The sequence below is a fragment of the Nyctibius grandis genome, chromosome 13 (genome assembly GCF_013368605.1).
Source record: "Nyctibius grandis isolate bNycGra1 chromosome 13, bNycGra1.pri, whole genome shotgun sequence".
In the NCBI taxonomy this organism is placed as follows: domain Eukaryota; kingdom Metazoa; phylum Chordata; class Aves; order Nyctibiiformes; family Nyctibiidae; genus Nyctibius; species Nyctibius grandis.
In genome coordinates, this window is record NC_090670.1 from 1,884,206 (window position 1) to 2,026,674 (window position 142,469).

Here is a 142,469-nt window from a genome sequence, read left to right on the forward strand (position 1 = left end):
CCCAGCTGGACAAACTGGCCTAAAACAGCATTAAAAGAGTGACTATTCCTGTTATTCTGGCTGAAATCCTGGTATCTGCAGTATTCCCTGCCATGGACTTCCCTCAGGTACTTCAGGGTCACTAAGTGCACTTCAAAGACGTGCGCAGGGCGCAGCACCAGGGCTGGGTGGTGGCTCGGAGCCCGCAGGATGGATGGCCAGCCTGGAGCACAAGGAGAGATTAAACCTGAAGTGAGGAGCTGTGCACGGCCAGCCCCTTTCTGCGCAGAAGTCAGCACAGGGACGGGAAGGTGTCTGGGGCAGGGAATGGTGACAATCCCCACGCCGGCTGCTGTGGCTGAGCCCTGTAACGCTGCTATCGATAATGGCCTCTGCTGCGGCCTCGCTGCCGGTGCGAAGGCATCGCTGGAGCAGAAATGCAGAACCTCCAGCCCTTGGACTAGTTGGCACCTCTGGCTTCAGGTTAGTTTTATTTTTTTATGTGTAAGATGTAGTCTGCTGAAAATATTTGGAAGGGCTGTCCGGCCTTTGCCGTGGCACCCGCGCTCAGATCAATTCTGGCAGGTAGTGGGGTGCAATAGGAACAAACCTGTAAAGAGAAACAGCTTGTGCAGAGGACCCACACGACGTACGTGTCGCAGCCGCTGCAGTGCAGCATGTGCGTACCTGGAGCCATCCTCCAGCTTGGTCTCATCCGAATGCCATCAAACAAGCCTGGTCCCCAACACCAGGTCCCTACACCAGGGAGATGCGCTGTGGAAGCGCGTTGCAGATCCCAACCCACGCGCTGGTGTGCACCCCGGCCCCCAACGCCGAGATAACAGTTCAGCGTTTATGGAGCCCCGGGCAACTTTTGCCTCTCTAAATGCTGAACTGCCAGGACAATATCACGTTATTACAAACACTAAAGTCACCCATTCGGCCTCTATTTGCCAGCGGAGAATCAAGCTGCGGGCTGCGTCCCCTGCGCGCAGGCCGCTCCTCCAGCAAACTGGCCCCAAGCAAGCTCCAGCCCTGCCAAAGCGGGGGGCAGGCCAGCGGCACTGCTCCACGCTGCTGCCCCGCGCCGTCCCCGCAGGCCTCCCGGTAGCCCCGGGCCCCCTCCCGGTTCCGGGGCCCCGCGGCGGTGCGCCGTGCGCCAGCAGGGGGCGCGCCGCGGCAGGCAGCGGCGGGGCCGGCGGTGGGTGCGGGAGGGCTGAGCCGGCGCCCAGCGAAGGGGCTCCGGGGACAGCGGGGGTGTTTTCAGCCTTCCTTAGACCCCCCTCTCTCCTTTAACGGCCTCGGTGAGGATCCCGAGGGATGCGCTGGGTACGGGGGACACCCTGCGCGGACCAGCGCCAGCGTTCGTCCCGGAGGTGTTGGGTTTGCTGTGTTTTTACGTCATGTTTTATGTCACACAGGTACACACCTGTGTATCGTGAGGGATTTTAGTGGAACTCTGTTAGCTCCGTCATAACCAACAGACGAAACGCAGTGACACCGAGTGCCGTGCTGTGCGCCGTGTGGTTTACTTCCTCGTGCACCAACCGCCATGGGTCTTGCACAATTACGGACGAAAACAAGGAGAGCCGGCCTTGCTCTGCTTCCAAATGAGAAGGAGGAGGCGAAGCAGATCTCCTGGACTTCCCCAGATCTCCTGGACTTCCCCACTCCCTTCCACGAGCGTGTTGGAGCAGGGGAGTGGAGTTTCCAGCCACCATAAATCAGCAGGGCGCTGGCACAGGCTGTAGCAGGACGCGGCTCTTGCAGAGCACGGGTGAAGCCAGAAGACACGCTCTGAGTCACAGTTTGCCTTCCGGCTCCGGTCGTTGGCAAGCTCGGTAGGCTGGGGTTGGAAATGAAGAATAGATTTCTGATTTCTTACTGCGAGCGCTGAGCTGACATCTCTTATGGATCACACATTCCTCCATTTCGGGAGTTCAGACAGATCCAGACCATCTTCTCTAGCAGTAGCGCAAGCACAGTCAGAGAGTGAAACCTGGCACGTTCTCACGTTACTGGCCAAATATTTGCAGTTGAATTCTGGATGTATTTCTCTCCGTGGTTACAAAGAAGCTGTGGAGCTTTTGGAGCACATTGTGCTTCATGACCTTTTGTACCAGAGGGATTTTGCAGTTGATTAATATCTTTCATTGCGAGATTCTACTACATTTCTTTTTTTTTTCTAAATAGCTTAATTTGCCAGTACTCAGAAGCTCCCCTCCTCGTCTGTGGTTTAAGAAAAAAGCGAGTAGATCTTTGCCATTACTGGCAACACTCTTATCTGAAATCCCTGGTGGGCAAACCATCGCGCTCCCCATTGGGGAGCACTTACACTCCTGCTGCCACTGAAGTCAGTGCCAGTGCTGCCACTTCCTCAATATTGCTGCTTCATAATATGTAAAATAATCTCAACCAAAATTCAACTGTTTAGTTTTCCTTCTAGCGAAAGAGGCAGTAATAAGACGCAGCTTGACAAGACGGCCTTGTACAAACACACGCTACAGCCAGCGCACAAGGAATCGAGGAGACGACAATCATCGCTGAATGTTACGTACGTCCTCTTGTTGGCTGCACAAGAACAGGAGCTTTTCTCCTTAGAGGCATAATATCAATTTGTTCATTTTGTCTGAGGTTTTGGCCTACCTTGAGAAGGATAATTAAACACTTCACAACTGTTTAATAGAGAAAACAAAAATAATACCATGGATTTTACACGAGTAGCCTGGGAATAGAAAACATTGCGCATTTCTGCCAACAGAGTAGAAAATTTACTATTATGAGTCAAGAAAACCTGGTCGTTTCAATAATACCCAATTCATGTATTGCTCTTAACTTAATAAATCTTCTTTCATGAAGATAAAATGCCTTCTAAAGTGCACTTTTGAGAGTAATGATTATACCAGGTTTTTTTGTAGGCAGAAAGACAAGGTGCAGCTCACTCCAGGAGAATTTCAACTCCGAGGAGCTGAAGTGCGTTACGAGGAGTGGAGGAGAGCTGGGCAGAGAGCAGGCGGCCAGCCAGCGGAATGACAAGTGAGCCCAAAGTTCAAATAAACCATCTATCCCCTTCTCCACCTGCATTTTTTCATTCTTTCTGATAAGCTGTGGTTGCTACCTCGAGCGTTCCTTGCCATGAATCAATTACAGGCTGGCACATAGCGTGGTGCTTCGGAGGAAACGGGAATTATCCGTGCATTTCTCAAGCAGCTGCAAAGGGGCTGTACAAACACATCTGAAGCAACATGCCGTGAAGAATTTTAATCTCCTGGACTCAACTTGGTTTGTTTTCAAGAGATTAAAAAGTACACCGTTTATTTGTATTAAATTTTGAAATTCCCCGAACCAGGGAGTTTTTATTGTGTACCATCATCCTAAATAAATTTTGATTTATTGCTTTTTCAAAACGTACATAAATCTCACGACAGTCTCAAAGATTCAGGTAAGTATCATAAGTAATACCAAAATTAGGCATGTCATCCTCAAAATAGTGCTCTTTCCTCTATTGGCAAATTAATAAAATGAATATAGGTGACTTAATAGACTTTTTAGTTCAACAGACTTTTTAATTCAACAGGTTTTTTAAAAAATCATGTCTGTGGTTAGAAAAACACCTGATAATTTGACACAGGAAGGCTTATTTTGTTTGGAAAAATCATTTCAGAAATACCTCCCCCCCCCCCTTTTTTTGCCAAGAGCAGAACAAACAACTTTCTTTCATCGTAGCTTGTAGGTGGTAAAATTTCAGCTCGTTATGTTTATCACCAGAAGTATTTTCCATTTGCTGTGAAGTTGCTATCAGAATGTGTAATAAAATAAATACAAGGTAATATTTGGCGTACCAGAGGCAAGTGGAAGACAGGTGCTGAATATAAATTTCCCTAAATAACGTGTCACCATGACTATAACAATTAAGAACTCTTCGAGGGCTCATCCAGCGGTCCTAATTAATACAAATGATGAAGTAGCATGTCGTGGAATTGCAGAACACGACGGCTGGCAGTGTCCCCTCGGGCCCTGCGTGCAGCCCCAGTATCCTGCGTTAGCCAGAGCACGAGATGCCAGGCCACGGCACGGGTAAGAGCAGGCGAGGGAAGGGAAGAGAGGGGCCAGCTCAGAGGTTGGACATCAGGAGGAATTTCTTTACAGAAAGGGTTATTAGACATTGGAAGGGGCTGCCCAGGGAGGTGGTGGAGTCACCATCTCTGGAGGGGTTTAAGAAAAGCCTGGACATGGCACTTAGTGCCCTGGTCTAGTTGACAGGGTGGTGTAGGGGCAGCAGTTGGACTCAATGATCCCTGAGGTGTCTTCCAACCTGGTTGATTCTGTGATTCTGTGAGAGCGGGCAGACCCACGGCACTGGTACCAACACGTTTCTTCGATGCTTTGTGTGGAAGACACAATAATTTTGGGAAGGCGAAGCGCTTGACTGGATGCCCCAGCAGTCTTGTCCTTTGGCATGGGCCGACACGTCACTTGGACAGTAACTTTCACGCTGGAATAAATTTTAAAAGGAAATTCTTACTTCTAAGTGTGACTGCACAGTAACAAAATCACAGAATCAACCAGGTTGGAAGAGCCCTCTGGGATCATCGAGTCCAACCATTGCCCTGACACCACCATGGCAACTAGACCAGGGCACTAAGTGCCATGTCCAGGCTTTTCTTAAACCCCTCCAGAGATGGTGACTCCACCACCTCCCTGGGCAGCCCCTTCCAATGGCTAATGACCCTTGCTGAGAAGAAATGCTTCCTAATGTCCAACCTGACCCTCCCCTGGCCAAGCTTGAGGCTGTGTACCCACCCCACACTTCTGCCACCCCCCCAGGTGCCAGGCCAAGGCACCGGGAGCCCGCGGCTGGCTGTGGCCTCGCTGGGGTAGCGAGGAACGGGGCACCGGGCACGGGCGAAGGAGACGGCGCGTTCCCAGGGCCGAGGGGAAGCTGCCGGAGGGCGGGCAGCGGCGGAGCCCAGCGACGGGTCGGTCGCTCCCGGCTCGGCGGCCGTGAGGGACGGGAGGTGGCGGTGCCCGCTGCTCCCCCCCGCCGCTCCTCAGCCCCTTCCCTGCGGCGGCGGCCCCACCCGGCCCCCGCATCGCCTCAGCGGGGCTCCCCGCCGCCATGGCGCGGCCGCCGCCTCCCCGCACGTCTCGCGTGGTTCGTCGAGAACTCGCCGCGCCCCTTTCTTTCTTCTTCTTTTTTTTTTAAAATAAAACCCAACATTTTCCCCCTTCCGGGCCGGGCGGCGCTGACGGCTGGCCCGGCCGCCCAGTGAGCGCGGCGAGGCGGGGCGAGGCCTCCCGCCGCCTCCCTCCCGCGCCCCCGCCGCCGCCCCAGCGCCAGCCCGCGCCTCGCCGTGCCGCCCGCACGCACCCGCCCGCCCGGCTCCGCATCCCGCCGCCGCCGCAGCCTCCCAGCATGGTCATCAAGGTCTACATCGCCTCCTCCTCCGGCTCCACGGCGGTAAGGGGCGCCCCGGGAAAGTTGTACCGGGCGGGAGGGCGGCGGCGCGGGGCTGCCCTGGCCCGGGGGGCGGCGGTGAGCGGCCGGGCAGCGTGAGGAGGGGCTGGGGCGGCCGGGGACCGAGAGAGGAGCAGCCGCCGCTCGCAGGGAGATGCGGGTGCTGCCGCCGGGAATGAAGTGCCATTTCCCTGGTGATCCCGCAGCTCGTTCCGTGAGCTGCTCCCGCACCCGGGTCCAGCAGCTCCGGGCGGCTCGCACGCCTCCGCACCCCGCGTCCTGCGCTGGGAAGGCGAAGCCGACAACGTTTGGGGTCTTTTTTTATGTTGTTCTTGAAGTTTATTTCTCAGTTGTGGCACCCATCATGTCAGTATTGGGTTTTGATGAGTTTATCCCTCTTAAATCATTAATGCTGGCAAGGCGTGTGTGGCTCCTGCGCGAGTAGCTGCAGTTTGTTGCTCTGTGGGAATACTGGGTTTCGCCTCTTATGGCCCCAGTGTGTTGTAGGCAGAGCTTGATCAGAAGACTCTACTTTTCCAAAGCAAAATAATCAATAAACCAAAAACACTGGGGGTCTGCGCCTAGCTTCAGATGTAGCTCGGAGCAGTAGTGTCCTCTGGATCATCTGATTTCTGTCCGATCTGTGTGAAAGATGCTCCGAGTCTAAAATCCAGGGGATTTTGTCCTACTTGGTATGAATGTGCTGGAGACCTACAAAATGCCAGAGACTTAGAAAATGCCAGCTATTGCAGTTAATGATCAGTGACTTTTACTGCGAGTAGATAAAGAGCCTAAGCTGTGGCTCTGTGATGACCTTTCACGTCACTGTTAGGCTGTGCACATCAGGGGCAGGTGCCCAACTTTCAGAGGACAATTCTCCTTCTCGAGTTGAGTGTGGTCGCTGGTCTGTGGTCTTCACAGATGAAAGACCACGCTGGGAAGCTGTGCCGTTGATGGCTGTGATGCTGTAACCCCTCGTTTAGCTCTAATGACAGAGGCTGAGCCCTGCGGTGATGGAGTGCAGATGGCACAGGAGCGTGTGCCTTGGGTGTCCCTGCTCTCGCGCTCTTCCCGTGTCATTTTTCTATCGATGCTGGCATCGACGTACTGATGCTGATTGTGAAAAGCAGATGATTATCAGAGGCTGATCTGGACAGTGCCTTGAAATCCTGAGTAGTTCATTCATAAGGGGGGTCCGAAGGGATTTCTGCTGGGTTTATGCAAAATGGTCATCTGGAAGAAAAGAAGCAGTTATTAGCGAATTGGAAAAGTCATTCTTTCTTTCTAAGACAGCTGTTAATAGGTTTCAAGTTGACTGATTCAGTTGCTATAGATTTTTATCAGTGACCTCTTAATGGCAGTTATTGATTCCCGTCTGTGTGGTGATACTAAGCTCCAAGGGTGCAACCACTGATCTCGGTCCTGACTCTGTTTTCCTGTTTTTAAATTAGGTTTTAATTATTAGCTGAGTGGTTTCTGCGATGCTGTCTTGTCCTTGTGTGGATTGTACACGTTACAAGGCTCAATGCTGACTTACTGCTGCCTTTTAGGTTCCTTTGTGCCTCCTTGACTGTGGAATTTGAATATAGCGTTGGCGTAGTCTGTTTTTGTGGAATTTGAGCGTAATGTGCACATAATCGCCAGTTTTATGACGTGTGTGTGTGTATATATATATATATATATATATACTCATGCCTGTGTCTAAAGCAAGTGTAGCTCAAGTAATCCTGTGGTAATGAGGAGGACTTGCACGTTCTCCGTTTACTGAGTACACCGAGGGTGTTTCTGTTGGCAGGGATCAGCCGAGTACCTCACCGGGTGGCTGGTTTTTTTTCTAGTATATGAATTTTAATCGATGTTTCAACCTGAAGTAAAACAGAGAGGCACCTTTCTGGAGGGAAATGTGCTCCATGGGAATGAGTCGTTTTCGTGGGTCTTAAGCCGTTGGTGGGACAGGCTTTGCTTGGAGGACCAGAGGAGCCTTTCTGGGTGCTGAATTTGAAATAACCCACTCAGGGAGTGGAAAATCCACATCAGAGGAGGTTGCTACAGAGAGATGGAAGAGTCAAAGCTGTTTCCAGCAAAGTCACTGAACTGGCTAACATCAGCCTCGTAAGGGCTCTCACTCCTGCTAAGTTGGCTTTGTAACACCTGGCACTGTGTTATTTTGGTTGTCAAAAGGCCAGTTTGCTTGAGTAGAAGGAAGACAGAAATAAGTATAAAATCTCCTTCTTAAAAAACGACTGCCCTGTTCCTGTCAGTTGTTGAAGCTTTTGTGAGACTCTGGAAAGCATCATCTCCTGCTGAAGGGAAGAGGGGTTGAGATTGCTTCACACCTCACAGCCTGGGGCTGTAAGTCTTGGAGGGTGCCCAAATTTTGTGGTCTTTTATTGTCAAAGTCATACTTTGTTATGCAGTATGATTTGCCACATCATAGTATATAAAATGTTTCCCCGAGGCACTGTTCTCCATAAAGTTTATATTCAGTAGTATGTATCTGTGAGGAAAAAATACCATATGAAGCTCCTGTCTGAGCAAAGGCATTTTACAAGTATGTTTCAAGGGATTTCTGGTGAAGTTCACTTAATTCCTGTGTACATGTGTCGTTCAGAGTCTGGGCACGGGCGTTACAGCCCACGTGTGACTGTCAGGCTGCCCCTTGGTGGGTTTTGCAGCACGAGGAGTTAGTGCTCAGTGTTATCTTTGGTGTGTTTCCTTGGTTGCAAAGTCCCGTGTTTGTGCTCGATCGTGGGGTTTGCTTTATACTCTGCATGGTCAAGGTAAAGGTGACTTTGGGTTGGGGTGGTTCATTGCCATGGTTCTCTTAGGCAGAGATAACTGAATATGCTGGAAGTTTGTAATTACAGAATCGACGAGGTTGGAAGAGACCTCAGGGATCATCGAGTCCAACCATTGCCCTGACACCACCATGGCAACTAGACCAGGACACTAAGTGCCATGTCCAGGCTTTTCTTAAACCCCTCCAGAGATGGTGACTCCACCACTTCCCTGGGCAGCCCCTTCCAATGGCTAATAACCCTTTCTGGAAAGAAATTCTTCCTGATGTCCAACCTGAACCTCCCCTGGCAAAACTTGAGGGGACAATTAAGGACTTAGCCAGAATATGATGATTGCAGTCTTGGTCTGGCCTCCTGTTTGAATTTCACCCTGGAAATCATAATGTAACAGTTACAGCACTGGTTCATGCTGCATTTGGAAGTCTTGTATGGAGAGTTGCCCTTTCTCTTTGATCTTTCTCAGTGTAGTGTTGCACCGGTGAGTCACGGGCTGAGGCAGGGACGCGCAGGGGATTGTAATTATGGAGGTGAGCTGTAGACACCAAACGTGGGAATATGCACGCGTAGCTTCTGTCCGGGAGCCTTTCTGTGTGACATACAGTTGAAGTGAACAGTGTTACTAGTATGAGACAGCGTTGGAGCCTACGAACGCGAAATGACAGACGCAAATGCCGCGTTCAGAAGCACCCAAGCGTTGACTCGAGCAGGGACTGTGCAGGCTGTGAGAATGATTTGACTGTAGACTTCTATTCAGATCCTCCAAGAGACGAAAGGAGGAGAGGCCAAAGAGTAATTAGACTCTTGCTCCTGGAAGAAAAAGGATACAGGGAGGGAAGAAGCTGAATTGCACAAGTCTGGTCTGTAATTTTCTCCGTTACCATTTAGGTATTTTGTTGGGTTTTGGGTAAGAGATTGCCTCAGCTTTCCTGCAGCACCAGAAACACTTGTGGGCATCTTTCTGAAGGCAGTTGGATTACCACTTTTATTGATCTTGTGTGGAAAGGAGCCAGCTGTTTAAATTCTTCTCGGTCTTACGAGTGTGCATTTGTTGCCAACAACTGCACCAGTCCTGACTATGGACTTTGTCCAAGAGAGCTGTGTTCGTTCCTCCAACGTCCCCTCGCAAGCTCCAGGAGCATGGGTGAAACCTGAAGGCTGTGGCTGTGAAGTGCCAGCGCTGGGGACGCCGGGCTGAGCTCTCCCGTGTGCTGCTGCCAGCGCTGCGGGCTCTGAAAGCTGCTGCATTGAACCCCTGACGTCCAGAGCACTCCTCGGAGCCAGGCACGTCGTGTTTGTGGTCTACAGCCCGTGCTGCCGTCTCTCCAGGCTCTCCCCCCTCGCTTGTTTTGATGGCTGCGTTGGTGGTTTTCCTCCCTCGCCTCCTACCGCGACAAAAATAAGAGATGATCTCCAGAATCTGTGTCAGAGCCCCATGTTACACGTCAGCCTCGCTGCTGTTTAGGGATGGTTTGGAGAGGAAAGGAAGTTTTAGTTTATTTTTTCATTCATGAAGTTAGGGATGTGGGGGCTCTCATGTTTTTCGTGTATTGTTTTCTTGCTTGGGAAAGGACCTAGGTCTTCTCCTCCACACCCACCAGGAAATGAAGAGGAAAGTGGCCTGTGGTCTGGAGAGCAAACATTTGCTCACAATTACTCTTTTCTTTTCCCCCACATAACCCAGTAAGGCACAGGAGGGCTTTCTGGTGCTTCTGGGGATATATAGCCAGCGGCAAGTGCTTTCTGGAGCCTTATGGGTTGCAGCTGAGGGAGAACAGCTTTGGAGAAGAGAGACTGGGAAGGAGCAGAGTTGTGTGTAAGCACCAGCTTTTGTCCCTGTTCAACAACTCAGGGCTTCGGGAAGGCTGGTGAAGCCGCTGCATCCTCCTGGAACAATCCCAGGGAGGTGATACATGGAGAGATGGAGATGGTACAAAAAATTTGTATTTTGCATTTAAATCCCCCTAGGGCCTTTTTCCTCTGCTTATCACAATAAATGCAAATCTTGCCGTCCTAAGATAGAAGGAGCAGAGCCTGCGTGCTTCTGTCTCTGTGGTGTTTGGCTGCTTTGAGGTTTCTCCAGGCGTTCTGGAGCTGCTGCTGAACTTCCTTCGGTCCAAATGGCACTGCAGATCGGTGCAGTTAATGTGAGAAGAAAATAATGATACGAATCTTTTATAAATAGTCTTGTAATATAATGCAAGTTTAGGTAAAACCACATATTTTTGAGGAAATCAGCTGCATCTGTAGTTTAAAAACAATCCCACAAGTATATATAATTTTTGTGATACTTAGCTCGTGCAGTTTATATACTGGGGGCGAGGACTGACTCGGTACTAGGCTTGGTATTGATTTTTAAACCTGTCTCTTGTGTAAACATCATATGCATGAAGTACTTTTTTGGATACCTAGTGTTACCCAAACTTAATTTCTCTCAATAAAATGTATGAGTTGTTCTGAATTAGAGCTCTCAGGGTGGAAGACAAAATACGTCACGTGAATCTAGCGAGGCAGTTACTAGGATGTGTTCCATCTGCCTCGTGGGTTGTTTTTTTTTAAAAGCCATTGTTCCAAACTCCAGATAAGTCAAATATTTTTCTTAAAATATTACGTTCAAATTTTTAATAGAGGCAGAGATTAAATTAACCGCAGTTGTTGCAATGGTTTTAATATACCAAAGTGAAAAACATTCTACAGTGCTTAAATAAAAACAGTTTTCTGACAGCATGAGAAAGATGCTGGGGAAATTACACTGCCCAGTTCAGGCTGGGAAAGGCTTTTTGCTGAGACTGTCTGTAGGTTGTATATGCAGGTGTGACAGTGTTTATTTCGAGATGATGCATCAGGGTTGTGTCTTTCTCATGCTCTGACTTAGGGAAGAAGCTGAATGCCGTCAGCGTGCGCTGGCTTTGCTTGAACCCTGAACCTTCTCAAGATACGATCCATACAGTGTCCTGTCAGTGCTAAGCACTTGTGCTTTTTAATAAATATTTGTAGAGTTCAGCAAGAAACTTTTCTTGTCCTGAGGCACTAAAGTTACACTCAGAAAATTCCTATAGAAGTCAGTGAATTGGCACGTGTGTAACGAGCAGAGGGTGCCAAAACCAAGCGTCTCGGCAAGGTTATCCCTGTTCCTTCCAGAAGAGGAGGAATTTGGGAGAGAGGAGACAAATGGAACTAAAGAAACATCGATAGATCTCAGCTGTTCAAGCTCAAAACAGAACTAAAATATTCCCCTGGATGATAAAAAGAAGAGCTAAGGATGCGTCATTGTTGTAGCCAGGGATGGGTGAGCTCTGCCTTACATAGATGTTCTTCATGCACACCAACCCTTGAGCTGCTGCCCTGGAACCGCTGATCTTAGCTCCTGGCACTAATCAGTGGTCTGGAAAGCCGAACCAAACCCACAACTTACATCAATATTACGCTGTTCAAGAATGTTTCTACTGAAACATGAAAATACAGTGTTAAAGGCATTTGTTTAACCCCAGTCATGTTCAGGGGAGACCTTCAGTTTATGGTTAAATTTAAAGTACTTTTGTTGGTCAGATATGTAATCAAGCCTGAAAGGGTTTTAATTGTAATGCCTATCTACTATTATGGTGTGGGAGTGAAAGGTGGCAGTGGTTTAGAAGATCTCAGGGAGATGTGGAAGCTACAAGCTCTCTTCCTGTGCTGAACAAATTGATGTTATTCTTTGTTAGACTCTTTCCCAGCGGACACATGGACAGAGACAGAGCAAGGGGAAGAATCAAAACACTGTCAGAGAAAGCTGTGCCCCACAGCTGGGCTACCTAGAGCGGCCACCGAGCGTAGGAATAGGGGTGATCCCTTCATACTGAATCCCTGGACTTCTAGGAAGTTTTGGACAAGCTTTGGCCAGGTTAAAAATCTTTTTTCCATAAAGAAACTATGCTGTGGGATGAGAGGAAGGGATTGTTTTATTTTCTTTTTGGCTTGTAGAATTGATTACACACCAGTTGTATAAAGCCAATAACAATCAAGACTTCACAATATACAGGCAGCCTTTGCAACATGCAGAAGTTACGAGGAGTTCCTACAGAGATCTGTGCTGCACCCTAAGCAATCTGGAGGAAGATGAGGTGACAAGGCTGTTGGAGAGGTTGTACAGAGCGAGAGCAGCCTGCTGTAGCTGTCCCAGGTGGGAAAGTGGGAAGAAACAATTGTTGTCCTGTGCAAGAGTGAGGTTTAAACTAACCAGAACTCGTTAGCAGAGAGGTCTTGGAGCTGTACTAGGTAATTCTACAAAAATGTCATATTAGTGGTCACAAAAAGCAAACAAAATGTCAGGAGCTTTTAGGGTGGGAGAGAGCGAAGGAAAAAAAACAATATCACTGTATATATCTGTGGTGAGTCTGTATCTGTAATAGACTGGAATTGTCCTTAAAGGATGTAAAAAAGTGAGAAAAGATACTAAGTAGGGTGAGGTGGTAACTACAAGAGGAACAACCAAACAAGACAGAATTCTGCAGTTGAGAAAGAAAGAGCTGAAAAAGTCTGAAAAGTGATAAAATCATGTCAGGCATGGGAGAACAAATAGGAAGTGATCGTTCATAACTTCTAGTGCAGCAGCTGGGGGAGAGCAAGCGAGCCGAGCAGGTGGCAGGTTCACAATAAATGAAATACTTTGTTTGACAACATGTAGTTTAATGGAGAAACTCACTGCCAGAGAACGTCCTGTATGGCAAAAATTGCCTGGGCTCAGGAAGCAGTCAGACAAATTAAGGGGGAAAGTCTATTAAGGGCTATTAAACATAATTACTGCACCTCTGACTCAAAACTGTGGATCACTGGAGTCTGGGAAAGTACGATGTGGCGTAGCCCTCTGCGCTCAGTCTGTTGGCGTGCTCTTCCCTGGGGTCTGTGGCGGGTGGAGGCAGGATATTGGGGGAGACAAGTGTTGGATGTAACCCAATAAAGCTGCTCTTCTGTTCTTGGATGAAGTTGGCTCTGCTCCCAAAATTATGTTAACAGTTTGCATTTAAAAATTTAAGAACATGTTGTCCAGGAAAAAAGTTTGATGGAAAAGAATAAAGGATACATGTGTGTGTTTGGGATGTGTTGGTTTGGTTTTCATTTGGTAGTTACCACCAACGCCTGCAATTGTAAAAGTAGTAGAAGGCTCTGGACATTGAGGTGTAACTTGAAATTTCCTCTGAAATGTAAACAACTTCTGGGCCTGTTTTATGTTCAGACATACCAATGTGACTGAAGTCTTACCTCTCTGCTTTGCGAGCTCTGAGATGCTGTGAGAGACTGTAGATACGAGAGGAACTTTTGACTATATTTGTCCCCTGTATCTTAGAAACCAGAGGGGGAAGGAAAAAAGCAGAAGTTAATAATAGTCCTGTTGGTTTCCTTCTGAACAACTGCAGTGGAGTTCAGGAGCCGAGGACAAGGCTGTAAGAAATGTTGTCGGAACCAACAGGATTTTGCAGCATGAGCAGCAGGTGCTGGCACACGTCATGTTTAGACCTGGGCAATGAGGTAGGTGTATCAGAAGCCCCTCCTGCCTTAGGCAGAGGTCAAAATAAACTGGCAGAGCCCAATGTAAACAGAAAACAGGCAGCCTCGGGGGAAAATAGTAATAGTTTTCACATAAACCCACGTTTTTATTAGAGTAGTGGTTTCCAGGCAGGTTTAAACAGCACATCTGTATTCACCTCGTGGGATCAACCTTTGGCTGTGCTGGTGTCACTGGGAGTTTTGCCATGGACTACAGCAGGACAAGATTGTACTCCTTGGGAAATCCTTAATGCCGCTCATCCAAGAGCATTCCTGTGCACGTGTTGTAAATGTGCTCGGCCAGAGCAGCAGCTGCAGAGCAACTGGCAGGACGGGAGAGCAGTAGAATGAATTAAAAACACATCTCAAAAATTTCTCAGTGGACATGGATAGAAATGAAGTTCAAGCAAAGCTGATTTATGGGTAATAGATGTAGGATTTTTTTTTCCCTAGGCAGGAAATACAATGTCTGTGAGTAGAAATAAAAAGATAAAAAGGGGCAGGTTTGCAAACTTACTTGTTAGCGACCTGATAATCCTGATTAAGAACTAGAAATTCCTTTCCACCCTGTAATGCAGATAAGCAAGTCTCATGGTTCTGGTGGCTGAGGCCGTGAAACCTTTGTACCTGAGCAATCTTTCTCTGAATTTCTGTTCCCTTTCATCCCATTAAAATGTACCAGGAGGTGGCCACGAGAGCCTCTTTCACCCGCAGAGGACTGAGGTTTGAGTTGTGCATGCTGTGAGGAGATCAAAGTAGGTCCATAAAGCTACCTCAGGGAGTGTTCCTTCCAGGAATTTACACCTGTGTAAACTGAGGAGCAGCTGGACAGACAGCTACGTCTTCCATATAATAATTTGGGACCAAAATTAGCAGCTTGGAAGGCGTTAGGATAGCCATCACCTCACACCGCCAGCCGTCACGCATTAGGCTGAGACTGAAGAACATCAGGGCAATTAAGCTATGTTGGCTGCTTGCCCATGCCTGGAGATCTCCATCCTACAGCAGATAAACAGCTGGGGGACTTAATATTTTAAAAAATAAAATGCAGTGTGTATTTGTCTTGGTTTCTGACCGTGGTATGCAGATGCTGGCTTTCACGGAGGCAGAAGGAAGCTTGCGGTTTAAAAAAAAAACCAAACAGATACCATGGTGACAAGAGATCTAAAAAACTTAGAAAAGACAGTGGGGAGGTTGCAAAGTGGCCTCCAGGTCGTGGCTCTGTCGGTGGCTGTGCCTGCCACCGAGGCGTGGGCAGCATCTGGATTATCCGGGGTGGAAGGTGGCCCTTCCCTTCGGGCTGCAGGGGTGCAGGGGGTGAGAATAGCTTGTTGATGGGAAGGACCTTCGTGTGGTGGAAAACACTCCATTTTTTTTAGTTTCCTGTGAAGAGTGACTCCAGGATGTCTCCTGAGAAGCCCTCCTGAGAGCAAACCCCGAGGCGTTGGCCTTCCTGGCTGCTGCAAGCAGGAGTTGGCCAACTCCTGTGTTGCTTCAGCTACCCAAAGTGTTAGAAACTGCAGCGTGGCCAGTTTCTATTTACCTCCCTCTCCCCCTCCCTTAAAGACAGTTTCTGAAGTTACAATATTTTGTCCAGGTCTGCAGTAAAATGAAGAGGGGATCTGGGGCGCCCATGAAGTGTTACTCAAGCAAATTAATGGGCCAGAAAGCTGGTGCCAACACAGAGCATTGTCTGCTAAATCTTTCATCTCATGCTTTGGTGTGGCTGTACTGACCTGCTGTTCTGTCTCAACACAGCCCAAGTCTTTTTGGAAAGAGGAGGAAAACTTGTGTTTACTCCATAGCTTTTCTCTTAATCCCCCTCTTCCTTTGTGTTATGGTGTTTAGGTATTTTAGTTCAGGGAAAATAAGCTTTATTCTCTTGAAAAAGTTATTTGGTTTAGTTTAGAATAGCAGTCATCAAAAAGACTACTTTGCTAAATAAAGTCCATGTTGTAGGAGTTCTTCGAAGACGGAAAGTCATACAGAACAGAAACACCTGAGTTTAGTGTAGGATCCCTGAGGTCATATTATATTTCTTCTTAAAGTAGATTTTTATTTAAAGATAATCAAGTCCTGGCAGTATAAAGGCAGTGAAACAGCAATTAATGCTGTAAACTTGTAGTCTTGTCAGTTAATTTAGTCTCTGTGCTAAACCATACAGGAAATAAACCTTCTTTTTATTGCAGACCACAGGAGCCTTGTGCAATACTTGTCTGCGTGTTTCACTCCTTTCCTAACCAGAGTTCAGCTCATCAGACAAACAAAACAAAACATGTTTCTCCTCTCTCCTCTCTTTGCCGTGCAGGGCTCCTCCTGGCCAGCAGAAATCCACAGGTTTTGAAAAATAATTAAATTATAATAAACCCCCTGAACTGTAGCCCTGTGCTGGCTGTGGTGCCTGTTGATCCAAGGGCATCTTCTCGGGCTGCTTCCCCAGTATATATTGGCCAAGTGCTGGGCAGACTGGAGCTTCAGGGTGGAATGAGGAGGGACCTGTGCTGTTTTAACTGACATAACACTGCAGCCATCACTTTTCATAGGGTGTAGTTGCTGCCAACACTACATGGACTTCTACGACCCGTCCTGGAGCCTTCTTCTGAAGTGGAAGATAAAGGAGGAATAATTCTGGCTTTCGGAGAGAGACTGGCTGGAAAAAAAACAGACTCAGAAACTGACAACGATGGTGGGATCAAGACTTTCAGGACTGAAGCCCTGTGAAAGTTTCTAGAGCCAGTAGTCAGGTTTTCAGTGGCACCCTCAGGGCCTTCTGACCCATTTTTCTCAGCCACATTGAGAATTTTTGAATATCTAGAAATTTATCACATTCCAGAGAGTGTTCTGTGGCTCGTGATACTGAGCCTGATTCTCTTGTTCAAGATGAGTTTTCTGTGTGTTAAATCACTTTATGGTCAGTGCGGAAAGCCTGTCTATGGGGCTGGGCTGTGGTGTGTGTGATACTGTTGTACAAACAGCCAGAAATAACCCCTAACCCAAATAACAAGGTAAATAAGCAGTGATTTGAAAAAAATGATTATTCCTGCTGACTAACAGCTTAGGAAAGGAAGCTCTGAGAGGCAAAGGGTGCATTCAGAAGTGTTCAAGGAGTGTGTGACAGAGGTAGCTTAGACTTGAGAACTTTTTTTTTCCTTCCACATAGCAAAAGCTCCTGTTTCCCGAGACTGTTTTGTGCCTCAGATAAGAGAGTACAGTGAAATGCTGAGGCTGTGGAGACACCAGCAATACCCTGAACGGTCGTGCCAGGAGGAGAGGCTGTTGCTGGAGGCTGCCCTCTGCTCAGATCCTCTCTGAGCTGCCCGTTGAGCATCCCAGGGCCGAAGGAGGGTGTGAGCACCACAACCTCCTGTGGTGGCTGACCTGGCTGGCACTGCCTGGGAAAGGGGACATGAAGTGACCAAGAGCCCATGTGCTGCTGGTGGGTGGGGAGCGGGTGGCTGTGGGGCTGCTCCCTGGTCCGGCGGTGGTGGGTTGACATCTCCCCCAGCACTTAGTCCTGGCCCTAACCCCAGCGGCTTTGTTGGTGTGCGAGTGGGAACGTTGCACGAGGTTTCTGGGAGCTCGCAGTTCTCTGCTGTTCTGCCTGAGTTGTGCCAGACAACGAACTGTGAGCGTCAGGAATGGGTAATGAGGGAAAATTCAGAAGCTGGGACAACAGGTTCGTTGTTAGGTTTCTGCTTTGCTGCTCACTGTGACCCTTGTTCAGATGAGTGGGATTGGTGGCGATGCTCTGGCCGATACACCCCCAGTTCATTCCAGACCCCAGGGCAGTTTTTGTTAAGCAGGCGCTGGGGTTTGCGCTCCCTTCTCCCGGGCAGCCTTGGGAGCCTGGTGATGGCTGCAGGATAACGCAGGGTGCGTTCGGTTCCTCTGGCTGCTTTTCCTGCAGCTCTCACGTTTGTGATGCTCAGGAGTTATTTTCTTCTCAGCAAGGGTCATTAGGCATTGGAAGGGGCTGCCCAGGGAGGTGGTGGAGTCACCATCTCTGGAGGGGTTTAAGAAAAGCCTGGACATGGCACTTAGTGCCCTGGTCTAGTTGACAGGGTGGTGTCAGGGCAATGGTTGGACTCGATGATCCCTGAGGGCTCTTCCAACCTGACTGATTCTGTGATTCTGTGAGTTATGTTAGTTTTATACTGCTTTTTGGGGGGAGTGGGTCTGGTTGTTTTCATCTAACCCTGTGCGGAGTTTGGATGCAGTGACTAGGTGCACGTTAGGCGTCCGGGGAGGTGCAGCCTGCCAAGCTCCAAGTCTGCTGCAGAAAACAACTGTGCGTAATAAATGAGGAGCTCATATTCTGCTGCTGCTTTGTTAACGGATAACCGAGATAATGGAGCCTGTATTCCCGCAGTAGGAAGCTGTCTCGCTGTTGGTTTTGGACCAGATGAGCAGTTTTCAGGCTTATGAAAGTCAAAATGCCACAGAATCGACTTAGAAAATTGCCGAGGGTCAGTTTATTTTGTACTGTGATGGTGGGGTTTTCCTGTCGATTGTGGCAGCTCTGGGTGCAGCCACGGTGCTGCGGCGGTTCGTGGACGGTGTCAGTGCACGTGGTTAGAGCTGTGGCTTTGCGATACATCAGCGTTTCTTTACATTCTCATCTAAAGCAAGATAAGGGGAGGCCTAAGTCTGGAAGCTTGATTTTGCAAGATACATTTCTTTTGGCTAAGTTCAGTAGTGTAGTCACAAAAGAAACTACAAGAAACCCTGATATGTGAATATTTGCACCTGCAAACCCTTCCTGTTGCTGAACGGAGCAAAGGCCTGAGACAGGAATGCCTGAGGCCACGGTTTGATGGATGCTCTGAGTCGGTGTTGCTGCTGGGAGAGGCAGACCTGTGTCCCCTGGCTCGTTCCCTTCCCTGCCCTCTGCCTTTCCTTATGATGGCACAAGTATCAGCACGGCGAGCTGGGTTGAGGCCCCCCAAAACAAGACTGCTGTGCGACTGGATGAGTTCCTCCAGCTCAGACCTCCACGTAGCCGCGCCAAGGCCTACGCTGGTGAAAGAAGGGGCAAATACATGCCCAGAGACAAGCCTTAGGAGTTCAAGGAGGTGGTGTCTTTCCATAACCCTGCTTTATGCAGGTTGTATGTGTATGGTCCCAGTGACGAGCCGTGCTTCCCCGGCGGTCCCTCCTGGATAACCATCCCCGGACCCAGCGCTGGAGGAGGTGAGGTCTGGGAGCAGCCTGGGCAGAGCCCCTGTATAGAATCATAGAATTGTTAGGGTTGGAAAAGACCTAAAAGATCATCAAGTCCAACCGTCGACCCAACGCCACCATGCCCGCTAAACCATGTCCTGAAGCGCCACATCTAGATGTTTTTTGAACACCTCCAGGGATGGTGACTCCACCACCTCCCTGGGCAGCCTGTTCCAATGCCTAATGACTCTTTCAGTGAAGAAATTCTTCCTAAGATCCAGCCTGAACCTCCCCTGGCATAACTTGACGCCATTTGTACGCCACCTGCTAGCCAAATACTGCTTTGCTGGGTTAGGAACCTCCTATTTCTGCTCCTGAGAAGGACTATTATGATCCTCTCCCCTCAGTTTATCAATCTGATGACTCAGTCAATATTCAGTTCAACAGTATCTGCAATATATCTGTAATAAAACTTTTTCTTCTTAACTTCACGCTCAAAACTAGGTCTCAGTTTCACAGATGGAGAATTCAATATGCAGTGAAGACTTCTTGTTAATCTATTTATCGAAAACCCCTGAAACCAAGCTGGGCAGGCTTCTGATGCTGGAGAGGCCTGGCTGTCTGAGTTTCAAGCTGCTGCCAGCCGGCACCCAGAGACATGAGGCTGCTTCAAGTACAAAGTTCACCCTTAATCAAACAAGGCCTCTGGTGGGGCTGTTTGCAGAAATCACGTGAAGGGAGGGGAGCCGGTCTAGGGAAGTGATCGTCCCTCTCTACTCGGCACTGGTGAGACCACACCTTGAATCCTGTGTCCAGTTCTGGGCCCTGCACTTCAAGAAAGATGTTGAGGTGTTGGAGCGAGTGCAGAGGAGGGCGACCAAGCTGGTGGAGGGTCTGGAGGGTCTGACCTACGAGGAACTGCTGAGGGAGCTGGGGATGTTTAGCCTGGAGAAGAGGAGGCTCAGAGGTGACCTTAGTGCAGTCTACAACTACCTGAAGGGAGGTTGTAGCACAGTGGGAGTCGGCCTCTTCTCCCAGGCAACCAGCGCTAGGACAAGAGGACACAGCCTCAAGCTTCGCCAGGGGAGGGTCAGGTTGGACATTAGGAAGCATTTCTTCTCAGCAAGGGTCATTAGCCATTGGAAGGGGCTGCCCAGGGAGGTGGTGGAGTCACCATCTCTGGAGGGGTTTAAGAAAAGCCTGGCCATGGCACTTAGTGCCCTGGTCTAGTTGCCATGGTGGTGTCAGGGCAATGGTTGGACTCAATGATCCTACCTGATCCTCTTCCAACCTGAGTGGTTCTGTGATTCTGTGATTCTGAGAATTGTGCTGCTCATCACTCCTCCCCGAAGCCCAGCATGAGCAGAGAGTTAAGCAGCAGTCAGGCATCCCCCCTGTTGTAAATCAAGTGCAGATCCTTCCTTTTGAGGGAGGACAAGTGTAAGTCTGACACCTCTCCAGATCTGAAACACCTCACCCAGCACTCGGCAGTTGGAAGCTTCGTTTGCATTCGCTGTTTTTCCATGTTCAGGGTGTAAGGGTGTCTACAAACAGCATGCACGGAGCGAGGTGGACTCTGGGGCAAAACAAAGTAGGATGCTGCCAATGTGGTACATGAGCATTGTCAGTTAATGCTAAAGGAGTGACTGAAAAAAAATAGTGGGGGGTGGCCAGTAAGGAGGAGAGTTAAAGGGGAATGTACAATGTCCCCCTCCTTTTGCTTGCAGCCAAGAGAAAGATTTGCTTCGGAATTTGGTGGCTTCAGTAGGAGATGACGTGGGGTTTCAGCTGACAGAGAGCCATTTTCATGTACTGCAACAAAACCTGAAGTTTATTAAATGGTACTTTTAAATGTTGTCTTCAGGTGTTGCAGATGTTAAGATGTTCTGTGTCAGAAACCTGGTAGTAGCACAATAGTCCTTGACAAGCAGGTATAAAAGGGTGGATGGATTCACCCCCCGCAGTCCCCCGGTGCTTGGATATTACTTGTTAAGAGCAGAATTTGACTTCAGCTGTGATAATACGTTGATCCTTGAGGTGCTTTCATGGAAAGTAAGCTTAAAACACATTAAAAAGTCATCAAGCCTTCATTAGGCAGCGCTGCTACTGCCGTTTGCCAGAAGCTGAGAAGATATAAATAAGGAAATGTTACTGTCCTCATACTTGACTAATGGGTAAAGGAATCTGCTTTTGGCCACTGCTGGAGGAAAGTAGCTAAACAGACATGGGATGCAAGGCAGCAAGTCAGTTCTGAACTATTTATGGCCTTTAGTATCTTGCTCATCAGAATTTGACTGTAACAGAGCTTTGGTAGGACTGGCCGTGTTGCCTCTTTGAGACAAAGCTAGTGACATTCAGAAATCCTGCTGCAACAGTGAACTCGAATCCTGTGTGTGTGTAAATGAGAGAATCGATACCATTTGAGTCCAGATATTTTTGACTGTTCATATCATGCAGCGCTAACGAAGGTGAACTTAGAGATTTGCTTCTGTCAACTGCTCACGTGATGATGCCCACAACATTATTAAGGGTGGTGATGGAGACCAGGCATTAGTGGGTTTTACACCGTTGCCTTTCCTAAAGGTGTCTCATGCTTTACAAGGCACAAAAGTCCTTGCCTTGAGCACACGCGGCGTGTGCTGGCCCACTGTTCAGTCACATGTGCATGTACACACGTACATCGTGCAAGGGCACCATCCAGCTGGGTGCTGAGCACTGACTCACCCATTTCTTCTCAGCAAGGGTCATTAGCCATTGGAAGGGGCTGCCCAGGGAGGTGGTGGAGTCACCATCTCTGGAGGGGTTTAAGAAAAGCCTGGACATGGCACTTAGTGCCCTGGTCTAGTTGCCATGGTGGTGTCAGGGCAATGGTTGGACTCGATGAGCCCAGAGGGCTCTTCCAACCTGAGTGATTGATTGATTCTGTGATTCTGTAATTAGGCTGAGAGTGGTTTTCTAAATTAGTATCTTCCAAATGATGATGGTATTACTTTATTTTTAAATTTGGACCAATAGAGAAAAGATTTCTTGTTTTTTCTTAACTAATTCCTTGAACTTCTGTAGCAAGTCAGTGACACAGCAATTGGGAACCTGCCCAGCAGGCTGCTTCGCTGGGCTGGAACAAGCAGAGGAGCCAGGCCTGTGATACTGGCTGAGCTTTTCAAAGCAGGCCAGGGGGACTAAAAGCCAAATTCCCTGTGGGGATCTTATTCTCTTTGCAGTTTGTGTCAAAGAGTAAATAAAAGTGAGTGGGAGCTGGGTCCATAAGTGCTTTGGGCTCTGTTGTGGATCCTGATCCCCAGGACTCTAGTACGTGGAGGTGACATTAACTTTCATGTTTGGTTCTTCTGGTAGGAGAAAACCTGTTGAATGCCTTGGTGTCTTTTGACTTGGGGTTTGTTGGTGTGGGGTTTAACATTTTTAGGCCTTGGGTTACTGAATTATAATGTTATTATAATCCATTAGAGAAGCTTTTGCTTTTGTTCCCACGAATCAGCTTTGCCATTTACATAACTTTCTGTGGTTTCTGGAGCAAATTGTGGTCTTGTTTTGGGAAGTACAGACGTTGTCCTTTGTTTTAGCTTTATTCATGGTTTCTGCTGCAAAATCTGTGGTGTGGTACCTTATACCTGGGTAATACCCCACTGCAGGCAGACCACATGCTTCCAGATGTGATGCAACCTCCAGGATAGGTTGTAAAAAGCTTTCACTAGCCTGGATTTTTCCCCCAACCGTGCTCCCTGAGTGGTGGTTTTGTGTCCTTTCACCCCAGGACTTATTCCTGCTTTTAAGAAGTGTCTTCCAGAGCCACACATCAGCAACGGCAATGGGGTGGCTGCTCTGGCTGTGAGCTGGAGCCCGTCCCCTCCTGCCCTGGGTCCCAGGCTGGCACATGGTGCTGATGCAGCCCAGGGTCGGTGGGTGCCCCGTGGCGAGAACATGCCCAAATAAACAACTTGAAAGCCGTTGGGGGCAAACCACATGAAAGAGGGCTGCTGCAGCAGCTGTGCAGGATACATGTTGATATGCCCTGGGCTTTCCCAAGGGCCCTTGAGGGAGGGAGTAGGTACATATGGAGCCCATCTGGCCCCTGCCTGATTTCTGCAAGGAAAGCACGAGTGCACTGTGCGTTTCTCCAGCCTCCTGTGTTTGATTTAGGTCGCAGAAGTCGTGGTGGTTTTGCTATATTTGTCCTCAGTCTCATTCCTCACAGACCAGAAACCAAGCATTTGGGAGAGAGAATGATGGCTTTACTACGTGTAACGCTCAGCTTAAAATAGCCAGAACAACGAAGTGATTTGGGTTCTGTAATGATAATTGCCCAGACCTAAAAATAAGCAGGTGTTCTACCAGGCAGAGAGAAGTAAGAGTGGGACACGAAATGCTGGGAGACACCTCCGAGACAGCATGCAAAGCTCTCATAAAGCAGGTCAGTGCTGTAGGTACCTACAAGTTTCCACCCTTTAATGGCCATTTACAGCACACGGTGGCCACCAGCACCACCAGAACTGGCACCTCTGAATTTAAGCTAAAAAAAAAAGTCTGGCTTATTCATACGAATAAAAGCAACAAAAACACTTTATAGAAAAACCTGGCTCCTTGAATATTACAGTAAAACCAGAGAAAACTCTGATGGAGGCCAGGACCAAGCCTGCTTGGAGGTGTTTTGTCCCTGAAGGGAGTCCAGCTGTAGCGTCCTGGGGGTGGAGAACAAGCTCAGGGGGCTGTTAGGAATCCGTGACATTTAAATGCGTGGCTGAGCTGCCGTGCTTGTTAACTCCTACAAATTATGTTGTACTGGGAGGCAAAATTATAAGCCTTTTGCAGCTAATTTGCAAGTATTAACTCCTGCATTAGCAACTCACGTGACGAAGGCATTATCATTTAGAAATTAGATGAGAAACGTTAAAAAAAACCCAAACAAACCACTCAACATTTTTTTTTTAATTCCAGAGGTGGCTGTGAATAGCTGTAGTGTCAGCCAGCCAGAGGCAGGCAAGTCCTAAAGTCACGGGGCGCAGCTCAGCCCGCGGGACGCCCTGCGGCAAGTTAATTTGTCTTGGCAGCAGCGCAGCGTTCCTCGTGCTGCCCCGCTCCCTCCAAGGAAAACCACTTTCTGGGTATTTCCACCTGCTGGCTGCCACCGGAGTTTGCTGGAGATTTCTTGTGCTGTGCTTTTCCCCTTGGCTGTTTAAATTTGAGCTTATCGGTCTTCAAAAGGTACTGAACCGTTTGAAGAGCTGATGGTTGCACGTCTGGCTCCCAACAGGAGCATCATGTGGGGATTTGAACTTTTTCACCTTCCTGCACAAAGCAGATGTCCCCTGCGATTTAAAGAATTGCTCCCTTAATGATGAAACAGTGTGTTTAAAATCATCCTTATTGCAGTCTACAGCTACCTGAAGGGAGGGTGTAGTGTAGTGGGAGTCGGCCTCTTCTCCCAGGCAACCAGCGATAGGACAAGAGGACACAGCCTCAAGCTTGGCCAGGGGAGGTTCAGGTTGGACATTAGGAAGCATTTCTTCTCAGCAAGGGTCATTAGCCATTGGAAGGGGCTGCCCAGGGATGTGGTGGAGTCACCATCTCTGGAGGGGTTTAAGAAAAGCCTGGACATGGCACTTAGTGCCCTGGTCTAGTTGCCATGGTGGTGTCAGGGCAATGGTTGGACTCGATGATCCCAGAGGGCTCTTCCAACCTCAGTGATTCTGTGATTCTGTGATCAGTGGCTTAAAATGCAACCGCTTTGAAGATGTAATTGCTTTTCCTTATCTAGAACCCAGAAGGCTGGAATTGGAAATGGTAAAAAAACTTTGTAAAGCTGGTTTTGTCTTTAAACTAAATTGTGAAGTGTGCAAGATCTAGATCTGCTGTAAGGTGTTGCTTCTCTGCTGTCCTAGTGCTGGCTCTCAGCTGTGAGGTTGGAAGAGGCAGCTCAGGCCACGTGTTCAGCAGGAGCTGGATGCTCTAAGTGATCACAGAATCACAGAATCAACCAGGTTGGAAGAGACCTCTGGGATCATCGAGTCCAACCATTGCCCTGACACCACCATGGCAACTAGATCAGATATTATGTGAGATATTAGGAAGAAATTCTTTCCTGTGAGGGTGGTGAGACCCTGGCCCAGGTTGCCCAGAGAAGTTGTGGCTGCCCCCTCCCTGGCAGTGTTCAAGGCCAGGTTGGATGGGGCTTGGAGCAACCTGGTCTGGTGGAAGGTGTCCCTGCCCGTGGCAGGGGGGTTGGAACTAGATGATCTTTACGGTCCCTTCCAACCCAAACCATTCTATGATTCTATCCATGAGTCCTTCTGCCTCACCAGTGCTGGTCCCCCAGCCTCAGGACCCTGCCTCAGCGGCGTTGCTCTGGGCTCCCCAGCTCCTGCGCTGACCGTACGCACGTTCTCGGCTCTTCACCAGCACTCTCTGCCCTGCAAAACGTGTCAGGAGCACTCAGGATAAACACGGATTTTCGTGTTTGCAAACTGCAGTTCGCTGCAGCTAACAGGCCAGAATAGCTTTAGACATGACAGTTGTTTGCGTGGGACGAGGTGCGGTATCTGGAAGGGCGCTGGCCGGTGTCCATGCCCTGGTAGGCAACTGGGAGAGGTTTTTTTTGGGAGGCGAGTGGTGCGTGTTGACAGGCGCATCCTGAAGAAAGGCTTCTCGCTCCTTCCCAAACATGGGCAGCAGGAACCATCTCCCAGGCTCTGGTCCCGAGGAGAGCGTATGCCCTTTCGAGTACGACAAAGTGCCCTGACGCGGCAGCAGGCGTGTCCTGCTCTATTTTAGGCACTTCCCTCCCAGTGGTATTCCACTGCCTGAGATTAATAGAAGTTTTCTAAATAAAATCCCATAGAATGAGGCGATCTGGCAGCTCGGCGTCCTGCTCTGCCCAGCGGTTGGTGCCGTGTTTCTCTGGAGCGTTTAGTGCTCTTGTGTAAGTGCTTGGCACCGTGGGTGGAAGGCCTGTCTGAGGAGCTGGGAGGAAGACATCACCTCTTAGTTTTCCAACTTGTTTTTTTTCCTTTGGCCAGAAAACAAGGGTTTCAAACTGATACTACTCATGGGTCAACACCAGCTCCTTGCTTTTCTTTACAGTTCTTTACAGAATTACCTCTGACCACAGACGGACTGAGAGCGGCACACAGACCAAACTGCCTTCCACATGGTGCCTTTTCTAGCAGAAAAAATACATTTCCAGCTTTGCTAGCTCTTCATGAACAAGCAGAGGGGGCTGTCTGCTGTGATAGCCCTTCAGACCTGCAGTTGTGGACTTGGGATCTGATTGTGCTACCTGTAGCTGAAAAAAAAACCCAGAGACTGTCCTTGCTGCATGAAGCTGGGAGAATGGGCAAAAATGGAGCAAAACAGTCAGTGTGGCCCTGTACAGAGAACCACAGAATCACAGAATCACTCAGGTTGGAAGAGCCCTCTGGGATCATCGAGTCCAACCACTGCCCTGACACCACCATGTCAACTGGACCAGGGCACTAAGTGCCATGTCCAGGCTTTTCTTAAACCCCTCCAGAGATGGTGACTCCACCACCTCCCTGGGCAGCCCCTTCCAATGGCTAATGACCCTTGCTGAGAAGAAATGCTTCCTAATGTCCAACCTGAACCTCCCCTGGCCAAGCTTGAGGCTGTGTCCTCTTGTCCTGTCGCTAGTTGCCTGGGAGAAGAGGCTGACTCCCAGTGTGCTACACCCTCCCTTCAGGTAGTTGTAGACTGCACTAAGGTCACCTCTGAGCCTCCTCTTCTCCAGGCTAAACACCCCAGCTCCCTCAGCCGTTCCTCGTAGGTCAGACCCTCCAGACCCTTCCCCAGCTTGGTCTCCCTCCTCTGCACTCGCTCCAACACCTCAACATCTTTCTTGAAGTGCAGGGCCCAGAACTGGACGCAGGATTCAAGGTGCGGCCTCACCAGTGCCGAGTACAGAGGGACGATCCCTTCCCCAGACCGGCTGGCTACACTATTCCTAATAGATGTTTTGCGTGCCTGTGTCTAAGAGGAAAGCTGTATTTAAGTTCATCATATGAAATAATGGCAGCGTAGGGCAGCCAGAGTAATTTTTTTCAGGTTGAAGAAGCATCTTCATGGCTGAGATGGCCATTAAGATGCTGCATCACAGGAGCGGGTGTGCGGGGTCTGGCTGTGAAGGGGCTGCGCTGTGAGACCGAGCTGAGATACTGTGGGGGTGTGAGGAGGTGTGTGTGGCTGGCAGGCGATCTCATAGTAAAAATGGTTTAAAAAGTAGAGTTCTCAGGAGATCAGAATGCTAATTACTGTCAAACTTCGAGCTCTTGTTTCACATGGCAGAGTGTATAGTTTACTGGTAGATTGGGAGAAAAATTGGTTTTCTTTCTTTTCTTAAAAATTCTGGGCCATCTCAAAGCGTGTGCTCACTAAGCAGCAGCTTTTGGACAAGTTAAGGACCTGAGACTAATGCAAACTAGCTGGATCTGTAGTGTACAAATGGTGGGAAAGGGTTAATTAAAATACAACTAGTTTGGGGAAAAAACTTCCCACTTATTCCCAGGATGTTGCCTTAGATACTGACCACTGCCAGGGGAGTTTGTAATTACAAAGATCTTCCCCTTATTTTAGTCCTAAGGAATAGTTAATGAAGGAACTGCTTGCTTTTTTTTTTGTCTCTGAACTGTATGACACGATGGAGAAAAACTTCCCCCGACTGCTCCCTCCTGCTGTGACCCCTGTTATTGAAGGCAAGCGGAGAAATCTCTTACCAGTAGATCCGAGTCTGCTGAGGAATGTTTTTCTCTACAGCCTGTAACACGAATTACTTCCTCGGGGTAGTATTAACTTGTCCATTTTTATTTATTTTTAATCATGATGAAAATTAGTGAATGCCCTGCAACATCCTTCTGTTTAAGAGTACAGGAGTAGCTGCTAATTGAGTTTACCGACGTGTTAGGAGGAGTTATGTTGGCAGCTGAAGCTGGGAGCACGTCTTTCCTCCATCGGGAGAGCAGCCTTGATCTGAGCTAGCTGCAGAGCGAGCTCTGTCTATCCAGGTTTTTAAAAACAAACCAGCCCACCCAAGGCCTGGTTTAACCTGGCCTGGTTCCCCGTTGGGGATCGTCATGCGCTGCTGAAGAACGAGGCGGTGGATGCTTACAGACCGCCAAGGCACGGCCGTGTGCTCTCCGGAGACCCCAGGCTCTGCTCCTGCGCTGGCACCTCGCGCCCCCCTCCAGCCCCTCCGCGGCCCCTGGGTGCGGGGCTGGGCGAGCCGGGGGCCCAGGCTCCATATTCGGCTCCCGGCTGGCTGAGCCCTGACCTCGCCGCCGCCGGTTCTCCCTTGGCCGTATATGGAGCGGCTGCTCGGGGAGGGGGGGGCTGACCTGAGTTAGGAGCAGCACAACATCTGTACGAGGCGCTGCTTTTGTTGCCCTGAGTTAATCAGGTTAAAGCCAGGCCTTGGACTGGGTTTGTAGTGAAGGGAATAATTTGCAGAGAACAAATTTCCCGTTATATCCCATTTTTTATTGTTTGCCAGCGTGCGCATGGTTATGATTTCCTTTATGGTGGTAAAGTCGTGCAGAGGAAGAACAGAGCATAAGCAGATCTCTGTATCAGGAAGGCAATAATTCATATGTGACAGTAATAAAAACCACCTTTCCTGTAAAAAGCCAGCACAGTCTTTGCCACGCAGATCCTGCTTTTCACTTGGGTGCTGTGTGAGCACACAGAGGACGGGCTGCATCAGGTGTGGGACCTCATCCAGCCCCCCAAAACCTCTCCTTGAGATGAGCAAGGATGAGGGATGCAGGGTCAGAGCTCTCCAGAGGCCAGACCTGCCACTGCTGAAACCCAGAGCGGAGCAGAAGAGGGTTGGGTTTTTTTTTTTGTCCAAAGAAAGATGAGCCAAAATTGCTTTGGGATCTTACTGTTGATGAGGACTTTATGAGATCTCTGTCGGGAGGTTCCTGCAGCGAGGTGCATAGCCTACATGAGGAGCACAAAAACATGGACTCTGGGAAGGGTGGGTTCAGCCTGTACTTCCAGGGGCACGAAGGAAGCGGGTTGTACCTCAGATGTCCCTCCAGCAAACTTCACTGCACCTGAAAAAACAACATTCCCCCAGATGAATTGTAAGGCCTGGACAACGCAGCCTCTGCAAGGGGACTGCTTGCACCTTTGCTTTTGGTTGGAGACCTTTAATGTTGACAACACTCACGTGTATAGGGGCAGTGTCTTCAGACTTCAGCCTGTTCAGTTATCACAGAATCATAGAATCACTCAGGTTGGAAGAGCCCTCTGGGCTCATCGAGTCCAACCATTGCCCTGACACCACTGTGGCAACTAGACCAGGGCACTAAGTGCCATGTCCAGGCTTGTCTTAAACCCCTCCAGAGATGGGGACTCCACCACCTCCCTGGGCAGCCCCTTCCAATGGCTAATGACCCTTGCTGAGAAGAAATGCTTCCTAATGTCCAACCTGACCCTCCCCTGGCCAAGCTTGAGGCTGTGTCCTCTTGTCCTATCGCTGGTTGCCTGGGAGAAGAGGCCGACTCCCACTGCGCTACAACCTCCCTTCAGGTAGTTGTAGACTGCACTAAGGTCACCTCTGAGCCTCCTCTTCTCCAGGCTAAACACCCCCAGCTCCCTCAGCTGTTCCTCATATAGGAGCCAAGTCAAGTCTCAGATATGACTCTTTAGAAGATACTTCTTACTCGAAGAATTTTCTTACCGCTTCCATTTTAAACCTGTTTTGCTCCTCCTTGTTTCCACATTGAACCCTGGAATTGCATCATCACCAGCAGATAAAATGCTTTGACTGATTTTGTTTGTTTTCTCTCCCCCCCTCCCTCTTTTGTGACAGATTAAAAAGCAGCAACAAGATGTGTTAGGCTTCTTGGAAGCCAACAAAATTGAATTTGAGGAGAAGGATATCGCCGCCAACGAGGAGAATCGGAAATGGATGCGCGAGAACGTCCCTGAGGACAGCCGGCCAGCGAGCGGGAACCCCCTGCCACCGCGGCTCTTCAACGACAGCCGGTACCTCGGGGTAAGGGACGGCTCCAGGGCTCCATCTCTTCTTGTCCCACACCTCTCAGTCTGTGCTTCGCTGTTGTGATCAGCGAGAAAGGACTTGACCAGCTGTACGTCCAAGTGTGCAAACTGTGAAGGGCGTGGAAGGTGTTAGGCATGTCCCCCTCCTCTTGGGCTTTGAATAATAATTGATTCTTGAATGTTCCACTTTCACCATAGAGGAGAGATTAAATTTGGACCTCCTGATTCCCAGATCATTGTGCTGCTCACTGGAATGAGCCTACCACCACCTTGCAGTGTATATATTTTTTTCCCCTGTGTTTTTTTTCCCCTCTTATGGCTCTGAAAGTTTACACGTTTTTTTTAATTCTCATGTTCACCACGATTGTGAACTAACACTTCACAGAAATCTGACACTGTTGCATCAACCTTATGTTCTGTAGCAAGTTCAGAGATCTGTTCTGTCTACGTGGGGCTTACCAGTACGTGTGGATCTCAGATCGCTCTGTAGTCTGTGCATCTCCCAAAGTCAGTGCTCATGCACAGTGATGTCTGCCATGACCCTAAATCAGGTTTCTGACCCTTCTTGGGATCAGTTTTTGTGTGCTCCTTGCAAAATGAAGGCTGTTGCGGTCCACTTACTCCGATCACTTGAACAGATTAAAACTCCTACTGCAAATACAACTCCTACTTGTCATTATTTTAATGCTTGATCAAAACTAAGTTGCCCTGCAGCACTTCTGCTCAGCAGGCCATGCTTGAATGATTATTAGATTAACTGTTAATTTTATTTTTAAAACCTAATATCGTCTGCAAAGAGCTCACAGTATGCATTCCTCTGGTGCTGCGTGTTGGTTTCTAAGTCGTTTTGCAGCCTGGTCCTGACCTGCGAAGTCAGAACCTGCCAGTTCTGGACCTTCGTGAGGTGATTCTGTGGCTACTGAAAGAAATTATTCTCAACACACCGGGATTTTTCTCTTGCTTGTAATAAGAGCAGAACTTGAAACAATACCCACAGTGAGCTAATGTACCACTTGGCTCTCAGAATTTTACTGACTGTGGTTATGGCATGGAAAAACGTTGGTTTGGAGCCACAAATATAATGATCAATAGTTGTCTGGAGCTGACAGCTGCAAAGGGGCTAGTCACAAGGAGCTGAAAATCTCTGCTCAATTATCTCTCTTTAAAAACAAACAAACAAACGAAAAAGGTAAATATTTCTGTACCAGTAGGAAGTCCAGTTGCAACAGTATCTAATGTATCCCCAACTACAACCCACGACAGTTCTGAACACAGTAATTTTGGGGAGAGGGGTATAGATACTTCAGACTAGTTCTTGCTCTGGGTTTATTTCATCCCCCAAATTTTGACTGATGTCACTTTGAACTTGTGCAGTTTGGTCAATTTGTGTAGCTGGGTCCAAGTTACTACAGTTTAGCTTTCAAGAAGGTCAAAGTTAATTCTATGTCCACACGCTTGAACCTCTTTATGCCTTTATCTGATCCATCTCAAGCATGAACTTCCCTGTTTGTTTCATCTGATGCAGCGTAACTGGCAGAGGAATGAGCAAATTGGCTTTTAGTGGCCTGTGCACAGCAGAAAGGCTGTAACTGGAGATGCTGGGCGAGCTGGCACGAACCCTGCTCCTTAGTCACAGGCATTCCTTTCCTGGTAGGTGCTGTGGAGCAGACTGCTGGACTGTGCCCTAGCAAGATAAACAACCCCTTTGTTATCAAGCAGCCCCAGTACTGTCAACAGAAGGGCTTCAAGGAGGATTTAACATAATCATACACATTTTTATCAAACTAGCACCCTACATGTACAAATGGAACAATAATTTGGCATCCCTCATCTCTAGGCAGCTTCAATCCTCTGCTCTCTGTACTTCCTTCGGTGCCAGCTGCAACAGCCTCTTCCGAGAGCTGCCCCTGCTCTGCACACTGTGCTCTTTTCAAACAGCATTTGCTATTTCTTAGGTTTTTGCTGACCAGACAGACAGGCATGCGAAGCAGCGTGCCCTTAATGGCAGCTCTCTCCCTGACTTCAGCCCGAGACGGAGCCTGCGCTGAGCTGCTGCCGTGCCGGGGGTTTCTCAGCCAGGGCTCCTGCATCAAAACATGCCCCAGTAGAGCTGGAGGAAGCTGGTACTGTTGCTTCAGTTAAAAAGGGAGAGAAGGAAAGTCGTAGGACAGCTGTATGCTGAGTTTGGAAATCGGAGTGAGGGAAGTATGTGGTAGCTCGGGCAACAGTGGGCTTGGCCAAACCTTCTGGGTTCAGTCGGTCGGCGTTTGGCAGCTGCTGTTGCTGAGCCACACTGTGGGCTTTTGCTTGCTCTTGCCTAACTTAGCAGACAACTAAGCTGTGGTGTTTGTACTCTGTACAGCACTGCAGCCTGCCTCAAATATAAAGAAGGGCAGAGAAGGAAGCATTGTTATTTCTTTTACTATTTCATTGGTTTTATCTTAATTTTCCTGGGAAGTGGCTGTGTGCATATTTAGAGCAGCTGTAGTGCCCTGTGAGTGCAACGAACAGTGCCACCGATGTCCTTTGCTTGCATAGACTAATCATTAGTGGGAAACAAGGTGGGAAAGGATGTGCTCTCAGTTTACAGGTTTAAATTTAACTTTTAACAGGTTTAAGAGTTAATGTCTGTGGTTGCACAGTTACCATTACACATCTGGGGACATCAGTGTTTCTGATGACAGGGTGCGGCCTCAGCTCGCTCCTGCAGGAGGGACATGATAAGATAAGATAAGATAAGATAAGATAAGATAAGATAAGATAAGATAAGATAAGAGCTTCCTTGCTCTGGGACTGTCCCTCTGGGAAAGGCAGAAGCACCTCACAACAGCATCTTGGTGCTACAGAGAGTGAAATTCCCAGCCTGTCGCTTTTCAGACAGTACCATTGCTGTGATCTCAGTGCTGATGAGAAATACCCGAGGTGATGCCATGGGAACACTTTGCTCGGTGCGGGGTGGGTGACACACTGTAATTATTGCTGACAATTCATACTTCTGTCTTTCGTTTCCACCCTCTCCCTGCCTCCCGTGGCGAAGGACTACGAGGCTTTCTTTGAAGCTCGAGAGAACAACGCGGTATATGCGTTTCTAGGCTTGACTGCGCCGCCTGGTTCAAAGGTAGGTGTGTACATTTCTCACAGTAAACCACAACCTGTATTTTACACCTTGTTCTTCTCTGCTCATAGTAGGATCTTTTACGTGTTCTCTGGTTGCCCCAGTAAATCTACCTGCTGGTCTGATATTCAGTCTCTAGAGACTAACTTTCAGGCTTCAACATCGCAGCCACACGCTGTTGTTGCGTGCTGGTTTATTTGGAGAATGCTGTGTTCCCTGGAGGCATCTTCCTCCCCCTCCTTCTACGAGAAAAACTCAGTGTTAGTACAGATGCTCTTTTGGTCTCCTCACTGCAGAGCCACCCTACTCTTTTTTAAGTTAATTGAAAAGCTTTTGTTGCTTTGGAAAGAAGAGCTGGGTCAAGTTCTTCACTAGGAATAATTGTCTCTTACCATTGGATTTTTTTTTATTATACACAAGTGAAAGAGTAGTTAATATTTGCACTGAAGAATGCACAAGAAACCCAGATGAAAAAAATTGTCACAAAACCAAATAATTATTTCAATTCATTGAAAAAAAACTTAATTCATGTGAAGTTTTGATGAGATTTTTGTACTAGAAAATACCTTCGAACCAGAGTCACTGGTTTTGAAACAACGTGGACTTGCTTCAGAGTAGTTTTTTCCTCCAGCTTGTTATCTGAAGCCTTATTTTTCTTTGCCAGTTACAAACTGGGTTGCTGCTTTGTGGATGCAATGGGCTGGAATTCTCCTTTTGATTTTGATAGGATAGGACAAGCCTGCTTTATACGTTTCATTTGACAGCAGCAGGATCCTCCAGGTCACTTCCAGCTTTCTTCTTCCCATGGATAAACACACCATTGCCTTTCAACTGCATGTGAGAGCTGAAGGTCGTGCTGTGCACATCACTAAGGGACCTAATTTTAAAGGTGGATGATGATCCATCAGTACTAAGCATTACAAGTTGTGGGTCAGGCTGAAACAGTTTTGGGAGCCAAGCTAATTTCTGGTGGTAGCTCCGCTGATGTGAATGGTGTAACGAGGAGAGACTCTGCCTTGTACAGAGAACTGCAGAGAGCAAACCCTGGGATGTGTGCCCCAGCGTCACGGAGGCCAGCTGCACCCAGTGCGATGGTCGTGTAAATCTGATTTAAGTTTCTTGGAACATCTGCACTCTGCGTGGGTGTTGGTTGCTCCCATTCTGTCCTTACCTAAGGAAAGGGGAGTTTTAAAAAGGAGAAACATAATGCAGTTGTGCTTGGCTGAATTTTCGTGCATGGAGAGGTGTGTGTGAGCCAGGGAAGATAACCTTTGCATAAATGACCTCGTACCCAGAGCAGTCTGCTGTTGGTCTGACTCTCGGTATCCATCCCACAATTACATGATGTCAAATCAAGCTGATTGCTGGCTGCTGAGGAGGAAGAGCTGATTTGTAGATGCTGAAATTGGCATTTACAGCACAGCTGCATGTAGCTTGGGTATAATATTGCAGTTAATGACATCGCGTCTGCGTGTGTCGCTACACGAAATGGAAGGAGTCTGGGATCAACCTGTTTGCAATTGCAAGAGAGGACCTTGACAGCAAACCTCCTTTAAACGTCATGATGAGAGATCTGGAAAGTTGTTTGACTCTGAACACACAGTTCCAATATTAATGCTAAACAAGAGGGGCTCAGAAATGCACATGGGAAATGCAAGTAACTGTTTACTGAGTGCTGGTGGTTTGGCTTGTGCTTGGGGCACTGAGAGTGCAAATGGACCTACAAACCCAGGGAAAGGTTGGCCTTCAGTTTAGCTTAAGTATCCCCACTTCAAGCAATATGGGTGGGTTTTAAAGGGAGAGGATTTCATGAGTTAAAGGCTGTGATTAATTATTTAAGGACTGAGAGCATGCTCGGTGAGGGGCCTCGGGGGAGACATAAGGAAAAGTATGAAAGAGGGATAGTGTCAAATCTGCAGAGCTGAGCCAGGTAACTTGCAGGCCCACACCCAAGGAAATGGAGTTTGACCTTCAAGACAAATAGGTTAGCGTGTTCTTTGAGTTATTTGTACCCACTTTCCTGGGGATGAGGGAAATACCAGGAATCCTCTCCAGCTCACCACTGCCTGTCTTGAAGAAAAGTACTTTGTCCTGCATTTTCTGGGGAAAAGAAAAAAAAAAAGAAGAGCTAGATGTCACTTCTGTAGTGCCCACAACGGGTTAGTGGAGTTGTTACGAAGCCAAGGGAACCACCTCCTCTTTGTTACCATTCAAAGAACCATTGTCTTTTAGAGAATATCAGACATCCTTTTTTTCCCCAGGCTTTGCAGTCCTTTTTAATCTTTCCTTTATTCTTCACCTGCCTTTTCTGCCACGAACTGATAGGACGCCCTGGCACGAGCAGCGTGGCTGCGCGGTGACATCCCAGCTCTGCTCTTTGACCCGCGACGTGCGGCCAGAGGAGCAGAGCGTGGTCTGGGAGCTCAGGAGACCTGAGCCAACAGTCCGAGCGAGCCCGTTCCCACGCCCTGGAGTTAAAAGGCAGCACGATGTGAGGCGCTTGGGCAGGCAGCCAGGAAAACCAGAGCCATCCACCACGTCTAAGATAGCAGAGACATGCGTGGTGCTTCCTGCCCTGCGGGCTGGGGTCACCCACTGTGTCCCCACTCTTAAAAGTCTCACAGGCTTCTTGGAAATTCCCTGCTTAGTCCTTCTTCCTTTTGTTTTTTATTTGTTGAGTGTGCTGGCTCATGTTAACAACGATATTGTTGAGTCTGTTATCTTCAGTATTTCTACGCAGTCACCAAAGCAAACAACTCCATTAACATAAAAGTTGAGTTTAGCAGATGTCAAACTTTTTCCTTTAAAATAAACCACGCTGTCCACCCCGAAGTGCTGCAGGGAGAGCACTGTGGCTGTTCATCTCTTTGTAGGCCATGTTGCTGCTAACAGGTAATTAAATTAATCTTCAGTCAAAAGTACACTTGTAGAAACCACCTTCAGAAAAAAATTCCTTTTGCATTTCTTCTGTTGTCATTCTGTTCCCATTTGTGACCACCTCACGAGGGCTGAAAGAAGACTGAAAAATGAAAAACTGTTTTCTAATGTTCCTTCTGAAACCTACTGAGAATCGTTAGAGGTTGTCTGGGAGGTGTGCTAAGCTGCTTCAGCTGTTCCTTCATCTCAGAAGCTTCATAGGAATGTTTTCATGTAGCCAAAGGGCACCAGATCTGTCCCAGGTCTCTTGAAGAGATGTGGTTTGGGAGCCTGGGGCACGGAGAGCCGGTGGTGGGCAGGAGCGGTTCCCAGGGAGCACGTCCCCCTGGCTTACTGCCCCCGCAGCGGGGAGCTGGGATTACTCAGCAGTGCTGGTGCCAGGACAGACCTGCTGCCAGCCCCAGAGTGGAGCTCTTTTTTTTTTTTTTTCCCTTTTTTTTTTGATGTGGAGACATTTATTAAGAATTCCTTTTCCATTTAACCATAGTTCTTCAAATGATCTTTGATCTCTAAACAGTTCTTGTGTCCTAACATGAAATGAGGGATAACTCGTTATATCTGAGCTTCTTCAGAGGTGACCTATTGCAGCCTACATCTACCTGAAGGGAGGTTGTAGCAAAGTGGGAGTCGGCCTCTTCTCTCAGGCAACCAGCGATAGGACAAGAGGACACAGCCTCAAGCTGTGCCAGGGGAGGGTCAGGTTGGACATTAGGAAGCATTTCTTCTCAGCAAGGGTCATTAGCCGTTGGAAGGGGCTGCCCAGGGAGGTGGTGGAGTCACCATCTCTGGAGGGGTTTAAGAAAAGCCTGGACATGGCACTTAGTGCCCTGGTCTAGTTGCCATGGTGGTGTCAGGGCAACGGTTGGACTCGATGATCCCAGAGGGCTCTTCCAACCTGATTGATTCTGTGATTCTGATTCTTTTGTTTAAAGCTATTATGGTCAAAACTGGCCGTGGGCACAGGCTGGAATATTCCTGCAGGTCCTACTTGAGCGAGCTCAGAATGGGAGTTAAAGCCAGCACCGTGTGGGACTTGTTTTATAATGTCATCATAGGCCAAGGGGATTCTTTCCTTGAGCTGGGTTCAGCGCTGCTCAATTCTTAATCATGAATTGCTGCAATTTTTGTTGCGTCATATGTTGGTGTCTAACACAGGTATGTGTAAGTTGTCACCTTTATAGTACTAATATGTGTAATTCTCTTCTGCTGTTTCAGGAAGCTGAAGCACTGGCAAAGCAGCAAGCGTGAATTTCAACTGCCTTAAATGTTCTTCTGTAAAGGGAATTTCCACAGCTTTTTATAAAATAGTACAATTGTCTCTGCTTCAAGAAACGTAGATGTGATTTCTAACATTTGATTGGTGCTTGCAGCGTTCACCGTACGTCATACAAATCTGAACACAAGATGGAAACGTGGACACAAGGTAGAGAGCACAGCATTATTACACAGTTGGAAGCGTAGGAAACGGAAGCAATTCGACATGAATGATTTTCACGTAGTTTAAACTGTCTTGGCAATTTGTCCGTTTTGTGTAAACTTCCAGAAACTATTTTAGTACTAATAACACAGATGGGTTATACCTAGAGATCCAACTATTTAAAATATGGGAAACAAGCAACAGCATCTAAAACCTTGTCACAAACTGTAGTGCCTGAGTTGCCTCAAACATGTTACTGAATTACACAGTAATTTTTCAGTGTCTTTTCTGGTCTCAGATGAAATTGTGGGTGGTGTCGTGTAGTATAGCCATGGTGGTCACTTTTGAAAGTCATGTTTGTTCTTTTGTAGAATGGATATTTAAGATTTGTAACACTGTACAGAGGATAAAAAAAAAACAATGCCATGTGACTTTCATTTGAGCTCCAAGGATGCTTGTGGCATCTCGAGTTAAATTGCCAAGATGCTGAACACCTGTATATAAATTTGTCAGTGCTGTCTGTTGTTTAACAGAAACTAAATGAGGGAGAATATGGATTCAGGAACCTGGGAAAATGTTATAGATTTCCACAGAGTTTGGTTGGGTAGCTCTCCATTGTCTAGGATGTTTTTCAGACCTGTTAGTGTATTTTACCGAGGTAGGGCATATCCACGCAGTTCCTAATGTACAATTTATCCCTTTAAGATTAATAGGAAACCCTGGGTAGGTACTCCTGTCATTACAGGCCCTCACAGCACCCTTTGGGGCTTTTATTGTATGCAAGTTACAATCAAAGGATTGGCAATAAAAATACAGTTCAAAATTAGGGTCCTGAGCTTTGGTTATATGGTGTATCCATGTTTGGTTAAAAATATAACGTGTCTCCCCGGTGATTTTGGAGAAACCCCGTAGGGTTTCTGAATGTCTGTCTGATTTTGACCAATTAGCTTGTCAGTAAGATAAGGAAACACAGGCCCTAATACTGGGCTGTGAGCACAGACAGGTATGTTAGGATGGGCGGCAGTGATATTAATGATCCAACTTTCACCCATATTCTGAATTTATGAGGATTGTTCGCAGCCATATAGATCATAAGGATTATTAAAAGGTGTTAGATCAATATAGTCGACAGCCCAAGTTATTGTATAATGCAATTTGGCCTTAATAATCACAGACAAGACAAGAATTTACCCACTTGGTATGTGGGTAAAGTCCCTCTACCAATGTAATGATAACATCCACCTCCATAGGGCTGTTAGGGATCCACCACCAATGTGTATTTGTCCCATTAATTTCAGAGTATGATGAAGCTAAGTTCAAATATTTCTGGGGTAACCATGGTCATCTGTGCTCCTGTCCCCACAATAAAGTCAAGTGGCTTTCCTTGCAGGGTCTTGAGAGAAATGAAAGATTGTTGTTCTTTAAGACGAGCCTTTCTTGTTTGAGGGACCTTACTGGCTCTTGTAGGGTCCCTGCCACAACTTTCCCTGCTTTTGAGTTTGTTCTTCCATCTTTCTTAAATCCTGTCTCAGGGGACTGTAAGGAGATGGCCCCTTTGCCTTGAAGATTCCCTCCTTTTCCACTGTTTCCCTGCTCTTCTGCTGGATTATTGCTACCAACTGAGCATAAGGTATTCTGTCTACCTGACGTGGAGGCGCTCCCAGTTTTAAGGCTTGTTGAAAAAGTTCCTTACGAGACATTTCCCCAGAACCTTGACACATTTTAATCTGTTCAGCGGACCCTTGCAAAAATTCTCCAACTCTAAGTAAGACAACAGCCTGTGTTAACAAATCTGCCCACGAACCTACTTGGGGAGGACCTCGACAAGTCAGCATTATGGATTTTAGTTCTGAGGAGGTCTCTTAGAAAAACCGATTTATACCCTTATCACTCGGAGGTGTGATAAGGGATCTCCCTGTACAGGGAGGACACAGCCAGTCCAATGAGCTTTTTTTCTGAATGGATTCCTGCAGCCCATTTAGGTTTCAAAATGGTTTCATCTGAGTCTCTAAATCTAACAGGTCCTCTCTGAGGCAATTTGATACTCGTAGCAATTAAGGTATGATTGCCCCTGGTTGGGGTCAAGAATACTCCTGGCCATAATCGGAGAGAAAGTGCCTCGGCGCCAGGGAGTAAAACCACTGCCCACCAGTAATCCACACTCTGTAGAACCAGTCTAAATCCCCTTCTGTTTGTTCCTTCCTGTATTGCTGGTTAATAGTTGTTAGTTCTAGAGTAGTTAAGCTCTTTTCCTTTTGAATGATCTGCTGTTGACCAGCAGCATCACGAGTAATTTCAGTGACAAATGGACCACATTTAGGGCTTCTTCTGTTGGTGGAGCAGTCGGAAGAAGGGGTGACTCTCCCCCGTCTCTCTCCAAGTCCTCCCATCCCGCACTGGGATCTTCGTCTGGATCATTCCAAATGTCCCCATCCCAAGCGTCAGGATCTACCAACAATTGTTGAAATTTAGCTTTTTTAATACCCAGTGCCTGATTTAAAATGGTGCTCAGTTGTCTTTGGCATTGGTAATATTGACCTTGCCAATGCCCTCCCTCTGTTTCTGCTCTTTTTGTTAAATCCCACTGTTTCAGTTCAGCCTCATGAGAAGATCGTACTGATTTTAACTGCATTTCTATGTGCTTAACAGCATTGAGTAAAGCAGCCGAGGCGGCTGCAATATAACCTTTTCCCTTTCTGGGCTTCAGACTGTCCAGTTTCTGTTTCAAAACAAACTCTACAATGATTTTCTCACACCACCCTTCGATTACACATTGGGCTGCCTGCATCTGCACCGAAGGGCCCCATAGATGCCTCCACATTCTCCATTAAGCATCTCAATTAAAGGCCCATCCTCCCTCGAGACGGAGGTCCCAGGATTTCCATTTCCTTCTGCCAGCTCCATCTGATCTAGACCCTTCCCGACCACCCTGTGTGCACAACAAAATAACTCCCCGCCTGCCTTTGCCTGCGATGACGGTTATTTCTGAAGTCCGGAGGGCTCGTGACAAACACAATATAGACTAACAAACAAAGCAGAATTAATGATACTAAGCCACAACTGCAATCAATAAGATGTAGTGTTAATCAGTGAGCTTTAGCAGCGTTCAGGAGTTCAGCAGCAAGGAGGTATCCTGCTGCCTACGCCCATTTTGTGATAACCCAGCTATAGTTGGGTATATAGTATTTTTTCAGAGGAAATAAATGTTTGAATAGCAAGAACTATTGTAATTAAGCAAGATTTTTTTTTAAGGTTTAACAGGTTTTTTTGCATTGTTATTGCCATATCATGAAGCTCCTACAGGATACAGCTCTGCTTCTAGAGAGCTCATGGTGAAACTTCCACAGGCGTCCGAGCGAGCAGGATCTAGCACGGAGCCAAGTTAGTTACAATGACGTTTAATTCAGGTTTTATCTTTTCTGATTTGGGAGCCTGGGACTCAGTTTGAAGCTTGTCCTTCCCAAAGCAAGCGCAGTACCAGAAGGCAGAGGGGTAGGTGAATGTTGCCTTACCTTCAAGATTAACACACACCTTTGTGCTTTTTCATTAACAGGCTTTATCAGTAATTACTGAACTTTGGTGAAATTTATTTTTAAGATCTTTTGGGGATAGAAGTTAGGTTACGCTGTAAATCCAGTGTCTGATTTTTGTTCGTCACTATGATTTCCTCTTCCTGAACCGAGGTGATTTTTCTTTCTTAACACTGGCACAATCTGTGTCTAAATTAGTGGTCAAGTTTTTGAGAAAGTATGTGCGAATACTAAGGGAAGTCTTGTGAAGAAAGTGGAATTTGAGACACATGTCACCCTACTCAGGCCAATTTGCTGTGTTTCCTGTGTAAGGAAAGCGTGGCGTGAGTTTTGTGAATTACAGTCATTATTTTGGAGAAGCTGTAATTGAAAGTCGCTGCCAAATTCTGTCAGTTCAGCGACCCAAAACGTTCTGAAACGAGGTCAGTCTCTGTTTCTGACAGTCAAGAAAATTGCCAAGTTTAAGAAAGCAAAGTCACTCCCCTCGCCTGGTCCCCCACCCTTGCCATATGGTAGTGTTCAAACTGTATCAGCATTCCGAAGAAAGCTCTGTTGAGACAGACTGAATTACTTCCTTGTCCGGGGAACAAGGCACCAACACAAACTGAAAAATACCCAAAATCTCTCTTTGTTGCGGGACTGTGTGGAAAACTTGCATTCATTTTGATGCCGATATCTTGCATGAATTTAGGAGTGCGTTGCCTATATGCTATTTTTCTGTTTCCCATACCTGTGTTGGGTTAATGATGGGCGCAAGAACTGAATTTGTTTATGTCTTTATTTTATTTTTCCTATGTAGAAGGCAGGCATTGAGGATTTAACCTGTATATTAACCATTCCTGTATCATTCCAATAAAGTTGTTTTAGAATGCTTTCTCACACGATTGACTTCTTTGCATGGTTTGTTCGTGGTTTGAAGTGGTCCTGTTGGTTGAAAGAGGCTGAGTTTCCAAATAGTTCTATTTTAAAAGTACAGGATCCATACAACAAAGTGAACATAACACATCCACTGCTGCTGCATGTGAAGTCGGTTGGGTTGGATTTCTCACCTGTTGCAACTAATGGGTTTTAATTACTTATGCTGCACCTACACAAAATAGACTTTGGAGGTTTTGGGCGTTTTAGGAGAGCACGGAATACACTTCCTAATTAACCTGCTTTCCCACTCCTCCCCAAGGCGGTTATAAATCGAAAGGGGATGGGGCAAATCAGCTTCACCCCGTGCCTCCAGAGCTTGCCAAACAGTCTTGGTTGCTTTTTTTGCGATGTGTAATTAATTAGCTGTGTGCTGCTGACAGCAGGGGAACGATGTCATTTAATAGTTGTGTTGCCAGAGGGCGGTGTAGGATCAATTTTTAAACTAAAACTATTTTTACCTTCTCTATTTGCCTGGTAGATCCAGCAGGTACCTTTTAAGCTTCACACACTGAAGTTTTGTACCACCTAGAAGGTCTGTAGAGCTACAGAAGCTGCAATCTCAGCGCCTAAACTGCACTAGGATTTGCCCAAATCCCCAGACTTCAGTTCACATCCTCTGAAGGAAACCAGTAACTTAATTCTTTAAAGCGTGGTTCGTGAGGCAGCTGCTTGCTTGCCATTTATGGGATCAGTGTTTTTCTGTCTGAACAACTAAAGCACAACCCAGAGCCATCAGTTACATCGATGTCTTTTAATGGTGTTTATTGCTTGTCTCGCACACTTACTTGCCTTTCTTTAGTGTCTTAAAAAATGGTCCATAATGTAAGAGAAAAGGGCTTCTGATGCTATTTCTAATTAGAATGAACCCCATTTACTTCTTCGTTTCCAGTTGCTTGGTATAACATCTCAAAATCCTTAAAAAAAAAGGAAACGAGCAACATCATTAACACACTTGTCAGTTGCAGTGTCATTCCCATCCGACATCAGTTCCTTTCTGAGCCCTTTCCCAGCACACAGGGCGAGTTATGGTTTGTTTATCCACCCAGAGCGGGTTTATATACGCTTCATAACCACGAACGTGGCACTAAATCGCTGCCGTGAGGCCCCAACACCGAGCCACGGCCGGTGCACCCCAGCACAGCGGCTCTGGGCCTGCTACCGGCCCCTTTCCCTCCGCTGGAGCCCAGTGTAAGGACCAGGCCCTTCCTCCACCGCACCGGAGTACCGACACGCCGAGTAACTCGCCCCGCGGCCCGTTAACGGCGGACCCCGGCGGGAGGCAGCCGAGGGGGGGGCTCACCCGGGCCCGCTCCCGCCGCCCGCCGGGCCCTCATGGCGCCCGCCGCCGCTCGCGCCGTTGCTGCGGCAACCAACAGCCACACAGCGGCGAGCCTGCCCCGCCTTTCCCATTGGCCGTGCCCCTTGTCAGTCAGCGCGAAGGCCCGCCCCCCTCCGGTACTTGGGCCCCGCGGGCCGCACTGGCGGGCCTTAGGCAGCGCTGCGTGAGGCGAGCCGGTACCCCGGCACCCCTTCGGGTAGAGTCCATCGCACCGGCAAGCGGCCCCACCGCCGGGAACCGCAGCCCTCCGGTTCCTCTCCGGAACGGTCTGGCCGAGCCCGGGCCGCCCCGCAGCGCTGGGGTTCAGCCCCGGCGTCCCCGAGCGCCTGAGCCTGCCGCGATGGGCCCGCCCGGGGGCCTGCTCCGGGGGTCCGGGCTGGGCTGCGGGCTGAGTTCGCCTCTGCTCCGGGCTCCCCGGTTGCCTTTGCTCCCCTGTGACCTCCCCACCGCTCCTGTCCGCCGCTGTGGAGCGAAACTCGGGTTGCTTCAGGCTCAGCAGCGCAGGGCCGGGAGCGCCTCTCAGCTGAGAAGGAGCCGTGCGGGGCGCGCACAGGTCGGTGCGGGTCGTTCTGGGGAGCCGGGAGGTGGCGGCGGAGAGACGCGGGGTGGGAGGTCGGTAGGGAGAGGCGTCCCCGGGGAGCTGGGGCGGGGGTTTGGGTGCGTGGGAGCTGTGGGAGGTGCTTCAGACCCCCCCGGAGCTGGGGCTGGTACAGTGAAGGGTGCTGGTGGGAATGGAAAACGAAAGGCTCGCCAGAGCTGTGCTCGAAAAAAAGCCGGTTGGTGTTGTCTTGTTTCACGTTTATATGCACATAAAATACATAAACTGGGCTGAAATAAGGGACTTCTTACATGCTGCTATAGCTAATGTGATATGCTAATTGTTCACGGTAATACACACTTCTGTAGTGTTTATTTTTTCTCTATATGAATGATCTAGTCAAATTTATTTTTCTCTCTTTATACATTCTGCATTAAGTTTTAGTTTTCAGCTTCTGAAATAACTTTAGGTTTGTCTTGTTCTGTTTGTATTTTTGTAAATATAAGGGTGGTTTTGGTAAGATCTTGTTGATCGAAAGTTACAAATTTCCTTGAATGTTGATGCATTTGACACCTGAGTACAACTGAAATGGAAGGTGATTTGCTTTTAATCACTCAAGACTCATTACCTAACTTGATTTATTTCTCTCTCTCTTATGTTTTCTTGAAACTGTTGCACAAAAAATACAGCTGCAGCTGGCATTAATTATAAGCTCAGTGAAGGAGGAAAGGTTTAAAACTACATGGAATTTGAACCATCCTGTGTCCGGTGAGGTTTGGTCCCCTCCAAGACTGGGGCCAGGAGTACTCTGTTGAAGTCACAACCACACCTACCATGCCAAAATTAGTCATGTAAGATGATTAAAAATAATTTTAAACAGCCTTTAAATATGAAATGAGTTTTATATAAATTCAGTGAGAATAAAAATAGCTTTCATTCTGCCTCCATAAAAATTGAAGTCTTCTCTGAAATATAGGTGGTAAGGAGGGAAGAGGAGTAACTTTAGAGACTTCATTGGACCTCTAAGGCCATAGTTACTTCAAACCTTACATTAATTCATTTCTAAGGCGCATCGTTAATGCCAGAGCATGTTGAATGACTGGTTGCAATCAATATGTTGCTGTAATGTTATCTTTACACTCTAGTCTTATTTTTACATGTGTCTTGCTCCTTTCATTACACTAAGCAGTGTCTATTTAATGGCTTTTGTCTAGTATTTGGATGAGGGTGAGCTTCTGACTTTTTATCTTCTGAGAAAAAGGAAATTTAAAGAAGAAATTGTCAGAAAACTCTTCAAACTGTCTCTTGAGTGGATCTGGTGCTGGGGGAGCGATGTGGCTCAGTGTATGAGCTTGGCTTCAGCCTCTGTGAGAAGGACACGCTAAAAACACCGCAGGGGCACCTCTAACATGCCGTTGAGACAGAGGTGACTTCTGAGCCCAAAGTGCCTTTGAGCAGTGATGAACAAGGCTCTTCACAGCTGCTCCTTTCAGAGAGGCAGATTCTCATATTTGTGCTTTGTAGACAAATGATATTTCATCAAAATCTTAATGAAATGAAGTTGTCGGCTTCTTCCCTATCGGAAGGTCACAAAGCTATAAATTGAGCTGTTTGTTTCACAAGGGGAAATGGTGTAAATAACCTCCCCCCTGTAAGTCAAGTGGGCGATTGTGCAAAACTGAACTTGTGTAGGTGGAAGGGTTTGGAATTCACTTTCAGTTTTGAACAGCCTGGTGCAGTACAGGCACTCTGATCCTTTAGTAGCCTTTGTTGGTTTTAAATGACTTACTATGGCAGTTAGCAACTCATCAGCATTGCACCACAGTCAGAAACATCTCAATTCTTTGTTTTAACATCCTCTTTTAGATTTGCTGTCACGTTGTATTCAAAACTCGTGCGCTTTTCCAGTCGGATCACTTCTGTTTCAAAAGGAAAAAATGAGGAACTAAATCATATCTACGTCAGGTTTTTTTCCACGCAGACAGCAGTGAAGAAAGAGTATGTAAGAGTCTGTTCTCTTACAGCAGCTGTAGTAGGAGACTTCTGGGCTATGTGATTATCCACCTCTTACCCTACTAGGACTGGTAAGCCTGGGCTTTTTGTGCTCTTTTCTTTTTTCTTATGCTTTGTTCCAGACTGCAGATGCCATTTACTTTATTTGAAAGAGAGCAGTTCTGCTAAGATTACCATATTTTAGCTCTTAGGTTAGCACTATGAGCATTTTCAAAGCAATACAGCAAAATTTGTAAGTGTGTAAGGATCTGGGTACCTGTGCCCTGTTGTTCAGAAGCAGATGAGGCATGTGGCATTCCACATCCCATTGCCTCTTCAGCAAGATTTACACTGCCAAGTAAGTATTATTCTCTCTTCAAAATTACACTTGGTTTCCCAAGTCCCTTAAATGCTCAAGAAAATGTCCTATTTTTTGCATATATAAATGATTCTGTAGATAAACAGTTAATGTAACCAGGAGAAGACCTGGTGTACTGCCTTCCTCCTCTGCTTTGCTCTCCCTTGCAGGCATGTCAATTCCAGTGCTGCCTTCAGCTTCAGGGAGGGAACAGTGCAATTCAAGCTAAAAAAAAGAAAAAAAGCAAATAGTTGTACTATGATGATGTGTAAATTTAGGAGGAAAATAGAAAATTTCCATCTCAAGTAGCTGGAGTTTTAGAATAGCTTTCTGGAAGGAGTACTGGGCTTATAAAGAAGTGACCCAGTGTATCCAGTTTCATTGCAGAACAAATAAGCCAGAGTATATGGTTTGGTTGCTGATAGTTAGAAGCAAATGAGTGAGGAGGATCTTTCCACTTATATATCAAATATCATATTAAATTTGCAGGAGTTTTGTTTGTGTGGAGAGCTGTCTAGTGACCTGCATGGCATTACTACTGATGTAAATGGGCAGCACTGTGAAAAGTATTGAGCCTTAATTGTCCATGATACAAGTAGTTTTTGGTGTGCTTCAAACAGTGTGCCAGTATGCCATCTCGTTTGGGAGAGGGACTTTTCAGTAAAACTGCTGCATCCTTTGCCTCTCCTCACTATTTCCAACCATGAGCTCACTAGAGGTGTGTGAAGGTACTTGAAATATGCAGAGATTAAAAAGACGTTTGAAGCACGGAGGGATTTTATTGGGTTCATCTTTCCTGCTCCTCCCTAAGAGGAGCGGTGATGATATTTTCCTTAGTGAGTTTAGGTCAGACTTGGCTCTGCGTGGAAAGATTCCCTTTGATTTTAACAGTAGGTGAATTGAAAAGGAATGATAAGGAATCATTAAATGTACTAGATTATTTTGAGACTTATTGGCTGGCTTTTAATTAATTATTCATGTGCATTTAGTAAAACTGTGGAGCCTATAGATACAGACATATTACTCAACGCATCACTATTGGGGAAGACAAATTAACTACTTATATCTTTTAAAATCATCATTAAGAGGGACTCTTAAAAACATTTGTGTAACTGAACTGCATTTGGAATGCAGTTTTATTATACCTGGAGAACTATCAGCACCTTTTGGAGCTCCTTGGCACCTCACAGGAGGGCTCAGGCCAATTCAGAATCAGCCTCTAAGTCTGAATTTGATCTTGATTTCCTTCCTGTGTTACCTCTTTAGTTCTTAGAAATTGTTGTCTTTAAATGGGAAAAAGATGATTTGCGACTGATGGTAATGATACAAGTAAAATTTTGTTGATTTTTACAGCTCATAAGTATGATCTGTCTCAACTAGCCACAATGCAGAAGAGATACTTAGGCAGAGGAGTGATATTACAGACGAAGAACACAGTTAATGCCCTTCCTATATCTTCAGAATGATTTTTGTTGACGTGGTATAGGGTTAAAATTGTAGAGAAGCGTGCAGTTTACTAAAAATAAATATTCTAGAGAAAAATTAAAATCACAGTCTTTGAAAAGTGTGTTGTTCATTTTTTTATTATTATTCCTCTTTGTCCAGACAAGTTTGAGGTACTCTGCCTGTCTTTCTTTCCCTTGCAGGACTGCATGGAACTGTGGTGATTAGACTGTTACTCACACTTGTCGTCATGTTGGCAGAAGGCATCTTAACTAGATTCATATATAAAGAAAGCTGTCATCAAGATAAGCCTCGCAAATCTCGTGCATCCAAAAAGGATAAAGAGGGAATCTGGAGACAGAAACTTGTAGACAACCCAAAAATTCAAGGCTTTGCTGATGGACATGAGAAGCAGGATGAGATCTCTGCTAGAAGTAGCAAAATGGGACACAGGAGCGGTCCTCAGTGGAGATCCATAAAAGAGATACCTGTGAAAGATCAGAGAACACTTGTTAAAGGAACCATATCACCAGCTTTACATATCCCTGGAAGAGAACAAAATATGGAGCAGATGGATTTGTACAGATCCTGGTCATGCAACAGCATTTATCAAAACTATCCTGACTTACATATTGGAGGGGACCGTGTGGGGGACCATACGTGTGATTCAGGTTGTGTTTTGGACCATGTGTGTGATGAACTTCCTGATGGCCCTGTTTTGCTGTCCGTAGATATTCCCCTAGGTCAGTCCCCTCCATGTGAGCATCCTGAAAAGCCAAGTACAAAGTCCCTGTCTGGAGATGAAGCTGGTGAAAGGAGCCTCCTGCTCCGTGAGGAGCCTCTTTCAAACTCCATGCTCAACAAGTACATGGAGACAAAAGTGGCAGAGCTCTATAAACAGTTCTTTGAAGAAAACTTGACCAGGTGTGGTTCTGTAACAAACCTCCTCACTTGCAGTTGGATAAGGAATAACCTGAATCAGATAAGCTTTCAGATATCCCAGGAGCAGAATATAGAAACCTCAAAAGCCAGAGAAGTGCTCTTGCACTCTTTGGCTTTGTTTAGTTTGCGCCATACTGCCAATAGAAATAGCTCTGAATTCAGTACTCCAGACTTACAGATCTCAAACCCAGCATGCCTGAAAAAGAGCTGCAGGATGCAGTTTACATCATGACTGATCTACTTAGCTGAAGAGGTGAATAAGATTTGGTTATGAATATTTCGCTGCAAGGATTAGGTTGGGAAATGAAAACACTTACACACTACAGGCTTTTTCAAAGAAATATGTTAAGGCTTAAACCATAGTTTGTGAGCAGAGGAAGTGAAGGTCACTGTTTGCTTTTTTCCTAATACAGAATTTGAAATTAATTTCTTCCTAAAATGCTAGTCAACCGTGGTTTTATAATATGTCTTCCTTCTAAGACTCTGGCTGTATGAGTAATTACTCATGTACCATCAGATGTACTCATGCAAGAAAAATCAGTCAAGGTGTGTGCTGGTAAAACTTTTGATCTAAGAGACTGATCCAGCCAGCCAGTAAGAGTTGCATTGTCTTTGCTGGACTTTGGATTGGGCTATATGGTTGAAGCCCAAGTTTTGGACATTCATGTTCAAATTTTGCTTGATCAGAGTGGATGAGAAATTTTTTCTTTTGTTTGAAAATCTCGTCAGCAGATGGAGGCATTTGGGACTGGATTATTTTGTGTGTGTTATCATACATAGGAAATATATTGACATGATACGTGCATGAAGGCACTGATATTGTTGGATCTGTAAGTTTGTACTGCATAGGTGGAGTCTGTTACAATGAAAATCCAGGTGAAATAGTTGATCAAGATTGTAAAAGTATTTCATTTTCTGTAAAAAATGTTTTTCCTCTAAATAAATCCTTACTACTTCAATGAAATCCACACAGTTTTCTGTCAGTCTGTTATTTTATGTTCCATTTGCATTTTTAGTAAATGGACTCTGCCTTTATTTCCTTGGAAGTGAAGCACCTGCAACCTCAGCAAGCTGAGACGGTTGCAATGTTCCTGAGAAGGTAGTGTGAGCTTTCTTCATCTTCGTTTGGAAATCTAAGTGCAGGTTTTTAAGTGGAAATGTTGTTACTTGGCTTTCCAACCCATTTTCTTTTTCTGTTACTCCTCAGTAAGTATTTCAACTGGAAATTAATCACTGTGCCACCATTGTGCAGTGATAAATGAACTAAGACTGTTACCTGGTCTGCAGCAGTTTTCTTCTAGGAAGGATGCCTCTTGCCCTATGAGTGAGTATGGTTTGAGACACCTGCAGTTCTGGGTCTGCAATCATGAAATCCAAATCCAAAATGTAGCAACAAACTGTATTTATACACTGGTAAGCTTTGGAGTGCATGCTGATGTGCTGGTTAAATCATTTTATCCACTTCCTGATGCACTTGGGGCATAGGGATGGGATGGGTTATAAAGCAGAGCTTGGTGAAACTTGCTGTGAAACAACTAATGTAAACCAAAACTTTTTTCGTCTCTAAGATGCGTCTCTTAAACTGATGTGTAATACACATTTTGTAGGTCTTTGTCAACCCTGAAAGAGAATATGAAGGATCTTGTTTGGGGCTTTCTTTCAGGGAGAAAAAATATGGCACTGCCATTTCAATCTTGTTAAATTGCTGTTTCTTGGAAACAATCTGGCATCTTGCTGCTTTTCCTGGGGCTTTATTTGTTGGTGTTTAAGAGCTGCAAGAGAGGTGAGCACGGGGCTGAGGAGCTTCGCCTGGTGAATGGTAACTGCAAGAGAGCTCTGCCCTTAAAACCGACCACAGAAGAAGCACTAAGGCTTGCAGGGGATTTCCAGGTCTTTCACGCTGCTTCTCCTTGAGGGTAAGTGGGAACAGCACCTTTCCTAAGTACAGCTTCAGGGGTGTAAAATAGAAATATGCAGCTCTGAACTCCAGAAGTGAAACTCAGTTTGCTCCGTCTGTCAGCTCTGCTGGCAGGTTACCCGGTTACGTGGTTATTTTGGTAGTGTCACAGCGGCTGAATTAACCCCAAAGAGGACTGCTAGCTTCAACCTCCCTCTGCTGTTTATGTGGGACTGGAAGCCCTCGCTTTGCTGTGGATGTGGAGTGTTATTCACAGAAGCTGAAGTTGTTCAGTTTGCATTAAGGCACGTGCTATGACTCTAACTTCTCCTGCTTTTCTATTAGGCTTTTCTGCAAACTTTTGGGTCCTACCGTACCCGGCTGTAGGTTGGCCAAGTTCTAAGGCACAGCATATGCTCAGAGTTCCCTGCAACAGAAATGCACCCACAGAATATTGCTGATGTGTAGCCTCTGACTTAGGACATTAGGAAGCATTTCTTCTCGGCAAGGGTCATTAGCCATTGGAAGGGGCTGCCCAGGGAGGTGGTGGAGTCACCATCTCTGGAGGGGTTTAAGAAAAGACTGGCCATGGCACTTAGTGCCCTGGTCTAGTTGCCATGGTGGTGTCAGGGCAATGGTTGGACTCGATGATCCCAGAGGGCTCTTCCAACCTCATTGATTCTGTGACTTACTATCTAGAGTCCTTGATGCTCCTTAAAAAATTTCTTGTTTTGTGCAATATAATTTCTTAATATGCCATGTTGCTATTTTTTGTTCTCATTCCCCATCTGTAGCGACTACGCACTTCTCCTTCCCAGTGCCAAATCTGTAAGACACACTGACCATTTACTTGCTCTGTCCATTGCTCAACCACGTAACAGCGGTGTTTGAATAATTAATTACTACTCTGAGATGTAACAAAAGTTAACAGAGTGAGAGAAAACCCAGACTCACGCCCACTCTCCCTCTTCTTGTGTACATAAGGCTATGTCAACTAATATAGTTTAAGTTTCGCCAGGGGAGGTTCAGGTTGGACATTAGGAAGCATTTCTTCTCAGCAAGGGTCATCAGACATTGGAAGGGGCTGCCCAGGGAGGTGGTGGAGTCACCATCTCTGGAGGGGTTTAAGAAAAGCCTGGACATGGCACTTAGTGCCCTGGTCTAGTTGCCATGGTGGTGTCAGGGCAATGGTTGGACTCGATGAGCCCAGAGGGCTCTTCCAACCTCAGTGATTCTGTGTGATTACTGCCTTATTTTAAGTGAACTTAATGGAACAGGAAACATAACTGCAAACTAATTTCCAGAGAATCTGGGCTTGCAGTTTTCAGTTAACAGAGTCTGTTTATTCTTGTTCCTCTTTCCTGTGAGCTGAATTACAAAAAACTTTTCCTGGAACGGAAAATGAAAACTTTAATGTTGCATATGCCAAAATTGTGCAAGTTAAGCTGTAAAATGATACGCCTGGATGTTTGCAGGGGTGGTGGTTGAATGCTCAGAGGAAGCTGGCACAACTCTTTGCCCTTTGCTAACCGTGCCCTGCTCGAGCCCAGCTATCAAACATAAAGTGCAGGTCACTGATCACAGGCAGTGCCATCGTGTGAAAATGGCTTTGGGTCACATGGAATCATAGAATGGTTTTGGTTGGAAAGGACCTTCCAGACCATCATCTTTCCTTTCACTCTCAAAGTAAAGAAAAATCATTTGTTGCAATTGATTAGAGTATAACAGCAATAGCTAAAACTATTAATCTAACATAATTTCATTGCAGGAGCCTGAATTCTGCTCGCTGTCACCATATCACACAATACTCTGTTCTTCTCATAGCCCTCTTCATTCCAGCAGGAACAAGGTACCCATCGATACCGCCGTGGGGACCAGAATCCAGCCCTGGAACCCAAAAATGTGTGATCAAGTGGAGTGGTTCAATAATACCAATAGCCATTACAAGAGGAACAACACGTATTCTGTTATCATAAACGTTGGAAAAACGTTTTGTCTTTGGCTTTTTGTTTATTTATAACTAACACATAATGAACAGTGACACATATAAGAGTTTAACGGAAGGAGCGAGCTTATTTATATAGAACTTTAGGGTAAAACAACTCAAAACAAAAATGAGGTGTCTCAAAATCCTAAAAGCTAACTTGAAGGTTCTCACTGTAATGAAATACGATGTCCAAAGTATTTCCAAAGAGCCTTGTGTTATCCTTGCACAGGTCTAGGAACAGCGAGCGGGTACTTGGAGTGGGAACTGTTGCTTAGTCCTTAAGGTCCTGACTTTATAAGTTAACTTTATTTGAAAAATGGAGCATATTTGAATGTTTTCCTCTCCATTGAGTTCCTCAAATACTGTCCCAACTCTGCTGTTTTTTTTCTGGTTCCATTAGCAAATAGATATTGATTCTACACACAAACATTTTCCAGACAGGGCTATTGAGCTTCATGCTACATGTCTTTTTTTCCATCCAAGAGCAAACATTTCATTTTTGGCTTAAGGTAAGTGTAAGCAAATATTAACTTTCTGACCTTTTTTCCTCAGAATAGCAAAAATCAAAATAGATTGTTTGAGGTGGGGGGGAATGGGAGGTTGGTGAAACTCTTTTTCCATGCCACCAAGCTGGAACAAGTCTTACAACTCCCAAGTTCAGCACCAAATATTTCAGCAGAAAGTGGAGATAGGGTGGCTTGGTGTGCGAGCCCAGGCTCAGAACTGCCTCCACTGCTCTTGGCTCTGGCTGAGTAATTTCTTAATTACTTCTTCACTGTTGTTAAGAGCACTATGTTCTCCATCCTTCAGAGTACCAAGGGATCCTGTTTCCTCGCCTCTTCATCTCCTCCCCATCCCAGACCCTATGGAATTGAACGATGGAAAACAGATGGAGGAAAACTTTGTGGGATTTCTGTCCTCTGGGTGTCTGTCCTGCAGGGTTTTTTTTTATTTTTTAAATATACAAAGGGAGAAGTGGCACCAAGTTTAAAAAGCTCAGTTTGCTAGAAGACTGCTCTAATGAGAGTTGCTTTGCTTTAAAGTCAGTGAGTGTGGTAGATGCACACTATAAATTCAAATTAACCATGGTAGAGTAGAGAGAAGTCACTCCTGGAGTGTATCAGTGCATCTCTCCTGTCTGCTGAAGTTTATTATCCTCCTTTGCAAATCGGATCAGAAACAGGGAGCTCATGTGGTACTGAGAAACCCAGGATCTGAGCCTGCGTGATGTTGGGTTCTGACTTTACAGCAGAAAAGTGGGTCACCAGCTTGTTAGTGGCAGCTCAATTTTGGTGTCATTTAGGCAGATGAAGAGAAGAAAATAGGCCATCGATCAGTCTAGCAAGAGCCCCGGGCCGCTGTATTTTAATTACATGTGTTCTTTGGACCAAATTCATCCCTGTTGAAACATCATCAACTTAAATGAAACTCCACAATGAAGGAATTTGGCCCAATATGTTTTTTTAATTAGGTGTATTATTATTAATACACCTAACACTGTTGCAAATAACTCTTTATTTTTCTGTCTCTCCAACTTTTCTCAGCAAGCTCGCTCAGTTTTCGATGCTGTTTTCAAGTAGTGAAGAGTGATGAAGAGAACTTTTGCTTTTAGCCCTTATGATAGGAAGAAGCTTTAAGCAATTGTTGAAACTTATTCTTCCAGAACGGGTGACCTCTCCCCAGCACGGCGCTGCAGCTCTGTATTTAGCGTAGGGAAGCTGGGTGCTTTGCGTGATGGAAACTGTGATTATCAGCAACGTTGCTGCCATGTGCTCTCTCTGTGAGTGCTGGAGAAATCCAGTGAAGTCCACCGTGAAATGGGTCCATTTCTGGATGGGAAAGTTTTACTGGGACCTGTTCCATCAAAGCCTGTCTGCTCGAGCAGCAGTGAAGGTTGGTTTGGTTCCCCCCCCACCCTCCAAGAAGGGTTTCTGAGAGTCTGGAAGCCAAAATGTGTCAAGAGTTAGGACTAAAATGCAGCTTATCTTTCTCAAGCATGAGTAGATGTGCAGTTGGTCTGAGGGCGCATGAGGGGTTTCTTCAAGGAAACATCTGCAGGAGGAGCCTCTGCCTACTTGAGCATGTGGTGCCAAAGGGTGTGATTCCAGTTTCCCAGCTGGAAGTTAATGGACCATGGAGGAGAGTCAGAGTGAGGCGGAGCGGTTGCTCCTCTCTGCAGCAGCCCAGGCAACGAGGGCGAGCTGAGCTCTGCTGTCTCCAGCAGTGCTCCCAACCACTCGCCCGCAGCCGTGAGAGTGGGAGCAGCCAGCGGCAGACAGCTTCCAGGGCAAGCGGAGCTGCTGTCCTAGCTGGGTCCTTGCTCTCCTCCGTCCTCCAAGCCACCAGGCTCAGAGCCCTGCAAGGCTCCCCACTGATGGAGGACGTGATCCCGGAGAACATCAGCTGGGCTGCCGAGGAAGCCCAGGGCAACGAATCCTCAGAGCACGCGTTCTTCTCTCTGGATTATCAGCATGTTCAAGTCCCCTTTGAAATCACGCTCTGGATCATGCTTGCATCCTTGGCCAAAATAGGTAAGGCATCTTGAGAGGGTGAGGAAGGATGGGGGTCTCCATGGGGATGGTGTGGGCAGGGGTGGCCTTTGCTTCGCCTCTTCTCCAATCTGAGATAACGTGCCAAGTCCTAAGGATGCGTGTGTTGTGTGCCAGACATGCTGCATGCACGGAAAATAACCACCCAGTTGCGTTTTAAGTTGGAAATTCTGGTTTTCCACCTAGAAGCTCACACCTGTGCGTGGTGCTGCTATTAGTAGGAAAACTATCGGGGCTTCCAGGAATTTTATTTAACTGCAGTACGCACCAAGGTGTGTGTTTGTCTCGACTAACTTGCCAGCTACACCACAAGCAGGGTGTCCTCTGGCATCCTCATCTTAAAATGAAGACTCAGTCTTAAAAAAGGGGCTGCCTCTGGCCAGCTGCGAGGAATGGTTCAACCTCTGTGCAGAGTGTTACAGCCTAAAACAACGTCTCTCTGCATCGAGGAGGTTGTCTGTGTAATGACACCTAAGAAAGGATCTTTTGTATAACTTCAACTTTTTTTTTGTTGTTCCCTGCAAAACTGGGCAGAGGAAAGTGGAAATTATATATATTTTTTTTGTCCTGCAGGAATCATGATCACTTCTGTTAAATTACTGCTATTTCTTTTATTTTTTTCCCCAGAAGGGAGAAGTCTCTGAGATTCGTTTAGGTCAGAACTTCTTTCAGATGGAAGTAGTCTTTTTGTTTCACTATTCTTCATATTATATGATGAGATCCCAATTCTATTAACATGCATGAGGAAATAATAGTGCTCACAGATTTTTTTTTCTTATTCCTATTCCAGTTTGGTTTGTTTCAATTACTTTCTTTTAATAACTCACCTTGAGTGCTTGTGGTGGTTGTCAGCATCTCTAGCATCAGGCGTTGCACAAGGCTGGCTTGATTGGACTTTTTTCAACATTACCTTTAGCTTTAAGTGTTAATGATTAAATATTATTAAAAGTGGCACCATTTATAATTAATGAAAATGCTTTTTTGTGATTTTTTTTTTGATATATAGAATCCATATTGTGTTTACAAATAGCAGTTGCTATTTATGTTACTGCTGAAGATGGTCTGCTAACTAGATTACATCATAAATAATTCCAAATATTTTTTATTTATGCAGATTATTTTGGGTTTTTATGTGTGTATTACCTAAAAATGTATCTTTAACCTCATGCTATGATGAAATGCAGTCTGAACCAACAGTAATTTTAGAAAGTTTGGTATTTTCTGTAATCTTTCAGATTTTTCTAGCCAATTTCTTATTGAGCACCTTAATTCTGTGCATTTATTATTACTACTCCAAAGCGTAGCCTGTGAAGGTAGGAGCATGGGGAGCTTCCTCACCCTGACGAGGAGCTGCTTGGTGCTGTTTAGCCAGTTTGGGCTGGTGAGATAATACGTTTTTTATCTATCCATCCCTTCCAGGGTTTCATCTATACAACAAGCTGCCTTCTGTCGTTCCCGAGAGCTGTTTGTTGATATTTGTAGGACTCATCATGGGGGGAATCATCTATGGCTTAAACGACAAGTCACCGCCTGTTATGGACAGTGACATCTTTTTCCTCTACCTGCTGCCACCCATCGTCCTTGACGCGGGGTACTTCATGCCCAGCCGTCCCTTTTTTGAGAACATTGGCACTATCCTCCTCTATGCGGTCGTGGGGACGATATGGAACGTGTTTGGGATCGGCTTTTCCCTGTACGGCATCTGCCAGGTGAAAGCCTTTCGCCTGCAGGACGTGTCGTTGCTCCACAACCTCCTGTTCGGCAGCCTGATCGCCGCCGTGGACCCCGTGGCGGTGTTGGCGGTCTTTGAAGAGATACACGTCAATGAAAAGCTGCACATCTTGGTCTTTGGCGAATCGCTCCTGAATGACGCGGTGACGGTGGTAAGGATTAGCCTTTGTTTTGAGTATTTAATGTTCAGAGGAAGGATGGGCTGGTGCTGAGAGGTGGGACACAAGATCTGTAGAGGGAAAAGGTGTCAACAGTCTTCTAGCAGAGGATTCCTGGTCCACTCCTCTGGCCTGAGGTCCTTTAAGAAAAGACTGGACATGGCACTTAGTGCCCTGGTCTAGTTGACAGGGTGGTGTCAGGGCAACGGTTGGACTCGATGATCCCAGAGGGCTCTTCCAACCCGAGTGATTCTGGGATTCGGTGATTCTGTCCTGAGAAGCTTTCAGGTGAACAGCTCTTCAGCTGTATATCTGGAGACAGAAATGCATGTGAGTGCCGCATCACTCCCCTGATGGACACCTGACCTCCAGAGAAGGGTGCTGACCCTGCACTGGCAGAAATCCCAGCAGCGTATTTTAATGTCATAGCTACATATGGCCACGTCTGGTGAATGTCTTATTAACGGCTGGTTTTCCTCTTTCCCTTCTCACCCAGGTGCTCTACAAGCTGTTTCGATCTTTCTGTGAAATGCCAACCATCAAAAGCGTGGATGTTTTTGCTGGAGTTGGAAAATTCTTTGTGGTTGGGCTAGGAGGAGTGTTAGTAGGTCTTACTTTTGGGATGACCGCCGCCTTTACCACGCGATTCACCAAGGATATCCGTGTCATCGAACCGCTCTTTGTCTTCCTGTACAGCTACCTTTCCTACCTCACCGCTGAAATGTTTCACCTCTCGGGGATCGTGGCGTGAGTATGTCCCAGCATCTCATCTGTCCAGGAAAGCTTTCTGGCTATATTTACTGAAAAGTATCAGAAAAAAGTTTTAAAGTTTGCTTCGTTGGAAATCTGTGTATGGCAGCGAACAGGGAGTATAAAAGCCTGTGGAAGAGCTGAGAGGTGTGACCCCATTTCACACGTTACACAATGACATGTCAATGGTAATAGCTGCAAGTCACAATCTGCTCAGATGACTGCTGCTGGGCCAGCTTCAGATGGGTGATGGGTTTATGTAGGTTATTGAGGAATGTTTGAGCTCCATGTCTTTTGTTTGGAAACCCTGAATGTTCAAGCAGCGAGAGGTCTAGTGGGTTTGGCACCGCCAGAAGGGATTTCTTGGCATATTTTGTCATTTTCCATGTGTGGCCCAGTCAAAACTAACATTTGAAGAGCTGCAAGGAGCGTTTAATCAACTCCTCAGAAAGGTTTGGTCTGAGTTTACAGCATGTCTGTTCTAGCACCTCCTCCTGATCTGCATGCCCTACTTACCAGCTAGCTTTGGGTGGTGGCCCCAAAGGTGCCCTGAAGGAGACCTTAAGGTGACAGAGCAAAGTGAGCCATGGGGTGGGAGTTGTGTATCCCCTGCGGAGCTGAAGCCTGGAAATATTCCTGCTGTTTGGGAGTGGAGGGCCCTAGTGGAAACCTCTGCTTTGGAGGTTCTGACCTACTGTTGGAAGTTCAGACACAGCTCTTGAGTTTGGTCTCCTGAGTGAGGGTGTCATCCATCATCTCTCTATCTCCAGTAACGTTTGAAATCTGCTGACCAATTTCAGCCAAAGTGGTCAGAGATCAAGGTTTCAAAGGCACTAAACCCAAACTGCTTCCAATTTACTACACCGTAGTCAGTCCTATACGCTCTTCAATCTAAAACACACTTCAGAGCACTGAAGGGTTTAATCTATGAAGCTTTTGTACAGGGAGGGTACAGCAGCCTGGGGCAAACAAGGACTGCCCGTGTCCTGCAGCTAAGTCCCACGTTGTATCAGATCCCATCTTGTGTATTCCCCTGCAGCTTTTCAATCAGCAAAGCAAAACTTTTTGTTTCTATAAATTCAGTCTTTCACAAATTGTAGTTTATAGATAATACAGTTAATTAATTTTTCTTTTTATTGGGTAGGTCTTTCAATAAAATGAATAATTATGGGCCAGATCCTTCAATTTTAAGGGAGGTAACTAAGCTTTCTGCTTACCTCATTGTGCATTTCACTTGCAGGTGCTGGGAAAAAACAGATATAATAATCCTAATGGTCAAAGAAAGCTCACGCTGGAAAGCAGAGATAGATGAAAAAAAGTGATTCAGTGCTGCTGGTTTCTGTGGGCTGGTGTCTGTTGCATTGGGTTCTCCTACCTAAGCTATGTCAGCTGGTGCTGAGGATCACAACCGACTATTTCATATTTCCCTAAAGACTATGAAGTGCACTTAGACTGCATTGATAGCTGCAGTGTAAACAACTGCAAATCTGGTAATAATGAAGATAAAAGGAAAATAAAGAAATTAAGTCGGGTACCAGCTAGATCTGGGAGATCTATTTTAAAACTAATGACAATGCTTTGGGTATAAACCATTCCTATGTCTTGGAGATTTTGTTTCCTCAAGTGGTTAATAGAGCAATATTCTAGCATCACCCAAAACAATTCTAGCTCTGGGAATAGGTAAGAGAAAGCCTATTTATAGGAGCGTAAGACAGAGCAGTGAAATAAATATGCTGCATAATCATCATGGAGCAGAAAACATTCCATCCTAATGGTGTCTCCTTCTATCCATCACAATCTACTGTCCCCATTATGGAACCCATTTTCTGTCCTGTTGAATAATGCATTGTTCCCAAAGCAAAACAATTGCAAAGGCAGCTGATTCCTGCACTGCTGCTCTTATAATTGCAAAATTATAAACGCCTCTTTTATGTGCCTTGATTTCAAACAATTCATTCGTTTATGACCAGGGAATACTGTATTATAAGAAGATCTTGGCAGTTTGTTTCTTTGAAAAATAATTTGATTGCCAAAAAAATCAGTTCTACATAGTCCCAAAAAAAATCTGTGAATTCAACCCGATCTACTAAACAGTTCTGCAAATGTTTTTTAGTTTAACTTTTTTAGTTTAACCCCGTTTTAAGGGGTTTTTTCCCCCCCCTTGCCCTAGTTGCAGTGCCCTTCTTTGAATTGGTGACAGAACAGGTCAAGTTTATTCTTTGTCCATAAATCTGCTGTGAATCCATATCCTTTTCCCAAGGTTCCCAAACCACAGCTGTGGAAGTCACTTGCCCATAAATACTTGTTGGATTTCTTAGTTCCTATCTGGATGTTTTACCCACTATTTATTGAGGCAGATAGAGAAACAGAAGAATTTTATTATTTTCTTTTTAGCCTGTGGTTCAATCCCTGTTACTCCTTCTGGCTCAGTGCTTTGTACAAAGTGGGTCAGTCGAAAAAGGATAAATCCAAAAAGACCGATTTCAGAATATTTTTAAGTATTGGTACATTTTCTTAGGAGATGAAAGATGTGAACTCAAACAATATTAGATGAAAAAGGGATTTGAATCTTGGTCTCAGGCTGCTGGATAAAATGGGATCTCTTTCCCAAGTCTGACCTTTCCTATCCTGTGCCTTTGCTACAAGTCCTTTCCCTGAAGCCCAGTTTTAATTTCAGACAAACCCAAATGTTTCTTTCTCCTTCAAAAAAAGTATGTGTTTTTTTATGGCAATGAGGAAAAACAGAGAACAATGATTTTTAAACGAAAGAAGTAGAAATGTGTGTATTTGTTGGGTGGTTTGGTGGGTTTTTTTGTGTGTTTTTTTTGTTTGTTTGTTTGTTTGTTTTCGGATGCAAAGCCCGGTAATCAGCGACTCGCAGTGGGTGGAAGTGCATCTTCATTTGTTTTCCATCAAAGCCCAAATAATGCAAAGAATCTCCTTGGTGAAATTCTGGGGTTAAATGTGTTTTCACTGCCAAGCAGTAGTTGCCTGGCTGTTTTCTGAACAATTCTTAGCTGAGAGGATCCATTATGGATAACGTGCTGTGAAGGCCACCACATACCTTAACACCTCTTTGTGTCTGTATGGGTCACTTACCTGTCCTGGTCACAGCTGGTGTTTAAAGTCAGTCTGCCAGACCCAGGGGCACTTCTGCAAGCCAAGGATCTACTTCTCTGTGGGCTTGTCTGCATGTGATGTGATGTAGAGAGAAAGGAATTTTTGATGCAATAAAGCTCCATGTGGGGTGGCCTTACCAAATACCAGTGGCAACCAGATCTTGGAAACATAAAGCTGTTTTGCTATTGCTGGTACAATGTTTAGAACAAAATGTTTCTGTCCAGGTTAAAATATAAAAAATGGAGCTTCAGTTCTTGGAGCGCTCAGTTGTTTTGACCTTCTAAGATTGCTGGCCTGAAAATGTATTGATTTGAAAAGCTGATGAATTAGGCTAACCACATGTACCCTGCAACTTGAAGAACCAATTATCCATGAAAAATTGCAAGGCAGAAGTTTTAATTGGTGCTGCACACTTCTGAAGTGACCTTGGCTATGCAATACCTGAGGAAGTCAAATGGACCAATGGTAGTGACAGCACTTCTTGGCTCATTGTGCAGCCTTGTGAGTGTGCTTGAGCATTTTGTTGTGTCTTGGTTGCATGGAGTCAATGCCTTCCTAACTGTGCCCAACTAGTGTGCAGTGCAAGTCCAGTCAGGCTTAGAAATATACAGGGTGAGTTATGTTGTATGCTTGAGTTTCTCCAACTTTAGGTTAGCTTTGGTCCCTTGGGTGAAGGAGTACAGCATTTGGGCTGCTCTTAAACTACACTGATCATGAGTCCTGCAAGAATCCGCTGTAGTGACCAGATATCGACCAGTTATTCAGACAGTCTGGTCAACCTATATAGTATCTTATTGTCCTGGTGGTCCTCCTGATATTATTGGACAGATGTAGGAAGCAAACCACTACCCAGTGAGATGTCTACAAACATCTAAGACTTGATGAAGACTATTTCTTTTCTAAATGACAATGTGTCAATTTTGTGAGCTTAAGTAGAAAAATTTATTGTCTCATTCTCATTTTCTCAGCATCATTGCTTGTGCCATGGGCATGAAACGTTACGTGGAGGCCAACATCTCTCTGAAGTCTCACACCACAGTCAAATACTTCATGAAGATGTGGAGCAGTGTTAGTGATACCCTCATCTTCATCTTTCTTGGAGTTTCCACCATTGGAGAAAATCATGAGTGGAACTGGCCGTACATTTGCTTCACTGTCATTTTCTGTCTCATTTGGAGAGCTCTAGGTATAGTGAAAATACAGGTCTGTTTTGTTTGTTTATGGGAGTGTAAAAATGTCATTCCATTAAATGAGAGAATGCTCCTGCGCCCACCATCATCCTTTCCTGCCCCCTCTGTACGTGTGGTTGTCACAGATATGAATGCAAGGACTGAACCAGGACACCCCATCTGATGCTTCCCCTCCTCTTCCATCACTGGTGTCTGGCTCAAAAGCAAGTCTTGGGTCTTACCGTGATTTCCTAGACTGTACACTCACCGTAGACAGCACTGGTGCTACCTAGAAGTTCTTATGACATCTGTAAATACAAGATGATGAGTTTTATCTAATTGGTCTGTTTGTTTGATGTGCTCCCGTCTTCTTTGCTGCTTTTCAGGGGTTCTTGTGCTGACTTTCTTTGTGAACAGATTCCACGTGAACACCATCACCGGCAAAGACCAGTTCATCATAGCGTACGGCGGTCTCCGCGGAGCCATTTGTTTCTCTTTGGTTTTCTTGCTTCCTGACTTTCGCAGAAAGAAGCTCTTCATTGCAGCAACAACTGTTGTCATCCTCTTCACCGTCTTCGTACAGGTAAAAACACTCGCGGTATGAAAGCGTGTCACCAGCAGATGTAAAGAATGAGCATGATTTTCTTTTTCCCAGACAAATAACCAGTACTAAACCATTAGATGGATACAAGGATTTACCAGTCATTAAAACTTTCCCTCCATCAAATGTTTAGGCATATAAAAATTTAAAATTATTACTGAAAGAGGCAGAAGGTGTGAGAATGTGTCACACGTTCATTAGGTTCACTAGCAGTTGTTGACTTACAAGTGCTGTAGCATTTTCCATGACAACTTGTCCCATCTTTGATCTGATCCAGCCTTACTGGGGTAGCAGTGGTGAAAACTGGGAAGAATGATGCTGGCATAGGTTTCCTCTCTGAGTTAGTGCTGTTACGTGTTTTATGTGAGAGCAAAGCCAACACAAATCAACCTCTACAACTAGTTTGCTGTTTGAGCAAGGTAAGAACCACTTTGGCTTTAACTCTTCCACTGGAAAAAAAACTTGAGTGTGTTTCTTGTTATAAAAGCAAGGAAAATCAGAAGCAAATAAAAAAGTCATAGCACATTTGATTTATTTGCCTCTAATTTTTCTTTTATAGCTGATCCCTAAGCCCTGTTCCTTCCCGCTTTCTCTGTTTGCCCCAGTGATTCTTGGGTTGTTTCCTACCCCATGGGAAAGCTTCCACAAGTGAGTGCGACCTGCCTGCATCCCGGGGTGGTTGTGGACAGGTTAACTCCCTGCTACCAGGGTAGGAAATGGAGGTGAACCCTCACGGCACTGGTTGCTCAGAGATACTGGGTTTATTGTTTAAAGTGGGAATGTGCTATTTTTTTTCTTTTATATTTTTTCTTTTTAAAGATTTATTTCTGCTGTGGTTGTGGTTTGTGGGGTGGTTTTGGGGTTTTTTTGTGTTGGGTTTTTTTTTGTGGTTGTTTTATTTTTTTTTTTGCAAAGCCCAATCCCATAGAAAGGCCAGAGGAGAACCTGCAGCTTGAGGTGCTCCTGGGGAGCACACGAGAGGTGCCACCTCTGACCCTGCCTGCAGTCACAGAGCATGCAAGGAACCAGGCTGGTCAGCCTGTGGCTGGGGCAGGGGCAGAACTTGGTGCTGGTGTTGCTCTCCTTACTAACATGCTTTTATTTTTTCCACGGATCCCAGAAAGTTAAGAGTGGGTCTCCATAGGGCTGAAGCGAGGGGGGTGGGGGTCTGGGAATGGTGCTGTGCAGAAAAGCTCCCCAGGAGCTCCTCTTCTCAATCACATGAAGTCCACGCAGAGCTGCTGACCTGGGGCTGCCCTCCTCCTGCCTTTGGATGGAGGGAGCAGAGCAGCTGCTGGGGCTTTGGGAGATGGTGGGTCACGGTGACAGCTGCCCCATGGCTGAACATCACCCCACAAGAGCAAATTCCTTCCGCTTGGCCTCCCTGGACCCCTGAGGTGTGGGTTTGGGGCACTTGGGCAATGCAGAGGGCTGGGGTTGACTGTGGTTCCCCACGTCCACCTAATCCACACCATGAGCTGAAAAAATGGTCAACAAGTGTGACGTGCTGATGGGCTCAGAGCTGAGTCCTGCAGGGCAGCTGGACCGGGCACAGATTTCAGACTGAAAGGAGAGAGCAGGGGCCGGGGGGCGGGGCAGCGTGGTTAGGCGGAGGTTGACAAGTTTTAAGATGCAAATGTGGGTCAGAAATTGAAAAGATAGGGTCACTAGGCACGTCCGCTCATGCAGAGACGCTCTTGAGTCTCAGACAAAGGTTGTTCTAAGGCAGGAGCTCCATTCTGCCGAGGCTTCGGAAAACCCTTCCCAGGACTGGGAAAAGGGCTTTTGTGTAACCTCAAAGCTCAACTGGTGATGTCATCTCCATGCTAAAGGGTGAGAGTTAAACAGGGTCCCCCGTGGGTATGTGTCAGCAGGGCGACCCCTTGACCTTCAGCCATTCAGCAGGAGCACAGCATCTATAGAGACAGGCTTTGCTCAGGCTCCAGGTACCTGCAGCATTGTGTAGCTGAGGCCACCGTGAGAATAGGGGGGTGCGGGGGGGGGAGTAAACTTGCTTAAGAGCAGAACCAGAAAGATATTGCTGTAGCTCAGCACAGAAAACAGGTAAAAGTAACAGAAGCAGGTATTAAGGTGAACCTTCAGAAACCTGGGTTTGCAAAGGTGTCCTACAGCTTCTGAAGGCTGTGGCACTGCTGCCAGCCACATCGATGGATGTAGCATTGAGGAGTCTTGTCGGAGCACAAACCCTCTTCATTTTCTTGGAAATCCTGACTGTGCTGTCTGAACAGACTAGTGACCAATGTGTGAGCAGTTTGGCTTGTCCATACATGGGTCAATCGGTGATAACAACCCAGGAAACTAATTTATTTTGGCCTTTCTAACTCGGTTGCATAAGGCTCTTCCCACAACAAGCCTGGTTAATAATTTTGAGGAGGTTGACTGAGCAATTGTCGAGTCCTCAGTGCTTCCAGGCAGGCCACGTAGACCAGAAAGTCCTCCAAGGAGCTGTGGGCTTGTCTGGAATGTCACAAAAAGCCCTCATTGTTCTGCCTTTCAGTGCGGTTTAAACATTAAATACCACGTTCTCCATTTGAAGTTCACTCTCGCAGCCTATTGGCCTCTGACCTCTTCCATGAAACTGTTAGCAAATGTAGTAATTGTGAAGAAGTTTTGTTGTTTTGTTTTGGGTTTTTTTTTAATTTGCTGCCTACACTGACTCATTAGTCACTGCATCACTGGCGGTAGAAAAACTTTGTGTGAGCCTTCAGCATCGAGTGATGCACTTCAGATGAGTTATCCCTGGTAGGCGGAGGAGCATCACAGGGGACCTCCAGGTGTGTTGTGAAATGACATGTGGCCTGAAAACGACACGTGGGATTCCCATAATGCTCCCAAGGTCAGGTAGGGCCAAAGGAATTCAGGTGTTTCTAAATTTGGGAGTCCTGGTCATGAAACTCCAAAAAAAACCCATTTAAAAATGACAACAAATGCAGCTGATTTATCCAGTGAAGGCAAGAGACCAAATTGCATAGTCTCTACTTAATTTTTGTAATATCTGTTATTTCTGAATTTGTGAGTTTTATGTTGTTTACTCTGAATAGCGATGCATTTTTTATTGCTATTAGCTATTAAAATGACACATTAATTGTTTCTGCAATTAAAAATGTGTTCAACTCTTCTCCATGCCAGCATTTGTGACATTCAAAAGTCATAAACACCAGCTACTCCATCATTTTTGCTGTAAGCATGTCCTAGAAAAGTAATTTCATACTGAAGCCAGACAAAGAAACGCATCACAGCAGCATTTTAGAAGTTCTCTCATGAGGCTTAAAGGACATTAAAACTCTTCCCTTGACCCTTCCCACCAGGTGGATACTTTGATTGGTAAACTTAGCCACTGGCTAGCCATCAAAGATCGTTGGAGTAACGATCTGTGACACATAATGCTCAAAAAGCTTGCAGACAATGCTGGTGGAGGCTGCGCGCTGTCAAGTCTCAAGGACTATCATCGTTTCAGGCATTTGAACTTTGAATGTTTCAAGCCCCTTTCCATCTGGTAGGCTACGAGCAATAGCAAACCACAGGCTTGACCTTGAAGCTACTGGTTGACTTTTTGTGGTCTTTGAGATGCCGGATGAGGAGAGCGGAGCATTTCTCCTCCCTGCCTACCCCCATCCTGAAGCCTGTATGTGAGCTCCTGTTGATGCTAAGAACACTTGATGTGAAGAAAGGCTGATATTTGTGTTTGCGGTTGTGCTGCAGGGAATGACGATCCGTCCTCTCGTTGACTTGTTGGCTGTCAAGAGGAAAAGAGAGAGTGCTCCCACAGTGGGAGAGCAGATCCATATCCGGGTAAGTGATGTATCCACCAACACATGGCCAGAGCTTTCCAACATGCTTTGCTGATAGCAATATGGTCCTTCTGAAATGTGGTGTGTCTCCAGGGACTCTACAGATCTGCAATTGCACCTGAATCTTCTGCAGGTCAGTCCCTTTCCAGGTCTGAAGTCCCATGCAGCTTCCTAACCATGGGTTATTATTTGCATTGGAATAGCAGCCACCAACTCAGTCAGGCTGGTGTTGCGTTAGGTGGTGCACAAACATGACAGAAAAAGACAATCACTCACCCAAAAGTTTGTACTCTAACCTAACTCCAACTTTTCTGCTTCTCTGGAAAGAGTGAAAGAAAGAAAATGAGAGTTGGTTGCTTTCAGGGTTGGGTTCTTCCACATGTTCATGTGGAAGTTCACAGTCACATGTGACTGTTCACCAGTCACATCACCACCATCAGTTTGGATATTTTTGCAAAAAAAAAATGTAGAAAAGGGAGGGTAAGGTTAGCGCTATATTGGGGGGAACCACTGAAATGCCCCCTCCCTGGCAGTGTTCAAGGCAAGGTTGGATGGGGCTCTGAGCAACCTGGTCTAGCACAAGGTGTCCCTGCCTGTGGCAGGGGGGTTGGAACTAGATGATCCTTAAGGTCCCTTCCAGCCCAAACCATTCTATGATTCTAAGTCCATAACCCAAAGGTGGAATTTAGTTCACCTTGCTCTTGCCATCCCAATATTGGCCTTTCTAGTTGTAGAGGACTTCTTCAGAGAGTGGGTCAGCTCCACGGGAAAGCAGGGTGTTGTGCACCCCTAGCTGAGGCTTTGCATTTGCATCTTCATCCAATGTAAAACTGTTTCTGAATTGAATTGTTCACACCCAATCACATTTCTCTGGGTGTGGCTCCTTCATGAATATTTTTGTCCTCTTTTTTGGGTAGCTAGAAATAAAGACGTTAGGTCTGAGGACAATTATAGAAACTGTTAATCATCCTCCCAATTAGGCTGTATTACAGGGCTTTGTCTGAGGTTAACAGAACAGTTCAATAGGCTGAAGAGTCTTTTCCTATCATGAACAGAGAATGCTTTCTTCTTTTGTTAGGGTGTGAATAGTAACTCATCTCTGGAAATGTGTTTATTAGGAAAAGTGAGCTGAAAATGGCTCTGTACCAATTAAGTTGAGAAGGTAACAATGCAGGTAGCTGGAAATCAGGGACACAGAAGCCAGAAGCAGCGTTCTTCCTCAAATTTATTTCTCCATCAGATAGTCAGGACATCCTTGCTCGTAAGAGCAATGATCAGTGTGGGAAGGGGGTCATTTGCTGGTCCTCAGACCACGCAGCTGCTGATAGCAATGTGAGGACTCTCAACTTGTACCAGGCTGCAGGGCTGAGTGAACTGCTCTGAATTTTTTCTGACCCACAAAAATATTTTTTTAAAAAAATTAGAGCTGCAGGAAGCTCCAGGGACATCGGTACCTGAGTGTGGAGGGGCATTGACCCGCAGTAGAGCAGAGCCCTCTCCCAGTTTAGACTTGTCAGTAGGAGGGAAAACAATTTGGGAAATTAGACATTTAACATCTAGGTGGAAAAATCAACCTGTCTGGAATTTTTAATATAATTTTAAACAATAATAATGTTTTTGTATAAGGCACGATATGGGCAATGTTTTCATTTAGTGGGAAGTGTCTGGGGGAAGGCAGTATTTGTTATTCAAGTCAAAGCATCATTTGTACGTTGTCTACATCTATATCCTGAAGATACTGATCTCCTGAGACAAATTGTCCCAAAAAACCTCAGTATGAGCATTTCCTGCTTCTCAAGGCCCAAGATGCAGGACATGCCAGCCATCAGCCACCCTGTACCTATCATAAAGAGCAGATCCACATCCCTCAGCGATTATTCTTTGCTCGCACAGACCTGAAAACAAGCAGCCAAACCACTTACTGTGCTCCAGAACCGAGGGATACACGTGGATGACTGGAAGGGGAATTAGCCCGACATCCCCTCTTGTTTACTGGTGCTGTGTACTGAGCTGAAAGCATCTCCTGGTTTGTCTGCTGGCTTTTGATGTTTGCTGACCGAGTTCATCACGTATGCCATACATGCAACCGGTGTATAGCAAAATCCTCTCTTCTGTTTAGTTCTTGGATCATTTGCTGGCTGGCATTGAAGATATATCTGGACACTGGGGACAGTATTACTGGAAAGACAAGTAAGGATCTGCCAAAACCCAACTGTGTGCATGTGTAGAAAAAAATGAGGCTGGTTTCTATTCCCTGAGTTTCCACCGTGGGCAGCTGAGCCTTGTTCATCCCTGTGGCACAAGGCAGGTGACAGGGGCAGCTTTTCTTGTCCAAGGTGAGACCAGGGTCTCGGAATCTTTCCCCACTTGCAGGTCACATGTACTTCACCCTAAGACGACTCATTTCTCCTCTCCTATTGTGTTTGTCCCTTCTTGTCCAAAGAAATCTGCTGGAAATTAAAGGGCGGTGCCAGCACAACACGCAGCTTGTGTGGCTTCAGCCTGTCCCTGCCTGTCCGGCCATGCGGGAGCCGAGGACCCCAACCCAGTGTGTGCACAATTAACATTAAAAACATCAGCTTGCAGCACTTGTAGGGGCAACTGCTTGTTGTGGACTGACAAATCATAGAGGATCTCTACAGATTTCTGTAGCAAAGTGCTTAGTTTTCATTAAGTCCCGGCAGTTTGTACACACAGGTTTGGTTTTTTTTAATACAAATAGCATAAAATATACTAATAGCAATCTAGGAGGCTTAATTCCTTGGCAGTGCAGGCACAGATGCAGCTGACTTCATAGTAAGGACTCATAAATGCAGCTGGCAGGGATTTCCTTCGGAGGTGCCACTGGAGGGTGTGGGAATTGCTGCTGCTGAGGAGTGTCCTGGCTCCTCGTGGGCAGGTTTGTGAACACCTAACTGCAGCCAAACTTGAGTGCAAGGATTTGAGACCAGCTAGATCTTTCCCAAACGTGCTGCATTTGAGCAGAAAGCGAGAGGAAAGGGCTCGAGAGGGAACCTGGAAGTGTTTGTTGTATCCCTGGCAGCTACTGCATGTTCTTGTAGCACTTATAGTAAACTCATGATAAATCTGGCTTTTCGGGGAGTTTTTATTGTATTTGGCAAAGTTTTATGTCTTAGCTCATGTGCTGTAGTGCAGAAATGATTAGGGACTGACCTTTTGGATCATTGATTTCTGGAAGGAAGGTAATGGAATATAGTGAAATATGGGACTGTCGTGAACTATGAACCTGCTGGCTTGCTCAGGTCCATGTAGGTGCTGGGGAGTCGTGGGAGGAGGCTAAGCCCGTCTTGCTTTGTTCTCAAACAGATTAGAATATTTCAACAGCAAATACCTGCAGAAGATCCTACTTCGAGAATACGACCAGCCAAAATCGAGTATCGTGCTTCTGTATGAGAAGCTGGAGCGGAAACATGCCATCGAGCTGGCAGAAGCCGGGCAGCTGGGCCATACCCCGTCCCACCCCTCCTTGCTGTAAGTGCTCCCCTGCCACCGTCCCCTTTTGGTCACACCTCTAAACAGTTATGAAAAGCTTTTGCAAACTTCTCTGCCTCCTCTGCTCTTCCCTGCTGGGCTATCCCATGGGAAGGAGCAACATCACTCAGACAAACGCAAAGTAAACGCTATTTAAAGCTTGGTAGGTGGGTATTAAAAATGCTCAGGTGGATGAGCAGTCTACTGGCGTTGATGAAGAGTTTCTGATCTCGTACGTGGAGGCTCACCTGTATCCCCCCGAGTTACACAGAAATGGTGCTCTCAGGAAGAGGGCATTGCAAAAAATGCACCATTTTTTTGGTGGCTTTGCACCATTACATGTACTGAAGGAACCAACAGTGAGAATGAGTGTGGGCTGAGACAGCAGGGTCAAATATTTGCGTGTCAGAATGTCCATCTCATCCCTCACAGACCGTTCTGCTCTGCCACGTTCAGCTCTTCTACCTACCAGGGAGCACGTGGATGGCGCAGCTCTGACCCCGATACCCCTTCTGCTGTGAGCTCCAGCTCCAAGGGTTGGCTGTTGGTCCTGTCTGTGGGTGGTGGGATCCCAAAGGGCTGCTGCCAGCGCTGGGCTTTGGGGATGCACTGCTTGTGTTGCTCGGCATCTTCGGAAATAAGGTGTTCTGATTTTCTTTGCAGCAACAGCGACAGGACTGTCGTAACAGACAAAAAACTGGAGGATACTCTGAATCTGGATGTCCTGGAAAATATACAGGAAATATTGGCAAGGAACCTGTACCGCATAAGGAGAACGGTATGACTCTTCCTTCCGTCTGTATTTTAGATGCCCAGTAACAAAAGTTATCTCAGTTACCCCAACAGCCCGAGCAGATGTTATGAATATTTACACAATTACTAACGATGTCTCTTTGTGAGCAGAGAATAGTTGACTGTGTGAAGCCAGATCCAGTTTCCAAGTCAGTGGCACATTTCTGTTTGCAGCGTGACAGCTTTTGAAAGGTTCACCCAGTCAGGCTATAATTTCGTGAAGTATTTTAGGCGTCAGTACCCAGAACCAGAAAGGAGGAAGGAGAAGCACATGGATCTTCAGGCACCAGGTTAGCAGATCCAGCTGCTGCAGCAGCTCCTGGTTACCCCCAGGGCAGAGCAGGGATGGCATTATCCTCACGGTGCATTTTCTCCCGTAGAAGAGAGCACAGGCAGTGAGCTGCAAGTGAGAATTAATCTGCAGAGGTTTTAAAGCCGCTCAGCAGTTTTGCCATGAAACTGGTACAACTGGTAAACAGCACAGAAACCACTTGCTGTTTGCTGAAGAACTCATGAATAATCTGTCTGAGGTTTTACACAGCTCCTAGGACTGCGCGTTGTAATTGCTGTTCGCACGGTGATACACAGAGCCTTATCCTTAAAATCCACCTAAGCCTTTGTTTTACGGATTACGCACGAAATACCGAGTCCTTGGGGACGTGGCTGGTGTGGGCAGCTCAGCACAGAGGGATCAACCACCTCCTCCCATCCCTCTGCTGAGCAGAGAGAAGCAACTAGATAAAGCTGGGAGGAAGCCTATAGAAATGGTGAACGGGATGAAGGTTAAGGTGTACCCCCTGTTTGTACTTACTCCTCCTCACCCTTTGTAGCAACAGTTACACCATCTCCCACTGATGTTAGTGGGACATTTAATTTTGTTTAGTTTACACATTTTGAAGCAGGATTTACCGTTCCTGTTGATGCTCTTGCATGATTTATAGATGAAGGTGGGGCTGATATAAAATTTTGGAGGGCTGGGCAGAGGCACTGAGGCAGCTCTGGCTGAAGGCACCTCGAACAGAGCAGTTGCACTGGGTTGGTGTTTCACCTGGACTAGTAGAGGTGCATCTCAGTCTCGTCATCCAGTGATCACTTGGGCAATTTTGCATAAAGAAGCAGAGTTTGGAATCCCGTTTTCTCTCCTTGGCTCTTTTCCCTCCATCCCCGCCTCTCGTACTTGGGTGGATCAGTTCATCCCCATAACTAGGCAGGATGGTTACAGGGGGGTGAAGGACCCTGGAAGATGCAGGCACTGGTGAAGGGGTGCTGGGATGGTCCCACATCCAACAGCAATCTCTCTGGTGCAATCTGCAGGGGCCGGCGTACAACAGGCACACCCTGCCCGGAGAGACCGAGCCCGGGGAGCACGCCAAGGAGATCCTGATCCTGCGGCACAGGAGCCTGCAGGTGGGAGTGAGCGGAGGCGACATGGGCAGCACCAGGAAGGAGGTAAGAGAGTCCAACAGAGGGCTTATGAGGATGATGAAGGGAGTGGAGCACCTGCCTTAAGAGGAAAGGTTGGGAGATCTGGGGCTTTTTAGTCTGGAGAAGAGAAGACTGAGAGGGGATCTGATTGATGTGTATAAAGAGATGAGGGCTGAGTGTCAAGAGGAAAGGGGCAACCTCTTGTCACTTGTGCCCTGTGATAGGACAAGGGGCAGTGGATGCAAGCTGGAGCACAGGAAGGTCAACCTCAACATGAGGAAGAACTTCTTTACTGTGAGGGTTACAGAACACTGGAACAGGCTGCCCAGAGGTGTTGTGGAGTCTCCTCCTCTGGAGAATTTCAAGGCCCATCTGGATGTGTTCCTGTGTGACCTGCCCTAGATTGGTCCTGCTCTGGCAGGGCGTTGGACTCAATGATCTCCAGAGGTCCCTTCCAGCCCCTGATATTTGATGATTCTATAAGAGGGAGCGGGGCAGGCTTGGACCTGCACAGACCACGCACGGGCTGCTTTCCCCATGCAGGTATAACGAGCGCTAGCAAGAGTGCTCTTTGCTGGTGGTATTTCCTTTTAAAAAGACAAATCCTGCTGTTTTTTTGTTTGTTGGTTTTTTTTTTAAAAAAAAGCATCTCTCAATCCTAAATTGCGTTGCAATGAGTAGGAAATACTGAGAAAAAAACACCCAGCCCTACTCATGACAAACAAATGAGCCACCTCGCACGCGGCGCCGTTCAGTGCTTGGTGAACACAGGCTTCCATCCAGGCTAGGAAAGTTCTTCACTGAGCAAATGTTATTAACTGAGCTTCAGTCTGTAGATTCAGAGGTCTGGCTTTTCTCACGTTTTCTTTTCTGGGAGATTTCGTCGAAGGCGGGAAGTTGGTTCACCCATTGTCAGTGGTCCAGAGGGACTGTAAATATTTGAAACTGTTCGGTGTTCCCCTCCCCAACTCTTCTGAAAGGACAGGAGCATTATTGTGAGCTTTTCTATTTATTCTGGAGGTGAGTTTTGTGTTTTTAAAAGCAGCTACAGTTCTGGGCAAGCTTGAAGAAAGTGAAATAGAGGGAAGTGTTGCATACTGGGTTCATGGGAGAACAACCTTGAGTCTGAATTACTGCTGGCACAGCTCCATGTAGGTTCATGTTCTGAATTAGAGGAGAAACAAGGTAAACACAATGTCTGTGGCTGGTGAAGACTTTTGCTGACTTCTTTGGAAAGCAGCTGGGCCAACGTATCCCTGTGGAAAGACGAAATGGTCCAGGAATGGTGCACGAGGAGCAGGCTTGGTCTTTTTGGTTCCTCCCATCCTCTGTAAGTCTTACTCTGGAGGAAAAGCAATTAAGCCCTCCCGTATTTTGCTCCCAAACCCCCAGGTCAGTAGCAGTAACTGCTGAGCCATCCCTAAATTTCACCCACTTCTCTGAATCTTAGGTTTTGATGACTTGGGCTGGAGCGCTGTCCAAGTGCAGACTGTGGTCTCTAATCTGGGCAGCAAGAATCCACCACCAAGGAGAAGAGGATAAACTTTTAAAAAGAAATAATTTATCTTCCTTTATTTAGATCGTAATTTTCCATGACGGCACAAGAACTCGGGACTGCCACAGGCTTCCTTCCACTCTGATTTCTCTGTTCAAATGCCAGTCGTTGAAGAGCCCACCGAGAACAGCAGTAACGCACCAAATGCCGCTGCTTCTCAGCCCTTCCTTCGCAGAAAGGTGTTCCGGCTCTTGCAAACAACTTACAAGATTTAATTTGATCATTTACATGCTGATTGGTACTTACAATTCAAAATAGATAGGCAAGAACATGGCATGTTCCTGTAGAACATTTGGTATAATTAAACCTCAAAAGAACAACATCAAATTGAGGCAGATTTTGAGCACCACGTTGGGTACTTTAAGGACGTTTGATTGTTAACCCTTGAGCTCCTGCTTTCCCCTTCACCGCTGCTCCCGTTAGGTACTGTGGTGCATTAGGTAGGAAATTCAGCCCCTTTGGGAAGGCTGTTTCTCTGCACCCAGCAGGAAAAATCAGGCGTGCTTGGTGCAATCAGCAGCTGATCTGCTAATGTGTTAGAAGAGCTGCCTCATTTTACTGTGAACAGAAATAAGGCGATCCCCAAAAGTGATGGGATAATGTTCTACAAGAGCCCTGGAATATTAGCAAGAGGTGGGAGGGTGGGTGAACGCTGTTACTTCATGCTGTAGGAGGACAGATTGCAGAATTTGTCAGCAGAAAGAAGGAACACTGTGCTAAAAAGTAGATTTCAGCCCATTAAATGCAGCTCAATACTTTAAATTTTTGGGAAAAAATTAAGCCGGTCGGATTTAGTTTCGTGCCAAGTTGACAAGGAAATGGCATTTTCCTGTTTAAAAAAGAAATTAATGAAAAATAGAGGTAGTTAGTGTTTGAGAGCTTCTAATTGTCACATACTCCATCTTTTGTAGTCCCAAAGGGGGAAGGATTTGGCCTGACAGGTTTTGAGTTGGCAAGAAAAAACTGGACGCTCTCCTGCCACCCGCTTTGCTATTCTGCATTTCACCACGGGATGGGAGCATTGCAACTGTGTTTGCAAACCCGGCTGGAAACCAAGGGACTGGGAAACAAACTTCAAGCGAAGGGCTGCTGGAAACCCTCCGGCACTGGTGAAACATCTCCCGTTGCCAGCCTGTTTGAAAAAAAATTTGGCGATGCATTCAATCAGTTCGGTGTTATGAGTTGACTGAATAATTAAAACCCCCTTTGGTTCAGTAGAAACACTGCTTTTTCTGCTCGCTGGCTGTCTGCTTATATATTTTTCTTTTTAGTGAAGTTGCTTAGTCCTTTGCTGTTAAAATGTGAAGCTGTTGTAGCTCAGTTAGATTCATCTCATCATTTATTAGGTGCTGGTTCTTCTTTCCCCCCCCGTATCAGTCGCCACAAAAATAAGGTATGTGTGGAAGAGCATCTTTCTGTAGGTCTGTGGCTGCACCAGGCTGGGGAGGAGCCAAGAGTGAAGTCCATCTCGCCTGATGGACCATCCATCTCCTTCCACAGTCGGAGAGGAGAAACCAGTGGCCTCACCAGGACAGACTGGTCCGTGACCAACACCTGGCTTCAGCCAGGGCGAATTACCTCTTTTCTTTATCCTGGGTGGCTTTAGGGGTCTACTGCACTTCGGGTGTCTACCTTTGCTTTTACAGGAGGGAGAGGTGACTCTTGGGCTGCGTTAGGAGCCCTTGCCAAGGAGAGATTGGAGAGTGAGTAGGGAAGGCAGAGAGAAGGAGTAAGAAAAGAACAATCCTCATCCCTCCCAAGCCAGCGGCGCAGGTTAAATGATTTACACCAGGCAGAAGAACCTTGGCAAGACTACGAGGTGACTTCAGATCTGAATCGTAGCCCAGAGGATTAACTCCAAGACTATCTATTTCCAGCAGAAAGTTCGCCTTCCTCCGCCTAAGGACAAAATTCCTGCCGAAGGCTGCTGCTTCCTGGAGCTGTGCATCACGCTGGCTCTGAATGCTGCCTGGATTTTCGGCTTGCTTTATTTTAGGCAAGGATCCAAGGCAGAGTACCCTGGCAGGGTGGTTCCTGAGACCCAGGATAGCTTTTATTTACCACCGAGCACCCAGAAAATCCTTGCACCTGTAGCCAGGCAACTCGGTCCTTTTTTTCTTCTGCCAAAACACGAGTACGCTCCCCCAGAAGGAGCTTGTTTGGAGCTGCCTGTGAGCTGTGTGCGTAAATGACACACTGCCTTCGGTGATTGTGCCGGAGCCCTTTCATGCAGAGCTCCGAGGAGCGCTCCGTGCCCCTGGGAAGGGCTTTCCAGGGAGCGGGCGCTGCCGGGGAGCCGGGCAGGCATTGTTGGTGAACAAGGGATGGAGGGCATCGGTCCTCGTTAGGGGAGGGAGGAGAGTGAGCCGAAACAAAACAGAAATGCAGGCTGGGAGGTGTCCAGAGTTATTTTGGCAGTCTGGGCTTCTGGACCATGGTGCCAAATCACAGCTGCGCGAGGGACTTAGCCCCCGTTTACAGCAGCACAGAACAATTCAGGCAGCATTGTGCTACCTGATTTATACTATTTTTTTTTTTCCCTGAAGGGTGGAGATTAACACTGGAGTGAAAGAACAGGGAGCTCGTTAGTGCAAGCTCGTTACCTGCCTCCTTGGCCTGCAGCCAAGGTGAGAAACACCTGTGTGCTGGGGATGGGCTTCGCCTGCCCCAGGGCTGCTCTTTCCCCTCCTAGCTGCTGAATCACTCCTGGAGAGCTCTGACCTATTCCACCAACCTGAAACAAATCAGCGTCTGTAAATATTTCCTGCCATCTATTTGGTCTATTTTTAGCAATAGTTCTTTTTTTGTTTTTCTTAGCAAAAGTAAAACAAATGGAAACAGAGTCCTTGGGGATTGCAAATGGCTTGTTTACGAAGCAGGAGGGTCATTAACAGCCTCCCTCGCAATCTTCATAAATGCATTAAAGTCCTTTTCTTCCCCAGTCGCAGAAGGATGGCACCCACCCGGCGCAGGGCGTCCCCAGCACGCAGCACAAGCTGTGCCGCTCCTTCACCGGTAAGCTGGGAGCTGGAGGGTGCCGTGGTGATTTCCCACCTCCCCTGCCTGCCCTGTCCTGTCCCCGTGGGGTGGCCCAGCAGGTGACAGCGAGGATGTGCTGAGGTCCGTGGCGTGTCCGTTGCAGGGCTGGGATTTGGGAGCGAGCCGAGTCAAAGCCTCCTGCCCTCCCTGCCTCGCCACGGGGATGACCTGGGCTGCGGGCAGGGGGGCAGGGGCATCGCTCCAGCCCGGGGGACACGGTGGGACTCTCAGATGAGCATCACTAGTGAGCAAGCAAAGCAAGAGCCTTTCCAGTGCCCTATCTCAACAATTTACAGTTTTCTTGTCTCCCGTGTCCACTTGAAACTGGTACCATCCTTCATATTCCACCAAGCACCAAGATGTTTGGCAGTAACTGCAGATCATTCTGCCTGTGGTGATGCTAATGCATAAACTAAAACCGTGTAAAAATGAATGATACTTTGAAACACGAAGTTCGTGCCCAAATGCTTTCCAAAAATTAAGATCTATTTTTTTTTTGCTTGCTAAGTATTATTAAAGTGCATTTTGAGTACCCCATTAGCAGCACTTCTGTTTTGAATATCTGTTACAGAAAGGTCAGTGGCTCAAGACCTCATGTAAGCCCAAGCTCAATTTGTAGATAACTGAAAGCTTAGTTTTCACACTTAAAAAAAACAACGGTTTAATATCAGTGAAGCCTCACACAAAACTGTATACAGAGTCATTTTAGCCTCTGAACCACAATGAGATGTTCAGTGGGGAACTGAGCACTGAATTTTTACAATATGTGACATAACACCTTTTAGAACAATCATGTCTGTAAAAGTGATGATTGAAAAGATTCAGTATTTGTTGAAAATAACAAAAAACCGGTGTTGCCTCCAAGTATGGGTTGAGATAGGTTAGGGCGCTGGGTCTAACATTAATGTACAGAATATTTCTTTATTACATACGTACCGGAAAAATATTTAAGAAGCAAGAGCGTTTCCTTTTCAATCTTTGTGTCCTATTTCCAATGTTGTCTTCATTTGTAACGTTCTTTAAACAATTAACTAAAATCTTGCTAAATAAAGAGCCGTAGAATAGCTGGAAGTTTCTCCGCACAAAGGCATCTTACTGCAGGTTTACAAGAGTAGATGAGAGGAAGACAACTGTGTGGCACTTAATGTGAAATTACAGGTTCTCCGTCAGGACCTATAGCTCTTGAAAAGCTATTTTAAGGTAGTCACTGATAGGAATTTTTGTTCTGCACAGTTGCTGGTGGGGACTGACAAAAGAATTATTATATTGATCCAGATATGTAACATATTTCAAAGTACAAAATAGGGTTTAAATTGTCTTTTTTTTTCCTTCCATTGAAACACTGATCTTTGTCTTCTGTTTTATAATTGAAAAATGATCTTTGCAGTGGAACAGTGCATCCCTAATGAGCAAATGGCCACCTCGGTAGCTCTTGGTATTTCTTCGTTCCTGTTGACCCACAGAGGAGAACATTTCTCATACAAGTTGGTGTTTTTCTCTTCCCACAGTGGGGAGTGCGGAAAAGTTTCAGGAAGCGAAACAGAACTGGTCGAGGTCGGTGTGTGTCATCCCACCTCCACAGCCCCGCGGTACGGCTTGGGGTGAGAAGAAAGAAGCGGAGAAAGAGCTGACTTTGGAGATGTAAAAGCACAAGTGATGCTGCTGGCTCCCCATGAGGGATCTGGCTGTGTTTCATGGATGCCTGCTATACGTGTAGATAATGTAAATAACATGCAGATTTCAAAGGACAGCACGGACAGGACAAAATGTCCCGAATGGTTTGCATTGAAATGTGGGCTCTTATTGCACAACGTTGGGTTTTTAATGGGAACCAAGGGAAAGGATGCGCAGCTGAGTGCTAGCAATGAAAGGTAATATCTAAGAGAGAATTTCTAAGAAATGTCTAGGAAAAATGAGTCTGTTCAGCCTGGGAAAATTGCTGAAACTATCTGCAACTGCAAGAAAAGATGTTTTAATAAGGTGGGATATCAGATCTTCTCATGAGTCAGCAGGGATAGACTGAACAGCAGGGAGCATTTAGGTTATGTGTTAAGAAAAACTTTATAATCTCAACGAGGGTTTTATCAAGCAATGGAGCATGCCACCAGGAAAGACATCAGAAGCAGTGGAAGGTCTCTTCTGCTCCTCAGGAACTGGTGGGTCCTGACTATGAGCTTTAATCATGTGAAGTCCAAAGTTAAATTATGTAGTTAAATAAGGTGGTGTGTCTTACCAGAGGGACTGTCCCACACCTAGACACAGTTCTTTTAATGAAAACTTATTACAGCTGCGTTAAAAGGGGAAAATATATTCTTACTGATTTTTTTTTAGAATTTATTTAAGGAATAGTTCACCTCAAAAAAAATAAACCGGGGAAGCTCCAAAGCCAGCGGCAATACCAGGAGATGAGCGTGCCAGCCCTTAAATAGATGGGCAAGCCTTGTGCTGTGGCTGGTTGTTGGCAGCAAGCCTGCACAGGCTCTCTAAGATGATCCCTGCTCCCGTAGCCGAGGGCTGCAGGCTCAGAAGAGGTTTGAATGCGTCTCCTTAGAAGACGCAGCAGGGAGAGGGACCCAAAACCTCGCCGCTGTGGAGCGCTTCTGCTGGGAAAGCTGTGATCCCCTTTGCAGAGCAGGTGCAGGGAATCTCCAGGGGTAGCACCTGAGGAAGACAGGTATCTTCACCTTTGGATAATTTTCTTTGAAACTCCAGGTAAGTGTTCAAGCCGTTGAATTCTTGTCCTTAGCTGAACCTGATAGGGCAAGTTTTAGCATTGAAGCCAACATTTTTCTTTCTCTTCCCCTTCCTCTGCATCGAAGGATCTAAGAGTATCTAATCTGAACAAGTGGCTCTTTCTGAAATAAAAATAAAAGAAACTGTAGGGACTCACATGTTCCCCTCCGTGGTATTTTTGGTCTTCCAGAGACAATCTCCTGTGTGCAGAAATACTCCATTAGGAGACCACTGCCTGGTATGCTGGGGCTTTAATTTTAAATTAAAGACACAAAATTGTGTGTATTTGCTTTGCGATGACGTGGAGGTCTCATTTTCATTTTAACAAACTCCTTTACAGTGTCCTGATATAAGCTGATGTAGTTTATTTTGACTTGAAGGCCACTCTCCATTGCCCCATCACTGGAAATTCACCTCATTGCAAATGGAAATTGGACCTTTTAGCCTTATATGTGTATTTTGTGTGTGTATATACATATATGTACATATTTACTGATATTAGTATAAGTCTATTCTTGTCTTTAGTTACTTTATTAAAATTTTGTTTGTTTCTTAGTTTAATCCATCATGCATGGGAGTCATGTGGATTTGTCTACACTTCTAGAAAACTGCCCGTCTTTGAAGATGTCGTAAAATACATGTATGATGTTTCTATTTCAATTAAACATGCTGTGTTACGAGATCATCTAAGGGTTATTACCTCCTTGCATCTGCAACACACTCACGATGACGTCGGCGGTAGCTGGTGACACATGGGGGTGTCTCTCTGGGTGTTGTCAGTCCGGCACATGGTGTAAGCGATTGCATACAAGTAGGAGGAAAAAATACTAAATCTGGAGGTCCTTGTCTATCGGGGGTTAAATTGTCCACTGTTTAGCTGTAGTTTGATGTCCACAGTGTTTAAAACTTCTCCTTAAGTTCTACACAGTAAATAGCTATAGAAAGATTTACTAAGATGGGTCCTTTTTATTCTGTAGCTGGAGAGCAAAAGGGAAAATAAATCAAGTTGCTTGCCAAGGAGTTTTTCATCAAACTTTGTGAATCCCTTGGCCGATTTTGGTGGTTTTGTTTGTTTGTTTGTTTTGTTTTTACTTTTGGCTTCTGTAGTGTCTTACTGTTGTTCGAAATACCTGGATGTCTGTGCCATCTTTGTCTTGTACAGCATCCATCATGCTTCTGGGCATTGGGTACTTAAATAACGATCTTTTTTCATTTGAGTTTCCCATCGGGTGAAATGAGTTCTCTGCAATATTGTTATGGGTTACCAAGGACCTTATTAAATGGTGGCTGTTTTGGCACGTGTAGATTCCTTTGTAATACTGTAGTAGGCAGCAGAAACGGTTGGAAAAATCAAGACACTTCCAGAAAATGGAGCTGAAATTTTATGTGATGTGGAAAAAAGTAAAAAACATTTTGCTTGCATTTTTTTTTCAAATTGTACATTTTCATCTCACTTTAGCACAAGAGGCATTTTGATGCCAGGATCTCCCAGCTTCTAGCAATCTAGAGTCGGCCTCTTCTCCCAGGCAGCTAGTGATAGGACAAGAGGACACAGCCTCAAGCTTCGCCGGGGGAGGTTCAGGTTGGACATTAGGAAGCATTTCTTCTCAGCAAGGGTCATTGGCCATTGGAAGGGGCTGCCCAGGGAGGTGGTGGAGTCACCATCTCTGGAGGTGTTTAAGAAAAGCCTGGACATGGCACTTAGTGCCCTGGTCTAGTTGCCATGGTGGTGTCAGGGCAACGGTTGGACTCGATGATCCTGGAGGTCTCTTCCAACCTGAGTGATTCTGTGAATTCCAGATGTTGCTCGGCTCCAGGTGTGCGGCTCGGCGGCTTGAGGCTGCAGCAGGTTCCTGCCACGCTCGCGGCTCCAGCCACCCCTGTGTCCCTGCACAAATGCACTGGCCTGATCCTGCGCAGATCCCAGCCCATGAATCCCTTTCAACCATGCTTTGCAGCGCTGGGACCATAAATATCTCTCTGCTGTATTAACAATTTGCTTGATCTGCAGAGAAGACGGTATTCTGTGCAGTACATACTTTCCCAATGAGTCACCCTGCCCCAGATTTAACCTTCTAGATACTATGGATTTTTTAAAAAAAGTTTCTTTATAAAATATAATAGCACAGCTAAAGCTTTCATGAAGTATTTTCCAGTTACTTAGTGGCCAAGCCCTCTGACTAGTATGTATTTCAGCCCAGAATACCTTTGATAATCTTTGCCAGTATCCGGTGTTGGTGGTCTTAAAATTCTACAACCGAGTGGAAAACTGTTAAATGCTCAGGCTTCAGAGCATGCCTAATTAATTCTTTGCAGGGTTTTAGTCCTTTAAAAAGTGTTAAAAACACGGATTCAGTGTATCATTGAATATTGCATGGTTCTGTGGAAATAAATTGCATCAGTTTGATTCCTTTAGTAGTTTGGAGAGTTGTAGCTCTGTGCTTACTCTGGAAGTTCACAGGAGTCTTTGGAAAGTTAAGGTTAAAATAGGCAAAAGTTGCTACCGATGAGGAGTAGCTCAATGGCAAAGCAGGAGCCCAAAAACTGCATCAGAAAAGTCTGGGCACGTAGATCAAGCAGCCGCATTTACAAATCAGGCTATAAATCTCCCTTGTACTTGCAACTCCAAACAGCATTTGTGTTCAGCACGTGGACTGGTTTTTATTTTTATTTTGACCTGAAAGTCACACTTGTGTTTATTTCATAACTGCTTAAGGAGATTGTAGTGGCTTAATCCTGGAGAGTACTGGCAACACTTAAGAAGCAGGTGAGGCAAATTGAGCTTTTTTTCCCTCCTGACATCAAGTACTGGGGGTATTCAATCTCATAAGAAACATTAAGGATCTTTCAACATCCAGGCTTATGTGCTTCTTCCAAGAGCCATGTAGACGGGAGAGATGAAAAAGGAGCATGTGATGGAGATGAACCAAAGATTATAATTTTAATGCAGAATTAAAGGGGCAAATGTCGATATGGATATCTATGCCTCTCCCTTCCCACGCAGTTCATACTGGGGGGTTGCTCTTTGCAAAACCATCCAGGGATGATATTTCCAAGGCAAAGTTGGTAGAGCTTGAGTAGCACTTCTTGTGGTCTTGGGTGGCTTTGCTCTCCTTGGTTTCTTCTTGTTCTGAGGTTCGTGGAGACAACAGTAAAGGCAGAGACCCACGAGAGAGATTCACACCACCTGCCTAAGGAAACACTACGTGGAACATCTTTCAGAGCACGACAAATCGTCAGGGTAAGCTCCAATGCAGAAAGGTATGCAGCAATCCACAGGGACTCGGAAGTTGCTGAAGGCAGCCCTGAAATCACATCTGTTTATAAAATTGGAAGAATCCTCTACTTTCAGCATGAGAGAGTGAAAATATGTTGATCTATCTATGTAATATATAATTTTTCTGTGAGCATGGCCCCAAACACAAAAAATAACAATAACTCAGACCCTGCTGATGGAGTCTTTGATCAATCAAAAAGGTAAAACACTGATTCTGTGAGAAATCTGAGCTGACCAGCCCCAGCTCCTTGCTGGACTATGTCTGTTTTGGAGATTCACAGTTTCAGTTTAAACGCTTAAGGGCAAAAAATCATCAGGGTTAATTAGGAAATAAAGGTCACTAAACACCCAGAATACGACTTGCCTTTCTTTACACCTAGGTCCTGGTGGTGGCATCCTCGTTGGATCTCTCTGGATAAGAGGAACCTGAAGGCAACTCCCTGCTGGCACCAGAAGAGGTAAGGGAGGAAAGGGAGGGTTGTTTTTCTCTGTAATTAAGTGGTGTTTGTGTCTGACTATTGCACGGATCATGGTGATGCTCAGTTAATACACCTACCTAGCTTTGGTGTACCACTCCAGACATCCCAACGCAAGCTACAGAGACCAACCATCGTCCTTAATCAGTGCCTACAGGCTTAGAAAGTGTGACACGATGTTACTTTTTTGTGGTTTTCTTTTTTAGGATGGGGGCCCTAAGCCTGTAGCCATGGTGCTCCAGGGGGTGTTACGTTAACTTGGGCACTGGCTAGTGAGGAGAGGAGGCTGTAGACTAGTTTGGGATGACTGCTTCCCTCCTCAGTGGGGCTCCCCCCAACAAACTCCTGCCTTCAGGCTGGGGAGGCAGGCAGAGGAGCTCCTGGTCTGCCCAACACCCGTGTAGAAGGTAGCCTGTTTGACATGTGGAGTCTTGCTTTGTAGGAGGAAACAAGGGTGACCCTAATGGTCATTCAGGCCAGCCAAGAGCTGCGTCAGCTTCTGGAGGTGCCTCTGGGAACTCATGGGACCAGGACTTGCTGTTACTGGCTGAGAAATTGTTTCTTTCCTTCTCTAAATTAAAGATCATCTCTGCTGGTAGAGTAAAACCAGGGATCCTGGAGCCCTTGGTGAGGCTGAGAGAGGGAGAGTGAAATCCCGTTATGTTAGGGAAATTGTGAATACTGTCCATTTCATGATTTATCCCACTATTTTTGTACAATAAAAGTACTTTTATTCCTGTTTTCTCCCCATAAGGTTTTCATCCTTATGGCCCCACTGCGCTTTCTTTATGGGCCTCCCAATAACAAGTGCTGGATGCCAACAATGTGGCCCCAGCTCTGCAGTCTGACCCCCAACACTCTCTACAGCATTTTCCACAGGGACAACATTGCCCCACAGAGCTCAAAAGCAAAGGAAACATCATAAAGAAGCCCAGGGAACAATAAGGTGGAAAAGTAATTTTTTTTTTTTAAATATTTTATTAAAATTTTTACATCAATTGAGATATTTAATAATTGCTTTTGTTCCTTGAGCGATATCAAAAGGTGTTTTGCTCTCCAGAATGGAACTTTTTCTTTGAAAATTTTGAAATTAAACATGCAAAATTAAGAAATGCCTTTCTTAAAATTTTTTCCAGAGGTCCTCATTCACCCCAGCCCTTCATCAAAAATTATTTGGTTTTTAAACCCCACATTTTCTGATTAGTTCATCAGAACATCCCCAGCGCTTTCTAACTGCAGGGGAAGGGAGGGGGACTGGAATGATTTATTGGTGGCTTTCTTGACATTTCTTCTTTCTTTTTCCCCTTTCTTTTCTTCTAGTATCTGTGTGTCCTGCCTATTAACAAGGCTGTCTATTGCATTGTATAAAATCCACGTGAACAAAATGTTTGCACAAAAGGAAGCTAGAAAGCTAATTTACACCTCGAAACCAGAATGGGTTGGAATCTTATATTTAATAAAGATATTTTTACTTCAGAGTTAAAAGAACTATTTTTTTCTATTAGTCTGGTGTGTAAGACTAAAAAGTCTTATGAAAAAACATTTCTATTATAGGAATTTTAACTTTATCTATTTTTTTTTTTCCCCTGAACAACAGGGAAATTTTTATTCTCAGCAAGGGTCATTAGGCATTGGAAGGGGCTGCCCAGCGAGGTGGTGGAGTCACCATCTCTGGAGGGGTTTAAGAAAAGACTGGCCATGGCACTTTGTGCCCTGGTCTAGTTGCCATGGTGGTGTCAGGGCAATGGTTGGACTCGATGGTCCCAGAGGGCTCTTCCAACCTGAGTGATTCTGTGAAACAGAGAAGCAAGGGGGATGCACAGGGCTGAGCAGGGCTGAAGGAGTTTGCCTCTCTGGTAGCCCCCCCAGCCTGCTGGCGTGAGGTGCCGTCATCTTCTGGGTGGATGCAATGGGGTTGATGCCTAATTAAAAAAAATAATCAAGCTGAATGGAAGGAAACATAAGGGGGCTGTAGCCCCATTGCATGCGTTTGCCATCCCCGACAAGCCTGGGTGCTCCCACCACGTGCTGCTGGAGCAACTGCACCATCCCCATCCCTGCAGCTGCTGGTGCCCCAGGCACAGTCTCATTGTCCATCGTGCCCAGGAATTTCTCAGATCCTGATGGCGATGAGCACGTGTGTGGGGGTGTGCCAAGGAGAGGGGAAAGCTCATTGTATGGAGAGATGTTTTGACCTTGCAAAAATCATTCCTATTCCACAGTCTAAGAATTTGGCAAACGTTTGGCTGGGCACATACCAGCCCATGAGGAGCCAAGGCTGGGCACCAGCACTGCTCTGCTGTAGCCACGCAGGGGTTTTTCTGCCAATGGGACCGAGAATTGCTGAGGACACCTTCCAAATGGCAAACAGTGCTAACTTGTGAATACATATTAGCATAAATACAGCAATGCCAAATACAGCTGACTAAAAAGCACACACATAAGTGTGGAAGTGTGCACTAATCCCTTTTTTTTAAAAAAAATACACAAGTGCCCACTTTGCATTTTAATTTTATGCAACTGCAGTGCAATCTTCGAAAACTTCAAGTCCTCACTTCTGGTGTGCAAACCCTTGTCTTCAACGAGCTCCTTTGCCAAAGCTCCTCCATCAGTTGCGTTCAGCTTTGAGATATAGATCACAAGAATAGATGGCAACTGGTTTTCCTTGTCGCTTCAGACAGGTTTAACCACCATTACATGTTAGTTAAATGGCGACTGATTGGAATTACACTTATTGAAGATTTAGGCGATAGATATGTTGCACTTTGTGTTTAATTAACCATTTTATGTTCGATACAAAGAGGTCATCTCATTGGGGTAATCGTTGCCTGCGAAGTAACCAGATGACTGCAAGATGGGTATGTTATTGCAGGTCAAAATGATGGAGAAAGAGTGGATATGCTGGGCTGCCCAGGGATGGGCTGGGAGAGGGTTAATACGTGTAGGTATGGGATGAGCGAAGGTGGGAGGGTTGGCTAGAAGCACCTGCGTGCAAACACATCGCAGTAGCAGGGATTGCTTCCAGTGGAGACGATAGCTAAACGTGGGAGGGTGAGTAAGTGGCCAGGGAGGGACAGTGTGTGTTTATTCACACTGGATGACAGGGCTGAGGAGGGCTCATGTCCCAGGTGGCACCACCGAGTGAGCGCGGGAGGAGCGGAGCTGGTCGCTGCTCGCCCATGGGCACGCTGAGGGTTTTCGGTTGGAGGCTGTACTATGTCAGGAGGATTTCTCCTCTCTCTTGGCTAAGTAGTTTGCTTGGAAGAAAGGGGATGGTTAAGCAGGCTGGAGACATGATGTATATTTTCAGTTCCCTGAAGATGCCCTTTGTACCACAGCTCTCCCATCAGACGCACATCCACTGCTCCCTGTCTGAAGGCCACGCGGTGGTGTCCCTACCTGCCGAGAGCAGCGGTCAGCCCTGCTGTAAGGACTTTCACCCCGTTGTACAAACATCAGAAAGCATTCTTCCATTTTAGCAACCAACCCAGATGTAAACCTAACCTCTGAGACAACCCGCTGGCCCTGTCCTTGCTCACCCACCGCCTGCCCCACCATGCCAGATACATCATCATCTTCTGCCCTCCTTGCGCTCTCGCCCCTTGCAGCCACGTTCCAGCTCTAACTAATGGGGCTGTGGGGACTGTGGCTGAGTTTCAACCTTGCATGAGGGTAAGTCTGCAACCTGGCCCACCTTTCCTTTCTCCACGTGTCAGTGTGGGCACTCTCCCGGGCAGGGACCTCTTTCCTGGATCCTATGGGATGCCACAAGCACTCGTGGTCAGGTTAAACAAACAGCATCTCTGCCGCTGTGACAGCGTGGAAAAGAGGGCTAATGTATTATTTAAAGCTATCCCAGCCTGCAATATTTAAGAAGGAAATATGCAGAGGATAGAATAAATTATTATAATTTATAGTCTATTGTGCTCATAGAAGAGTAGTGAGCACATTCATCAGTCCATATGCCTCAACAGTTGGCTGGAAGCGTAGTCAAAATTTTACCAACCCTCCCCAGTTTCCCTAACCAGCATGCAGTTTCTCTGAGACACCCATATGTTCACAGTTAACTTTAACTATTAAATTGATTTGGAAATTAATTTGGCAACACAGAATCCCGTAGGATAAGGAAGTCAACATCTTCATCTCCCCCCTTTTTAGAATGGGTCATGACTTAGGCTGAGGTTAGAAAATCAGAGCTTGAATTTTCACTGTAATTTAAATTTCCTCCCCCAGCCTCCTGGCATGTCACAGGAATACAGTTATTGCCCTACAGAAATTATAATTTTCCTAGCCTGGCATCCCATTCCTGGCAGTGATCTGCAGCAGGTGCTCCAGCAGAAGACAAAAACATTAGGAACCAAATGGCAACGAAATTCCATGCAGGAATGTCCTCGTCCCCGTGAGACACTTCTTCCACAGCAGGCTCGGGCAGTGGGAGGGGTATGGATGCTATATAGTCTGCTCTTCTGCGGCAGGAGAGAGAACATCCTTCTACAACTGCATAGCAAGACGCTCTGGGTATATTGGTGTGACCTGATTTTAATGCTCCTTGTCTAGCTAATGTGGACCTGCCCAGTTTTAACGTGTTTGCATGGGTTGATTGCATCACTTCTGAGAGCACCGAGATATTTAAGGGGTATCACCGATATTTTAATGTTATTGCTTGGATCTCTGGGGATACTTTGTGATAAAGCTGCATTTTGTTCAGAGGAGGCAGGAGCTGAAGGAGATGTGTGTTCCAGAAGTGCCACTTCTGTACTGCACGTGCGAGGACACGGCTAAAGGTGTCTCACAGCGATGGCTGTGGAAGCTGCGGACTCCATGACACGGTAAAGGTCTTTGAGTTCAAATCTGCTCCAGCCATGCACGGCCTCTCTGCTAATCTCATGCACAAACAGGGTTTTAAAGGCTCTCCAGTATCCTGGGCAGATCTGCATCGCAGCCACGCGTGACCTACGGACGCTGCCTGAGCGGCCGAGGCTGAGGGCTCTGCACGGCTCGTCTGAAACGAGCAGCCATGTGTTTATTTGGAAATGTTCCTGCTCTGGCTCTCCCTGTTCCCTAATGCCACAGCTGTTCGGTAACGCCAGGTCATCTGCTTTTATTAGTCCTGTTCCCACCACCCACTGAAACCCACACCAGCCAGGAGAAGATTATTATCCGTGTCCAAAAATAGCACGTCTCTCGTCCCCCTCTTCCAGTGACCCTGGAAACTTCAGTGTTTTCCTTCTTTTCTGATTTCCGACTCTGCTGCCTACCTGCTGCCCCATGAAGGCTGGAGTAGCCGCTCTCGTGGCCGGGATCCTCGGCAGCACCGGCGTGTTGCTCTTTCTCATCGCTTTCGGGACGGATTACTGGCTTCTGGCTACGGAGACCTGCGGCATCTTCGAGCCTGGGAATAGCACTCTGTGGACCGAGGAGGTAAACTGGAATCTTACTTCGGGAGAGAAAGAGTTGACTTATTTAAATAATTTGCTCTAAAGGCAACACAAGCACTTTTAATTTGGGTGCTGGTAGTTTTTAATCTCTGATAATGTTTATGCTCGTTGAAAGTGACCTGCTGATGTAAAACGTCAGCCTGAGCTACCTTTAAAATCCAAAGCAGCTTTTCCATAGTATCTGGCATTTGGACTGAAGTAAAGGGCATCTAGGAAACGTTAGGGCAGCACCTCTGTAATGTGGCGGATAGGAACATTAGGGAACGAAAGGCAAAAATGTAAGAGCTTTACATGTTGACAGCATTCACCTCTAAAAGCAAAAGATATCTCTTGATATTTGCCGTTAAAAGATTTCTCCCTCTATAGTTTCTTCATTTCAAAATAGTTCATATTTTAAAGTGTAGGACTTGGCCATCATTTACATCTGAACGTACAGCATAGAAAACAAAAGTGAACATCAGATGCAGAACAGGGTAGACAAGAATTCCTGCCCGCCTGATAAGAAGAGGCCAATATATTTTAAAATTAAGTTTTATGTAGGATTTTAGTTAGCAGGAAGTGTAATTTTTGAAGGAGAATTTGGTATTTTAGTGCTAACTGCTGGTATCACTTGTGAAAGTTTGATTTTTAGCTGCGCTTGCTATTGTCTAACTCTTCAATGAAATAACAACCAGATCAGTTCCCTGAGCCACCCACTCTTCAAAAATGTTTTTGTGCCGATCAATGTGTGGTTTCAATTACAAAATGACAGGAAGATCCTTGTTGTGTGCAGCCTTTTTGTTACTTCAAAGTTCAACCTAATTAGGTTTGATTTTTGTTCTGGTGTGGTGAGTCACACTGGGTAAGCATCATGATGCCAGCAAGCAATATTTTCTTTTCATTTCAGAATCCCATAATCAAATGTAGGACACTGTTTGCTTGAGTCATGTTTCCAAATGACTTTCTCTATTGAAAAAAAAATTATGATAGAAAAACTGCCTGGCAGAAGACATTGTCTTTGCTGTTAAAGCAGCACAGTAAAGCCCTGGAGATGGCAGAGTGACCGGCGGAGGAGTGCCGCTCCGTTTTGGTGCACTTGGGAAATGACAATGTTAATTGTTTCAGATTTTTGTTTGTGTTGTTGTCTTTTAAAGCGGAGAGACTAGAGACGTTGCCCTGCATGACGTGAATGAGCATCTCAAACCTTTCAGATACGCTCTTGGCCGAGTTTTAGTGTGCCTGTCACTAAGGCAGAGCGACTTCAAAAGCGCCAGGCAGAAATAGGAGCTGCTCTTGCTCTTTCCTCTGAGCTATTTTATTCCTATTTCAGACACTGTTTCTATTATTTCTATTTCAGTTACCAGTTGTGTACAACGGGCTGTGTTTTTAGCTTCTCTGCCCTTTCTTAAACTGGCAAATCCTGTCCCTTACAGATAAGGATGGTCTCGAGTACCTGCCAAACAGCGATTAAATGTGCTGTAGATGCACTAAGTCAGCAGCCTTCCAGCTGATGAAGTTTGAGGGCTGCATGTTACCATTGTCATAGTATTTTATCCTGAAAATAAAATGAGAATTAGGTCAGAGGTCTGGAATTGATCATAACTTGGTGCATAAAAACCTCAAGGCGCAGGAAGTGTCTTCTAGCACCTTCCCGTTGAGTCCCATCTCCTTTTTCCAGGGTCCAATCCTGGATGGAGTTTCTCCATCCTCCCCAAAATGTACTTTTGTAACAGTCATGTCTCCTTTGCCAAATTGTATGTGATAAAGGCAAAATTGATTTTGGCTATAGTTTTAATAAGCTTTTTGATAAGTAGTCCATGACTCAACTTTGCAATATCCTCCCTCCTGGAAAGACCTAAACCTTGTGCCTCAGAGATTTGCTCTGGGAGTTAAAGTAGACTCACCTAAAAGGGAAAAATTGTCAACATCCCTATTCTGGGCTATGAGAAGACTGGTGTGTGCAGAATAATTTGTCTTTCACGTAAGTTTAGCATAACTTCTACTGGGCTCGGCACAGGAAGAGAAAGAAGGAAACCTTTGGGCTAGTGATTGGAAGAGGCTGACTGGGAGTGTTAGAGTTGGGCTGTCTTTGGGGGTTAAGCCAGACCTTACACGGATCCTGCAGAGTAGCAAGGACATCTGAACTGTTGCACTGGGTCACCCTGAAATTTCTTACCCGGTAATCAACCTGCTTCCTACTGGTTACAACAGCAATAACATTTAATTAAGGAAAGTGTTTAGGAAGTAGAATACACCCAGAATGCTCTGCTCCCTGTCCAGCTCTGGCAAGCAGTAGTTTAAAGATATTAGAGAAAGAAGAAACTGTTTTGTGAAGGTCTGCAGGATGATTTGTTATTAGAACCTTTCTGTAGGTTTGGTACAAAAGAAAGTCAAGGACAGCAGCTGCCTCTGTGTTGCCCAACCCCTCCAAAACCGACTCAAATGAGAACCCCAACAAAAAATGAAAGCAACAACTGTCTAAGGAAAAAATACACACTTTCCACCTTTCTACCATGATCATCCCTCTATCAGCTTGAGCTTTCATTCCTCCACAGGCTGAACCAGTAGCAGAGATCAGGAATGATATCCTCACTTTCCATCACGAGGGCTTCTTCTGGCGGTGCTGGTTCTTTGGCGAGGGCCACGCAGAGACCATCTGGACCTTCTGGTACAGTGAGTATGATGCCACCGCACCACATTCACACCATTTACTCGGAGTATGAATTGCAAAGAAGCACAACAAGAGTTACCAGGGATGAGGAGACATTTATTTTGTTTTTTTTTTTCATTCTCATCGTCTCTCTATCAAAAGCAAACTTGGCTCACCTTTTCTGTGCTCTTTTTTTTTGACTTGAATTTTGCTCTCAGAGGTTGTTCACAGAAATGTAGGAACCTCTGGATGCCATTTAAAATATCACCTACAAAGTCTTATGGAGTGGTGGCTTCCAGCAAGGACAATTCTCCCCCCATAGCTCTTGATGTTTGTGTTCGGCTAAGGTCTGCTAAATATGAGCCCGTGCTTTTCCTGGCCCTTGGCATTGCTCTTCTGTTAATGTTTTCAGCCATCGGAGTGTTCCCACCTCCCACTGATTTCAGCACAGGGACAGCTGGATGTGCATGTGCATGGTCTCCTTGGGTGCTCAGGACCTCTAGCAATGGTGGACCGTGAAGAGCCGTAACCATGGATATTTATACTTTTAAGCATACAAGACCTTTATTTTAAGATCTTCCCTGTTTTGCTTTTTAAGGTCATTGAAATTACACGTGTAAATAAACAGAGATGGATGCAAAATCATTTTTCTTCCGAAAGCACATTCACTCTTCAAAAAAAATTGAAGGAGAAGGTGAAACCTGTTCTGAGAGACCAGTTGGTGCTGACTGGTGGCCCATGTGCAGTGAAGTGTGGCGTCTTGGCCCAGAGAACCAGGTGTTCCCACCAGAAAGAGCAAAGGAGTGAGACAACACCACAACACGCCTGGCACCAGCCCCGCCGGCAGCCGAGCCAGCGACCAGCTCACCCGCGTGTTGAGGATAAAAAAAGAAAAGGTTCCCACAATAAATTTACTCTGCAGTGATTAAAATTTCAGATGACTTTGCTGTCCCCCAGTCCTTGACCTGTGTCTCCTGTAAAATCTTGCAGGAACAGCTACTGCCACGGTTCAACCCAATGACATGAGATTTTTTCACACAGAATTTTTTTGATAAAAAAGGACAGGCTTGAGAGAAGGGGTTTGCTATCTAATTACATTATATGGAAACACATTATATAATATAATGTTACCTGAAGTAAAATGACTTTCTGATACCTGGCAAATTTGTATTACTTCTTTAGGTATTTATTATAATAGGATTGATCATGGCAAATTAATTTGCCGCTCTCATGGATGTAATAATTAATTCAATAGGTATTCCATAGTCAATTTAGCATGAACTAATGTCCACCTATTATAAAGTGTTCCTTTGAGCTGGGGAACATATTTAAATAAGTGGCCAACCATTAATTAATTCATTTAACATTCATTCTATTACCGTTAATCATGATAAGCCTCAGTGGTATTAATATTGATGGGGCACTTCCATTCTAATTGTGCTTTCCCTTCTCACAAACTGGAGGTCTTATAAGGTAGCTTGTTCTGGTTCCCAAATACCTTTGCCCCTTCCAGGCGGTCTGACACATTTTCTGGAGGAAAATGGCAGTGGGAATATTTGCAGTAATCTGTGTTGCTCCATCTTTCATGATTTACATCCACCTCAGACTCAGGTTATGAAGATGTGCGGGAGCAGTCTCAGATCCAGTTATGTCTCCTCTCTCTCATCAGTTTTCTTTTTTCTTTCTAACCAGGATTTACTCTCCTCCTTTACTCCCCAGCCTTCTGCCTTCAGTGAGGGTTTTGTACGTTTTGCAGACTAGGGCATTGCCCCTTCAGTGCTATAACTGTGATCTTGCAGAACATAAAAGCAAACCATTTTTATTTTTGTTGTTGTTCTTTTTCAGCCAGCCAAGCGCACCCCAAGTTCTGCATGCATGGCTACCTCTTTCCCATGCCCATTGCCCTCGGACCTTTCCCCCATCCTTCCTACGACACGACCGCAGGTGAGTTTCTTTCCTGCTCCCCCAGCAGCTCCTTTCCCAAGCAACTGGGCAGAGATTTACGATGTGTGTCAGTGCTGCGGTTCTCCCGTTGCAAATGCTTGTGGCCAAGCATGACCAAGACTTTTGGAAAACTCCTTCACAAAATGGCCTTGCTTAGCTGACTGCCCCAAGCCGTGAGCACATCGAGATGCTCTCCCACGTCTTCTCTCCTCCAGAGCCAGCCACGCCTGGCCATGAGCTGTGCACTCTCCTGGGTGCTCGGTGCCTACTCCTATGAGCAAGGGAGGATGCTAAATCCATCCTCTCCCTTCTCCCACCTCCTCACTCGCTGGGAGGAGCTGGAGGCAAAGAGCTTCTGCCTCATGGCCAAATCCAGACCCCGTGGGCAAGCAACACAATTTCTCCTGGGCTGCAGACTTGTGGCAGTCCAATGCTGACTCACTTCCAGAGTCTGGCTTCCTGGGAGAGCTTCGGTGTTGATTTGTTGCAAGACAAAATAAACAAACACTGAAAATCAGTTAAAGACCAAATTGTTAGAAGGTCCACGTAAGTGACCGGCTTATTCTTAATATATCGAATACAACACAGCTTCCTTTTCAAAGGGTTCCCTTTTTATTTGTGTTTCTGTATATTTTCAGAGTTCTTTAATGAATCAGCTGCTGCGAGGAATTTTAATTTGCTAAATTGGTGGCAGCATCTAGAATTAATTCAATGATCTTTTTTGAAATGAATTGATTTCTTTAAATAGTGTGCATCACTCTGCCTTGCCTCTGGGGATCCGGGCCAGGCACACTGCACAAACAAACATCTTGACCTTTTCCTTAGCCTTTAGCAGTACCTTTTTTATTTTTATAATTTTTTTAATGTGGAATTAATTGAAAAAAAAACCCTGTTTGTCACTAGGAGCATGTGAGGGAGAGCAGCTAGTTTCTTTTGCTGTGCTGTGCAGGATTCCTGCCTCGGGGAACACGCCGCAGTGTAAAATGGATACGAGGGACCTGTGGACGGGAGGAGGAGGAGCCCGTCGCAGGCTGCGTGCAGCAAACACACGGGTTAAGCTGTGGGGCTTTTTCTGCTTAGGAGAGGCAGGCATGATGTCTAGTTTCTGAATGATCTCGCTGATAAGCACACTATTTTTTCTGTACTAAATAAAGGGCCCAGGAGGCATCTGTCCCTGCCTGTCAGCCCCTGCTATGAAACCCTCTCCAGCTGCCTTTCAGAAATGCCCGTGGGGCTGGGTCCTGGGAGGGTGCTGGGGACGGGCTCTGCACAGGGGCTCTGCCCAGAGGCTCCCGGCACCCACCCCGCTGTGATCCCCGGGGAGATGAGGATGTCTCAGCACCCACATTTAGGGCAGTGGGAGCGTTGGACTCCTCTACTGCACCAACCCCGCTGCAAAGCATTTGGACATCTGCAGAGAGCAGATGCTTCTGCCGTTAACACTCATTTTATTTCAAACCAGTCCATCCTTCCATGCAGATGATGACAAAATAGGGGAGGCCATCCAAGAGGAGGGGTCCTCCAGCTATTGCCTGCTCCAGAGATAATTCTGCCTTATCTGCATCCTCTTAGGCTCCCGGAGAGAAACGGGTGGCAGGAGGTTAAACATGAAAATGAATTCTGTGGTTTTGGAGAGTTCAAGATACTTATCTCTCCCTAAGTGGCTCTCCTGACAAAATGGTTTCAAATGAGTAAAACGCATCTTCTCTGTATCGTTTTCCTTTCAAGTGTGAATCATTTCAGCATTACCCACTTCCTCGTGCTCGGCTCAAATCTCTCTAACTACTGCTTCTGAAAAACAACAGGCAGAGTGAGATGGGGTGGTCCGAGGGGACCAGGTAAATCAGGGGAATTCGGAGCAGGGTATCCCAGGGTCTCTGCCTGAAGACCACCACCTTTGGCCAAGGTTTGTGGCAGTGACTAGAGCAGGCTTTGCTACTGAGAGATTTAAATTAGTGGGCTACGTCTCATCCCGTGGGGTGTGATGGATACAAGCTTGCTCGGCTCTTTCTGGCGTGGCTGTGTGAAGTCACAGCAAAACCCCCCGAATTCAGTGGACGAAGAGGCAGCCGTTCTCTTGCCCTGTCCTTTTACTTGGAGTCAAGCAAAGTCATTAATGGGGGAAATCATGAGCTCCTGTTTTCCCTACAATCCTGCGAACAAAACCCGCCTTTATTTTAAACCAGGAACCTGGCACCTTCTGTAAGTGTTAATTAAAACGGAACAAAGATGCGGTCTGATTCCATCTCTCCAAATTTTGCTATTTTCTTTCCTTTCTTACCAAGCTTTTCCATCCCCCACAGGCATAGCCGGGCACGGTGTCCTTTACTCTCACCCCCTTTTGTGGCGTGCTTCCCTGGCAAACCCTTCCAACCCCTTGTACTCATTCCAATCCCATTATGTAGGGCATGACATTCAACCCCCACATGCACCCGTTCCAGGCACGTTGCACCCATGCCACGGCAGGGAGTTAGCAAAGCCCAAGCTCCAGCTCTGCTTAACACGAGCAGCGTTACAGGTTGTTGCTGTTGCTGAAGCAGGCGTGAAGCATGGACTTCTGAAAAGTGCTTTTTGTCTCTTTTCCTCTGACCTTACTCTTTTTGCCCGTGCAGTGTACAGAGGCTTCTGGACGGCGTTCATCATGCTGGCCGTCGCCGCCGGGCTGGTGGGAGGGCTACTGCTGGTGTGCGGCGTGCCCTTCGTCAGCCCCCGCGCCTACAAAGTGGGAGGTGGATTCCTCCTCGCCTCGGGTAAGCTGCGGTAAGGGGATACGGCCAGGGCAGGGATACAGCGGCCACGGTCCGCTCTGTGCGTGTAGGGGACGGGGAGGCAGCTGGCGATGAGGCGCTGCTGGAGGGAAACGGGGGCTCTGATGGGAACTGCGCTGACCTGGAGTAAATTATTTCCCTGTTTAGCAAGATAGTCACACAGAATCACACAGAATCAATCAGGCTGGAAGAGCCCTCTGGGATCATCGCGTCCAACCATTGCCCTGACACCACCATGGCAACTAGACCAGGGCACTAAGTGCCATGTCCAGGCTTTTCTTAAACCCCTCCAGAGATGGTGACTCCACCACCTCCCTGGGCAGCCCCTTCCAATGGCTAATGACCCTTGCTGAGAAGAAATGCTTCCTAATGTCCAACCTGAACCTCCCCTGGCGAAGCCTGAGGCTGTGTCCTCTTGTCCTATCGCTGGTTGCCTGGGAGAAGAGGCCGACTCCCACTGCGCTACAACCTCCCTTCAGGTAGTTGTAGACTGCACTAAGGTCACCTCTGAGCCTCCTCTTCTCCAGGCTAAACACCCCCAGCTCCCTCAGCCATTCCTTGTAGATCAGACCCTCCAGACCCTTCACCAGCTTGGTCACCCTCCTCTGCACTCGCTCCGACACCTCAACAACTCTCTTGAAGTGCGGGGCCCAGAACTGGACACAGGATTCAAGGTGCGGCCTCACCAGTGCCGAGTACAGAGGGACAATCACTTCCCCAGACTGGCTGGCTACACTATTCCTAATAGAGGCCAGGATGCCATTGGCCTTCTTGGCCACCTGGGCACACTGCTGGCTCATGTTTAGCCGGCTGTCGATCAGCACCCCCAGGTCTCTTTCCGCCGGGCCGTTTTCTGACCACTTTTCCCCCAGCTTGTAGTCCTTAGTCCTAGGGAGGCTGGGGTTTGGGAAAAATACTTTTTTTCTTTTTCCCCCTGCTCTTCTATGCAACGCAGAGGAGCAGAGCCTTTTATTTTAGTAAGCAGCATATTTAACGTAGCAGCGTTAACCCTGGGCAGCAATCAGCCACGCTCTGTTCCCCTAAGTCAGTCTTTGCTTTTGGGCCTCCCCTGTCTCTGCTGTTAACATCTGGTAGAGCTGGAAACACACTGAGCGATGAAAGGCAAACCCGGCGATTCAAAATGGGAGGGCTGGCTTAATAAAACCTGAAAAGATAAAGCGGTGGCACAGCAGGAAAATGAATTAAAAATAGGCATTTATTCATTATTCCCACTGCCATTACAAATGATTCCACTGAATTATCACTTGGGCTTTTTCCTTTTTTGTATTTGAGAAGGAATAACTGGCTTCACTAGCAGAAATACTTGATTTATAACTGTGACACAAACTCAGAAAAAAGCTTTTTTGCGACTCAAGCAGCTAAAGCCTGGGGCTCTGCTGAGCCATGCCAGGTGAAGAACTTCACAAGTCAGGCCTTTCTCTGAAAAAACAGTGTTTAATTACAGATCCTGAACCAGGTCCTGCATCCTCATACATGGCATTAATCAAACATGAGCCAGTGTCTTCACTCCTAATTTGGGCTTTGAGTGTGCTCAAGGGTTTTGCAGCCAAAAACAAAAATGAAAAGACTTAACAAGCGAGGTCCCACCACTGACCCTGGAGGAACTCCACCTAAACTCCTTCCCATCTCGCCATGCCCTACCATCATTACATTTTACTCTTTCCCCCCCCTTATTTAGCTCCCTATCCATTTTATATCTTCTTTCCTAATTTCCGTCTCCTCCAGATGTACTATTAACCATGTGATGCCAGCTGAGCTGCTTGTTGAAATGCAGCTAGATGACATCTATCTGTTTGTCTAAAGAATCTGGAAGGCACTAAATCAGTGTGGCCCTACCTGCCTCTGCTAATTTGCTTTGCATTTTGTCCAATTTTCCATTTGCCTCCAGGTCTTCAGTTATTGAAGCGAGGGCAGCAAGCCTGTGGGTATCAGCTTCTCTCTCTTTTATATAGTTTTAATAAATGCTTGGTTGGGCTTAATCTTTCTAAAGGCAAATTTCATGTGGCTTTACACATAGGGATTTCGTTTGGGAATGCAAGATGTCTTGCTATCAGATCTCTGTCAGGTACCAATGCCTTCTGTCGAGTAGGGTTGGCCACTTGACATGTGTGTGCGTTGGAGTCATCTCTTCTTGTGAGACTAGGGCAGCATATTTGAATCCTCTCAGATGGGACATTCTGGCTACCTCAGTTAAAGCCCTGCCTCTTCAAAACACTCAACTTTCAGCCCAAATGGAAAAACTGAGATCGGTCACCTGACACTGGCCAGGTAAATAAAATATCACACAGAAAAGGATGTCGAGTGATATGGAATCACTGTATTCCTTTTATTTCATTGTTTTTGCACATTTTTTGACTACTTCTTGATTAAAAGGCTGAGGTGTAGAATGTGACACTTTTTAGAAGAGCTGATTATGCATCACATAAACCTCTTGGCATTAGACAAAGATGCTGCTGTTTAAATTGAAGTTTGTATTAATGCAGTTTCAATCTGAACAGCAATCATTGTTATTAACTGTCATTAAGAGGAACGAGTTCAGCTGGAAGAGACTTCCCGCTGTATTTTCAATCTAAATGAGAGCTAGGAGAATGCAACAGTATTTCAGCATTTTCAGCCAAGTTTGCTTAGAGTTTCAGCTGATCCTTTCTTTGGGGGGGGGGTATCCTGAACTCACATCTCTGCATCCTGCTTGGCACTGGCTTCCTGACGGATTTGGGGTGCATCCCTCCGTGATTATTTTCTCTCTATCCCTTCTAAAAATATTTTGCATAATTGTGCTAGGCAGTAGGGACAATAGATGTAACACAGCTTCAACTCCCTTTCCTTCGGATAACGGGATGTGGAGAGATGATGCAGGAGAAAGCGCATCTTGTCTTCTAATCATGGCCTGTGGGTCAGTGCTAATTAACCTCCCTCGCAGAAATGATTTCTCCTTGAGAAAGTGTGAAAGCACTGGCAATTCGTAGGGCAGGAACGTGGTCTGGCAGTCGGATGGTGAGATGGGGCGCCATGGCTGCAAGGGGCCCTGGCCTCTTGGGGCATCCTATAACACAACTTTATTCTGGGTTTCCTCTCCAAGATGCCTTTTATTTACTGTACTTTCAAGAGGACAAATGTGACTGTCTGCCAGCTACCGTAACAAATGTAGTGCTCGGTGGGTGGCGTTTCTGAGAGCCCTTTCAAAGGACCAGAGCCATCCCCCTTGATTTCCTCTGCTGGGCAACTCATCCAGAGCCCATCTGACGTTTGCTGCTGCTTGAGGTTGCACATCCACCACCCAGCTGAGCGCTCAGCCCTGCCAGCCTGCTCCCAGGAGTGCTCAGTTGCACGAGCAAAGAGCCCACGTGCTGCTTTCCTGCTGATATTTGCCACCTTAGACTTAGCTTCAGTGCTTGTGAGGGGGAGGCAGATACTGCCTGGTGACTAATTGTCCCCTTGTTTCAATAGTCAGGTGACAATATGATTAATTATCACTACAATGTCACCGAGAGGGCTGGGTGAATGCTGCGCTGCAGCTTCTGGAAACTGAATTGCTGAGACAACTTTGCTTGTGCTCCTTGGTTTCCTGCACTTGTGCTCCTCAGTTTTAATTTCCTTTGGGCATTTTATTGAGCAACCTAGTCTAGTGCAAGGTGTCCCTGCCTGTGACAGGGGGTTGGAACTAGATGATCTTTAAGGTCCCTTCCAACCCAAACCATTCTATGATTTTAGAGACCAAGCTTAGAAGTGAGCACACGCTTCATCCAGGCCTGGGGCAATTACTGTGCTTGCTGTGCTGCCCTAACGCCTCCAGACCAGCTGCTCAGCTGTAGGCTTAAGTGGAAAGTTGAGCTGAGCTCTGCCTGGTGGCTTTCCCAGGGGTGAGGAGGCTGCTCTGGAGGGAGCGGACAGGCAAAGCAGGAGTGTACAGCGAGTTTTCAAAGCAAGCAATAAGGATGCGTGTCCCAGGTAAAGTGAAGCAACCTAAAGAGGAGCTTGTTACCAGCTTGCCTCACACTGGAGAGCACAGACACATGATGAACCATGCAGTCTATGCTTCTTCCAGGCGCTGTGGTCCCGGTGCTGTTTCCCCAGCATCCCCACTTGCACAGCACGCACCGGCGTGCTCGCACCGTCCTGCAGCCGCGGGATCACTGTGGCCGTGGGCCTTTTCCAGTGGGTAAAGGCAGCACAAAGCCTCTCCTGTGCTTTCAGACCCTTGTCATGGTCCTGCGAGAGAAGCCCAGTGTGTGCTCAGACCAACCTCATCTTCAACATGAGCCAACTGCATTTAAAAAAGGGCAACTTTGCCCGTCCGATGAGGTAAAGTGGTGAATTTTGTGCTCAGATTCCTCTTCCCAAATCAAGCATCTCCAGTTTGGCTATCTCAGGCTCCCCACGTGCAGTGAAGGCTCACAGTTATGTAGGGGCAGCTGAAGGTCACCCCTCCATTTCTTCGTTATTAACATCCTTAAGAGGCAACTAGTGAGAAAGGCGAATGAGTCAAAGATCATTCTGCTCGTAATTAGCAGACTACACGGAAGTTCAGTAGCTTCCACAGAGTAAGAGTTTAAGACTGAGTTCACTCACCTGTCCCTACAATTAGCAGCTATAAAAGTGTCACAAGGATATGAAATGAGAGAAAGAAAAAGCCCAACTCCAGTTTACTCACAACGAAGGTGCAGCTCTCCAGGAGCAGGAGATGGAGCGCCGGGGTTCGTTGTCCTGCAGCTAGAGAGTAAGAAGGAGAAAGATTTAATACTCCAATTTTCTTGCAATTAGCCCCTCCCCAGAAGGTGCTGTTGACTTCATCAGCATGGAGATGGAGTTTCACAGTTAGCTTTTTTCCATACCATCCTAATGAACAGAGGCAAAGAGGGAAAGGGAGAGAAAGAAAGAGAGCACTTGGCTGATTTTCCAGTGGTAGAAACCACAAGGATGGTGAGAGAAGCGTGGGGATGGTCTGCTTTGATGAGGTCTTCACTTACACATACCCAAACACAACCCATGTCCTGCATCTCAGGTGTGTGTGCTGACTCCGGGCTCATTTATTGGGCAGAAAACTAGATTTCTTTTTTTTCCAGTTTTTCATTTTCTGCCCAAGGCAGGAAAAAATCTGTCTCTGTACATAAAAATCCATTTTGGGCTGGCAAAATGAAGAGGTCTTTCTGTTACAGCTGAGACCAAAAGCCCCAAAAAGGAGGTGGTAAAGTGAGAACTGTTCAAAAGACGAAAAATCCAAAGTAAAATAACATTTTATAACAAAAAACACTAAACACTTTGGTAATACAGGAGTGAAACACCCTGGCATTCTCATTGTGAAGAGTCTACTAATGTCTGAAAGTGTGACAGATTTTAGGCAGCTTCCTGAATACTTGTGATTGTTCCGAGTAAGCATCTTTTCTCTGAACAGTTTTCAGTGAACTGCCCTTTCTGCACCCCCCCCATCCTTCTTGGGCTGCACCTGCCCTTTTGATTTTCTTTTCTCACCCAGGAGATGGTGTAAATCCCAGGGACTCCTCGCCACTCAGCTGTAATTATTCCAGGGAAGAAGGCTGCTTACTTTACATTTTCTTGTCATTTTCCCTCAGTGTGAAAATGTTCTTAATTTAGAGGCCGTGACCATGCCATCACCTCCAGTACCTGTTTAATAATAAATCCTTCCGTATCAAGACCTGGCGCTTCTCCTGAGGGGAGGGACCGTTTCCCCATCCTTAGCTCCTGGCGAGCTCAGGGAGGGTGTCACCTGCTCATGGGGCTTCCCCGCACCCTCCTCAATAAGAACTGGTAGGTTTTAATCTGATTTCTTCAATAAATGAGGCTTAGGCCATCTAAACTGCCCTGAGACAATTCAGAAGTCAGAGAATCAGTCAGGTTGGAAGAGCCCTCTGGGATCATCGAGTCCAACCATTGCCCTGACACCACCATGGCAACTAGACCAGGGCACTAAGTGCCATGTCCAGGCTTTTCTTAAACCCCTCCAGAGATGGTGACTCCACCACCTCCCTGGGCAGCCCGCTCCAATGTCTAATGACTCTTTCTGAGAAGAAATGCTTCCTAATGTCCAACCTGAACCTCCCCTGGTGAAGCTTGAGGCTGTGTCCTCTTGTCCTATCGCTAGTTGCCCGGGAGAAGAGGCCGACTCCCACTCCACTACAACCTCCCTTCAGGTAGTTGTAGACTGCACTAAGGTCACCTCTGAGCCTCCTCTTCTCCAGGCTAAACACCCCCAGCTCCCTCAGCCATTCCTCATAGGTCAGACCTTCCAGACCTTTCACCAGCTTGGTCGCCCTCCTCTGGCCTTTCTCCAACACCTCAACATCTTTCTTGAAGAGCGGGGCCCAGAACTGGACATTCAATGCAAAACCCCACGTTATTTAAAGAGGAGAATTCAAAAGTACACTACTGTACCCGTGTCCTCTGTCCCACTGGGGCTGTGTTTTTATTTGAGTCTCTTACAGTAGGTATTATAAGTTAATGAAATAGAAATTGATCTTTAAAAGAGCACTTTTCAAGGTTCAGTTGCTATCTAATTAATTTAATTTTAAATTACATCGGTGATAAAGACTTAATTGCCTTCTTATCAATATATTGTGATTTGTAAAGGACACGTGACTATTTAAACATGCAATCGTTTTCTTATAGTAGAATAATTGGTATTTTAAGCATACAACTATCATATTAAGTGTAAAATATTTATTTGTGCACTTTATTTCAAGTGGTATCCAAATCTCAATGAACATGCAAATGTTACAACAGCTGCTGTTTAACTCCTAGCCTGCCTCTCCAGCAAACATAAGGACTTCTCCATGCAAGGGAGAACGGCTGAAATAACAGCATGTGGTGATGTAAAGTATATTCATATGGTTACACCAGTTTTTGATTATTATGATTCAATTTGCAGTCTTAGAGTATAGGAGGCAGTTTAATAGACAGGACAGCTTAGGATGGGTAGCTTCAACTATATAACATGCAGTGAGGACGTTGGACCCTCTATACTTTCATGAAAGTCTCATTTTTGGCTACGTGGTGTGAAGGTTTGTAGCAGCAGATGTGCTTATATCCATTATAAGCAGAAACACAGTTAAACACTGATGGGTTTTCTCTGACCAAGGTGTCAGTAACCACCATCACTGAGCAGATATATCAACGTCAGGCTTTACCAGCTTCCTTTGCTTAGGATGGGAGTTGGGTTTTGTAGCGTGTAAGCTGCCAGGAAGAATAATTAAATATAGTCTAAGCTACCTTTGATTTAAAAATTGCAAGGGGAGAAATTAAATCTAGCAGAAGCCACAACACAGCCACAGAAATGTGTGGTAACTTGTCAACTAAATTAATTTTGAACTGTTCACTTCTACTGTAAAAATATTATAATCTGTGATGTATTTCTTTCATATATGTGTGTGTATGCGCATATATCTATATGTTATACGGCACCATTTAAAAAGAGCAAGCTTCTAGCTGTGAAGTAGCAAGATCAGATATTACTGAAGTGCCTTCACATCTGTCATCACACCGTCACTGTTTAGTTTTGATACGTGCTGACTTTAAAATGCACTATATATATATTCTTTAATGCCACACAATAAATAATATTGGGTCCTCTCTAGTTTTTGTCACCTGCTTCATATGGGGGAGCTAGACCTGCAGCCTCCGACCACCATCGCTTTGAATTATGGGGAAAGGAGGTTCCTACTAAGGCACTGAAGCCCCCAACCCCCGGGGGCTGCGCCAGGTCCAGGAGGTGCCTGTTTGCCATGTGCTTTTCAGATGTGACCGAGCTCTTCCTGCAAACGCTGACCTTCTGCGGGGAGGCATCTGGAAACACGAGATGGTGAGGTCTCACGGGAGAGCTGCTATTTGGGTCACGGGCATCTGCAAGGCTTGGGAGGCTCCAAGGAGAGCGGACCCTCTCTGTGCCTTCACTGCTCAGGCTCAAGTGTGGCCTCAGCCCTCCTCCTATCTGGCTCCAGGGGAGGTCAAAGGAGGTCTCACTGGCCAATAAAAAGACTTTCTAGTCTCATGTTTATTATTCCTTTTATTATTCTGTTATTTAGTAGCCAATCTGAGATTAACATCTCATGGCTACGTGGCTTTCCCACTCTATTATGTGATATTTCTCTGCAAAATAGGATCATCTATACTCCTTACCATGTGTTTTAATACTTGGTTGCAAAGCTCAGTTTAAGGAAGGACAACACAAGCCGTGAAGGGGAACTGCCACGAGCTGCAGCATCCCCTCGGCATCTGCATGGGCTCTGCTTGCGCCAGCGGTGGGAGCAGCAGGTTCAATGCCAGCTAACGCTTGCCATCAGCAGGACTGATCCTGTATCTTTGCATTTCTGGTGGAAGTTGGATCTGACACTACTTGGAAGGGTAGATAAAAACAGGAGAAAGGAAGTCTTAGTCTCTCCTTCTCACACATCTCAGAAAAATTAAAAATAAAAAAGGTAAAACAACCCACATTTAAGGCAGGAAAGCAGAGTTAGCCTCGTGCAGATCCCTGCTGTGGCCATCAGCCGTGTCCACGCTGGTTTCTCCATGGCCATATCCAGCTGTAACGGAGCCCTCAGTCGTGCCGGCGGTGAGGGCAGGAGGGGCCAGCGCGGCTGGGCAGGAGCTGGTCGCGGTGGTGTGGGTCTCTCCCACGGCGAGTAGGGTTGGCTTTCACGGGAGCCCGCAGAGCAATGTCACGAATCATAATCCTGCACCACCAAGCTTTGATGCAAAGGACCTGCAAGAATAAATGGAAATCTGTTGCCATCTTTTCTCAATTTTATTTCTGCGTTTCATATGCTGGTTGTAAGCAGAGAATAACTCGTCTTTGTCTCTCTTTCCAGGAGGCTTATTTCTCCTGCTGATATTTCTCTTCGTGATATGGAAGGAGTTTGCCGCTGATTTCCAGAAGTACATCCTGCTGGAGAGGAGCGAGAAATGCATGGACGATGTACCCGTGCACGTGTATTACGGGTGGTCGTTCATGTTCGCCGCAGCGGGGGTGCCTCTGGTTTTGCTTTCCGGACTGCTCTTCTACCTGATCGGCAGAGACATTATGAAGTCCCTGGAGTAAGACAAGTTTGGAGAAGGCCTTTGAGAAAATGGGTGATGTTCCTTGTAATGAAACATACACAAGTTTTGAGGACTAGATCGTTTTTGTAGCTGTAATTGTCAGCGTAGGTGCATGATTACACTCACTCTAACATGGAGGCGGGGATGGAGCGCTGAGCATCCAACCACTGTCAGTCCAAAACCAGCCCCAGCTGAATGTCCAGCTTCAGCATTTTTACACTTTGGAGAAATTTAGACATGTCATGGGTGTTGCATCAGTTTTCTCTGCAGCCCAAGGAAGAGCCTTTGCTGTGAAAAGCAGCTCCCCAGGCTGTCGGCTGAGCCTCACATCCATATTCAGCGGAGCTGGAGGTTTGTGGCGTTCCCAGCATCCCTGTTTCTTGTAAAAGGTAATCGAATCTGGCTGCCACGGTGTACACTATAATGTCTATTTCTGAAAAGCAATTAAGGATGATTTTTTTTTTAGCTGGCTCTAATTGACATCAAAGGACAACCATTTTAATGGGATGTCGGGAAACATGAGAAAGTTTTTTTCCTTAAAAGCCCTGATTCTGAAGATACAAATGTACCTAGACTTAACCTAACTTTCAATAAGCGAATAAACCAATTTCTGTGGCAATTAACATGAATTAATTAGTATTTCTTTACAGCACCACATTACCCTGCAGTTAATATTTTCCCCAGATGCAGTGTTGTGGGGATGCTCAACCCCAAACCCAAAAGGTGGTCAGAGTTGGGGGAAAGGGAGTGGGAACAATAGCATATTATTTTTTATTCGTTATGGTAGACCATGAGACCTTGTTGTATTCTATAGACGTAGCACAAGAGTCAGCTCCAAAAAGACAAATTACAAACCATTTCGATACTTTCAGATTCTGGCAGTTGCTGAGGTGCACATTGACAGACTACAGCAGTCCCATTAAGAGTAATTCATGCTAATTTTATACCAAACTATTGAGGTAGAGGAGGTGAAGTGATTTATACCGTATACGCGGAGGTTTGTAAAGACACTTGAGAAATGACAAAGATTTGATCTTGTCGTGTTTTTCAGGCTGGATCTTGACGCTTTGAAGTAGTTTGTTGGTGAACTGATTTTCATAAATTTTAAATCAAACTTCCTAAAAACGCGTGCTGTTCTCATGAATGTCATTGTGCTGAACATATATAATCTCCCCAGCTTTATGTCATACTATTGACTCAGTATAGTTAATTAATAATGTAATGTAAATCTCTCCTAGAAAGCAGTGAAGATCGTTGGCAGTATAAAAATGTTTGTTAATGCTCTTCCCAAAATATTAGTCAAGTCTGGCATTTCTTTCCTTTTGGAGCAAGTTCTAATTATTCTTTTACAAGATTCATGGTGTACATAGAGTGAGAAATTGTAATTCCCACATGTAAAGATCAGTTCTTGCATATGACTAACAGGCTTGGTCTAGAGTTCTTAAGCAATATTGACACCGTTTTCCATTAATAGAAATTTTGTTTGAATAGAATTAGTATATACAGGTAAAAATCATTTTTTTTTTCCCAGTGAATAGATGTTTCATTGCATTTACAAATACACAGATATTTCAGTGTTTTATTTGGCCATTCTAAACTGTTTTTTTTCACAGTATCTCCTTGGGTTATGCCTGTGCCCTGTCAGTTCTTCAAGTGATAATTTCTCACTATAAATTCCCTTTGAATAATTTTTGTCATTTAATTATCTATACAGTGTAGAGATGAACACTTATGGTCACAAAGAATAAAAGTATATAATCCAGGAGCAGAAGAGGTCAAGATTTACAGTCACTTGCCTTTCACTGATCCCATAAAACAATCCAAGCATGCAGAAATGATGATCCCATAAGAGACACCAGGGCAGAAGAATGAGAATGCAGCAAGAAATCCATCAGACTTATTGATATCTGTGAAGCTGAGGATCCCTGAAGTTGTGAATATAGAAGTGACTTTTATATTATAAAATGAAATATTTATTAACTTTCTCCATCTGTTCTTTAAAAAAATTAGTTTAATGTCATCAAGGCATTCATGGAATACATTTAGCTTAATCATGCATTCATGCCTTAGGGAGTAAACCATCCCCGGGGACTTGCTCATTCTGGATCAGCTCTAGAACAAGCAATAGTTTAAAACGCCATCATTCTTTTGAAAAACACATGGCTTTGAATCATTCTTGAATGGAGGAGTTTTTTTAAAACAACCCCCCTGGTACTGAGTATGGTCTAATAGTCACAGCAATGAGGATGCAGAGAATGAGACTATAGACTAGTGCAACGAAATTAATTGGTGGTGGGAGGTGGTGGAGTCACCATCTCTGGATGTGTTTAAGAAAAGACTGGACATGGCACTTAGTGCCCTGATCTAGTAGCCATGGTGGTGTCAGGGCAATGGTTGGACTCGATGATCCCAGGGGTCTCTTCCAACCTGGTTGATTATGTGATTCTGTGATTCTGTAATTACCTCCACCTTTAAAATGCAACATTTGTAGCCGGCACAAGTGTTAACCCAACACATAATTTTGGTGGACGAAAGAGTCTGATTCCTTAGCTTTCAAGTTTCTTGTGGCAAATACAACAACACGAGCAGACAAAATTTTGTGTGAGAATCGTCGTTCCTGGAAGAGAAATTTCAATAACCAAGCTAATGGGCTCAGTGGTAGGGTTTGAAATTGCGGAAACCACCGTCTCTTTCATCTGTTGAATGTGAAGAAGTTTGATGAAAGGAGATTATAGAGTAGCGACAAGGACCTAATTCTGATCCGAGTTTTGTCATTATAAATCATGAGTAATTCCAAAGCCTGCAGTAGACCCTTATCACTGTTAAACATCTGTAAGTCAGATCAGAACCGGGACTAATAAATACATTCAAAAATGCATAATTAAAACAGTGATTTCACATCACTCTGATGAATTTTAGTCAAGGATTTCTTCAAGGATGCTTTTCTCACATTAGCATTTGACGTTAGTAAGCAATGAATAATTCCATTTTTTCTTTCCAACATCTGGGACACTTCCTGCTTTATTTGCTACTTACTGAACACTCTGCAGGAAATATTAATGAATCTTGGGTGTTTGTTAAAATACAGGCCCTGTGGCTCATACTCAGGAGGCAGTGTTACATAGCAGAGGCTATATGTCTTGAGATAAGAGGCTTGATTTTGGTGAAGTAAGATATTGGGAGATTTGCCAAACGTGTGGGAGATACAGGGATTTGGGGAGGTTACCCCAAAACCAAGCCCTTGCAGCTCCTTCGTTCAGCTGTTCCCTCATATCAAGGAGACAAAAATTAAAAGTTTTTCACCTTGGTCAGACCAACTTTTTAGCTGGTGATTCAGAAAACCTGGACTCCCCGAGGCTGGGAATGTTCTCGGTGATGAGCAGCAACCCTGAGGAGAGATGGACCAGGAGACCAGCACGCCGTGAGAGCATCACTGCCATGCCCAGCTGCTTTCTCACACCACCAGAGGGAGGCCTGGAGGTTTTTTTTTCTTGGTAAACTGTGTGGTAAAAGCCCAGGTTCAGAGAGGGCTGCTCTTCAGAGCACCCTGCAGAGGAGAGCTGGGCTGAGCACCAGAGGCAGGATTGCTTCCGAAGGAGGAAAGGAATGTCCTTCTGTACTAGTGTGAAGTGACCTTGGCAGTTCAACATCTGACCAGGAGGGTGAAAGCACCTTCTACTATGGAAAACAGGTTCATTTGAACTTAACCAAAATTAATTCCAGCTAGGGGTATAAAAGCCCCTCCTGGATTCTTTACTTTGACCAACAGGAGTTACAAAAGTTTCTACTTTTTCTTTTTGTCCAGAAGAATCCATCTTACCTGGACAAGTAGTGCTTTCTCCTTGGTTAGACACACCTCTACTGCCTTGGTGGACTCACATAACAAGATGTGGAAGTCTTGCAGACTAAGTATCTCCATCTGAACTTCTCCCCAAGGCTCCCTACATCAACCGGGCAACTCATCCTTGCAGCCAGCCCATGCAGTGCAAGGGAAAAGTGAAGCGCTCAGGCTTTGCGTCCCTATGGAATATAACCAGGGAAGATTCCCAGGGCTGGTGTCCTGCAGGCTTCTGTTGGGCAGCCCAGCCCTCATCCTGCTGAGTGAGCACCTTCTGCAGTGCCTTTCGACACTCATCCTGAGCAAATGCAGTCTACAACTACCTGAAGGGAGGTCGTAGCGGGGTGGGAGTCGGCCTCTTCTCCCAGGCAACCAGCGATAGGACAAGAGGACACAGCCTCAAGCTTCACCAGGGGAGGTTCAGGTTAGACATTAGGAAGCATTTCTTCTCAGCAAGGGTCATTAGCCATTGGAAGGGGCTGCCCAGGGAGGTGGTGGAGTCACCATCTCTGGATGTGTTTAAGAAAAGCCTGGACATGGCACTTAGTGCCCTGGTCTAGTTGACATGGTGGTGTCAGGGCAATGGTTGGATCCCAGAGGTCTCTTCCAACCTGATTGATTTTCTGTTCCTGTGAAATTCTGCCCGGGGAAGTGCTGGTGGGAGAGGACACAGATGCAGTACGGCAAATTGAGACACAAACAAAATGAAAATAAGCAAGAAAATATAAGCTATCTCCATGCTTTGTGCACCAGGCTGTACGTTACCGCAGGATTAAGTCATATCTACCAGAGTACATTTTACAAGAGTGTGCAGCACCTCAATCCTATAATCAATAAGCTGTACATGCTGCAGCACAAAGAGCTCTTATCTGGAATACCACTTTGAATTTAGCAAATTTATTTAATCCCTGATGCCTGCAGAGCATCAGTCCTGTCTTCTGGGTTAATTTATTTATTCCAATGATCTATTTTTACTCTTTCAAGTACTTGACATTTGACAAGAAGATTTTTTTCCCCACTTTCTAAAAAAACCATCTAAATTGGAAAAATTTTATTTACGGAAATGTATTTATTTCCTAATTCATTCACACTCTTTCTCTTGGGAGCCAGAGCCCTGTTATCATTACTAATAACCATACACTGAAGGGATTGGGAAAGGCTCCTTTTCACCCTGCTTGGCAAAGCCTGTTTCTAAATCAGTGCTGGATATTCAGCAATCTTCCCTCTTCTCATCTTTTTTTCCCTTATGAATATTCTCTCCTCCTCTTAAAAAAACAAAAGTCACCTGTTTTGGAGGTATATCCAAGCTGCTGTGCTGCATTTAGTTTGGGAATAGTCACGAGTGCAGGTGATGCTCTTACGCTCTGGAACTTGGTATTTCCAGGTATGATTGCATGAAGCCTTGGCTGAACCCCAAAGAACCAGTGGTTTAAATGGTGTGACTGTGCAAATGCTTACTCTTAAAAAGCAATAAGAAATGAAAAAATAGTGCACAGCCACTGCTATGACGGTGTAGTAGTGATTATTATCAGAGCTATAAAGAAGGCACTCTAATTAACCCAACTGGTAGGGACTAAACATTTGGTTATGGAAGAGTAGATTGAAGCTTTATAAGCTTCAGAGTCTGCAAAGAAGAAAAAAAAAAGGTCTCGCCTGACCTAGGCTGACTAGATTAATGACGGCTTCATGAAAGCTAGAAAAAATAAAAATAAAGTAGCACAAAGGGCAATTGTGTGAAAAACACAGGGTTAATTATATTTTCCCTTTGCGTTTTCCACTATTTCCCTGTGTGGCTTACATTAAAAAAGCAACAAATGCTGAGAAGAATGAACCACTCCTAGAACAGGGACATTATCCTGGCAAAATATGTTACCAGTCCTCAGAAATATTTTTGTAGAGTCACAAAATGTAATAGTTTTTCCATTTCAGATGTTGTTAGAAATCTTCTGCATTTTTCTTCTATTTAAAAATTGGTCCGTGGGAGAAGTCATCCACCAAACCGTTCAGAAATGCTGCGCAGATAACATGGGTGGAACTGGCTGCTTTAAAGTCTGAAGGTTTTATGACTGATTAAACCTCATTGGTTACAGGCTGGAATAATTGCTTCTCGTTCTGAAATAGAGGCATCAATCTTGAATCTGTCCCTGCCGAAAAACCAGGGAAATTTAACAATTTAGACAAATCAGCCACCGAATTAGTCCCGCTGCTTGCTGAGGTGGAGCCTTTGCGTCAGATCATTTCTTACGCAGGCAGAGATGCTGCCTCGCAAACCACACACGGCGCTTCCAGAATGAAGGTCATTACCTCGTGAGTGAAATAATTATCTCCAAACCCAACCATTACTCAAATTTGCTGCGTTGCTCTTGCATCACAGCCCCAAAATAAACGCAGGGCAGTTGTGTCAGCCACCTTGCTTCTGGTGTTTTCGTGCTTTCTTGGTGGCATTATTGCCTTTAAGCTTTCAAAGAGGGAATCCTGATGCTGGAGAGGCGGCAGCGAGTGCATGTATAGGCACAACTAATGAACTGTTTCATTCCCTGAAGGTCAGCAGATGATAGCTTCAACTGCATCTTCAGGATGACGCTGAAGTCACCCAGGCTTAGGCAAAAGGCACCTTAGGGATGCTCTCAGCAAGGCATCAGTCAAGGACTCCTCTACATCTTTCCACATGCATTGTGAAAACCCGTGTTATACTAACACAAACACACGCACACTTTACACATTAAATATATATAAAATGACTGGCTTTCTCTGCAGAGAGCCTCTGCCGGTGCCACAGACACTTCAAAGGCTTCAAAGCAGAGATGCCTGCAGCAAGGGCTGAAGCTGAGAGCAGAAGTGCTGGTTTCAGCTGACACCAGAGGTTTCGGGATCTTAGGGCATGAAACATTTTCCACTCATTTTAAATTAATTTAATTGAAAAAAAAAATTGAAGGAGAAATAACTTGAGACATTTTTGAAGGTGGGTTTTTTTTTTTCCTTAAACTGGAAAATGCCATTTTGAGATTCAACCTGCCTTTAAGGAGATATTTTTAAATGAAATATCTTCAGTGTTTCAGAAGGGACTGCAGAGACCTACTCTTTGCAGCCATTTTGGAGGGTTTTTTTTTTTTCTTTCTTTCTTTTGCAGCAATCCCACCACCGCTACTGGAGCAGCCTTTTGGCTCCAGGGCAGGCAGCAGCTCTAGGCTTTCGTTCTGGTGCCACTTCTCTGAGTTAATGCATTGGTTCTGCAGGCAAAAAAAAAAATAGGCATTTTTAGTATTGCACAAGCCAACAGGTTGTCTGCTGGATGGACGGATTTGTTGGACATCACTGATAGGAGATGAGGGCTGATGCAAATGCGGGTTTACACCAGGATGCAGCACTCTGCGCCCAGCAGCCACCTGCACTCAATGCTGCCCACCTAAGGGTCATATGCAGGGAGGAAATTCTGCTTTTTTTTTTTTTTTTTTAAATACACCATTTTTTTCCTTATGAAAGTGCTGAAAGTGTAGAAACACTTTGCTTCGGGTAGTCATGGCATGGGAATCTTCTCAAGTACCTGCCTATTTAGCTGCTGACTCGGAGGTAGCCCCTACGCCTAAACATTTCAGCAAAGAATACACAAGGTTTGGTCCTCTCTTTTGTTTTTTTTCAGGTTGCCTGGTGCCCAGGAGAAGGATGTGAGTAACATCAGGGTTTTTTTGGATGCTTTATAGCAAGACAGGTAAGGATCTGCCTGGGACCCACAGCTCTCGAGGAGCTCAGGAAGGTCAGTCCTCGTGAAGGAGAGTGAGAGACCACAGCAGAGTTTCCCTGGACTAACCCAAAGCAGCTCTTAAAAGGAGACAACATATGTGATCTTAAAGCCATCATTTAAATAAAGATATAACCATTAATATATTAATAAGAATAGTTAAACCAGTGCAAGAACGAGTGTGTGAGCATCATGGGGTGCAGTGCCTCTCTGAGCCGGTCCAGGGCTGCAACCCGCAGTGCCCATAGCAGGGAGATGAGGACCTGGAGCACAGGTCTCGTGTTTTGCTCAGCCTGACCAGCAGCCACGATATCTGTGGTTCCATGTGTCCTCCGTGATGCTGTGCATGCTGCCTTTTAGGCCAAACCCTTGGTTAGGGAAAATCAGTGGAGCGTCATGACTGCATTGATTTAATTGATTGAGAGGGTCGGGCTCTGCCCAGCAGCTCCTCTCCACTCCCAGGCAATATTAATCGGTGCAAAAGATAACAGCGTGTGCTCTAGTTGCAGAAGGAATAAAAAGATTTCTTCCAGAGGACTCCAAAGAGCACTCTCAAAAAAAAAATTATTCCAGTGTATTTTCTCTTTCTAGCCCTGGGTTTGCCAGTGGGCGCTGAGCCCAGCCTGGGAAGGTCCCTCTGGACCAGCTCGCCTGCAGCGCTGTGAGGAGGCTGCCGGAGCTCAAGGAGGTACAGCCAGGCTGTCACGGGTTTGGGATTTTATCTGCCTACTTTTATTATTTTTATTCAGAAATACTATGGAAAATCATAGATGGGTCTGCAGCCAAGGCAGGCACTGGAAAACACTAGCAAAGACATAAATGGTCATGGTTAGTGGATTTTGGTTTTTACTTTAACAAAACTTGAGTGCTTCCTAGTGTGCAATGATGACATTACCCATTAAAAATGGCCAGCCCACAGCCACGCCACCCTCCTCTCCAAAGTGTTCTACCAGCAGGTTGGTGTCTCCATCCCATTAGTGAGCGATGCACAGAGGGGTTCGATCTTCTAAAATCAAGTCAGACTAAAGAGTCTTCTCTCGCTCCCTCCTTCCTAAGGTATCAGTGTACTTCTACTTTATGCTAGCAATAAATCATTATCTTGACGCTGCCTAATGCTGGCTTAAGTGCCTTGGCTTGAGAACAGCCAGGAGGACACGTACGGCCTCAGCTCTACCTTTTGCATTTGCTGTTTTGAGGGTGATGAAATACACCAGGAGCTTTCATCTTCCTATGTCTTGCACACCCAACTGGAGCCATGCTGGGGCTGGCCAAGGGGAGTTTGGCCATCACTTGCCCGTGGGCGCAGAGGTGATGGGGAGCTGCCTTTGGGATGGAGAGTTTGGCAGCAGCCTCGGCAGGAACAGGTCTTGTGCCTTTCTTCATCTGAACGTGGTTCTGACCTAAATTAAATGCAAAAGTAAAACTCAGGGTAAAAGCTGAATCACTCGCTTAATTTAGCAGTGAAATCATAAGCGAAGCACTACAGTACCTGGCGAAGGGTGCAGTGATTTCTAATTATGGATTATACAGCTAATCAGTACCAATCAACGTTTTATGATCTTGACTTAATATTTAATATAATGTTAATTATAATTGCTTTTGCCCCAACCTGCGTCAAATACTAGGTGCGATTTCCACTCCCGGCGTGCCTCGCAGTGCTGGGTGGGCTCTGGGATGGGGCTGCTGGTGGAGGGAGCATCTCTCCCCAGAATCGCACCCAGCAGCACAAGCCCACCTCCTTGCTCGCCTTCCTGCTCCGTCTGCCTTGAGTTGTGATGCTAATTAAGTGGTGGTGAGTCTCAGTGTTATTAGAATGGAGTTTTTATCTCACATAAGTACCTTCCAGCTACAAACAGGGGAAGTTCATTTAATTAAAAATAATTTTAGTGCAAGTTAATGTGAGCACAGTTCAACGACTCTGAAATAGGTTTAATTTTTTTTCCCTCTGTTTTTTTCTTTCAAAGTCTAACAAGAGGCTGCAGAAAAAAATTCCAGATAATCTAGATGATGCATTCAGGCCATTTCTCTGCATTTCAACCCCTGCATTTGCCTTCTTTAATTCCCCTCCCCTTTCTAGGTGTGATATTTGGGAGCTGTGTCATCACAGAAGCTGGAAGGTTTTGGTCAATGAAAACATGGTATTTTAAAGCTTTTATTTTTTTTTTTCCCTACATTGCTCTTTCTTTCATTCTGTTATGACTTAGAAAGATGCAGAGCTCCTGCCATCCCCAATGACCATTTTCTTTATGAGTTTCAGCAGCTCAAAGCACATCCAAAATTTTGCAGCAAGGAACTTAGGCAAAACACATCACCTCCAGAATCCCTTCTGACTCCGAACCTTCCACTGCCACGCTGGGTAAATCAGAGGCACTTCTGAAATTCAGAGACCCTGATTAAAACAGAACAGGGAAAACTGAGCGGGATATTTTATAGGAGACAGTGCTTGGGCACAGGGACATTGTTTTGAAAAAGAGGGGCTGTTTTTCTTGCGTATTACTTAATCAAAGCTTTTAGTGTACTTTAAACTCCCCCTCTTTTGACATGAAGCTCATTGGATACATAAAACTGAAGGTCTGTGAGAATGAAATCCTGACAGCCCAACCAACTCACCACTTGCACCTCATTACAGAGAGAACTGATGCAGGAGAGTGAAACCATCCTCCATCATTACAGATCTCAGCCCGGGGGGTGTAACACAACCACGGGAGATGCTGCTCCGGGCTCGGACTCTCACACCGCTCTCCTCCTTACCATACTGTGGTCAACCATGAAGTCAAGCACCAGAAGATATATCTGGAGGCTCAATGCCACACCTTGCTTTGCCAGAAGCCTGTCACTCCCCGAGCGGCTGCTGAGCATCGTGAGGGTCGTTAGGGGACAGCAGGAGCCATGGCAATGGATATGTTTTGGTGCAGCGCTTTTTTCAGCCTCAGTGTTTTCTCTTACCCTTCTCTCCTTCCATGGCATACAGTCCCCCGTGCCTGTACAGCCTCCTTGAAGCCCATATTTCAACTCTTTACCAGCAAGGCTGAGTGAATAAGTTGGAGTAATTCATCCAGTGAATTTCACCTCCTTTTCAGTACACAATTTCCTTTGATGGATTCATTATTCCCAATTATTTGCTGAATAGCTTTAGTAAATAATTCTCTGGCTGTAGATGGATGGTGAGTATTTTGCTGTAATTATTTAATGGTCAAAAATTCAAGCTCTGCTGGGTAAGTACAACTGCTCACATGAGTTGTGTTGGTGCTTTTTTCCCCTGTTCCACTCTCTAAGCAGACAAGTGGCTTTGGCTGACAGGGGCACCGGGCTCCAGGCTGGCAGCAGATTCAGGCAAACGGTCCTCTGTTTTTTCTTTTTTTTTTTTTTTTTTATTTCTGGTAGTCAGAGGATGAGAAACTTCACTCAGGACTTGTGTTCAGGGCAGGACCCCGGGCTGGGGGCTGGCAGCATCCTCACTTCGCGCAGCTCTGCCTGTTATCCAGCAAAAGATGTTTGTGAAAAGGGTTAATGAACATCAGATGCAACCAGCCAAGTGCCTCTTTTAACACATCCTCCCTCAAATCACGCTGCTGCGAGGAAGCTGGACCCGTAGACCGACCGTAAGCAATATGTGGAAGCTGTTTCAGTGGATGGGTCCCACTCATGTATTTATTTATGCAGCGCGAGAAACGAAGGGGAATGTTCTAATAGACAAGGGAGTCCTCAGAAATATCTACACACACAGGCTCACGCGCACATGGATTTAACATAAACTAGCGGAGTCGGAGGAGACCACCAACCTTCAAGCTTGGTTTTTGCCATCTTCCCCGTGCGCTGGTGGTGGAGGGAGTGTGCGGCGCCTGCGATAAGCGCGGCGGTGCCGTATGCCATCAGTGCTACCTAAAAGCAAATGAAACTGGCATAAATAATTGTGCTGTAGAAAGCCTTTCTGTTGCACCTTGCCTATCACTGACAATTTACATATCTTAGGAAAACCTTTGTCAGCTTCTGTCATTTCTGCACTATTATGTGCCTTTCTGGATAATTACCAGTTAATGTGAAAAAGCAGATGGAAAAAACCTTGAAATTTCTGATAGAGAATCCTCAAACCTCTCCCCTTATCTGTGCACAGCAGCTTCCTGATTTCAAAAGAAGTTTGAAAACCTTTGTTAAAAATGTCCCTGATTCCCAGTTTGAATGAACCAAATGACATTCAGCTAAAATTATTCAGCTTTTTCCACAATTAAATTCCATTATCGTGAACTGCCAAAGTAAAATGGAAGGTCTCTTAACTAATGTGTCGGTTGTTTGCTTGTATTTTTCGTGGTGCGTATTGTATAAAGCTGTGTGAAGTAGAAGGAGGATAAACAATAACTGTAATTTCACATCAATGAGTGGGGCATTTTTAGACCCTTCATTATGGGAATGCACTGGGCTTGGTGGGTTTTCTCTCTTCCTTTTTCCCTCTTATTTTTTTTCTTTTAGCTAATTCCTTTTCCTGCAAAACCCCACTGAGACTGCTTGGATATTTCACCAAACTTAAGGAGTGGTGATGGTTTGCTTTTCAGTCCCAGAAATTATTTCTTTATGCAGTCGCTGCGTACTGTGAGCGCTCGGTGTTGGGCAAGCGCACGCTTCTCCTCTCCCTCTAATGAAGAGGCAGCGTAGCTGTACACAGGGGAAATAATTTCATTTAAAAAATACTGTTCCCACAAGCCCCTGCTTGTGTTTTCTCAGTTGGCTTTTTCCCCATTCTTGAAGATTTAAAATGAAGCTGCCCGTGAGAAAGGCAGCACAGTTAGCTCATGTGAAGGATGAAGTAAAGCACAAACCACCCCCAAAGCCATGGGGCAGCTGAACCCACCGTGCTGCCCAGCTCTGATGCCAATGGGGATGTTATTTCTGTGAGCTTCCACTCAAAAAAAAAAGGAGGAAACTTTCTGAACACTGGTGACAGGGATTTGTGGTGAGGTTTTCTGTACAAAATGCACTTAACAGGTTGGTGGGCTCAGGTTGAGTTCCCTCAAAGGCTGTAGGTAACATCCCCATGAAGATGCACTCTGAAATCATGTGCTACTCAACTCTTTTTCTAAGCACTGCAGACTTCTGGCCTTCGTAGACCCTTTGGGCAAATGCATGTTTGCTGAGCCATTGCCACCCTGGAGCTCAAAAACCACTGGGGGAATGTGGAGGAGGTGTGCTGGGCTTGGGAAGGGAGAGAGTAGAGCAAGGAGATGTCAACCTGACAGGGCAATGGCACTGGAGAGGGTAAGAGAAGTGGGACAGTGAAGAGCCGTAAGGATAGTTGCATTCCTGCTGGGACACCTGGTCTCCCACGCAGCGGTGGCATTGCACCAGGACACAGAAGAGCATGTCCCCATAGCACACCAAGCCCACTGCAGAGCAATCGCTCCTTTGCTGATGTGAAAAGGAAAACATAAATAATCTACTGTGAACACCATTTCTCTTCAGTTGTTTAAACACACTCTGAAGTCTTCTTTTTTTAAAAAAAAAGAAAAAAAATTGCTAAGTCCATATTGGGTGATCTGAGCAAAAACTGTTCTGAAAACAAACAGATTTCGGTTCATCCTTACCTCGTGGTTACTCACCGGGGGCAGAAGTTTGCAGAGTTGAAGCTGTGAGTGTGTATGTCACAACAGAGAAAAAAACTATATTTCCTTTAGAGAGTACAGAGAAAGAAAGCAAAGACGTGTTGGTGAGATCACTAACGGGAGATGAAGGACCTCAGTATCATGACGTTGTATCAGAAAGCTCCATAGACAAAGGCCCTGTAGCTCTCTGGCTGTCCTGCTGGCTTGTGTTGTCCGTGCTTCTCTTCCTAACTGGCATTTAGCATCTCCATCCCCATAGAATGACATTTCAGATACTGATTAAAATCATTGTCTTTTATGGCAGAGAAAGTTTGTTCTTCAAAGTAAGGAAGATTAAAAAAATGCTGTTGCAAACAGTGATGAAAAACAGATGAATAAAAACAAGCAAAAAAGGTTTTAATTCCATTATTTTCAATTAGCTCTTTAATTTGATTTGTCATTTGCACTTGTTGCTTGTTTTACATCTCTTATTGTCCAGCATTTTATTTCACACATCTAACAGTATTAAATCAATCTGTTTTCTAGTCTTTGCCTTCTTTTGAAGCCTCTTGAAAGTCTAAAGCAGACTTAAAAAAACAGATATTAAAAGTGAACTTTCATCTCTCTGCAGGTTATTTGTAATCAGACCTTTCTCATCAAGGGCTCATTTCATACGTGTTTGCGATCTGGGAATTATTAAAACTGTCAATCTGTCTTGTTAAAAATATTGCCCAGACTTAAGTGTTTTGAAACTTCAGCATCACACTTGAATTCTTCGGTGTAGGAGATGTGGTGCTCCTGGTTGTAGGTACTTACAAGTAGTAATGATGCAGTAAGTCTACATGGGCTTTTATTTACATTATATCATATTTGATGTTGCAAACTCCTATTTATTCACTGCTTGGTTCTGAATGGCTGGTGGCTCGTGCTGAGGACTGGGATATAAAATAATCTATTATTAAAGGGACAATATTGCTTCCCCATTGTAAATTAATCAATCTTGCTGTGTATTTTTTGAGAAACTCATCACAGCTCCACAGCTGAGTTACTTTCTCATCTCAGCTGGAAAGTAACCAGCATGTTGTGCCCAATCTCCAGGTTAGCATCTCAGTGGCTTCTTTAAAAAAAAAGTACAGTTACGTCTGATGCTGGTTGTCACTTAGACCATTTATTTTCTTCAGCTCTTCTTTTGCATTTAATTTTGGCCATCTTCTTTCTCCATATCTCCTACTCACTTTTCTCAGTCCCATGTTTATTATCTCGTTGGTATTTGAATATTCTCACTTACTGCTCACAATGGAATCGCTTTTTTTAGAGATGGTGTTTCTTTATTGAGATTGTGACTGATTAATGCCTTCCTTGAACCTCTGATTCTCACAGTAACCCCAATCTTTCCCTCTGAACCTCTTGTCATCCCTTAAAGACTTCTAAAAGTTTTGCATTTATTTACCAGTGTTCCCTTTTTTCATCCCAACATGCTCAACAAAGGATGAAAAATGTTCACCCTCCCATTTTCAGTTTCTATGCATTTTTGTGGCTCTTTGTTTTACCTGTTACACCCTCTTCCCACTATTTCACCCAGACATATTACATCAGCAGGCACTTTTCCACTGTAGTGCCTGGCTCACAGCCTTCTTGGTGCTGGCTGGGACCACTTTGTGATTTAAAATAAATAAAGATCAAGACACTAAGGTCTCCATACCTGCTCATTCAAGCCAGACAGGCTATAATCTGTTGGATCCCAGTTCCCTAATAAGCTCTTGCTCCTGGAGCCCATCTTGTGACACCCAGCAGGGAACAGCCCCAGGGAAAATCGCCTGAGCTTGAAGCAGTCACATATTGCCAGAATGACCAAAGTTTTGGTCTTGGAGAACGCTGATCTCGTCTTGACTACACAAATCAATGATAGAAATCCCTTCACCAGTAACTTCTGCTTACCTTTTCTCCCCAGTCCATGAGCAATTCCATGCTCTTCCGACACCTCGACAACCAGTGTCTGTGAGTTGGGCTGCTTTCAGAGCAGGAGCCCTTCCAGGCTCTCAGCAATGCCCATAGGGCAGGGGATACTGTGGTTTCCACATTATTATGCCAGTCTTTACCAACTGTAAAACTGAAATAAATTTGCATGCAAACACAACTGAAGACAGGATGTGCAGTCTTATTTGCCCTCAGAATAAATTGCTTCTGTTATCCTTCTCCAGGAAGCCTCAGCAGCTTCACGATGCTCATGTAGGTTGTCTCACACTGCATGCCAGGACATTATCACTACTATTAGGACTGATTTTGAAAGTACCAAGTAATGCGGATGGAGAACACTGATGGTAGCACCTCTAGGAGCCGGTCTGTCTTCTGTGTCATCAGATTTTACCAAAATGCCCACGAAAGTATTTAAATACTTCAAGTATTCACCTCTTTGACACATCAATACTGGAAGGTAGAGTGAGGCAAAACTGTTTATGAAGAGCCCCTGGACAAGCATGGCAAATTCTAGGCTTAAAATGACAATAAATCTTCCTGACCAAATCATCACTGGGATTCACACATACAAGCGCTTGCGAATAGAAAGTTTTCAGTGGGGTTTTAATATTTTCCAGTTTTAAATGATGCAGCTTTGGGTCTAATTATCTGTCAGAAGGTGGAGGCACATCGTACACACAGTTGTGCTGCCCTGCTCGCATCTGGCCGTGAAGTAGGGGTGGGTCTGGACAAGGTCAGGCACAAAGTCTCACTTCAACAGAAACTTCTGAAAATTTGACTTTGCTCCCGAGGTTAAGCTCACAGGAGCAGGCAGAGTAGGTACTTTTCTCCTCTTGTGTCTCTCTTAGGAGGAGGTGTCCCACCCAGAGAGACATTCCGCGGTGGGTGGACATCCCGCTGCAACACTCCTGCACAAAGGAGAAACCTTTCAAAGCAGAGACATCTTTATCTCAAAGGCAGCACTCCCTCTTTGATCTCCAGATGAATCAGGCTGGCTGTGCTCTCCTCAGTGCCTCCTTAAATAACACCTCTCTCCAAATAGGAAAAGCCCAAATAGATGCAAGACTTGGTCGCTTTAAGACTGGCAAGAGCAAAACTGGGTATTTTACATGGTGGGAAGAAGCCCTCATGTGCCCACCTCCAGACCCTTTAATTCTCCCAGATCATGCAACTGAATTCTTTTAGGTTTTTTATTTTCCATGGTGGGAGGAATAGTTTAGCAACCACAGAAGCCATCGCGCTGCTGCAGAGGATGGGGAATCTGTGTGGTGTCACAGTGGGTTCACCAAAGTTAATTCCACCACAAGCAACGCATAGATGTCACCTTCTCCTGAGATATCCCTGGTCCTTCTGTTTCATTGCTGCTCCAACCATAAAAGGGCCTCGATTAAAACTGTGGCCTGTTGTTTGATGAACCAGGAATCCATACATCCTGTAATTTTCCTTCCTTCATCCTCTTTCCCTGTGTTTATATGTCATATTCAGTAAAGTCTCTCTTTTATTGAACATCTGCTTGGTGCGTAGCGAGCTTATTCAAACTCGGCAGGAAAGCACCTTTACTCCAAAATAAATTAAAACAATGTATGTGCCTCTGGCCAATAGATCATTGGATGGGAGTCACGAATGTACATTTGTGGATATTTGATGGGAAGTTTATCATTTAAATGATGAAAATACAGTACTTCAACATATGGATCATTCAGAGCTACTCTCTTTCCTTTCCAGTTGAAGAATCATTGTGCATTTAGAGGAATTAGATAAAATTAAGAATTTAAACTGGGCTGCTAGTAAAAGCTATTATCAAAGAGCAGAAATGTAAAAGCGAGATGCAGGGATGCAGTCTGACTTTGAGATGTACGTGGATTAAACTGGTTTAGTTTTAGGTGGTGCAAACAATGAGCAAAGTGGTGTAATGAATGAGCAAAGAGGGAATTAAGGATAGGATTACAGATTTAAAATAGAAATTAAAGCACATAAAACCCCTCTACAAGGTACACTAGTGACCATGTAATGTTGGGATCTTAAGGTTACGTGTCTTCTGTACTGTTTTATTCTGATTATCAAGACGGGTCCAAGTGGCCTCTTTGGTGATCTGGAGAGGACCATTGCCATAGCTCTAAATTTTTTTTTTTTTTCCCTTTTCACACACCATCAATAATAATTTCCATAATGAGAGATGTTTTCTGCTCTGGAGAGGTGTGCCCTTCCACTGCTCTCAAAAGCATATCCTAATTCCTGAGGCAATTGAGCAGCAGCAAACTCTTAGCACAATTATCAGGAAATAAACACAAGTGCGTTGAACTCCAAAAAGTGGCTTAGAGTAATCAAGGAATTCAAGATCATGCTGCTGCTATTTCCAGTTATTAATACCTATTAATACCTTTCAGTATTTGACAGTGTGAAAAAATCTGCCACTCCACATCTGACCGATTCATACCACCGTCAGCACCACGCCGTTGAGACAACATATAATACAATATGAAGTTTAAAGCAGACATAACTAAAATTTCCCTGAGACTAAAAGATATTCTCTGGCCTGAATTTTCTGCTGCCAACACCGTACAGACATCAAATCTAGATTGATTGAAACCATTCAATAAAAAATATTCTCTTCTCCGAATCAGTTCCCCCAAATTTCTCACAAAAAACCTGTAATGTGAGGTTTATGAACTATATTTTGCAGCTACATTTAAAACATAAATTATTACCTTGTGTTCCTTTAGTGAACTTAGTCCATTAGAGAAGCAAGTTCACTGCAGAGTATGTCTGGTAAGTATAAATATATACTTACATATGTAAGTGTAAATTAAACTGCTACCATGGAAAGAGAGGGAACGGTACAATGGGTTCATAAAAACATACATCTGTGCCAGGAACAGAGCTGCTAATGGTAGCAAACAATATTGGAGACAGAAGTGCAAAATACATGTTGTATTGCATTTCTCTCCTTAATGTGCTATAATTTCTAAAAGACAATACGTCAAGTAAGATTTTTGCTTTTTTTTATACAAGTACTTCAGCCCAGTCCCCCCCTCCATGACTTTTCCTCCCTGCGGGACTCCAGCCCAGCAGGACGGGGTGCCAAAGGGTACGAGGAGACAAGCTGGGGGATGCGCCAGCATCTCCCTCCTGCTCCCAGGCTGCAGTTTCAATGACACCCATCGTGGTTTCGCAGAGAAACAAGAGTTTTTACTGGCAAAGTACTGCAATTCCAGGTCACATTTCATTAACACTCCACCATAGATTTGTGTTTGTCCCTTGAATACAGTTCTGCTGCAGCTGGGACCGTGGAGGGCTGCTTCTCTGGCACGGTTTTCACGTCAGATTTATTGTCAGAGGCATGCAAAGCTGCTACCAGCCTTGTCAAGAAGACCTTCTCTGATAGTCACCTCTGTTGTAATCACTTCCCTGAGAGCAATCACACCTCTGTGGGGCAGACGCTTAACAACGTATTATATCGTAATTAAGTTTGGCCATGTTTACACTGCTTGATGATGATGCATAAAGATTAATTTACCTTTCCAGCCTTGTTGTAAGAATGCATTGCCATAGTACCCCATTAAAAATGAAAATACCAATAAAGTCTCCAATTATTTTGTATTGCCTTAAGTCTACCAGAATTCATCATTTTATGCACCGTTACTTTAATTTATTGGTTTATCTTCTACTGATGTAGTAGCAGTTATCACAAGTCATTCTATATATGTTTTTAAGGATGGTGATAGCATCTTCTATGGAGAAAGAAGCCATGATAACACCTTATTTACAGTTTGTCAATTTAAGGACGCCAAAGAAAGCTGAAGAATTGCTCTTGACCAAAAAAAATCTTGCAGAGAAGTGACTAAAATTGGGTTCCTCTGACTGTCATCAGAGCTTAAAATTAAACAAGGCTGAGCTCTTCAGTGTGACCCTGATGAAATGAAGTGGAATCAGGATGAATACAGAAACAAGAACGCACAAGTTGATCTTTACACTTTGATTTTCTTGAAATATTGATTAGCGATTTGAATATTAATTAAAGATCTTGGCTCTGTTTCAGCAAGAGACTGAAGCTTGTACCGAGCTTTTGAGCACATTCATTTTCTCATTGATTTTAGAGGGTTTGCAGTTTGCAGCTGTGCACAGATCACTTGCTCACCCAAGTGCCACAGCCAGAAAAGGCACAGTCGCATCTGCTGTCGGGAGCTCCTGAAGGAATCGCTGTACCAGATGAGTCCATCAGCCTGGAACAAAAAAAGTTCACCTTGATGCAGTTACAATGCTGGGAAAATCTTATTTATGTTACAGCTTTCTGAAAAGTGAAAAAACCTGTTCCTGGCTGTCTCTCCCTTCCCACCCATGAGGTTTTGAGGATCTTGAGCTCTTTTTATTTCTGGTCTGGGACATCTCAGCAGGGTCTAGCAAGGCTTAGCTCAGGAACTCCAGGAGCCAGGGAAGGATGGAGGCTGCAGACCTTTTTGATTGCCCTAGCTGGGATAGGATCTGCCCCCTTGAGTACAGATGTCTAAATTTGCACAAGGCTCCTTCAAAATACCTTGGGGTAAGGGAGTACTACCAAGTCCAGTATACTGGCATTAGCACTCTCGTAGGAACAGGTTTCTTCTCCTGTCCATCACCATGTACCTTGTGCTTATATGCACAATTCGCCTGTTGGAAAAGGAAGGGGAAAGCTTAAGCTTAGTGCCCCTCCAAGGCTGAAGCAATGATGGTGAACAGCCCAGGGGTAGCTGAGCAGAGGGAGCAGACACAGCAGGAATGGCCATCAGGCATGGCCATCTCCAAGGAAACGGAGAAAGGGAGATGTCCACAGTTCAAGGAGGACATTAGCAGGAAGATGTCCTAGGTACAGAACAGGCAGTTATCTTAACTTCAACCTCTGTTATTTACCTGTGCAAAAATTGGGAGATGAAGTCAAGGTAAGTGTTTCCATGGGACTGAGGATATATTATTTATATATCCTATTGAGTATGCATGCTGGCTGCTTTACTTATTTTTAGTGGGCTGCTGCCTACAGCCACCCCTTTTTTGCCCGGGGATGCCTGCAGGAGATTTCAGAGCAGGTCAGGTTATTTAACAAGCAAATATCCTACCAAACAGCCTGTGTTTCCATGCACATTATACTGGGTGGTTTATGGGGTCATAGGCAGCAGAACATGGGCAATCAACTTTTTGACCATTTGTCACAGGTTTTATGAGCCGGTGCTGCCGAGTGCTGGGTTGGCTCAGGTGTCCCCACAGGGTGCACGTAACCAGGGCCAGCAGCTCTGTAGAGCCATGGGCACTGCTCACCCCAGCACCTCACCACAAGCTGGAAATCCTAAAAGATGCCTCTTTCTATCCAGTCCGTGCTTTTTTCCCTAATAAGACAGAGTCTTGTCTGCCCACTGAGTGCGAGAAGGTACCCAGAGCTTTGGGGACACAGGATGGAAACCTGCCTGATCCACAGCTTCCATAGCATCACTGGATACATACTGGTGGGATCATCCTGGTGTTTCTCTGCTCACACCCTTCTGCAAGGGATGGGTGATGGTTTGACAGCACAACCATGCACAGTGATTATAACAGGGACCTGTCGTTAAATAATAAGTGGGGCAATGGAGGACATATAAAATGCCATCCATGGTCTGCACAGTGGGGTAATAAATTCAAGGTGAAATAGTAAATCTCCAAGGAGTTACAGAAATCCAGATAGATACCCTCGTAGAGGTGCATTTATTGTGGGGTGCTGCAAGGTTTTTCTCTTATCTCTAATTTTATAGATCTGTGCAGCTGCAGCAGCCCTTGGGTAGGGCACATATTTGAAAATACTATAAATTTCTCCTCCTGTTTATTTCGGATTCGTTGGCACTCTCTGTCTTTACTATCTCCTGGTATTTTATGTCTCAGTACTTGGAGAAAAAATGCTTTGTTTGCACTAGATGTAATACGAAAACTCTCTTTGACATTTAAACTTTAGTATCAGTTTGCCTACAGTGTTAATATCCCTGAAACTGCTTATATGGATTAAATTGCCTACAGTATATAATGCCAAAATATGAACATAGCACATTTACTGATTCAAGTCCTTGAAAGAATTATTACCATTAAAATATTTAAGGTCACCTTTACAAATGCAATAAATCAGGAGGATGTCAAACAGAGAGCATTTAAAGCTCCCGGACTGGAGTAGCCCACTGGGAAAATGATGGTTGATTCATTGTCACATGGGGAGTGGGGTTTGGGGGCAACCTTGGTGCTTGTGCCTCTGTGGGTATGTGGGACCAGGGGTGTCTGCCTCAGGGCGGGGGGACAAGGGATGCTTCTCTCTTGGGTGCCCCCAGGATGAGACATGACCACTCTGCAAGGTGCTTCTCACCCAAATTCTGCTCCTGTTGTGCAAACTCAGCCCAGTTCCACCAGCTCTGAAGATCTTGCAGGAGGAAAGAGCAGCAAAACTCATTTTTGTTGTTAAACTCATATGCAGCAGCTCTGTGTGCCCTCGGGAAGCAGAACTGATGAGTAAGAAGGTGCCGTTTCCATGCAGTCAGTCTTCTGTGCAGAACAGCCTCTTCATGCTACGGGTCCAGTTCTGCAAAAACCCTTATCAAGGTCAACACAATTTACTGATAATTGAAGTCAGGAGAAAGTTTTGCTTCAGTGAGAACTGGCAAATCAAACCTATCAGACAATTCTTTAAAAAAAAAACCATCCTTTATTATTCTTTCATCTTAAATATTACGATTCAGCAAATTTCCTGCGAACAACCACTGTGTAAAACTTTAATCTTTTGAGAACGGATTGGGACTGTAATTGCAAAAAACCAACACCCTGCTCCTGCACCACATTCCCTCTCTCTGAGTGTCAGCATTTACTAGCACATTATAAATGGGGGATAAATTTGCATTTGGTCATTACTCATACTTTCATTTGTTTCCAGGTGACTGTTTTTTATGTTTAGCACAACACCCGCATCTACAGTGGCCCACCATAATTTACAGATGAGGAGACAGACTAATGCTCATCATCATTTCCTAAAGCAGACTAGTATGCTTAAAGATACAACTTTCTTTTTAAATTCCACAAAAGCAATTAAATGTAGTAATTGATTGATACCTCACCTATAAAAGGCTTGCCAACGTGAGCTGGTGGGAGGTGTCTCACCTTTCCAAACCAACCATCAGTGCTTATTTAACCAGCTCTGCAGGCACATTATTTTAGGAGGACTTATACATAGTCATAACAAAATAAAACCCTGCAGAAATTTTTGGAGAGAGGCCTTATAGCTTAAGTGCATAATTCCTCCCTCGTGCTGGCTGGCAGTTTCATTATGCATTCAGCAGAGCGCAGCAGTCCGCATTGCCGATGGTCCTGGCGTCCCCGCTCCGCTTGACAGGCGATTCCTTTCTTCCTCCTGCTGCTGATAACGTCTGCAATGGGGGCAATTAAACTAACAGTGCTTATTAAGGACAGGCACTCCTGTTAGGAGGTATTTCCAAGCCACCCTACTACTGCAGCTCCACGAGCAGAGGTGCTGCAGGCTGTTACCACAAACCTTTTTCATTTTGCTCTCTAATGCTAGAGGGATTCCCTCCATTATCACCAGTAGAATATTCTTAAAATTCATATTTCTAGGGGGAGGGGGAATGGGCAACTCAGCTTTACTGCATTGTGGATTTCTCTCCAACCCCAAGTGGCTGTTCCCTATCTCTGAGGGATGCAACTAGTGACCGGTGGCCCCTTCCCTGTGGTCCCATCTCCTTCCCCTCCTGCTAACCTGCAGCTCTCCCGGATGCACCGTTGGCTTCTACTTTTCTGCAGAGAGCACAATTTTCTGGTCTGCTCATATAATCTTTGAGAAAACCCGGTGCTTGGCTTCCTGCGCTCTCTCTACCATCTCCCAGACTGGTTTAGGACCAAATCACAGCACCAGGTGCTGTGAAAGTGGGCAATAAGAAACGTCGCTGCCATGGCTGCTCACAGACCAGATGAGAAAAAGTATAGAAGGACAGAAAAAATCACAGTGAGGTGGGATGGTGTTCCCAAAGGGTCTTCCATGTGAAGATGAGCTTTTTGCACTGGTTATTAGGAGACAGCTTAACACTTGATTTACTAGTTATAAAGTATTGTTCAGTGAAGGTAACCTGGCTTTTCCTCCCAAACTTGGGGACTTTGTTTAGGCACATAATCTGTTTTCTGTGTCTTCAGACAGACTGATTTTTGGGAGCACAGGGCACATCCCGTTCCCATTGACCATGAGGAGAATCTAGGACTGCACCTGGGGAAACTGGGCAACAATGTTTGTGCTCTTCTTTCCAGTTTTCTCATAGAAAGAGCCAGCATTTCCTAAAAAATCCTGTAAACCCTAAAGAAACTCTGCTGTCACAGGCCAACAACAAGCAGCTCCGGAGCTTCAGCAGATGCTTTGCAGCAGGAACGGAAGCAGCATCTGATTAAGCCTTTGCATCCCTGGACTTTCAACTGCTCTATCCATTAGATTTAACAGTTGGCTAACACATTTGATAATTGAGCATGTTAATATTTTGCAAGAGTGACTGACAAGCAGATTGTTGTCAAATCAGGGATCCATCAGGCCGAGGATATTGAAGCTGGCAGAGCCCAATAATTTACAGCTTTCTCCTTCAGCTTCTCATAATTTACATTCCAGGCACTGAAGGGAAACCTGCAGCCAAAGAAAATTGATGGACTCATCATCCAGACATGACACTCCTGAAACTTCAAATTACTATTTTATACACATGTTGCAAAGAGGGATGATCAATGGGAACTTGTAAACTCCTCATTTACGGGAACCCTGGTGAAGCTGCACCTAACCTGGCTGCTCTTGTACTTTGCTGGGACTTGCTGGTGTAACCTGAATAGTTTCCATTTAACATTTTCTCTAACCCAGTGACCTAATGATAGTGCAACTATTGAATCTAAGCTGTTAGTTCATATTGCTACAGGCTCTTAGTCCCAAGTGGATGATATTTTGGTAAAAACAGAAGACACCAAGTCACTCTGGTTCAGCCCATTTCGTGTTGGCTGTGTTTCTAAAAACATGTGCACACTGTTTCTAAAAACATGTTTCCTATGTGTGCCCAAATTCATCATTATTGTCTGGAGATTTACCTGAGTTCTGAGTAGAAACCTATTTCAAGCTCCAAAGTGAAACTTGGTGTTGACACTGGGAAAGAATTGGTGTAAATGCAACCAGGCTCTACCCAAAGCCTCCATCAGCTGCTTGGAGAGAGTCTCAGGCAGCACTGCCATGGGGAAGGGTGTGGGAACTCGCTGCCGTTCCAGAAACCCATCCAGAACCTAAAGAAAAATACCACTGAAAATATCTTCCTAAGAAAAGAAGTCCAGAGAGAGAGACAGAAAAATCACTCATTTGCTTCAGCATTAAAATAAAGAGAAGGGAAGAGAGGCTTGGCTTTGCTTGCCAGCCCTCAGCTTGGCAAAATGTTTTAGTACACACATAACTGTTCATGGATGTAAATATACCTATTGGCTTTAACAGGACTACATGTATGTTTAAATAACCTCAGGCTGAAGTACCTTGCTGAACTCAGCTTTAATGTGTATTTAGGTTTGTTCACGCTGCTTGGGGCTTGTGTCAAGGTATTCGTGTTCGTGCCCATCACATACAACTGAATGAACCTGTTGAAGTGGGATGTTTTACAAGTTTGCTGTATTTTAACTGTGCAATTCACTCACTGGCTCTGTGGTAAAATTTTCATTTATTTCTTGGCACTTTTATACCCTAGTAAAGCTGATGTAGGATAGAAAGCCCAGCTCATCACATGGAAGAGGAGAAGGATTCTTTCTGGCCAAACACGTAAGTCAGCAGAAATAATAAAGCAAGAAAACATTTCCCTGAAAAGGCAGAATCACTCCCAGTGTGACAGTACAACCCTCTACCTATATGGGCACAGCATATAATGTGAATGCACTTGGAAATAATAGATACCTAATCCTCATTTCACCAACCAATTTCCATTTTGCTGTGGAGATCTACACCAACAGCCAAACTGAATCAGGCTGATCTCAAACTTACAATGCTGTAATTTAAAATGTATTTTTAATAAACACTACTTCACATTTTTGCAGTACTTCAAAAGGAATAAATAGGGTTTTTTTTAATTTTTAGAGAGCAAATGAGGTGAATCTGCTTCAAAAACATAGTAAGCTTCAAATCAAATACTGCAGTTATAAGAAATCCATTAACTGTTCACATCTAAAACTCATCCTTCAACGCTTTGCCCTATAACGTACATTGTTGTCAATTTTTGTCTTATTTACCCCCTGCTAATAGTTGGGCTCAGTTCCAAGAAACTTAAGACAATTGTGGAGAGATGCAGATCTAACATTTTTCAAGTTGACAGCCAATAGTTCTGAGCATTTAATTCCCGAGACGGAAGAATCTCCAAATCCTGCTTTTGTAATTCACCCAGGAAAACACATCAGAGCCAAACCGTGTCTGTGCAGCCTGAGTAAAAATGTTATTGTTTGATCCAAATTGTACCTTTCTTGGCAGATTTGTAGGGATTGATCCTGGCTGACGCTGGTATTTCAACATGAAGCTGAGTACTCAACAGTTCTTGATAAATTAGCATCTGTATCGTAACCGTAGGCGTTCTGTCCTCAGCAGTATGTCTTAGGTAAAGGTTCATTTAATTTACCCCTTGTTAAAGTTTAAACAGCTATGCCAGATTCCACCAGACTTGGCATGTGTGACATGACTAATGACTCTGCTAAACTCTGAGTCAAAAGCTTCAGTTTTGAAATGCATCATCTGCATTTGCCCCTGAGCAGCAGCGCAGAGTAAAAAATAAATAAATAAAATTGTTCCATTTACTCAGGTTTGAAATTCAAGCAGCTAAACGCAACTCTCAAAGTTGTACAATATTTATGCATGAATTTGATAAGTGGTTTATGCTCAAAGCAGAAAGCACCCAGGGTCAGGGAGACAGACAGCATTAGGGATCTTCCTCCTCCCTTTAAGAAGATAATAACACTGCAATAGCCCCGAAGTGTCTGCTCAGATACTCCATCCCGTGGTGCAAAGCACATGCCTTGGGGCTGAGCTTCAGCCAGCACGGGTCAGGGTGGGTTTGCCTGAACCTCTCATCATCCCTCTGTTCGTCTTCCTTTTCTCCTTGTCTTTCTAGTCCTCGTGTAGATCTTGAGCCACCTATTCTGGTTCAATACGATTTAACTGGAATTATTCATCTTTCTTCCTAAGCCTGATCAGACATATGAGTACCTAAGCGTTGTGGAAAACACCACCACGCTCTCTGCCTTTTGATCATTTAGCTTGTATTTATGTAATACTGACTTTATATTCACTTGCAAATCTCCCTCTCTGTAAGCCTCCAGGCTATGTTTAAGCCTCCATATTTTTTTTTCTGCGTGATACTGCTAATGTGTGACCTTCTCTATTCATCTATACAGCAAACCATAGCATTTTGTGTCTTGATAGGACCCATATGAACCTCCAGAAGCCACCCAGGTGAGTCTTCTGCTCGCAGCAAGTCCATCCAGAACAGCTTGCTGAGTAACTGGTCCAATCTAAATTTTTCCACCTCACCCAGTTCAATGTTGGGAGGTCAACAGTTTCAAAAACACAATTTTGCACATTCATCCGAATGACCCTACACATGTCGGAAGAGCGACTGGATTCTTCTTTAAATCATTCTGTAAAATTTTCCTTTCTTGGAACAGCTACAGAAAAATTTGACACAGGTCAGATTTATGATGTGCAGGAAATTAATGTTTTCCTCAGTATTTTCTTGTACAACGCTGATTGCATCCCTGTATTTCATCCCATATTGAAGTTTGCTTTTATGTAGCGCTAGCACAGATCTGTCCCAGGCTGTAGTTAGAGCATCTATGTGCCGTAATGCTAAAAAATAACCAATCACACAATTTTGCAAGTGAGTCATTAACTGCTGACGTAGGTTTTAGTCCAAATCCTGTGTTTCTGGGGCACTTCACACCAGCAGTTGGAGACTTTGATTGGCATTTTCCTTATTTCAATATCATGAGCTGTATTAATTTTGCATGCTTTACTCCTTGTACAATTTAGTATCTAGAGAGATTGGACAGGTTTTTTTCTGTGTTTATGCAGGTCGATGGTTGTCTGAAACATCTGTGCAGTGCTGTTATCACGTTTGCAAACACAGAGGTTTAGCGTCTCCTGGAGGAGCATCAAACTCTAGCTCCCATTCCTATTGTATGGTAAAAATAATGTATTTTGAAAATTTAACTAAATTAAGGAAAGATTTTATGATGAAATATTCATGAGCCTACAAAATGTTTTGCTTTGCCTCACAATGAAATCAAAAATTTGGTTTTGGGGAAAAGAAAAGGATAAATCCTTTCTAGAGCAGAACACGGCCCATCATGTTTATGAGAAACTTGCCCTTATTCCCAGTGCTTTGCAAGAGACCCTGTCTTCAACAGCTACTAACTCTTGCTGACTGCACAGCTTGGAAAAGGGTGTACAAAAATTAATATATTATTGAAAACCTGCCAGCTGGATGCCTAGCCCACCTCTGGGACTTCCTTCCTTTGAAGAAAAAGAAATATTTACAGTTAAATAAAACCTTAAATGATTTTTGAATAATTCTTTTGAACAGCAGTGCTACTGTACAGTGAAAGGACTACAAAAACTAACTGGTTCATTTTTTTTAACTTCAAAGTTTGATGGATATACTCTAAGTCCAAGATAAAGTAGACTTAGGCCAAAAGGTTTGAAAGGTGATCTCTGATCTTAGTGTAGTTGTCCATCATCAGTTAATAAAAATACTTGGCAAGGTATTCAGTATCTGTTGGTCTGCTCCTTTCCAGATAGCTGCTTCTATGGGGCTGATCCAGTTCCTAGTAAAATCATAAGGGAATTTGGCGCCGCCTCACTGCAAATTTTGTGTATGAAGTAGGAGAGAAAGGGCTGAAAGTTTCAACCGGTGGAAAACAGGATCGTTCTGTTAAAGTCAGCATTTGGAGTCCGTTCCTGGGTATTTGGGGTTTATCAAAGAAACTCTTCATTTCCTTGAGAAACACCAGGACTTCAGAACCGAATAAAAATAAATCTGGTTTCTGCTGAAAGCCAGCATTTGTCAAAATCATTCTTAAAATCCAGTATTGCAAGGTGCAAAGATATTTAAGTATCATCAGCTACGCCTTGGCTTACATTATACTACAGAAAATATAAGCAATCCAATTGATATTAATATCTTGATTTAACCAAATATACTGCTGAAAGAGTGGTTAAATTTGCCCTTCAGCTCTAGGTACATTGGCATAAAAATCAAGAAGATTAACTTCTCTATAAACGTCTCAATTAAGACCTTTAAATCCTTAATAAACCTAATAATACTGAATAGCTTTCTTTGTCTTCAAGTAAACCACGAGCCAAAAGAGCCGATCTAACAGGTCCTGAGCTCCCTGGGCTGAGTGAATGAGGAGGATGCCCCATGGCATCAGTGATAAACAGTATAAAAGACTTTCTGCCTTCGCAATGAGGTGTCTCAAGGAATCGAGTGCCAGACAAGAACTGCGGTGTCTACTATTTTCCCCTGAAACAGTTATATCAGTTTCTTTTTTTATGGCTTTTGCTGACCACAGCACATTCATGGTGGTTGGACACCTGTTTCCATTAAACAACCTTTGGTCCTATCAGGTCTTTGCTAAAACTAAGGCAGGATTTCTCTCTAGGAACATGAATGCTAATCTTGGAAAAACTTCTTGCTATTTATAGACAGACTCCCTCCCTTTATCTCACAGTAGCGTATTGTCACAGCAGAATCACCATTGAATGAAGCTCGAAGATGAATCACAAAGAAAAGGTCAAATTTAACTTCCTGGAGATTTGTGGGACTTATGTATTTCTTACTCTTGGGTTAAATGATCGAGATTTTATACAGGTGGTTTCTGAACAGCATTTATGGATCTCTGAAAGGTCATCAGACTCGCAGCTTGCTGGGTGTATAGATTGTTTGAGAAATAATTCCCAGTTTGAAGTATTTATAGAGCTTCTGCCCAAGAAGAGAATCACATTGAGGGTGATGATGGTTTGATATGGCTGTAGGGAACCATCAGCAGAACTGGATCTAACAGGAAAGCTGAGCAAAGGGATAGAGCTCCTGCTTTGCATCTCGCTGTCCTACAAGCATCAGGGATTTTGTATTTCTCTGTTGGACACTGGAGAGTCTATCATCCCAAAGGACAGTGCCCAGACTTAGTTCTCATTACCATGGCCAAAGGCTTGGAATATCTCCTTATGTAATTACATTTACTAAATACTTACCGTATAACATGAAAACAACATGATGACAACACGGTCTCTAGGATGGGAACAGCACAGCAGTCCTGGATTAGCTCTGTTGTCCTAACTCACAGATGTTGTATACCCATGGTTTGATCCCATGGCAGGCAGATGATGTGGGTGCGCATGGCTTTGGTACTCATCATCACATCGGTCACGCTGTGGCATCACTAGGTCTGCACTAGGTACAAAGAGATCAAGACACACCAGCAGCAATACTCTGGCAGCAGAATAACAAATATTAAGCACTTTCAAATGTTATTTTTCAGCTAAAGGAATAAAAGGAGATAGCTGAGCACTGACTTGTTATGTCAACATGTCGCACGCAGCAGTGTCTCTCCAGGACATAGCCCTGCTGGTGACAACCAGCTTTGCTGTTAGCTGCCAGCTGAGAGTCTGGTCCACAACGCTCATGGTTGAGGTTTCTTTACATCCATCCCTACATGCTGGCCATTTAACCCCTTGAGGTTTTGTAGTAGTTTTTTCCCCCTCAGGTTCAAGCAACAAGATTGAACATGTGTAAACTAATTTAAAATTCATATTCATGTTTGTATATATTGCTTGCATGTGTGTACATATATGTACAGGCAGACAACATATAATATAAACGTGTGTGTGTGCGTACTGGAGACAAAAGATGCTTGCAAAATACGTGTAGAGTTCAATGTGCTCTTGCACAAAAAAGAAATTTCCTGAAACAACACATCTGAAATACCCTTACAGATGTTTCTCTGCATTACCAAAAAAACCTGTCCCCTGAGCTAAAATGAAAATTGATTTTGAAAAAAAAGCTGAAGGATATGAGTGGATCATTATAATTGGATCAACATGCTCCAAAAGCTTCAGGCTACTTCAACTTCATTTCTTAGCTGACAGCTTTCTTTTGGAATTCTTCAAACCAAACACAAATGGTTTGATTGCAATATGTGAAACATTTGACCATCATATCCTTGACAGTCAGTCCGCTGCAGGGGAGATTTGATAACTGTTGTCAAATTCATAACAGCCAGTCTAATCTAAAGAACCAACACAAAAGCACAGGAGCTGCTTCAACAAAACCAGAGACTATATTAATGTAAAATAACACCATTTACAGAAAAAAATATAGAAAAAGGCTGTATTGGGGCTTTTCCAGAGTGTTGCAACCGTGCGAACGGATCTTATTGCTTCTTAATCGGTAAATACAAATTAGAGATGTTAAAAATCCACTTGGCTTTACATTCAACAGTCATGTGAGAAATTAAAGCAGCGACAACAGCGAGTCACTCAAACTGAGCATGCGCTAATTTACAGACAGCACCGTCTGCATAGATTAGAGCTAAAATTTTTCCTCAAAAATAAAGGGTGTTGCAGGGTATGTGTTGGGGCGATTGGCAAATTTCCACATCTCAGTACAGCTTCCAGCACTAAATGGATGAAAAAGAAATGGGGAAAACCATGTAAAAAAAGTAATAGAATAAAATCTAATGGTATCTTCTCTGTTTATTTCTATGACAGGCAAAAGAGAATACTGCAGCACTAACTGGCAGAAAAAAATTGAAGGCTATCATGGCTAAACTAATTACTGGATGTCAATATTGTATTAAACATCTAGTAAGGGGAGTTTTAATAAGTACATGCTTTCTAAAGTTGAAGCTTCAAGGTCTTTATCAAAATTTTATGGAGGATTTAATTCATAGTCCTGGAAACACCGTTTCAGGAGAAAATATACTTGATTCTCACTGCAGTTACGCAGGGTTAGGAAGGACTGCAACTCAGGAGCTTGTTCTTCTGCAAGTAAGAATTAATTTTAAAAGTAAAAACCTTTTTGCTGACAGATCTTGATCTCACAGTCTCAATCAGAGCCAGTTATAGGGAAAGTGATAACTATGAAATCTCTCTGCAGGGAGGTTTCCAACACTTGACTTTACCAACACAGACGTGTGATTAATCTCACTCTGCAGTGCAATGATTGTACTCCCAGGCCTTGCTCTTGCACCTTGCCTCCTTTTCTCTTTGGCCATACCCACAATAAACATATTTAGTCCAGAGTTTTTCCTTACACGATTATCGCTCAGCAGTGCTTTGGGTTTTTTTAACATTCTTTTATCTGTTTCTCTCTCTGAAAACTCAGGAAGCAAAAGGGATAAAGTTTAACGACTGTTCACAGTTCAGTGTCCTGCAAAATTAGAGAAACATCTGGAAGTTGTTTTCGCTTCAGAATGACTTTTAACGGACTAAATGATCTCATCTGCAGTGCTGTGTAGCCTTATCGAAGATGGAGAGCCAGCAGTAGCTGCCCCCTCCTACCTGAAATACACCACAAATCAGATTCCAAGGGTTTTTCTAGCTCCTTAAATCCTCTGGATTTTTTTTCTTCCATTTAGGAACAGCATTCATTAAACAGCTATAAAACTAAATTAAGAGAAAGCAATAACATCTGATTAGAGCCAAGAAAAAAATCAATAGCTCAGCATGAACAACTAAGTAATAGAAAAATATTCCAGACACTTCCAAAAGAGGAGTTTTAGCATAAAAATCTTAGCTCAGGGAAAAGAGATGTTATCTGAGCTGGAATTCAGTTTGAACAACTGGGATTAATAAATCTGTGTTCTTTAATTCCTTCTCTAGCTCTAACTGCCAAGCATTTTTCATTTCTAGTACTAAACTGCGGTGTGATACAGTGGTGCAACGTTACCCAGTCTGCTTCTCTGCACCCCACTGCCGAGGGAAGGCATTTCTCGCTGGTGCTTTGCAGGTGCCCTGCTCTGCAGACCCGCTGGATGGGCTCCTCTCTGCTGCCTCCAGCAGCTTGCACCTGCAGGGCATCCAGCATCATAGCTGGACTCCAGGAGATTGAAGATTAGGACTGTCAAACATAAACACAATTAAATTTTGTCATTCCTTGGGAATTTAATCCAAGAATACCACCCAGGATGAAGGATGGTAAGGAAACAGGGCTATGAAAATTGTTTTTCTTGAGAAGGCTGCCTATATTTTACTTAAAAGTGTGTAGCCAAAAATTTGGGACTGCAAAGTTAAGCATTTGGGGATAGGAGTATGACACAACTGTTTTTGATGCAATAATATTGAGAAATCATTTTATTTGGGGAGTAACCTCTTGTTCTTTTGGGACATGAGATTATTTCCCATGAAAAGGGAACTGGGGTCGTTTAGTTTGCAGAAGAAGAGGCTGAGGGGAGACCTTATCACCCTCTACAACTACCTGACAGGAGGTTGTGGTGAGGTGGGGGTCGGTCTCTTCTCCCGGGTAACCAGCGATAGGACAAGAGGAAATGGCCTCAAGTTACACCAGGGGAGGTTCAGGCTGGATCTGAGGAAGAATTTCTTCACTGAAAGAGTCATTGGGCATTGGAACAGGCTGCCCAGGGAGGTGGTGGAGTCACCATCCCTGGAGGTGTTCAAAAAAAGGTCTAGATGTGTCGCTTCAGGACATGGTTTAGTGGGCATTGTGGCATCGGGTCAATAGTTGGACTTGATGATCTTTTAGGTCTTTTCCAGCCTTAACAATTCTATGATTTGTGGGAGGAGATGGAAAGCTGTGCATACAAGATTTACATCTAATATTTTCATAATCTGTCTTCATCTGCTCTACTGGATATATTCTCCCTCTTTTCCAGTACTAATGTCGTTTGCCAGATCATCTCTCTTTGTCTGATTCCCCTACTCTTTGCTCAAGTTACCATGGAATCAAAATAACGCTTACTGGCTTGTCTGCACGTGTTAGAAATCTATTTGATGGCCATTGCAGGAGACATGTTTTCAGGTGCAATAAGGTGGGAACTTCTGCCTGGATGTATAGGGACAATAGATTTACTCTGCTACAGCGTTTATTCTTACCAGATGGCACTAGAAAGGACGACGTTGTGTTTCTGCTCTGGGAAGGAGCTGTCTTCCTAAGCAAATGTGATGGCTGTGTGAAAAGCCCCAATTTAGCCCATGTGCAGAACACATTGCCACACCACCGGAAAACTGTTAGTGGTTGAGAGCACGTTGTTGTGTGAGGCTTCAGGGAGCAGATGCAGCACAGGACTGCGATTGCCCTGCAAAAACACGTATCGATTTCATGATAAACAGAGACCAGCAAAGGGTACCTGGAGGAAACCTGAAACTTCAGAAGAAGGAGAACAAATGAAAAGCAGAGATTGTTTTTCATTGGAAGTCCCAAAGAGAAGGGCTGTATCTCAGCGAGCTTGGCTTGCTGTCCTGGTTTGGACTAGGACAGAACCAATTTTCCTTTCAGTGGTTTTTCTTTTCAGTTAAGTTTCTTCTGAGTAGCTGCACTTTCTGAAGCTGACTACATATTTTTCAAAGAGTGTCCACTTCTAGGATTGATAATGTTTGAAGTTTATAGTTATTACTAAGGTAACGGTAGGAATGGTATGCAGAAAGGCTCTTGCTTATGCTTATTCCCATAGAAACCAAGATCACTGCTAAATTTCTTACGGTCCACAGTGAAAGGCAGTAAAAAGGTTGCACTTGCAGGGAGGAGCGGAGAGGACAGGTGACCCAAAACTGACCAGCGAAGTATTCCATCCCATATACATTCATACTCAGTTTAAAGCTGAGGGATCACAAGGATTGCTCTCTCTTCTTCTATGGCCATCATCCAAAGAGGACTCTGTCCGTTTTCTCCTGCCTTCAGTCCCAATCTGTTCATTCCCAAATCCAGTTCCCATGTGCCGCTGAGTCCAGTGCGGGACTTTCCGGAGCCTGTCCTGCAGCGCGGGTGGCGACGTGATTGTCATTGGGGAAGCTCGAGCTTGGTTTTATATATATTTGTAAATATTTATTTCCATTATTATTTTTTTTTCATAGTTATTGTTTATGAAAACTGTTTTAACTTTCCAACCCGTAAGTCTCTCTCCCTTTTCTCTTCTCCTTCCCCCCCTTCTGGGGAAAGGAAAGGGTTAATAGAGAGCATCTGCCATACATTTAAGCCCAGCTTCAAACTTTGACACTTGCCAGCGATAGTGAAACTGTCTGAACAACAAAATGGTACACGTTGGTAGATTCAGCCTACTGCACGCTGTGGCTGGTAGATGAGGAAGCTTATTTGCATTTCAAAGCTGGCCTATATTTTGCTGTCAGAAAGTAAATAATGCAACATACATATGTATGCGTTGCTCAGAGGTAACAGAAGATCAGATCAAGATGCACCATTCTAGGATGACTTCAACTGCGTTGGGTGGTTTGCCAGAAGATGTCCCAGTGTCCGGTGAGGTGTGAAAGCACCTGCACCTGGAGCAGCCAGAGCTGTGTAAGGTGGCCATGGGGATGGCTGCTGGGTACCAACACCTCCATCTAACACATCTGGAAAGCAGGAGGACTCCCGATGCCCCAAAGCACAACTTTGGGCTGTTCTCTCGACAATGGCATAGACTGATGATTATTTATCCAGAACAATTTCTCACTTGCATTCTGATGACAATTAATGGATTTGATGGTAAACTCTATGAAATTAATTTTGCTAAATCCTAGATATTAAAGGTAGACCTTGAGAATCCATGATTAAAAAGCTGTCATAGATCTTTATTTCTGTGGCCTAACAAAGATACATAGTTATCTATATTTCTCCTAGCCTCAGTTAGTTTTCCTCCTACTGAAAATGTAAAATTGATTTGTTGTGTTGGGAAATAAAGGACAAAAAATGATGCTTATCTAAGTTTGGTTATATGGCCATGATAAAAATTCATTGGTCACCAAAAATTAGTATTCAATACAGATAAAAGTATGAAAAAATACAGATAAAAGTATGAAAAAAAAGACTGCTAAAACATCTACCAAAAATGTACATTTGGAAATCTTATTCTAGAAAGACAATTCACAGCACCACGTTTACTGAAGTATTATTGAGGTACGTGATGGAGATGGATATGAGGACAGGTACCACAGGAGCCTGAGCAAACACTGAGAGGAAGTTTAACAGAAGACTTTAGGTATGAACTCAACACTCTTCAACTCATACCACAGTAGGTATCAATGATAGCTCACTCCAGTTACACTCAAGACAGGTTGTCAAAGCTGTATTCTCTATACATAGTGGGAACATCCTATGAGCTTAAACAACAAATAGAGTTTTGAAGCCAAGAAAATTTAAGATCTCCAGAGAAAGCTGTGGTAGCTCCAGAGGCGGTCTCAGCAGCCACTATGGGGGTCTATTTCTCTATCTGTAAATCCTAGTATTTTTCTTTAAAGTCAGAGGAAGTTTGAAACAACAGACTTCGGGGAAAAACCCCTGTCACTCATGGACCCCCTCTGTATTTTCTCTTTCTTAAACTAAGAAATTCATTATTCTTCCTCATGCCTATGGCTTTCACTCATCTGCACTGTGCCCACCTCTTCCATCCTACCCCACTATCACTGTGAGCATCCAAACAGGGAGACATCAGGGTTTCATTTCACTGTAGGAGGGACCTTATTTGCAAAGGAAGAAGTACATGAGGGTGTTAAAGCGGTGCAGCAGAAGCCGACACCTGCATCTGTCAGCTAGGAAGGCTGGAGGAGCTGGAAGCTTTTATCCAAATGGGAATAGTTGAAAGACTTGATGAATCTGAATAGATTTGCCTATAGGAGCAACCATGAATAAATTGGCTGAATTCAAACGCATGCAATTCAATCTGTGTGAGCCTAACGAGGAGGCTGTGGTTCATAGGCACCCCTTGCCACTAACACAAGACCCTCTGGCTGAATTTCAGACCTCTGCAATGAATTCAGTGCTGGACTTTAAACGCTTTTATTTGAAGTACTAGTATCAGAATCCAGCCCATTGTCACCCTTCAACAGAAACTTCCTGCTGCACAACAACCTGAGTTATATTTATTAACCTTTAATGATCACTAATTTCACATGCTTGTGGCAACATAGCTGGTATTATAATTATTCTTTTAGGGTATTAAGGAAAGATCATCCAGAGCCTGATCTCATTCCTAAATTTGTCCATTTAAAAATTAATATGAGAACATTATTAAATAAACTATTAAATAATACAAAGCAAACGAGTTAATCCTTTTGCCTTGAACCTGACTTTCATGCACGTATACAATCAGAAGCATCTATTTTGGCATTTAAGTCGTCACCCCTGTTGCTGCTCCATGAACCACACAGCAAAGGATTGCTAAGAGTTGCAATGACCCAGCATGAGGGACAGCAGATGCTCAGTCCGTGAGCATATTAAAAAAACATATACACACACAAAAAAGAGAAAACTGATGCAAAAAAAAACCAAACAGGAAATAAAAGGAAGAATTATGGAATAGAACAGCCACAGCTTTAACGGGAGACATTAAAAGCCACCAAATCTGGGGCGCATCAGAACTCACTGCCTCTGCCTTGTGCCATCCCTGCGACCCTCCCTGCTCTCCTCCTGCCACATAGATAGGAAAAAATTTTTGACTGAGAGATATTTTTTAAATGCTGAGAAGAGTTATAGAGAGAATGCAATTCAGAAATCTGTAAATATGGAGCATACAGAGTTTCTTATCATATGTTTCTGATTTCCCTACCACTTTCCTCTCCATACAGGAGATGTTATAGGATGAGAAGATCCATTCTGTGTTCATAGATACACACACATACATAAATATACACACACACGATATATATTATAGTTTTACAGATGTGATCTCATGGCACTTATTTTACTAAGAATTTCCAAATCCATTTTAACCCAAATTAAGAATTCCCTAATCCAGATTAGCACTGAAAAGCAAGAGCAAATGTAACCTAAAGATGTAATTTGAAAGGTAATTTGCCAGAGTAAAGGCCCCGTTGCACTGAGAAAGCAAAGGGCTTCCCTGTAAATGAGAAAGGATTAGGCCCACAGAAAAGTATTGCTATAGCAACAAAATAATTTATGAGAATATGGATAACAAAGCCAGAGCCACAGAAATGTGACGGGAAGAGGCTCATACACACTTTAATAACATCACGCTTCCCTTTGTAATAATTAACATTGAAAGGAAAGAGCACACTTTCATTTTATGAAATTTTTCTTTAAAATTCCCTTTATCAACAACATTTGGCAGCTCTCAGTCACTGAAAAAATATCAAACCCATCCTGGTTGAAGAGAAGAGGGGGTGTCATTAACAGATGCAACCCCACACTAAAAGGCATCTCCCCTCTGACGGTAACCGGGGCTTGAT

General features: G+C 45.1%; 4 protein-coding genes and 1 long non-coding RNA gene across 7 annotated transcripts; all 5 read left to right on the forward strand.

Annotated features, from left to right (window-relative positions):
* Positions 1-5,324: 5,324 nt before the first annotated feature.
* Positions 5,325-41,814, forward strand: SH3BGRL (SH3 domain binding glutamate rich protein like). Its single transcript, XM_068412095.1, has 4 exons — positions 5,325-5,440; positions 29,759-29,944; positions 32,987-33,067; positions 37,217-41,814. The coding sequence occupies exons 1-4, from the start codon at positions 5,396-5,398 to the stop codon at positions 37,247-37,249; spliced, it is 345 nt and encodes a 114-aa protein (XP_068268196.1). The 5' UTR covers positions 5,325-5,395; the 3' UTR covers positions 37,250-41,814.
* A 1,578-nt stretch (positions 41,815-43,392) lies between these two features.
* Positions 43,393-49,442, forward strand: LOC137669745 (TLR adapter interacting with SLC15A4 on the lysosome-like). 2 transcript variants are annotated; one of them, XM_068412034.1, is made up of 4 exons: positions 43,393-43,758; positions 44,433-44,594; positions 45,610-45,827; positions 47,740-49,442. In XM_068412034.1, exon 4 carries the CDS (start codon positions 47,787-47,789, stop codon positions 48,708-48,710), a length of 924 nt encoding a protein of 307 aa, XP_068268135.1. In that variant the 5' UTR covers positions 43,393-43,758; positions 44,433-44,594; positions 45,610-45,827; positions 47,740-47,786; the 3' UTR covers positions 48,711-49,442. The 2 variants fall into 2 exon arrangements, with proteins under 2 accessions (XP_068268135.1, XP_068268136.1); XM_068412035.1 differs by lacking the exon at positions 44,433-44,594.
* Positions 49,443-54,736: 5,294 nt separating this feature from the next.
* Positions 54,737-78,200, forward strand: LOC137669704 (sodium/hydrogen exchanger 2-like). The gene is made up of 12 exons (XM_068411963.1): positions 54,737-54,893; positions 56,331-56,794; positions 57,297-57,547; positions 61,639-61,856; positions 62,226-62,422; positions 66,164-66,253; positions 68,372-68,442; positions 69,580-69,744; positions 70,408-70,522; positions 71,851-71,985; positions 76,459-76,531; positions 78,064-78,200. The coding sequence occupies exons 1-12, from the start codon at positions 54,737-54,739 to the stop codon at positions 78,198-78,200; spliced, it is 2,073 nt and encodes a 690-aa protein (XP_068268064.1).
* Positions 78,201-79,070: 870 nt separating this feature from the next.
* On the forward strand, positions 79,071-86,445 carry LOC137669719 (uncharacterized). Of its 2 annotated transcripts, none has more exons than XR_011049161.1 (4): positions 79,071-79,267; positions 79,845-82,529; positions 82,946-83,023; positions 86,380-86,445. It is a non-coding gene; the product is annotated as an uncharacterized lncRNA (long non-coding RNA). The 2 variants fall into 2 exon arrangements; XR_011049160.1 differs by lacking the exon at positions 86,380-86,445 and adding an exon at positions 84,362-84,478.
* A 1,767-nt stretch (positions 86,446-88,212) lies between these two features.
* LOC137669633 (transmembrane protein 182-like) lies at positions 88,213-105,512 on the forward strand. The gene is made up of 5 exons (XM_068411827.1): positions 88,213-88,462; positions 91,014-91,131; positions 92,954-93,052; positions 95,665-95,802; positions 104,661-105,512. Exons 1-5 carry the CDS (start codon positions 88,310-88,312, stop codon positions 104,888-104,890), a joined length of 738 nt encoding a protein of 245 aa, XP_068267928.1. The 5' UTR covers positions 88,213-88,309; the 3' UTR covers positions 104,891-105,512.
* Positions 105,513-142,469: the final 36,957 nt, after the last annotated feature.

Coding starts and splice junctions, on each gene's coding strand:
- SH3BGRL (XM_068412095.1), top strand. CDS start 5,396: ATGGTCATCAAGGTCTACATCGCCTCCTCCTCCGGCTCCACGGCG. Junction 5,441..29,758: donor CCTCCTCCGGCTCCACGGCG/GTAAGGGGCGCC, acceptor CTTTTGTGACAG/ATTAAAAAGCAGCAACAAGA. Junction 33,068..37,216: donor CTGCGCCGCCTGGTTCAAAG/GTAGGTGTGTAC, acceptor CTGCTGTTTCAG/GAAGCTGAAGCACTGGCAAA.
- LOC137669745 (XM_068412034.1), top strand. CDS start 47,787: ATGTTGGCAGAAGGCATCTTAACTAGATTCATATATAAAGAAAGCTGT.
- LOC137669704 (XM_068411963.1), top strand. CDS start 54,737: ATGGAGGACGTGATCCCGGAGAACATCAGCTGGGCTGCCGAGGAAGCC. Junction 57,548..61,638: donor CACCTCTCGGGGATCGTGGC/GTGAGTATGTCC, acceptor TCATTTTCTCAG/CATCATTGCTTGTGCCATGG. Junction 68,443..69,579: donor CAGTATTACTGGAAAGACAA/GTAAGGATCTGC, acceptor GTTCTCAAACAG/ATTAGAATATTTCAACAGCA.
- LOC137669633 (XM_068411827.1), top strand. CDS start 88,310: ATGAAGGCTGGAGTAGCCGCTCTCGTGGCCGGGATCCTCGGCAGCACC. Junction 88,463..91,013: donor GCACTCTGTGGACCGAGGAG/GTAAACTGGAAT, acceptor ATTCCTCCACAG/GCTGAACCAGTAGCAGAGAT. Junction 93,053..95,664: donor TTCCTACGACACGACCGCAG/GTGAGTTTCTTT, acceptor TTGCCCGTGCAG/TGTACAGAGGCTTCTGGACG.